At 44.8% G+C, this 137,184-nt stretch overlaps 1 protein-coding gene across 4 annotated transcripts; it reads right to left on the reverse strand.

The window, feature by feature from the left end:
* Window positions 1-5,660: 5,660 nt before the first annotated feature.
* Window positions 5,661-92,134, reverse strand: MYH10 (myosin heavy chain 10). Of its 4 annotated transcripts, XM_088523390.1 has the most exons (43): window positions 92,102-92,134; window positions 89,353-89,730; window positions 79,465-79,621; window positions 63,096-63,123; window positions 53,367-53,469; window positions 49,186-49,215; window positions 45,995-46,087; window positions 42,385-42,448; window positions 41,236-41,334; window positions 40,184-40,327; window positions 39,828-39,923; window positions 37,827-37,945; window positions 37,261-37,413; window positions 36,682-36,855; window positions 33,232-33,405; window positions 31,596-31,710; window positions 30,503-30,565; window positions 27,934-28,127; window positions 27,550-27,671; window positions 26,923-26,992; window positions 26,667-26,827; window positions 25,966-26,074; window positions 25,751-25,882; window positions 25,024-25,230; window positions 23,592-23,729; window positions 23,132-23,255; window positions 20,706-20,877; window positions 19,638-19,850; window positions 19,393-19,537; window positions 17,692-17,898; window positions 16,487-16,591; window positions 15,287-15,439; window positions 14,715-14,963; window positions 13,968-14,180; window positions 13,624-13,836; window positions 11,945-12,106; window positions 10,371-10,499; window positions 9,298-9,386; window positions 8,937-9,060; window positions 8,627-8,835; window positions 7,655-7,763; window positions 6,995-7,167; window positions 5,661-6,379 (listed from the first exon to the last, which is right to left on the reverse strand). In XM_088523390.1, the coding sequence occupies exons 2-43, from the start codon at window positions 89,695-89,697 to the stop codon at window positions 6,235-6,237; spliced, it is 6,024 nt and encodes a 2,007-aa protein (XP_088379516.1). In that variant the 5' UTR covers window positions 89,698-89,730; window positions 92,102-92,134; the 3' UTR covers window positions 5,661-6,234. The 4 variants fall into 4 exon arrangements, with proteins under 4 accessions (XP_088379516.1, XP_088379517.1, XP_088379518.1 ...); XM_088523391.1 differs by lacking the exon at window positions 49,186-49,215; XM_088523392.1 differs by lacking the exon at window positions 30,503-30,565.
* Window positions 92,135-137,184: the final 45,050 nt, after the last annotated feature.

The raw sequence follows: 137,184 nt of genomic DNA on the forward strand, positions 1-137,184 counted from the left end.
AGCAGTGTGCATGGGCAAAGCCAGGGTCATCTGCAGAGGGATTCTCCCTGTAGTAGGCGCTTGGGTGCTGGAAACCCATTCAGGAGCCATCAGTGCCCCACAGGAAGCGATATCGGGGCACTTTGTGCTGCCTGAGTTGAACCTGCCTGTCTGCAGGGTGCGGGATGAACTGGGGAGCTGCAGCTACCCCATGATGGTCTTGGGATCACGCAGTGACAGCCGGGCACCTCCTGGCTGGTGGTAGGACCCATGGGTGGCCCTGTGCACGGGGAATTGCAGGGCACACGCTCCCTTCGCACGCCTGCCCTGCCTGGCTCCAGGGTGCGTCACGCTACAAACGCGTTCACGTGCGGGGCTGCAGTGCCTGCTCTGTGTTCCAAGGAGGTCGGGTCATCCCCCAGCCTGCAGCTCCCATGCTGCTTTCCGGAGCAGCGAAGCCAGGAGATTCCCAGCCGGAGGCTTCACCTGCATGAAAGCCCAGGCTCGCATAGACAGCGACTGGGCACCATCCAATGGTGGCAGCAGCCAAGTCACTGAGGGGCCCTTCCTCTGCTCATGTACTTCAGCGCACGAGTCAGACATGAGTCGGGCAGCTCCAGGATGTGCAGTCCCCTAATGCCTGACATCAATTTTCTCTGGTGCTTTCCAAGTCAGCAAACTGCTGCGTTTTAATCCTGCTTTGTTGGTTTTCTACCGTCCTACTTGACACAGTTGCTTCCTAGGTGGTAACCAATTTGCAGGGCAGGTGGGGATCATGCTGGCTTCGTTCCCTCATGAAGAGCGAACTGCGTCTGAGCCTCAATGCGCTTCTCATTTCCTGCAGCTGCAAAGGCACGTTTGAGTGTATCCAAGTAGGAGAAAAATGTGCAATGAATGGCGCTGGGGGAGTGGTGGGAAGGTGGGTCCTGGCCATGCTGCCTGCGAGGCTGGGACACACAGCGATGGGGAAGGTGGGCCAGGAAAGCAGCGCAAGGCACCTCTGTGTGCTGGGAGCCACCTGCACTTGGTGACAGACAGCACGGGGTGCCTAGAGGCTCCTTGTCACTGGTTGCCTGGTGAGACCAGAGTCCTGTCTTGCCTTGTGGGAATATGTTTTTTTGAAGGGGTTTCTTCCTCCTCACCCCAACATTCCTTTAGTAGGATAAATGTGATAACAGTGACAAGGCACTAGCTTGGTGGCAGGGGTGGCTTGGATGTGTCCTCTTGTTGCCAGAGCTGTGGTGAGCCTGGCATCATAGAATCATAGAATGCTTAAGGTTGGAAGGGACCTCCAGAGGTCATCTAGTCCAACCCCCCTGCACACGCAGGGTCACCTAGAGCACGTGGCACAGGACTGTGTCCAAGCGAGTTTTGAAGATCTCCAGAGAAGGAGACTCCACAACCTCTTTGGGCAGCCTGTTCCAGTGCTCTGTCACCCTCACTGTCAAGAATTTTTTCCTTAAGTTCCTGTGGAACTTTGGATGCTTCAGTTTCTGGCCATTACCTCTAGTTCTGTCGGTGGCCACCAGTGAAATGAGGCCGGCACCATCCTCCTTACTGCCTCCCTTGAGGTACTTCTAGACACTGCTCAGATTCCCTCTCAGTCTTCTCTTCTCCAGGTTGAACAGGCCCAGCTCCCTCAGCCTCTCCTCATAGGGCAGATGTTCCAGGCAGTTCCAGATCCCCTGCGGTTTGGCCAACACAGAACTTCTTTCCAGAAACACAGGAACGTTGTCAGGGAATGCAGAGTTGTGACAAGGAAAGCTAAGGCACGTCTGGAACACAATCTGGCAAGGGATGTTAAAAATAACAAGAAAAACTTCTTCAAGTATATTAACAGCAAAAGGAAGATCAGGGAAAATGTGAGTCCGCTGAGGAACGGGGTGGGTACCCTGGTTACGAAAAACACAGAAAAAGCAGAGTTGCTGAATGTCTTCTTTGCTTTGGTGTTTACCACGGGCAGCCCTTTAGAGTCCCAGGCCCTAGCGACAAGAGAAGAAGCCTGGAGAGAAGAAGACTTCCCCTGGGTAGAGGAAGATTGGGTCAGAGAGCACCTAAGGAAACTCGATACCCACAAATCCATGGGCCCTGATGGGATGCACCCCAGAGTGCTGCGTGAGCTGGCAGATGCCATAGCTAAGTCACTCTCCATCATCTTCGAAAGAACCTGGAGAACAGGGGAGGTGCCGGGGGACTGGAAGAAAGCCAATGTCATGGCAGTCCTCAAAAAAGGCAAGAAGGAGGACCTAGGCAACTACAGGCCAGTGAGCCTCACCTCCGTCCCTGGAAAAGTGATGGAACGGCTCATAATGGCTGTTGTCTCCAGGCACATGGAGGACAAGAAGGTGCTCAGGAGTAGTCATCATGGATTCACCAAGGGGAAATCATGCTAGATTAACCTGATGACCGTTTGTGATGGAATGACTGGCTGGGTAGGTGAGGGGCAAGTCGTGGTTGTTATATAATCTGCATTTCAGCAGGGCTTTTGACATCGTCCCTCAAAGCGTCCTCCTGGGCAATCTCCTTGGTGTGGGATGGATGAGTGCACAGTGAGGTGGATTAGGAACTGGCTGGATGGCAGAGCTCAGAGGGTGGTGATCAGCGGTGCAGAGTCTAGTTGGAGGCCTGTAGCTAGCGGGGTCCCCCAGGGGTCAGTCCTCAGTCCAGTCCTGTTCAATTTATTCATCAATGACCTGAATGAAGGCACAGGGTGCTCCCTCAGCAAGTTTGCTGATGATACCAAAGTGGGAGGAGTAGCCGATACCCCAGAGGGCTGCGCTGCCGCCAAGAGGGACCTGGACAGACTGGACAACTGGGTGGAGAAAAACTTCATGCAATTCAACAAGGCCAAGTGCAAGGTCCCGCACCTGGGGAGAGCAGCTCTGCAGGGAGGGACCTGGGTGTCATGGTGGAAGACAAGATGACCATGAGGCAGCAGTGTGCCCTTGTGGCCAAGAAGGCCAATGGGATCCTGGGGTGCATTAAGAAGAGCATCTCCAGCAGGTCGAGGGAGGTGATCCTGCCCCTCTACTCAGCCCTGGTGAGGCCACATCTGGAGTATTGTGTCCAGTTAGTACAAGAGGGATGTGGAGCTGCCGGAGAGAGTCCAGTGCAGGGCTACAAGGATGATGAGGGGCCTGGAACATCTGCCCTATGAGGAGAGGCTGAGGGAGCTGGGCCTGTTCAGCCTGGAGAAGGCTGAGAGGGGACCTGAGCAGTGCCTAGAAGTACCTCAAGGGAGGCAGCGAGGAGGATGGTGCTGGCCTCTTTTCACTGGTGGCCACCGACAGAACTAGAGCTAACGGCCGGAAACTAAAGGATCCAAAGTACCGCAGGAACTTAAGAAAAAATTTCTTGCCAATGAGGGTGACAGAGCACTGGAACAGGCTGTCCAGAGAGGTTGTGGAGTCACCTTCTCTGGAGATCTTCAAACCTGCTTGGACGCAGTCCTGTGCCACGTGCTCTAGGTGATCCTGCGTGTGCAGGGGGGTTGGACTAGATGGCCTCTAGAAGTCCCTTCCAACCTTAAGGATTCTGTGATTCTATGGTTCTAGGATTCTCCACAGCGGTGCAGTTCAGTCACATTTATTTGGCTCCACAGCTCCAAGTTGGTTTATTTACAACTGCTGAAAGAAAAACCCACGTTTGTCCCAGCAGGAGAGTCCCCAGTTATCATTGGGTTTTGTGTGTTCCTCTTCCTATGCATTTTTGGCTGCATTTGACTGTTTACATTTGTTTTATTGTACATAGGTTTGTAAACATATTATCTTTGTCTAAGAGCTTTGTACATAACCCGGGCTTTGTAGTTTATTTATTCAGAATCTATATGACGTGTTTCAATAGGACAGTGTACTGTACCACAGCGGTGACACCGATCACATGGTTTAAAAATCCAAGAGAGTAATCTTCCAAAAATAAAGTTTTTTTAATGTGGAAGGAGTGGATTTTGCGGGAAGGGGGTGTGTGGCTGTGCTGTGTCCTGTTCTTCGTGCCTGTCCTTGGTTGCGGGGGGACAAGGGAGTTGCTGCTGGTAGTGGGGGGGTTCTCTGGTGCCTGGTCCTGACCCAGATCCTCCTATGCAGGAACCCTCTTCCTCCCTTGTAGCCTTGGTGGCTCCAGGGGTTTGGGTCCTCCCGAGGAGCCTGTGAAGTGGCTGCCAGCAGGTTTTGTCACTGATGCTGAGCTTAAGGTCTTAAGCTACTATTTTTATACTTCTTTTTTTCATCCATACCTAATGAAGTCATTAGTCCTAGCACCTTCATATTAACCCTCTTTACTTGTCCCCTGCCCCTGCAGAGCAGACCCTGGCACTGGGATTGCACCCTCAGCCCCAGCTTGCGCAGTTTTGGGTCCACGTGGCTGCTGCGTCTACGGCAAGAAAAGGACAACACTTGTTAGAGGCAGAAACTGAGGTCAAAGAAGGCGGGGGGGCCCTGTGCAACGGTCCAGAACAGCAGTGCCGGGTTCCCAAGCTCCCTCCAACAGCAACGTGCAGCTGAAGCACAAGGTCTGGCCCCACGGCCAGGCCGCCTCTGCTCTGCATAGGTCACAAGAAAAGCAAACAACACCCCAAAAGCAGTAAGAAGGGAAGAGGCAGCGTCCAGTCATACTCTTGTTTATTAGGGTCTATGCCAGCCTCAGGAGATAGCTCTTCCTGGAAGTAAACAGAGCAGGCGGCCGCATCTATAATGAATAAATTTATTGTCTTACAAAAATCATTGTCTAGAAATATGGGTATACAAGAAAACAAGATATTTGCAGTCAGATGCCTGGTGGTCAACAGCCAGTTTGATTAAAAATATCCAAACACACACAACAAAACCTTTGCGACAGATGTTAAAGCTTTTAACCAAAAAGGAAATCCATGTTGTTTCGAGCATGTGGCAGAGGAAGTTTCCTAGTTAATACTGATTCATTGTCACTAATATCAATAATACCACTTGGACTAGAGCGGTACATGATATGAAGCACAGTCAAAATTAACACATTAAATCATTGTTATATAGGCAAATTATATATGTAACATTGTCTTAGTACTGTAGTGTCTAAGGCACTTTCTGTAATATCAGTTTTTCAGCTATTTAAACAAAAAAAAAAGGCTAACTACTTGCTGTAATACTGTTCAAAAATTAAAAAACAAAACAAAACAAAAACGACAAAAAAAAAAAAAAAAAAAAAAAAGGATTCACATCCACTGGCATGTTAACTCGCAGGCAGGCAACACCCCTGGCTGCAGCCCCGCGACGCGCAGGCTCCGGCCGAGCTGCGCTCCCCGCGCGCTGCTCCGGCTGCCCGTGGACCAGCTCCGGGGCTGACACTGGGCTGGCTAAGGGATTGCAGGGCCCTTAGGTCACGGTGCAGCTACTCGGCTCCTCCATGTCCTGAAGACTGCTCAGCCATAAATTAATAAATTAATTTTGCCTGTGTTGTGTGTTTATTTTCCACTGGTGTTCACATTATACTAGCCTTACTATATATACACAGACGGGTTGCAGGTGGCGACAAGCAGGTCTCTACCGACGCGGAATCCTGTACAGATGAGGAGCGGTGACGCTAGTTCAGGTCGCCTGTACTGCACGAACACTAATGGGTGAAGCGGGTGCTGAGAACACTTCAAAATGATACTGCAGGTTAAAAAAAACAGACACTACTCACTCATCCCTACACTTCCCTCCTAACACTTCCCAAGGCCTTTTCACAGTTCGCTTGCTGATTGTGTGCGGATCGCACCAAGTAGGAGCAAAGAAAGGTACAGGTGTAGTTTGGTCTTCAATGATCCAATAGACCCAGCACGGCCAAGGGCCGCCTGAGCACAGAAGAAATGGAAGGATGTTGTCTGTACAACAAAGCATGCATAGTCATGACAACGGGTCTGTCCCAACCACCTACCCTCTGGGAATGAAGTTTCTGTATTGATAAAAAAAAGTTTTATCCTTCACATGATGCTTTATAAAATGGCTTTACAATGACTGTCTGGAAAATATGAGTGTCTGCACTGAACAGAGACGATCCCATTTTGTTTACTATATATATATAAAAAAAAAAAGCAGTTGTACCTATATCTGAAGCAGGGTACAGTATGTTGAGGCTAGAGAGCCTTAAGACATAGTTGACCTATGATAAGTAACCTTGTAGCATGCCGACTCGTCATAAGGCAGATTTTGAGGCCACAAGGCAGTTTGGTGGTCACGTAAGTCCTCCTTGTTCTGCTGACTACTGTGGAGAAGGTCTCTGCATGCAGCGGTGCGCGGGGCTCTACTCCGCGGGGGCGGGCTGCGCTTCGTTCACGTCGCTGCCTTTGCTCTCCGCGTCGTCGTCGGAGAGCTCGAGGGAGGCCCCTTCGATGTGCAGCTGGCGCCGTCCGGAGCGACTCGAGGAGAAGGTGATGGGGCCTCCCCTCCTGCAAACAAGATGACAGCAACCGCTCAGGTGTCGCCTCTCGCCCCGCGTGAACCGCGGAGCAGGTGGCTGCCCCTGGAAAAGCTTCTGCTCAACAGCAAGGGGAATTCAGCAGCTCCGCTCCAGGCCACCCACAGGACAAATTTTACCAGCAATTTTGAGACCATCTCTTAACAACAACATCTCCTAACAAGGCGTCGTGCTGTGCTCAAACACGTTCTAGCATTCCTGGTATTTTTGTTGACTTCATACCATTGCTCTTTGCTCTTGCCCTACCATTGTGGGCTATGACAAAAGGCATCAATATTTGCCACTGATAAGGCAGGACTGAGCTGTTTTCTCCATTTTTACCTATAACTGTCTTGGATGAAGAACACATGAGTTTAGGCTCCAGGAGTTGTCAGGAATTTTCTTTGTGGTCTGGCAGCTTACCACCATTGCGCTGATTCAACAGGTCTCAGCAGATGGCAGCTTGACCCAGCACCTGACATTAGGGACTCTGCCTCTGCAGTCCCACAGCCAGGTGCTCCCCAAAGATGCTGGCATTATGAAGACAGACCAGAGAAACACGAGGCCCTAGATAAAATTCTGTCCTATTTCTGTTGGTGCCTCTTACCTAAGCCTGTTTTTCAGGGTGCTGACCTCACGGCTCAGGCCCTCGTTGGCCTCTGTGGCATCATCCAGCTCACGCTGAAGTTTACGTCGGGAAGCATTTGCACGAGTCGCTTCCTCCTCAGCCTCCTCCAGTTGGCGTTTGAGCTGCTTCATCCTGGCATTTGCTTTTTCCATCTAGAAAATAAAGTCAGATTGTCAGGATCGAAGTCGGCAGCTGCAGCCCCGTGGCCTGGGAGGGCAGGTTTGGTGTACAAGCAGACAGTGGTTGTGCAGCACACAGCAGCCCATCATGCCAAAGCTAATTTGGGGAGGTTTTGATTGCTGGAATCTAGCGAGAAACTACTCTAATGGCTCAGCACTTTAAAATGTTCAGCAACTGCTGTATAGGAACATTGGGGAGTCTGCAGGTCATTGAGAGCTTCATCTATTTCCTTTCCTCAGTGGCGAAGGGAAAAACCAGCCCTACTCCCCCTGTTTACCAACAGCACAGCAGGAGGCAACCAAAACAGTGACTTGCAGCATTGAACCCTGGGTGTCAGGATGGAGATTCCCTCAGATCTTTTAGTAAGAACATTATCTTAACAGGTCTTCTCTATTGGAAGTCATATTCAATCTGCCTTTTCTGAGAGGCAGGCCTCAAAAGCCAAGGCCCTCTGCCTACCTGCTCCTTGTACTGGTCTGCATGCCGACGCTCATCTTCCACCTGCATGAAGACTTCCTTCAGTTTCTTCTCAGTACGACGCACCAGTTTGTTAGCAGCTGCTCTTTCCCTACAAGGGTGATAAGCCATAATTGGCTCCTGTATTCAAAGGCTGGGAAAGTGAGATCTGTCATTTTGAAAAGGCTCCTGTTCCACTGCACAACTCATGATTCAGTTTTCCTAACACGCCTCCCACTACAACACCACCACCTTAGGTTCAGTACGCTGGAGGTTAGCTGGGATGCAGTTTTGGTAGCATACAGCATTGGCACGGGAGGAATACCAGATTGGGATCGAGTCTAAAAAGAGGAGGAGGGAAAGTGCTTCTTTACAATGAGACCCCTCTGAGCAGCTTTAAGAATTTTGCTAACCAATAATGCGATCCTCTCTCAGAGCCAAAAGTACTAAAGAAATGGAGATGGTAACAAGGCTGTCTATTCTAGAGCTTTCTGGGGGGAAATACTTTAAAAACAGAGCTGAGGACTGAGATAGGAAGGATAGACATGAAGCAGATGAGACGAATCCTGTGCTCTGCAGACATCTGTGTTCTCCACCTGTTTGAGCCATCAAGACTAAGCTGTTAACCTTGCTTCCTTGAACCACAGAGACCAGTGTCTCAAATGGAAGCTTCAAGTTGTCTCAAGAACTTCTGCAACACCCTGTGGGTCCTGGTGCCTCCACATATAGCAGCTGGTTAAATTCAGGAATTAATTCATCAGCTTCAGTTATGGAACAAACTGATTCTTCAACTTTTAACTCTACTCACTTCTCAAAAATCTAGTCATAGTGTGTCCCTTCAGCAGTAGGTTTCTAGATAATAAAACCTGTCTATTTTATACAAGCTCACATCTCTGCCCTGTGAAAACTCAAGGCATTAAAGTTTCAGGCATTTTGTACTGACAGAGCAAATACCAGCAAACAAACTGTGCTTACTTGGCTTCTTGCTCAAGCTGTTCTTCTAGCTGCACAATCTTGGCTTCTAGAGTAGAAATTGTTGCCTTGAACTTAGACTTCACAGATCCCTCCAGTTCCTGCAGCTTGGCTTTCAGCTCTTTGTTCTGCCTCTCCAGCTGCTGCCGTGCATTTTCACTCTTCTGGGCAGCACTCCGCTCTCCAGCTAGTTCAGAATTCAGTGTATCAACCTTTCAGAGAAGAACGGATTATTCGGTGCTGTTCAATGTCTCTACTCAGCCACACACTGAAATGCAATCTGCCCCCAAAGCGCTGCCAAGAGCTGCTTTACCTGCAGCGTGGTCTTTCGGAACCGCTCGTTGAGAAGCTCCATATTGCTCTGCTCTTCCTCAAGCTCTTCTTCCAGCTGTGCGATACGGGCTTCCAGGCGGCGCTTCTCATCCAGCAGCGCCGACCTAGAAAGACAATAGCTGGGACAAGATCTGTTCTCAACCTGGTAAAGCAACTGGCTAGTTTGCTTTTGAAAACGTAGGCATTACAAATTGTCAGAGGTTGCTGTGTTAGCAATTCTTTTCATGATGGAAGAGAAATAAAGATGGGTCAGATGAGAATTTATAAGTTGACTACTGAGAACCAGAGGTACTGCTCCCTGAAACATTCCAGATGCACAGTTAATACATTTAATGACTCACTTTCCTGAAGCACTGTTTGCAATCTCATCAGCCAGCTCATCCCTTTCTTGCTCAGCATGGCGACGGGCTCTTTCGGATGCGGCAAACTCCTGCAAAGATTTAAGAAGAGATTTATTAGAGATTTCAAATTTGGCAAACAATTTAGCCTTAAAGGACTAAAGGATAAAAGGATAAACCAAACCAACATCTGCAGAACCTAGCGGGCAATCAGGTAATGACTAGGCACATCACCTTGCAACTTGCCTTTATTCTCTATATGACTGCAGTATTAATTTAAGTTAAAATGGACAGTAAATCAGTATAAACTGCCTGTGGTGTAAACATCAGGCACTTGCTAAAAAGGAACCCCAGATACATTGCAAGTACAAGGCTGAGAAGTTTGAGACTGACACATGAAGAAGCTCTAGTTGCTTACAGGTTATCTGTAAAAGCTCAAGTTTAGTACATGTAGTGAAATCTCAGTGACTGTTTCAAACACTGATGTGCAGTTAATGCAGCACAAAGTGTTGACAAGTCCCCTGCACACAGCAGGTCTTCTGATGTTTGGCCTTGCAGCACACCAAGCGGATAATCATAGAATCATAGAATGTTTAATGTTGGAAGGGACCTCTAGAGGTTGTCTAGTCCAACCCCATAATGATGGATAAGTGATACTTAGCAAGACAGAGCTTTGACGTGAGTTGAAAACAGTGAGGAAATAAAGGGCTGTAAGAGACAGGACGAGTAAGAGTGAGAAAGGAGTGAGAAACCTCTGCAGATTTAAAAGGTCCACTGAGAAACATCAGGGATTCTTAGGTCATATATTTGCAGCAATCAGTTTTAGTGTCAACACTGTGTATGGTACCTTTTAGACATTCTCTAGGGACCTAAGTCTTAATAAGGCCTTTTATCATTTCAAGTAAAGTCTTCCTGCTTCCTAGACAGAGAAACCAAGTACAAACTACTTGAGCGATTCCTACAGAGTCATTGAAAACTTGCAAAAGAGTTTAGGAATATGGGCATGTAGAGAGGTGGCTTCTGAACTTGCCCTTACTCCAGCAAGAAAAAAGGCATTTTCTTGCATTTAATCTCACCTCTTGAAGCTGCAAGATTTCTGCTTCAAGACTCTTGAGCTTCTTTTCGCTCTCTTTGGACTGTGCAAAAATCTCATCTCTGGATGCACGTGCTTCTTCCAGCTCCCGTTGGTAATCTTTCATTTGAGCCTGTAGTTGGGAAAGAAGACAAAAAAAAAAAAAAAAGCCATGCTGCATTAGGGCATTCAGAAGTTTTTATCATCAGCACTGAAGCCCTTTTCAGCTCTTAAGAAGTAAGATCTTTGCTCAAAGTGACTTCATTCCACTTAACTGAAAATTCATTTCTTATTTTCATTTTCTAACACCTCCATCACTCATTCCTGGTCAAAAATACACCTTTCTAGAGCTTGCCCTATTTTACCTGGTGTATTTTTTGTAGAAAAATAAAGCTCTGATGAAAAGCTGCTCAATTACCCTTGAGCACCAAATCTGTGGAGAGATAATGCCCTTGGACTGCGGTGGAAAAAGCCAGGACACAGGTAATTAGATTTCTCATAAGCTTTACATAGTCTTGGTATGGTCTCATACTCCTGCAACTTCAGGTCACAGCAATAAAAATCTCAGGCAAAACTGCAAATCTGCCAAATGTTGACTATTTTTCTGGAAATGCAAAAGAAATGCAAGGATCAGGTTTGCTTGCCAAACTTCAAAAAAAAAAAAAAAAAAGAAGGTTTCTTGCAGGTTCTTAAAAGCAACTGATATTTACTCCTCATTTCATTTCATTTCATTTCAAACACCTTAAAAAGTTCAAATTGAGCAAGAAAGAGTTAGGAAGCTAAAGCAGCAAATTCAAAGATCAAACAACTGAAAATTTCTGATATGCAGCTTGTAAAGCAATATTCAGTCATAGAATCATAGAATCACGGAATGCTTAAGGTTGGAAGGGACCCCCAGAGGTCATCTAGTCCAACCCCCCTGCACACGCAGGGTCACCTAGAGCACGTGGCACAGGACTGCGTCCAAGCGGGTTTAGAAGATCTCCAGAGAAGGAGACTCCACAACCTCTCTGGGCAGCCTGTTCCAGTGCTCTGTCACCCTCAGTGGTAAGAAATTTTTCCTTGAGTTCATGTGGAACTTTTGGTGTTTCAGTTTCTGGCCATTTCCTCTAGTTCTGTCGGTGGCCGTCACTGAAAAGAGGCCGGCCCCATCCTCCTCACGGCCTCCCTTGAGGTACTTCTAGACACTGCTCAGGTCCCCTCTCAGCCTTCTCTTCTCCAGCTGAACAGGCCCAGCTCCCTCAGCCTCTCCTCACAGGGCAGATGTTCCAGGCCCCTGATCATCCTTGCAGCCCTGCGCTGGACTCTCTTCGGCAGTCAATCATTATAAAAAGAGCTGAAAAAGATGCCAATTGAAACTTTTTTTGGGAGGGAGGGGAAATCTTAACTCCTCGCTGATATAAGGATGAAAGGTTATCTGAACAGGTGAACAGCTCACACCAGATACACTACGACATACACAGGACAGTTGAGTCTGATAGTCTTCTTGCCTTCAAATGATAAGTGCATTTAACAGTAGTACCACGCTTAACAGACTGTCCCCATGAGACAAAGCAGTCCAGGTCATTTGCTGCTTACCTGAAGCTTACGTAGCTGTTTGATTGCTTCATCCCGAGCCTTGTTTGCAGCTTCTATCTGACCTTCCAGGTCTTTCAGATCCATTTCCATTTTCTTCTTGGCTGCCACAGCCAGAGCCCTCTGTTTGCGCTCATCTTCTAGTTCTGCCTCCAGCTCTCGCACCTGCAAAATCAAGATGAAATTTAAACTGGCTCCATTCCAGGAATGGAACAAGCAAAAGATCCTGATAAATGGTCAGTGAATCCCAAAGGCCTTTGCAAAGTGGAAGCAACATTAGTTGACTGTAAATGACTACAGAATGCAACTCAGGGAAAAGACATCGCAGATAGCAAAAAAACCCCAAAAAACAAAAACAAACAAACAAAAAAAAACAAAAAAGGGAAGCAGAAATCTGTGCAAGTTAAGTAAAAAAAAAAAAAAAAGAAAAAAAGAAAACAAAGGCAATAACTCAGTGTCTGAAGCATTTCTGAAAAACTACATTTTTCAGAAAAATAACATTTTTCCTAAAAGCATTTCCCCTGATCAACTACATAGCGATCAGCTTTTTGTCCAATTCGTCTATCTATATTTAGGTATCATTCTGGGACACACCTTAGTATCCCTGATAGAACCACTAAGAGGAAAACGAAAAGCAGAATCACCTCAAATTATAAAGGGAAGAAAGAAATAATTTATTCTCTAGAAATACATACTCTACTAGCAATCTATGCCCAACAATGCAAACTGTAAAACAATACAATTATATTAAAGGTACCTGAGCATCCTAGCAACAGGAACCTAAACCAAACTTATGCAAAATAAAATGAAGCCAGAAATGGTGCCATTACGTGGGCAAATGACACAGAAGACAAAAGTGTATTTGGGCATGAATCAACTTTCATCTTCATGTTAGGTCAAGAGCTCTTGTCCAATGCAAGATAATACCTCACCCTTTTCCTTGTAATATACTTGAAAAACCTTCCAAATCCAATGTTTTGAGTTCTTGTCCGAGAGAGATTTTTTCAGAAAGGTGTTTTTCAGTATTTTTCCCATGATAAATCTTGAAATAACTTCTTTTTTGTTTTCTCCTCACACCTTTATTTCCAAATCATTTCCAAAAATGTTTTTAGTCCCCACTAAAGAAGTCTAAAAAAGGAATCCAAAAGCCAGACCCAAATGTAAATCAAAGACTGAAGTCTTCTCTTAAATGCTTATATTCTTAAAGGTATCTCTTGAGTCTTTTTGCATTTGCTTTTTCTTTCTAGAATTCCTGAACCTGGAAAATCCGGGGCCTTTTCCACAATATTCTTTTAGGAAGCAGTTCACTTAATTGGAAGTCTTCCAATTATCTCAACATCCATGGATTTGTTCCTGTGGAACAAACAGCATGGACTTGTCGAGCAGAATCACCATTTCCTGCTTCATGTTTTTTTGATAGGAGGCTGAAATACAGTTGAACTGGGGGATTAGCAGGAGGAGACTCACTGACAGCAACAACTGACAGGGCTCAGTACTCAACAAAACATGTTCTGCTGTTTGTGAAGTTCAGTGCTTATGGTTTCTATAGGATAAGAATCTTCAAGCAAATAAAGGGTCTTAATTCTTGGCAGAAAAATATTGCCAAAGCTACAAAGTTTTAGCAAAGGAGTCTCACACGCTTCCCACTGTGAGGTACAGGGCATACAGTACATTAGACATACTTGTTTAACGAGCATCCTCTTTTTCTCTTCATTCTGCTCATCTCTGGCTTGTAGATCTCTGTCAAACTGGGCTTTCATGGCTTGCATGTTCACCTCCAGACGAAGCTTTGCATCTTCTGTGGCCTGCAGTTCATCTTCCAGTTCCTCAAGCTGAGTCCTCATCTCTTCAACCTGTTGCTCTAAAGTTCGTTTTGATTTCTCCAGCTCATGGACCTGAACCACAAACATTAATCAGACCCTCTCTTTCAGTTGTTTCAACAAAATTACTAAATGCAAAACAAGGCATTATATGAAGACAGCACACAACATTTGTGTATCAAAATAAGGTGTGGAAAAACACTTACATTTTTGCCCACATCATCTTTAGAGCTCATTAAGTCCTCCATATCGGTACGCAACTGTTTGTTCTGCCTCTCAAATTCTTCTTTAGCTTCCAGTGCTTCTTCCAAAGCCCGAGCCAGAGAGAGTGCTTTGGTTTCCTTCTCCCTTGCTTCTGCCTCAGCACGATCTCTCTCCTCTGCATATCTGGCAGAAATGTTCTTCTCTTCTGCCAGCATCTGAACACAAAAGATTGATTAATATATCTCATAAATCCCATGACCAAGTCTTTATTGTCAAAGGTGTTTTAGTTAAAGAAGTGGTTAATACTCTAAGCCTAATTGGCTTTCAGAAGTTCTGTCTAGCCTCTCAAGTCTTGTTCAAAGCCCAGGTGAGAAACAGCTACTTGGAATGGGACAAGAAAGAAATCCACCACCCCACTACTTGATTACACAGGTCTTGTGTTATGTTCATCTTTCAGTCTTCACATCTTTTCTTCAGTCTATCACAATCTTCAGGGATTATAATAATGTTTTTAAGGCCATTTTTTGTCCCAGTATGATTTCTTTCTTATATGCAGACAGTTTATCACTTCATCTAACAGTATAAACAAAGCTGGCATTTAACTCACTGAAATCTTAAGTGACTACTCAGGATGAAGCCCCAGTTGCTCACAGAAACCCATTTTCTTTTTACGAGGCTTCAAAAGTGGTGACTACACAACCTAAAGCTGCCTTTTAAAAGCACAGATAGATATCAGGAAATTGGACTACCTGATCAAACTTCTTCTGCTTTTTCTCCAAGTTAGAAACAATCTGGCGCTGATGGTCTAGATCTACCATCAAGTCATCCAGCTCTTGCTGCAGGCGATTCTTGGTCTTTTCCAGTTTGTCATAAGCCAATGCCTTCTCTTCTAGACGCTGGCTCAAAGACTCCATATCCTTCAGCAGTTTCTTCTTATTTTCCTCCAAACCTTCAATGGTTCCCAAGTCATCATCTACCTTTTTCTTAGCATCAGCCAACTGAAATTTTACAAAATAAAACAGAGTTTCTTAATACATGAGGAGAAGGAAACAAAGTCATCATCTCTAGAATACAAAACTGGAATAGGACACTATTACCAAGCTTCTTGCTTGCATAGCTAAGGCAATACCAATACCAGTTAGAAGCAAGCTTAATGGTAGGGAGTCCTGTCCCTCACAATCACTACTGTTACAAGGAAAGAAAAGAGAAAATTTTCTTCTGCAATTCAGTCCAGTATTTGTGCAAATTAACTGATCTTTTTCCTGGTACCAATTTACATCACCTCAAATTCATAGAAGTCTTGCTTTTACAAACAGCTTACCTGTGATTGCAAGGCTAGCATTTGTTTCTCCAGGTTCTTCCTGGCCTCCTCCTCCTCTTCCTGCTGCTCTTGAAGATTGTTCTTCTCCTCTTCCAGCTGCCTAATCCTACTGCTAAGATTGAGTTTCTGGCGGGTTTCTTCTTGAAGCAGCTCCTGTTGCATGAACAGACATATTCAAAGTTCAGTTCTTGACGGTATGTTAACCTTGGCCTTGGACTACTACTTTCTGTTATTCCACATAGACACCTCATGAGTGCCTATAGAAGAAATGGGTTTGAAACAAAAAGCTACGGAAAACTCTGACAGCAGTGTGAAGACCATGATCACCACTTGTGCCTATTTGCAGAAGTATTCTCTCTATTCAGAACTGACCATGCCATTGTCTGTTCTACAAGCTACCAGATGATACTTCTCCTTTCCTTAATACAAAAAGCTGAGTTATGCTCAAAGTTTATTTATTCTTCCATTAAGACAAGCACAGAACACCTATTTAAAACCATGTGGGAACAAAAACCAGCAATAAATCCTGCAACAGCAGCATGTTTCCAGGTTTCTGAGTTTTACTGCACTGTATAAATACAAAAGTTAGTTTAAAGATAGCTGTGATTTGGCGGTGGGAACTTTTATCTTAATAGAAAATAATCAACACTAACACCTAAGTCTCCCTTCCTTACCACTCGATTCTGTTCTCTACAGCCCTCTAGCTCTAATTCTGATTAGCATTAACATTATTGAAATAGTTATCATTAGCAATTTCTAACAGAAAAGAGCATATTTCAGTGCTGAATACATGAATATAGTAGCTTTATTAAACTCCGAAAACACACTAGTAGTTTCAGGAACTTAAGCTATCAATAAAAGATAGAGTATTCTCTTTTGTCCCTTTCCTATATCCCTGGAGTCCTATTTACACTTTCTACTTGGAAAGTTTTTTTCCTGATTTATTTCTTAGTCTCTGTGGGAGCCAACTATTAAAAGAGAAATGGGAGTGTACAATCCACGAAGCAGCAAAGCTTATCTGACCATAAACTGGCCCCACATGTAGCTGAGCTGTCACTGTACAGCACATTAGACCACAGTAGAAATTACAGTTTCTATCTAAAAGACTTTCAAAACTATGAACAAAATGTTTCGTTTGCAGTTGGTATTTTCATGTGGTGCAAAGCTTCAGTGCAAGTTCCAGCTCCGCTGTGCACACACCTGGGTATCCTGAAGTTGAGATTCCAGACTAGCTGCATCCTTGGCAAACTTAATACCTTTCTTCTCTGCTTCCTCCAGGAGACTTGAGACGTTATCCAACTCGTTCTGCAAAGCAAGCAGCCTAGAGGTAACACTGTGCAGCTGACTCACAACAAAACTCACATCCCACCGGGGGCTGGAAGTGCAGAGCACAAAACCTCAGCAAATTCCAGGCATGGCAACTAAGGCAACCATAGCTCCCACTACAGAGACCCCAGGAGCTAAAAATATAAAAGTTTGGCTGCAAACTTTCAGGTTGAATGTCAATCTTCAATTTAAGCAGTATAACATCACAAGAGTCAAGCATGCTATTCAGCAGAGCAAGTCACTTCAATCTGCGCATGCCAATATCTGCATTCATACTTAAATACTATTTTTAATTATAGGGCCATCTTATGGGACCCATTAACCCAGAGTATTAGGGTGGCAGCTGGGTTTGGAGCATCACCACAACAGAAAAGGTTACTGTCAGGTGCCAGCTCTTGGTATTTTAGGCTATTTAGACTTGTGGATATTTTAAGAGACTGCCTAAAAGCTTCCTCTGAGAAGAACTGGACCATTATCTTTCCAAGATACTTTAGGCTGATTCACCTAAAGTATGCGGTGCTGTGGTTGGAAAGGCAGTCCTGGCTCCCACTTGCTCCTTTTCATAGAAGAATGGGGCCTTTTCTTGCTACCCCCATCCATCAAGCTTCCAACTTGAAGCACAAAGGAAACTAATGACCATCATCAGCACACTTTGCTTACATATACAAATAAGCTCAGCCACATCTACTATCTACAATCCTATATCCAAGTTTAAAAGCAGAATTCCAGTTGTCATAAGCTAGACTATGCAAAGCCTTCACAGTTTGTCTCCAGGATAGGGATCCATGCACTTAGGAACCACTATAATTCTCACACAGCTGGGCAGGTTTGATACTAGTCATGGGTTTCTTGAACTACTACCTTCCAAGGCATGCCAGCAGTCTGGGACCCTTCAAGTATTCATGAAGGAACGACTGTGGTCACCTCCCATGTCCACTATATGCATAATTTCCACAGACCTCACTTTCAAAGAGCATTTCTCCCAGCTCTTTCTGCGCGTGTTTAAAGCTTTTATTTTCTTGCCTGTTTTTTTCAGGAGTTTAGGACTTTGGAAAAAGTTCAGGTCCATACAGCCTTACCTGCAGCTTGTTGGCTTTCTCTGCCAGCTCCACCCGCAGTCTTTCGCCTTCTGCGACCTTGGCAGTTAGCTCTTGTACCTGAGCATCAAGCTTCTTCCTCTTATGTTCAGACTCTGCTTTGACCTGCTGCAATACCTTCACTTCACAGGCTAACTCCTTGTTGTCAGACTCTAGACCTTGCTTGTTCTTTTCAAGGTTTGCTTTGAACTACGAAAGACACAAAAGGATAGAAATTTATTACATATCAATAGAGTTTTCTGCAAGATATCATTCACTTCAACAAATATAAAACAAGTGCTTGGGAAGCTGTAAGTAGGGATTGTTTAAAACATTTCCGTTAAGCCTTCTGCATGCATTAGTCAAAGACCAATAAATTAAAGCACAATCTCCTTTCAGATATCACAGGTAGCAGTGAGCACCAGAAGACATTCTATGACTTGAACAAGATGTGGAACATCTATGCTGTAAAACGACTGTTTGGGCAGCACTGTAAGTAGGAAGGAATGTGCCCATTAACAGATCACCATGGCTCATCTCACAGAAATAAAAGGAAAGATATCAGCTAAAGCTGCCCTGATTTTAGTAGGCATAGCAGCTGGGAAGTGCGTAACAAAGCATTTTTCACCACTGCTCTCATTTTTTCCCTACCTTCCCCCCAAAAAGATCTTTTTAAAAATTATTAATCAGCATGAGTGATGTTTAAGTTCTATTCTTACTAACTATATAATTTAAACCTACATTATCTTACTATGAACAGGAGCTTGGTTTAAGATTGCAGGGTATTTTTTCAGGCATTTTATATCCTTACTGAGCGTATGTAAGGAGCAAGAGACATGCATAAGATCTTCAACTATATAAACTATAATTTTCCACCAGCTATAATTGCTCCATTTCTCACTTTGTATTTTAATGTAAAGTATTCCCTACCAGCAATATAAAAACGTGACTACAACACACCAGCTGTCCACAAATGCTTGTGGAACCACCAAGACCACAATTCACAAAGTAAGGATTTTTTTTCTGGCAGGAGTGGAAGGGAAGGTAGGGGAGAGTGTTGGAAAAATTCTGCTTTTGAGTGGGACGCTCAGGCTACACTACAAGGAATACTGCTGCCTAGATATAAAGAGAGTGTGCTTCCTCCTACCTGTTCTGGTGATCACACAACTCAACACAGCTGGCAATTCCAATATCTAGCACTGGAGCTCATAGCACAAGCGTGAAGTTAAGAGTGGCTGGAAGAACTTCTACACTACCTGCTCTTAACTTAGGTTTTTCTTTCCAAGTACTACATTATAATTACCTTATTTGGAAGCATTCTGCAGTTCACCCATGAGAACTGCTTTTCTCCAAATGACCATGTGGACTGCTGAAGAACTCACATAAAAGCATTACATGATTTATCTCTAGGTGAACAGTTTCGAAGTCTAACGAAGACTTTTCAGGCGGTTGCCAAGAATGCCTAATAGTTACAATAGGTTCAACAAATCAGTGTGATGTATTTGAGTAATCTCAATTGTAATGCATGCATACAGGAGGGCAATTTAGCTCTGCATGCAGATGTCAGTGAAAGGACCACAACAGTTATATTACTTCACATAAAACCCTGAAGCAGGAAAATATATTTCTGTAATTCATTTGCTGCTTGCCCCACATAAACCTTGAAGTAGGAAAATATATTCCTGTAATTTATTTCCTGCTTACCCTTTTGGCCTGTTCAAGTTGTTCAGAGAGCTCTTCCAGGGCAGTAGCATGCCTCTGTCTGATTTCCTGGATCTGTGCTTCATGGTTCTTGGTTTCCTCTTCAATTGCTTTCTTTAGTTCAGCAACCTCCTGTTCACGCTTTGTCCTAGAGAAAACATCAAGGGTTATCAAAATCAGTATTTTAGCCTTTTGTAAATTAAAGATGGATTTCAACAGTGTCTTCTTACAAAGACATGTGACTGTACCTCAGCTCTTGCTGTGCTGCAGTAGTATCCAACGTATCTTCCAGTTCAGTTTTTAAAGCCTCCAACTCCTCACTTAAGTCCCTTTTCTGTTTTTCTGCCTTGTTGCGTGATGCCTTCTCAGACTCAAGATCCTCCTGGAGTTCTGCAATTTGAGCCTGTAACTCTCTTATCACTTTCAGGGCATTGTTTTTCTGAACTGCTTCTTCATCACCTCTGTTAAACAGTAATGTAACAGTTAGTACAATTATATTTTATAGCTTTAAACCCTCTTCTCGTAATAGTAAAATGCTATTTAGATTATGTACATAAGTGATATATTTTAGGAAAAATAGCTATAAGGTTTCCTACTAGAATAAGACACAGTTCCTAAAACTTTATAGATAAAAAACACACTATTGAACCCTTACTAGTGCACGCCAGATAAACTATGAGAATCATCAAGTTTTTCAAATTGACATTCAAGTATTCTGATTTTGCAGATCTCATTGGGTATTACCCCACAAACACAACCTGTCCTTGGAATATTCTCTACATACACAACAAATTAAAAATCACTCAAAAAATACAACTGTTTAATTTTGTATTATGCAACAACAAAACTACTGCACAAAGCTTGAAAATGTATATCCTGCACATCCACTGAAAATACTCTGACCAGTAAGAAGGCTGACTGAATTACTTGTTTTTTCCCTTTTGAAGCCTAACTCAGGTGAGTAAAAAAGCTTCCAGAGCCCACACAGTATTATCTACTGGTGAAACTCCTTTTTATTAGCTTTATAGAGCAAGGACCCTGATAAAACACACTGATCTCCTTTTTTGGCTCTTTACAAGTGTTAATTTGCTTTAAAACCTTTTAAATATATGATTACTCGAAAAAGGGAGCAATTTCCCAGGCCAGGAGGCACCAGAAGTTTCAGGGTAACTTAAGTAATCGCTTTTTTTTTTTTTTTTTTCCCCTCACTTTAACATTACCAACTCTACTCAATACAATGCCTGCAGTCAATTGAAATTTAGTCTGGGCAAAGTTTCTGCCACATTTAGGCACCATAAGCTCCAACACACTCTGACCTTGCAAGAGCAGCTTGCAGCTCTTCCTCTTTCTTGGCCAGCTGGATCTTCAGTTCTTCAATCTGGGCTTGCAGTTCAGCTATTTGGTCCTGTAGGTCTGTTGTTTCACCATCAAGTTTCCTCTTAGCTTTTTCTAACTCTTGACGGGTCTTTTCTTCCTTTTTCAATCGCTCTACACCAACGAGAGAATATTTTATTTATAAGTGATTTATTCTACAATCATCCTCAGAAGATTTGGGGGCAGGGGACTGGGGTGGGAAGAAGGGCAGGAAGTTTAATTTATTCTACATCAATTCTCTCTCCAGTCTGCAGCTGGAAGGTCAACTGGGAAATATAAATAGCCAAGTGGAACTACATGATTTAAACAAAAATTAAAGAAAAAAAAAAGTGGAAAACCCTGGAGAAAAACACATTAAGGTTAAAAAAAAAAAAAAAACCCACAACCTCATCTTGGTAGAAAATAGGGAATGGGAATCTTGGTAGAAAATGGGAATGGGATCAAACAGAGAAACAGTTTTTGAATGGCTGGGCCAGATGCTCACACACCAGCAGTCAGAAATTAAGATCAGCTAGGAACTGGAAAAAATGGTCGTTTGCATAGTTTGAAGGACTAGGCTAGATGCCAAGAGACTCTTGGAAAATAATACAGTATTAAAAACCATTGAATAAAATGCTTTTTGCAAGCATCTGTGACACTTCAGAACTCCCCACCTAGAGAGATTTAGAAAGACTTTACACCCTTGATGGCTTCTAGAAATTTAATTTTGTAGCTGACATATTCCTGCCCTCAGGTATTTCTTCATGCGAAAAGCATCCAGGTATCAGTGTCACAGCAGTAAAACACATTTACCTTATCTGTCTGATGGAGGCTGTGACTAGCTGCATTGTTTAGCAGTTAGCTAATGGCCAGGTGCACAGTCACAGAAAGGTTTTGTCAAACCACTAGTGCTTAGCATAACATTACTACTCTGCTAATTCTCTATGCATCAGCATAAATGTAAAATGTCAGATGTGTCATTCGGGATTTTGCGGGTGATCTATGCACAGATTTCTCCTACAGCCTTTTTGAGCCTGCTATTTGATCAATATCTCTTCTGGATGGGACGAGAGGGGCATGGTCAAGAATCACCTCTTAGAGCCACTGGGAATTTGGAATTTTCTAGGTAGCCTCCACTAACACTAGTTTTCTTCTCTGAACAGTTCCTCACTTAAAAATATGATTTTTTTTCTTGAGTTACATTTCTGGAGAGTTTTAAGTTACAAGTTCGCTGTAAGAGCTTCTCTTGCAATTGAGAAAACTAATAGCGAATTGAATTAGATTGTTGTTCAAATTTCAGTGCCTAACTGTGCCAAGACCGTAGGAGAGTGAGCTTAAAGGCGTCTTGAACCATCTCCAAGAGAAAATATCATTCCACTGTGCTTTACTAGCCAAAAAGATTGCATGCCTTATATTTAAGCTTTAATTTCCACTTCTAAGGCCATCGCATCGTCTCAGATTGTCACCATAACCAAACATATCTGTCAAATATCTTCACTAGTACTAATGCTGGCTTAAGTACACAACTACTCAAACATTATTTTCCAGTTAGTGCAGTTTACTAGTGCCCATCTTAAGGTCTCTGAATATCACTTTCGAAGAAAAGGTACAGAAGACTAAAGCAAAGAATATTAAGCTTTGGTCTTCTTCCATAAGCATGTCCAGTTTGAAATATGATGCAAGACTGGCTGTAATAGAGTAGGTGAAAAACTATTTCCAAATTAGGGTGCAGAGAGAGACTTAGTCTTACATTTGTGCAATTCTGGCTTGGCAATTTATTAGTGTTTTACAGCAGCTATTTTACAGCCATAAGTAATTTTTTTTAATAAACCAAGAAGGGTTTTATATAGTGCTGATTTAGCCTGTCACTACACGGTAAAACAGCCTTAAATAAATGACCAAAGAAACTGAACTATTTTAGATAAACAAAACATTAAGAAAAGCAAAATGATTCAGACTTGCTTATTCAAAAATTTTTAGAAGCCTAGGAAACAACAAATAGCATTCTTTCAGAATTATGACATTCTAATGTGTTACAACAGAAAAGTGCAGCAACTTGCCAGAGACAAACATTTTGCCTTTTTACTGAGGAATCTGTGCAACAACATAAATTTTTGAAAAGTGTTTGTAAATGAAATGGATTCTTAAACTTGAAAAACTAACAAGTTAGAGGGAAGAGTAAGATGGAGCAGACAGATGTAACCAAGTCATGCAAGTAAAGCAAATCTCTCACAAAAATCTAAACAAACAGCAAATAAAAGCTGTTAAGATATCTACATATTAAGCTACATCAGACTAAACTATGTAATTGCATTCATTGGAATTAGCAACACAATTCTTTCCAGCATGTCTTCCAACTTGTTAATAGGTAAATTCAGTAAGATCAAACCTTCTAAATCAGTGATCATCATTTCTTGCTTATTCTTCAGTTTGGCCAAGTTTTTGGCTTTTTCTTCTTCTTCAGCCAGCTGAGAAGTGCACTCAGCAATTCGATCCTCCATCAGCTTCTTTTCCTAGTTAAGAGAAAAACAGGGAAGAGTAACAGCTAAAATACTATTCAGAGTCTTCAAGCAGCACGAATAATTAAATATATGCAGTACAAATAAAGGCATTGTACAGCATATTAAAACAGAATTTATTTCAGGTAATCATCAAGGGATTATAAAGATCCATTTGTATAGTATAAAAAAATGTTTTCTAAGATTGAGCTTTGAAGTTCAACACATGGGTGTGTTAAATCCATTTAACACTCATCCAAAGCCATTTTGGAGATCTGAGAGCTCTGAAAGCTGTCACTTCATGCTACTATTTGTTAAGAGCAGAAACGCCACCACATATACTGATCTCACCTTCAAAAATTTGGAATTTTGGTCCTCCAACAATAGGATCTCTTCTTCCATCTTCTTGATCTTTGCTTCAGCTGTCACTTTTTCAAGCTGCAACTTCTGCCGAGCTCCTTCCTCCTCATCAAGCTGCTCCTCTAGGTCCTAGGAACAGAGATAGGCACATGCATGCATTTTTTGTTACCCATGTGTTGTTTCAGTGTGGTTTTTTTTGCTTATTAAAATGAAAAACAGGTATTATTTTTGAAGAGGCAGTTGTCCTGAGTGACAGTAAAAATCCCTTCACTTTATTAGACTCATATAGTATCAATGATCTGGTAATGAAATTTAGAGTCATGTGATATACATGGAATCTTTTACACTCTCTTTCAGCTTTGGCAAGCATACACAACCTGCTGTCTAGGAAATACACACTCATTCCTTCTCATCTTTCTCCTTCCTAATTTTTCAAAAGAAATACACTACAGGGAGAAAAAAAAAACAATGGTACTTAACCACAGTGGCTTCCTAGCACACTGTACCTGAACAGGGCACCAGGTGTCACAGTACTAGTGCCATGGGTAAAGAAGGAAGCTGTTGCAAACAGGTATTTTGGTATTTGATCAAAGCATGTCACTGATGCTAGGGACTGGGAAGAGTTGCCACAGGCAACAAGTCCCCAGTGAGGAGATTTAAATGTAGATCTCAATATTTCTGTTGGAACGGTTCAGAAGTTGACAGCATTAGTTAGCAGTAGACAAGTTGTAATATTTTGTGCTTCTATTCAGTCTTCAATAAGATTCTGTGCATTATCAACGGACACTTACTAAGAGGCATAGAGAAACTGTGGGATGAGTTTTTTTTTTCTCCTTAAGTACTTACAGTATTCTGAAAGACATTTCCATTCTCATGTATCCCCTCAAATTGTAAGAATTTTTCAAGGTGCCCATATATGCAAAAGGAAACATCTACATTCTGATTTTCACAGAAACAAATAACTTAGAGCAGATGAAGCTTCCTTTCTGCTTCAAAAAAGTCAAGGAAGGAATATTCTTCACAATATTCTCACTGAATTTAAGTGAAAAGGGAATACTTCTCTCTCAGAAATGAGATCATCTCACGAGGGTGTTTATATAGGAAAACAGCTAAGCCACATGCAGTAATTTCTAGCTCCTGCCTACTCAGAAGAGTTTGCTGACATCAAACCTCTGTCTATACATGCTGTAGCTTACAACAGGCCTTTTTACTTTTCTGCTTTTTATTTCCCTCATCTGATATCCCTGGATATCACAGAGTGCTAAAAACACTGAAGGAAAGAGGAAGAATTCAAGCTGATTTTACTCCCTCCATGATGCTAAAGGACTAACTTTCTCCATGTTCTGGAGATGTTTGATCAGCTTTCAGTCCCTAGCAGTTCTGTACACATGCTTTTCCATCTCTAGTCTAGCAAGACACGTACCTGAATATGTCCCTGCATTTTCTTTTTCTCATTCTGCAGTATTTGGTTTCTCTCCTCTTCCTCCTCCACCCTTGACTCCAGATCATGAAGAATTTCTTCCAGCTCTTGTTTTTTGGCAGCTAGACGAGCCCTCATCTCCTCAGCTTCTGCAAAGAGTTCTGTCTCAGCCTGCAGCTGTTCTGCAAGAATGTTCTTTTCTTCTAAGAGCTGCAAATATTACACAAAAAGAAAACAGTAAAATCTTTACTTTTCAAAGCTTCTTGGAGACATGACAACTATAAACATACTTGAAGACCAAGTTCTGCTTCAGTATGAAACACTGTGGTCAAGACCCCAAAACGAAAACTTTTATCAGAGAGCTTTATTGGCAGTCCAAAAGACACCAGCTATAAGAGAAGGGCTACAGTGACATCTACCCTCTTGTCCCCACACGTTAAAGAACAGATCCCACTGTGCCCACCCCACCTCCTCAGCTCTCCCAGGAGAAAAAGATGAGGCAAATGACTGTTTCCAAGAGACTCCCTCGTCCTCATCCCTGCATAGGGACTGAATGCTGCCAAAGATATTTGGGCAGAAGCTGACACGGGCACAGCAACTGCAGAGATATGGAACTAAAAACACTCTTGCTACGGTTTTGCTCGCAGGGATCTTTCTCAAGATAAGCTCCTCACATAGGATGCAATGCAAAACACATTTTGCATACTGAAAGCCAATCGTGGGCACAAACCTGTTGATGTTTCCTTTCCATTTCCTCAAGTTCTGCCTCCACTTTTGTTTGTTTTTCCTTCACCTTCATTAACTCCTCATCCTTAGCCTGAAGTTCCTCTTCCTGGCGAGTGACCTGAAGAAGAGGCTTCACCTGCAAAGAGTTGAGACAGACAAGTAAGAAACCACATTCTACTGACTTGCAAGGGTCGAAGAAAGTGAGAGAACAAAACAAACCTTCGTGAAGACTCTCCACCATTGCCAGTGCCTAAGCTTTAAATACGCAGCACAATTCCTCTGCAGGATTTTCAGTGCACTCAGTTGTTGCTGTTTCTTTGCAAAGGCCCTGAAGACAGTGAAAAACGTTTCTTCATATTAAATACAGCTCAGCGTACATGTATTTGTGGTTTTAATTTTAAGGTTACCCTACCCTACAACACTTGCAGACCATAAATACGCTTAATTTTAAGTTTCAGTGACTAGAATGATTTATGGGTCCCCATTCCTTGTATGAAGAAACAAGGCAAGAACTGGATTCACCATTCTCATAACAGCAAAAACAAATGCTACTTGTTCTTACTGTTAACAGTCCTTTTCTCAAATAGATATAAAAGAATGGAATGCAGACACTGAACTCTCCCCTTTAATATCAGGAAAGGAGTTTTACAGTAACTTCAAGATCCTCTTGTGAAGATTTTTGCAGTTAACAGTTATCCTGTAAATAGCTACATATGTCAAAGGCAAGATTAAGAAAATAAAATATGATTACAAAATGAAGGTACAAATTTACCTATTCAGTTTAGACACATTTAGAGTTTATCAAAGAACATTCTATCTTGAGAAAAGGACTCTTCTCCAATAGAAGTTTTGATGCATAGCTCGCTATTACAGACACTTAAAAGGACAATGAGGGGACCCAATCATTAAAGGACACATACTTTCTAGCCAGGTATCCTCTACAGACTGCTTGGAAGAATATAATAATGTCTGTGATCTTCAGATCTCGTTCTTCTTCCAAGTGTGCCAGGACGCCAGCTCGGAAAAAGATCTTGCTTTGTCCAATTCTGTACAAATTGGGGTCCAGCTCTAAGGCTCTGATCTAAATGGGAGACAAACACATTGTTGTCACAAAAAAGGACAATATTTTTCTGTTTTAACTTTTTTGTTTTAAAAAGTGTTTGGGGGTAAACCTACCATTCGCTCACACGCTTGCTTCCCATCCATAAAACCTTTTGGAATTGCATTGGGAGTAAGGATCTCGTATCTGTAAGTCAAAAAAACAACAACAAAAAACCTTTCAAACTCAAGCAACATCATTACAAACTCATAATAGTCACCAAGCAGGGTTAAGGAGTTTCTCCAAAAAGTTTTTCCAGAAGGCCATTTTAGATTGTTTTCCATTCTTCCCTCTTTAGAATAAATAAATCCACACATTTTGTTAAAGCAATGGCAATGTACTATTTTTATGGCTTTTCATATCATTCTGTTAGGTTACCATCTTATCTTTTATTATCATTTTATTACCATTCTGTGATTTATTACCAAGGCTTATCACCTACTTTGGGCAAAACCTGTCTTTTTGATTATTGCTTTTGAGAGTTTGGATTGTGTAGGCCCAAACGAGGATGTTCAGTAGCATTGAACAAGAAAATGAAGGCCAAATGACAAGTAGCATTTAAATGTTTCAATTCCAAGCCACTTCAAAAAACTAATACCATTTCAGATTTTGTTCTGTTGTGTGTTTCCCCCTCCTCCTGTCTTCAATCATTTAACAAAGAACTTCACGTCAGAATAAAAATTCAAAAGATCCCTTGCTGTTACCTCTGTCTAAATTCCTGGAACACTATCCTGTTTGGAAATCCTTGTCGACAAATCCTAATTCCTTCCAAAACACCGTTGCAACGAAGCTGATCTAGAACCAGATGTGGATCCAGTTTTCCCGCCTGAACAACAAAACAAGCATTATTTTCACACTCCCAACTCGTACGCATGGAAAATGGCATTTTATGTTTTTTTTTCAGGATGTACTCTCCAAAGTTAACTTTCTAAATAAGAAGATGCAAGTGGCATGCCAATAAACTCCGTGTATCAGCTTTGCAAAACTCAACTTCCAATTTTGGAAGGAGACAAAAAAATCATGCATACCTAAACATGCACACGGAAGTTCTTTTAAAGGAAAAGAAAAGAAAGGTCTATAGCACATACCCTCTTTTCATGATTTGGAATGATGCAGCGGACAAAGTTGGGATTAGTGTTTCGGAGCGTTGCCATCAGCTTGGTGAGTGATTCCTTGTACAGCTGCCCTACAGTACGGAACATGCCCTTCTTCGTCTTGTAGGCAGAGCCAAAAGCCGTCTCCGTTATTCCAGTAACCTGATCCAGACCCACGATACGATCCACTGGGAAGCACAAGAGAAAAAAAGAGTTAAGCGGACCTTAATACTCGTTAGGTATAAAGATATGCAAAAAGAGGAGCAGTAGTGCAGCAGCAAAAGCTTTGTGGAACAAATGACAGAAGATGCCATCCGTAGGCAAGGCAGTCAGCATGTACACTAGGGACACTGGGCAGAAGCAGTGGGACCAAAAGCCACAAACTTAGACAGCAGAATAGGGGAGCTTTAGTAGATGCGTACTAAAATATCCAGCTCTTTACTTGTAGTTCTGCGTGACCAGTAAAGCTCTTCTCCTTAAGTAAAATTTAAAAGGCAGAAAATCACCTGGAAACCAGCATTTATTTGAATTCTTACAATGATAAATATTTCCAGGTTGGAAGTCTGGAATTAGACATCTGCATATTCGCTTAAAATGAAGAGTGAATTGATAACAATGTAGATTAAATATGGGTTTTGTTGAATATGAAAAAATCATAGGCTATTTACAGAAGATTTAGTGTTGTTTCAGTGACAAAATGCCAGAGTTTTGCTAATCTGCTACTTTGAAAAATTATTTCAAATTGTGCATACACATGCAAAGTCTCCTTGGGCAAAAGAGCAGTTTCAAAATAGGAAAACTGCACACCAAAACTGTCATAAAGCATCAGAGCAGAGATTAAGGGTTATTATTTTCCTAATTTTTAGAACACAGCAAATATTTTGTGTAAGGATCTCTCTGGTTTCCTCTTCATAGTCTTGAATGTGATTCCATGTGCATTGCAGCAATTAAACAGTTCTCAAAAGGAAAAAATACAAAAGGTTACACCCTCATCATAAGAGCTGCTATTTCTTAGTACTGAGCAGATACACAGTGGGTATTGGCTCTCCATGAAACCCAAGCTGGCCAGCCAGAAACAAGCAACTATACACAGGCTACAATTGAAACTTATAAAAATTTCAATTTCAGTCTTCAAGTTCACTCAAACCAAAGCAAAAGGAATTTCCCCTCACTGTCTGAATTTGTTTGGTACTTAGGATATAAGTGGCTGTTCTATTTCATGCTCACACCCAACTCTCTTTCTTAGGTCTACCAAATTAAAACAGGGTTTGAGTAACCCTTTGTAAGTCTGCTATGCAGTAGAGAACAGAGCCCAGATCCTACATACACGTAGTTTTAAGTACAAGAGTCTAAGCTGTTTATTTAAGTCAGAACCATAAGGGGGTAGTAAGCATTCAGAAGAATGTAGCCCACACATTTAGTTTAAAGAATAAAATGGGATAAAAATTGTTGAAATTTTACAGAGGTTGAATAAAACATTTTATAAGTATTAAAAACATGCATCCAACAAGACACCACCAATGACTGACATCATTCAACTATCTCAGACAACATCTTTTTTTTGGTGACGATGTTGAAGTTAATAGTGCATCTTTTCATTTTTCTCCCCAGTCCTCCAACTTAAGGTTATCAATATTATAACAGGGAATATTAACATTAAACGTTAATATGTTAATTTCCTAAGGCTAAGAGCTGCCATTGAACAGCGTGCCCGGACTATCACCCTTTGATGGAAGACTTTGAACTCAAGTCCTCTCTAACCTGTCTGAGAGAACAAAACTCATTGCCACAAGTGTGCAGTATATCGCAAGCACTGGAGGACAAACCCACATAAAAACTGGATTGTTTGAAGATACAAGCCCCATGTGGGCACCAACACATATTTCAAAAGTTGGGGAGAGGAAAAAGGGAGGGAGGAGAAAGCAGTTGGATAAAATATCTAAAGCGTCTTCAAAATAAATATTTCATTTTCAATAAATGTCTTAGCCAACATCTTAGTTCCTTTTAAAAAAAAAAGTGTGCAGCTTCTAAAAAGGGAAATATAAATGTTGTAAAGAGGTTTTTAAGTAAAACAATTCCTGGAATTCTGGAAGCAATTTATTTCATTTACTACTCCACTGAAACTGCAGCCCTCATTCTAATTTTTAATATACATGTCACCTTTTCTCCCCTAAAATACATCCACATTCCAAAACATCTAAGAGTTTTGTCAACATTGGACTGCTGAAAGAAGCCTGATAATACTAAGAACTGCCCACATGCCATCTCGAATCCCTGGAGCTAGGAGAGTTATTGCTTAAGAGGCAATTCTGCATCTCAACACGGAACTTGGAAGCAACAGACCTTTTCATTTGCAATGCTTAAATGCAATGCATAAAATATAAATGCTATATGTATGCAGCAGCAACTGAATAGGTATGCACTCAAAAACATTTGCCTTGTGGAGGTATACCTAGATTGAGCATGAAATGAAAAGTTCATGCAAGCCTACGAGCAAAAACAGTTTTCCTGTAGATACAACAGCCCTGCCTTTAGGAGACCTACAATTTTTATACCCATTCACCTGGTGGATCATGAAGACCAGTAATATTGTCATAGAAACAGGCTCTCTGAATATTCTGAATCTCTAAGGCAGAGAAACAGTGAAAACAAAGACAGAAGAGCAGATACACAAGACACTTCAGTTAGTATACAGAACAGGTTCATCAATTGCAAGCAGATTTTATATTGTGCTACAAAAGCAATAAGGCCACAACATATTCCATGCACATTTCAACCATCTCTGGAAGCAAGTTTGGAGCATTTGTATTGAAATTCTTTTGCTTCTATATCTATACTCAAAAGGAAAGAAACAGATGCCCAATCAAAAGTTTTGTGTATATTTATTGCATGTATTTATTAAAACTGCTTTCTCTAGCTGAAGTAAGTAATTCCTATCAACTCAGTATTAACCTACAGCATCATCTATATCACAAGCTTGATTTCCTCCCGGAGTAAGAAACTGCACGATTAATATATTTAACATCTAAATATACTGTCTGTAATTAATATACTGTATAAGAAAAAACTAAAGGTAGATAATTCCCTGCTAAGCATTTAGTAGGTTATTGCTGTTTCTTGGAATATTTTGGTAAGATGATGAGAAATACCTTAAGCTGATGTGCAAGGATACTATCAGTATGCTGTTGGAACAGGAGTAATATAGGGTTGGGTATGAACATGCAATATCTGTAAGCACTAATATGGCTCCTCATGATAAATAACTGTGCTCAGACTCACAGAGGACAGCATTTTAACAATAGCAGTATCAGTACAGCTATTTATGCTGGGGACTTCACCCCAACAAGTCAAATCAGAGTTCTGGGCATTCTCAAGATGACATTTGACAGAGGGTAACAAGTAGTAGGTGAAAACTCGTTCAAATAATGAACATGAAAAGCAGCTAATCAGAAATGGTACATGTGCAGGGGGCCATAGGAGCAATCCAGCTCCCCTGTGGGACTTTCAGTGCTAAACAACATATTGAGAAAATGCTGTAGATATTTACAATTCGAGGCTGTGGGTGGTGGGAAACATGCACAAATTAAAAAAAAAATCTTATCTAAAAAGGTTAGATCTGTACTGTCTATGTACTTAAAGCATGATCTCTCTCTTACCATCCTTCCAAAGCTCTGCAACAAATTTGTCAGAAGACTGGTGCAAAAGTGTAGCCACGTTGTCATTCAGAGGGTCCATGTTCTTCATCAACCACTCATCTGCCTTGTAATCTACCTGTGGGGCAGCAGAGTTGCACATGATTAAAGAGACTACCACCCTCAGTTTTGATTTACTAGCTAAAAACTTTCAAAGCTGTACTTGAATTTTCCTCCTATTCCTTGTGATGTGTTGGCTCTTAGACATGTATTCGCAGAACAGCTCAGAGTGCCACTATTTTTCTTTCTACAATTATTCTTTTGTAAGAGTAAATGAAATATATTACTTTTAAAAATCAGTATTTGACTTTTTTCTTATAATACCTGGTATACACTTTCAATCTAGTGTTACAGCCAAAAGGAGGCTTCACTACGGAGATGTAAAAACAACGCCAGTACCAAGTCTCTAATTAACTTTATCTAAATCATAGGACAGTGGATTAAGAATGTGCTGCAAGATGAATATTCTTAATTTGACTCTAATAGCTATATTTAAACAATTCATTCCATAGTGAAAACAAACAATGCTGTTATCTTGGACAGAACCAACACTGTGGTTTGCAAAAGCAGCATAGCTCAGCAGTTGAGAACACCAGGCTACTGGCATGGATTTCATCCCAGCCCAAAACAGTGTCCTAAAAGCTCTCAAGTCCAAATGGCATGTTTTTGCTTTAACCAGAGAGCTTTCTATTTAATTTATATAACATCTTTGGAAAGAAATCCAAATTTAAATAGTTTCACCATCAAAACAAACAAACAAACAACAACAACAACAACAATAACAATAACAACAACAACAACAATTTTATAAAAGTATTTCGCTTTTGAAGAAAAGATACTTTCTGATGGAAAACTGGAAAGTGTGTTCTGGTTGCAGTAAGAAACACAACATACTGCCAGTATGACAGAAATGGTCACACAGTTCGACAGAAGCGCTCTTTAAAACACTTCCTTCTCAGCAATAAGGAAGGCACCCAGTTATTTCACTCCATGTTGTTTGCTTAAAAGTTTTATTAAGTCTTTGTTTCACACCTAATCTACTAAATACAGTAACTGACAATTTCACTCTTTCTAAATTACTCTTGTAAGTATTGATATAACAAAAATATATTCTTCACTTTTTTGTCACAATTCTCTGATCTAATTTTAACCACTGACGTTAATGAATTGACTTTAGTATTTTAAATCAAAATTAAAGGATAGCTCTCAGCCACTAGCTCAGTCACATATACATAGGAAGTCATTATGTGAACGGGTGGAATTAAAGATCATGGTATTGACTTAACACATGTTCAAGCAGCCAAATATGCTATGAAGCTTGGAAACACACAAATTGACAGTAGATTTATTTCAATAAAATGTCCCAAAAAGCTCATCTGCAAGGTACACAGAAAATCTGACAGGAAAACTAAACAAATCTGAAATAAAATATTTGCTTAGTGTCCAAATTAATATTGTTTTCAGCACTCCTGAATGCGTCCAAGAAAATACAACAAGGCCCCCCTTCCTGCACAGGTATTTCTAAATTTTGAAGCTAGAACTTCACAACACTTTACCAAAAGCAACATTTCTAAGCAAGGATTCAATGTTTAACCCTTACCTTCCCTGCATAGTGGATAATGCAGAAATCCGCTTTGTCCTTCAGCTGTCGTGGCTTTTGGAATTTGGAGTGGGTTCCTTGCTCTTGGACCAATTTTTCCACAAATGTCTTGTCAGTAGCTTTAGGGAACCAGCACTCTTCATCCAGTAAAGCTAACACACCAGGAGGATTTGCCTGAAATTCAATTTCATTACAACTGTGTTAATATTTAAAAGGTAGTATTTCAGTACGTAGTATTATAAAAAGCAAACAAACAAACAAAAATTGCATTTATTACGTTAGTGAATGCCAAAGCAAATAGCATCTAGACTAATTCCAATCTGATCTAAATTAAAAACAGCTTTAGGTGTTTAGGTCCAGTTAAAAGACAAACCTAACAACCAGTCCAAACAAGTTAATGCCAGTATATATCATAGAATCATAGAATACGTAGGGTTGGAAGGGACCTCTAGAGATCATCTAGTCCAAACCCCCTGCATACGCAGGGTCACCTACAGCACGCGGCACAGGACTGCATCCAAGCGGGTTTTGAAGATCTCCAGAGAAGGAGACTCCACAACCTCTCTGGACAGCCTGTTCCAGTGCTCTGTCACCCTCACCGTTAAGAAATTTTTCCTTAAGTTCCTATGGAATTTTTGGTGCTTCAGTTTCCAGCCATTTCCTCTAGTCCTATCAGTGGCCACCACTGAAAAGAGACCATCCCCGTCCTCTGCACTCCCTCCCTTGAGGTATTTATATACACTGATTAGAGCTCCTCTCAGCCTTCTCCTCTCCAGGCTGAACAGGCCCAGCTCCCTCAGCCTCTCCTCATAGGGCAGATGTTCCAGGCCCCTGATCATCCTTGTGGCCCTGCGCTGGACTCTCTCCAGCAGCTCCACATCCCTCTTATACTGTGGGGCCCAGAACTGGACACAATACTCCAGATGTGGCCTCACCAGGGCTGAATAGAGGGGCAGGATCACCTCCCTCGACCTGCTGGAGATGCTCCTCTTAATGCACCCCAGGATCCCATTGGCCTTCTTGGCCACAAGAGCACACTGCTGCCTCATGGTCAACTTATCATCCACCATGACACCCAGGTCTTTCTCTGCAGAGCTGCTCTCCACAAGGTCGGTCCCCAGCCTGTACTGGTGTCTGGGGTTATTCCTCCCCAGGTGCAGGACCTTGCACTTGGCCTTGTTGAATTGCATGAGGTTTTTCACCGCCCAGTTGTCCAGTCTGTCCAGGTCCCTCTGGATGGCAGCACAGCCCTCTGGGGTATCGGCTACTCCTCCCAGTTTCGTGTCATCAGCAAACTTGCTGAGGGAGCATCTGTGCCTTCATCCAGGTCATTGATGAATAAATTGAACAGGACTGGACCAAGGACTGACCCCTGGGGGACCCCGCTAGCTACAGGCCTCCATCTAGACTCTGCACCGCTGATCACCACTCTCTGGGCCCTGCCATCCAGCCAGTTCCTAATCCATCTCACTGTCCACTCATCTATCCCACACTTCCGGAGCTTGCCCAGGAGGATGTTGTGAGGGACGGTGTCAAAGGCCTTCGTGAAGTCGAGATAGACGACATCCACCGCTCTCCCCTCGTCTATCCAGCTGGTCATTTCATCACAGAAGGCTATCAGGTTAGTCAGGCAAGATTTCCCCTTGGTGAATCCATGCTGACTACTCTTGAGCACCTTCTTGTCCTCCATGTGCTTGGAGACAATGGCCAGTATGAGCCATTCCACCACTTTTCTGGGGACGGAGGTGAGGCTCACTGGCCTGTAGTTGCCTGGGTCCTCCCCTTCTTGCCTTTTTTGAAGACTGGCGTGACATTGGCCTTCTTCCAGTCTTCCGGCACCTCCCCCGTTCTCCAGGATCTTTCAAAGATGATGGAGAGTGGCTTAGCTATGGCATCTGCCAGCTCACGCAGCACTCTGGGGTGCATCCCATCAGGGCCCATGGATTTGTGGGTATCGAGGTTCCTTAGGTGCTCTCTGACCCAATCTTCCTCTATCCAGGGCGAGTCTTCCTCTCCCCCGCCTTCTTCTCTTGTCCCTAGGGCCTGGGGCTCTAAAGGGCTGCCCTTGGCAAACACCGAAGCAAAGAAGGCATTCAGCAACTCTGCTTTTTCTGTGTTATTTGTAACCAGGGTGCCCATCCCATCCGCCAGCGGACCCACGTTTTCCCTGATCTTCCTTTTGCTGTTGATGTATTTGAAGATTTTTTTTTTGTTATTTTTAATGTCCCTTGCCAGATTGCCTTCCAGACGTGCCTTAGCTTTCCTTGTCGCATCTCTGCATTCCCTGACTACGTTCCTGTATTTCTCCCATGGGACCTGTCCTTTTTTCCACTTTCTGTATACCGCTGCAGTAGCCCTGCGTTGAGCAGAGGTTGGAATAGGGATGCTCCAGTGTTCCCTATCCCCTGTTTCCGTGACACATACGTGCACGGCAACTCACCTGTGTTCAGCTAACGTTAGTAGCGAACATTATGCTTTAATGTGGGCTAAACTGAAGGCAATTACCCCTCCCAGCCACTCATTACCACAGAGGCAGCCGCTCAGCCTGCCCTTGCCAAGCCCTGCACCAATATCCAGCAGAAGCAGCCAGACAGATTTAGCAGGCTCAACTCGAACAGTCAGCAGAGTTTTATGGGCTACCTCTCCCTCTCCATATAATTTAGACACTCCATTAAAAAGTTTGTTTATTCTTACAATGAAGCAGGGAACAAACGCCTGCATTTTACAGCAGCACAATTGTTTGACAGGATCATTTTCCTCGGGAAAGACAGACTGAAGTATACAGTAAAGCACTGGAGAAATAGTTTATAATGCTTTGTACTTCAAAAGTTTCTTGTGAATGTGAAGTTTACACGTTTGAAGAGAGATGATACGTGTGCCTACTACGTGGTATTGCATGCCCTTATGATTTCATTTACAGACCAGTTAAGAAGGTATGCCATTTGCTTTTCAAAAAAGCTCCAATAATTTTATGCACTTTAGGATATCCATCTAAATATCTGCATACTGAAAAAATCTACAATTCTCTCCTCAGGCTTTTTGGAGGAGATTTCATCTTCGAAGGAGAATTTACTGGAGAATTTGCTGCAGTTTTACTCCAACTCTTGGAAACCTTTCTCTGACTTTCTCACTAAAGCTCCTGCAATGTCATACTATGGGTTAATATGAAAGTGACAGGATAAAGACTTCATCAGTTATGGGTGAAAAAAAGTATAAGAATAGCAGCTTAATATCTTTTGCTCAGCATTCCTATACACTAATATGAGGACATAAAATCCATTAAGCATAAATACTTTTTCTAATATATGGTATTTTAGATTTGTGACTTGGGCTGCGACTTCTTGCAGCACAGCCAGAAGACACAATTCTGAGCACAGTCCTGATATTTGCAAGCAGTAAAAGACAAACGGATACATCAAATCTCTGAGCCTTATGAACTCATAAACTTACAGGTCTTTCTATTAAGTCAATGCAAGGCTGCAGATCCAGTCCAAAATCAATGAAGTTCCACTCTATCCCCTCTCGCTGGTACTCCTCTTGCTCCAGGATAAACATTGTGTGGTTGAATAACTGCTGAAGCTTCTCATTGGTATAATTAATGCAGAGTTGCTCAAAGGAGTTCAACTGCAAAATAACATTACTAAGCATGAATCATGATGGAATCGATGACATATTTGGAAGAAAAAAAATCTGACTTTACAAGGCAAATCCCTGAAATACTGCAAAATGTATTTTAAAGAAAACTGGCAAATACATGACTCAATCTCTTACATATCCTGCTATATGTGGTAAACTAATGTATAATAGCAAAAAAACTCAATGTTGCAGAACCAATAAAAAGGCTTAGATTATAGTATTTGTTACTACAGCTTAGCGTATTAGAAGTGTTCATGTGCTACAGAGCACGATACCCTCCTGCAGCCTTGAAACATTTCTGCATTTTGTTGGTCCTAGACCAACAGCTAGGGCTGAATGCACAATAATAGGGAGAGAGAGAGAAAAAAAAATCTAATCAATCTTTTAAAATACCTCAAAGATTTCAAATCCAGCAATATCCAGAATCCCAATGAAAGATGCTCCCTGTCGTTTGGTCCTGTCCAAAGCTTTATTAATCCGGTGAACAAGCCAGCGGAAGAGGCGTTCGTAGGTGGCCTTTGCCAAGGCTTCCACTGCAAAGTCTGCCTGAAAAAAAATTAAATCAAACCCATAAAGTTTATTTTTTCTGGAGAAGTCATCAAAACTCAGACATGGATGCTATCAAATATAACTAAGCAACAGAAGAAGATTAAGGCAGGAATAAAAGCAAGCAGTAGAAAAAGTATACAGTTTGATTAATGTTATGAAAACACGTTTTGAAACCGTTGGATAAAGATAAAAGCTCTCTGAACATATGATATGTACAAGCTGCATTGAAAGACAGCAGCCACAGGTCAAGGAAAAGGAAAGGTTTCTTCTAGTGAATTACTGATTTTCACCAGGTAACAACAGTTACTAAGGACAGTGAGTTTAAACAAAGTTGGTGGCAGTACCTATTTAATCTCAACTCTCTATTAAAAGCTAGATGAAGTGAAACTCTACTAGGCCCCAGAGCTTACTTGTTCTTTGGTCTGGGCTTTCTGAACGTAGTCTCGGCCAACTTTGATGCGCGGGGTCAGGATGGCACGGGTGAACTCCATCACGTTCATTCCCAGCAGATGGCAGAGCTTCTGTGCAACTGGAAATAACGGAATAAAACACAAGCTCTTAAGCCCTCACCTCTTCCCAGCAACTAGCAACAGCGGGGAAAACAAGCTGCAAACAAAGGCACGTGCCAGGGAAAGGCACTTCTGTTTGGTGGACAACAGCCCTGCTCCATCACGCAGGCAGTAGCTCCTCCAAGGTTTGCGCAAACGTTTACAGAAATGCACTGCTCAATTTACTTCAAGTGGGGAAAGCACCAGATTTCATAAACCACGGGGAGGTCACACAGAGGCCCACGAGCCACGAGCGTTCATTTTGTCACTTTGACACAGCATGTGCATTTTTAACCCTTCCAGAAAAATAAGTAAAAAGTATGATGATGCATGAACACATCACAGGTCACCTATCAAGTGATACTTGATACTATCAAGTGGCCCAATAACCTGTGTTTTAATCAGGCAGCTATACCACTGTAATATTACAGACCTTCCCATTAGAGAATATATCAAAACACTATTTAAATGATTTAAACCTTCCATTTCTAATATTTTGTTTAGAATAGCACCACAAACAGTCGCTCACATTCTTTTAGTGCCAGTTTTGTGTCAGTTATTTAAAATAACCTATTACGCATGCTATCTTTACACATTCTTCCTGCATCAATCCCTTTTCCTAAGACTTTTTCCGATAGGTAAGGCATTCATGACTGCAGATTTCTAAAAAGGAGAGTGACGCCAAAGATATTTTTAGGAGTGGGTAAGCGCTGCCCTTTAGCGGGAAGCCCTCCGCACCGGAGCTCGCGCGCGGGTTAACTCCTGCCAGCTCCGCAGCTCGCTCGTCTGCTGCAGAAAGGCACGATGCTGCTTTCACAAATCGCCCTTGAGGAGCAGATCCCGGCGTCAACACGCAGCTGCACCCGCACTGCTATCAAAAACACTCACTTGCTGCTCCTGTCCGAGACACTCTGGCCATACCGTCCTTAGGAGGGCTCACGAATCAGATCACGACTTCCTCAGAGAAACTGGGGCAACCTCCCAAACTCTGCGCTGATTTCATTTTAGCTAACTACAGGAGCACTTCTGTGCTTTGAGTATAAACTTACACACTGGCATGTGTAAAACCCACAGCATTAAGCGGTTATTACTAGTCACATGCATGGAAGTTGTGAGTACCAAGGACGTAAGCATGAAACAGGGCACAGAGATAAAATTTAAGTGGCATGTGTGCAGCAGGTCCTGTGCATGGCAACTCTTACAGGCCTTTGCACTGAAATCAATTTTATAACCTTATTTTCCAAGACAGTGTTTAAAATCTGGAACCAGAGAACTAAACTGAAAATCTGAAAACTACGTCAAGGACCGTATTCTTTGCAAAGGAACAAACTTATCCAAAAGCTGATGTCACTTTAAGGCATTAACTGACAAACTAAGCCTTAGTCACACTGCCACTACTTCAGAAATCAGATTTTTCTAAATGCTGCATGCTTGTGTTCAGTTATTTCACTATGGAAGTTGTGCTTGGCTTCAGAGTTCTTATCTTTGGCAAGAAAACTGCTGTCAAGAACCAAAGCAAACAAATGTATGGAAGCATGCACACTTTCCTGGTACTTAAGTCTTTGCAGATAAGCAGTAAGCAAGACTTCAGCTGAAATACTTGTTCAAAGTTTAGAAGCAATGCAAACAGCATAAATTCTAGTGATAGCTATTTAATTTCTGTCTGCGTTGAGAGAACGGAAGACAAGAGAGTTTAAATAATTGCCTGTTGGCTCTTACTGTCACAATCATGGCCTTTTTTGGCACAAAACTTTACCAAGGAAGCTTAGAAGACTGGTCCATACTTTCAAAGATACGTACTAAAACAATAGGAAAAAACTACCATGCAAGTTATAGTAAGTCATGCAAATGCGATCAACTTACCAGTATTTTCTGGCATGGAAGCTTGATCAGTATTTCTCTCCTTCTTAAAGGAAATATTTCCAAATTGTAGCACTGAAGACACGACTTTCAGCATGGCTGTGTTTAAAATAAATGAATAAATGCTATAATGACTTTCATTCCACATCTTAAGCATGAATTCACAAAGGAAATAAAGTTTATACTGTGCTTTTTAAGCAAATGGCTTTATTAGCCTTGTCTTAATCTAAAACCAGTGTTTTCTGCAGGCTGACAAGACATCAAAATATTAAATTTGGTGACATTAGATTAGCAAGTGTGTGTGGTTGCCCAAGAGACAAGGAAGAACACTTAGAAATCCAGAAAGCTTCATAACTTACACAAGATCTCCTCGTGCGAAAACCCCATGATATGCATGGCCTCCATAGTCTCCTGAAAGTTGTCCTTGTCTTGCTGCCCCGGAATGGGGATATAGCCATTAGATAAAAATCTGTAATTGTTAAATCCTTCAAGCAGCAAGTCAGCTGTGTTGAGGGGGAGAGAAGGGGAAAAAAAAGCTAAAAAAATACTGTTCACACACAACTGAATTTGGTTTTCACTAAGCAAGCAAACTACAGTTTGCTAAATCAGTTACTGCAATAAACAGGCTAGAAGATATTATAGCAGCTTAGTAATTTATTCTTCTGAAATGCTGGAGATATGAGCATACCTTAAAAGTTAAAGCTGTGCTCACAGAATCCCTATCTGTAGCATCCTACATTAGCTCTTTCATGCAAAAAGAACAGGACCTGACTCTGATCTAACCTAAACTCAAATCCTATCTGGGTTGGCCAAACAACTATCTAGATTGAAAAGTAACAAGCAGAAGACAGTTGGCTATTGGTGACAGCCACATCAAGGATGCTGGACGCAGACTTAATCTAATGTTGGAGGCAAAAGCACAGAAACATTTCTCAGATGTCTGTATCTTCAAATAGTTGCACTTATCACAATGTAACAGGAGTAACGAGGGAAAAGGGGGGAGGATAACCAATGCAGTACTTCTAGGCTGAAGGAAACCTCAGGATTTCATTATTTTATGGCAAATGGGCTGTTTTTCTACCCAGTTTGAGGGCATGGTGCAGAACGAGTCTGGCTGTAGCTCCTTTGTTGCTGATCAACCCAGAGTCCAGCAGCTTCAATGCACTGTTTCTCAGAGACAGAGCACAAGACAGGCTGCCCAGGTTGGACCTGGCCACGTAGAAGCTATTTGCTCAAAACACAACATTTGCTTGACAACCCACTTGATACAATATAGAAGATCTGGCTTTCTATTCCCCTTTCAAAACTTAACTATTGCAAGAGCAAAGAACAGTTCAAATTGCAGGGTGTTGGCACCAAAATGAGCAAATCCTGGATGCAAAACAGCAGTTTTGCAAAAGAAGCAACTTACACTTCAGGTGTTCTCCTGCTCCAGCTAGCAGTTGATAGAAGATATGAAATGTCCGTTCATCTTTAGCCTGACGAACGGCACGAGACTTCTCCAACAAGTCTGATTATATCTCATCAAGGATTTTACACTTTTTTTTTAAATGAACAAAATATATAACAACACTGTGGGCCAAATCAAGCTATATCATTACTTAAGGATCAGAGACACTTTAATAGTTGCAACAAGATTTTGTCTTCTATGACATTGTATGAGCTATGAAATTACATGCATTACTACACTTCATGTTTAATAAAAAAGTTTTAATATTATAACATATTTTGAACAAACACAGGTCTTTTGCAGCCTTTCAGGATTTTTCTTTGTGACAGTCCTAAATATGCACTGCAGTTAAAATTAATTAGGCAGTTTAAAACACAGGCACAGACTGAAAGGTTAATTACACTGCCAGTGGTTTGTGATTACTACTCACAAGATATTTTGTTCACCAAAACTTCTGGATTTCAAAAATTTATTATGACCATCCTACTGTTACAAACCCACAACACAAGGTAAAAAGACTAGAAATTAAGCATATGTATAGGCACATATATATATATATATATACACACACATGTCTGTATATATACATATATATGCACACATGCACTGTATTTCTAGTATAATAAGGTAACTTTAGAGAAAGGCTTTCAGTATAAGCAGGTTTTGGTTTATGTGTGTTTTTTTCCTGTTCATAAGCAACTCTAAATAAAAGCAGGCCTTAAAGCTAAACTTGAAGTAGGTTTCGGCGACAAGAGATTTATTAGCAATTAACACTGAGTGTGTTAATCCACAGAATTCTTCTGAATAGAAAAGTGCCTTTTGCAAAGAAATTTTCAGAGAGCAAATTGACTTTCAGTGGTTTCTCCAGAGAACCCCGCTTTCAAGGCTAGTCAGCAAATTTAGGCGATTTTGGAGTGCCAAGCTTGGTGATATCCGACTTCTAAGCGTGAAGCAGCACGCCGACTTTGTGGTATTTGATTGCAGGAATGGAAGAGGTAGATGTTGTTAAAGAAATCTAAAAAATACATTCATTTTTCAATGAATTCAAGGGTCAAGAAGAAAATTAGCCAACTTGCTTTACACGGAGGTTGCACTGCTTAAGTAGGATACACGTCTCTATGTTGGCCCCAACAATGTAACCAGTAACATCGAAGTTAATCCTAATAAACTTGCCCTGCAAAGAAAAGAGATTTTTTTTGCATTAATTTTTTTTGATTAAGATCAAACTCTCCAAGCGAGAACAGCGCTGCCTGCACATTTCACATTCAAATACAGTATTGAACATGCTATTCTGCAGTTTGCAAAGTTCAAAAAAAACCTTATTTGAGGTATATCTATAATCCAGCTCTATGAAAGATTATTTTTTTCCTAAAAGAGAAACAAAGCGCTCTGTAAGGCTGAATAAGAGCACAGAAATACTGAGATTTTTAATATACATGTTTCTATAAAGCAACAGTATCTTTAGGCATCAGCACACCTGCTTTATCTGCAGAAATCCTGAATGTCAGTGTGCCTAGACCCACCTGCTGCTTTTTGCACTTCCAAAATCAGCATGGCTGCTATTTGCATGGTCTTTTTTTTTTACAGTATTTGGTAAAAAATAAAAATAAATAAAAAATAAATAATAAAAAGAGGTGTTTCCAGCAGATGCAAATGTCCAAAGGAGCCAGTGGGAATAAGCAGTGGCTGCGCAGAGACCTCTGCTTTCACTGCTTCCAGTTTCTCCACTTCCCTGTCTACATAGGAGCAGGTTTGGGGGATTAGGAAGTTTCATAGCAATTTGCCAACACCTACTTAAATACTTGTTTTGATGGAAACTGCACAAGGCACCTGCTAACGTGTTTCGTGGAGGTCATCCCAAAGCTGTTCTTGCAGCCCCTATCCAAATCCTCTCACATCTGTCTCACATCCTCTCACATCTGGCAGCTTAGAGCTATTACTCCATTAAAATAAATTCCTGTTTGGCAAATCCATTCAGCTCAAGGACTGTTCTAATCTCCATATCAAATATTCTCGTCTATGAACAGGTAGGGTATATGTGTTCTAATGTGGGTTGGATCTAGCAAAAGTCTTTGGACCGTACTCTCATGCTACCTAAGGAGGTTCCTGCATTCCTTTGAGCCATTCTGACTTCTTTCTACCAAATCCTGCCCTTCTGCCCAGCTTCCCTGATAAAATGTGGGTCTTAATTCAAAGAAAGGCTCACGTGCACAAGACTTACCAAGCTTTACCATTGAATCTACAGAAAGGCATAACCTACCAAGTTCACCTGGACTTTGACTCAGAGCAAAACAACTGCTCTGAGATTGCAATTTTACGTACTCAACCCCTACAATTATTTATCTGACTTTTAAGAATACTGGTGGGATTTTTTATATCGGCTTCAGTGGTTCAGCATTGCTTTATCTGCAGTTTGCTTGGAAAGCCACCAGCACCACGAGAAACAGGGCTTCTCTTCACATTAATTGTCAGGAGCCTTGCACTCAAGATAGTAGGAAGACCCAGAATTCTCTAAGCTCATTTTGTAACAAAGCTCTGTATTTTTTTGTTCTTTAACAATTCCCTCAAACGCCACAATTTTGTTACTGATAGAAAGCACAAGCTGACTTTTTTTTTAACGCTCAGTCAACAGAATGGACACATGATGCACGTGTCCACACTAGGGAATCAAGGACGGCGTATGACAGATTTCCCTACACGGAATGGGGAACACAGAACCGTCTCTTAGGCCACGGCTTGAAGTTGCCACGGTCAGCATCCGAAAACTGAAGCATTATGTACGGGCTTCTCAGTGGCTTTTTCTAACATTTGAGAACCACTTTACTTTGTTTTGTCCTTAAAAATTACTTAATTTCTGCTATCAAGTTACCAATTCCTTGAATGAAGTTGAGAGGAAATGCAGTCATTGAAGAGGCAAATACATCAGATGAGACCTTTCACCCTTGAAGTCTACACTAGAGAAGCCACTTAACTGGTTCATCTTCTTAAAAGTAGAGCATTAATTTATCCTTTTAGCTAGCACTCGTCAATCTTCCTACGAATCTTTATATTATCACAGATAAACAGTCTGCTTTTAACAACAGACATTTGTTTACACTGCAGTTATTGTGCTGAATACACGGCTCTTGTAAAGCTCCGCAGGAAGGAAAGCGGCAGTTAGCTTTGGATTATGAACCTCCAAAGACCTCTTCTCTATCTGCTGCAAACTAAACAATCTTTATTTCCTGAAATATAAAAAAGAGCACTGCATTTTGCAGGAAAAAAGAGTTAACATTAGCCTTCTTACAGCACGATGCAGTAGGATTAGCAAGTAGGGAAGAGGCTGGTCCCTTCAAGCTGCGCAGCAAAGACTGTCAGGGCCGCGTGTGCCTAGTAACAGCACTTCTGAATTTGTGGGAGGATTTTTTAAAGTCAGATTTTAAAATGCTTGTTATTAAAGTCTTTTTTACTTTTTTTTCTTTTTTCTCCTTTAATAAAGACGACACCATCTGGAGTGCATTATACATACTCCTTTATAAAAATAGAGCTGGAGCCATCTGACTGATTATGCTCACGATGGCAATGCAGACTTCAACATAACGCAGAACAGATGCTAACATCTTTCGGAAAAAAAAAAAGTATCTTCATTAAATTAGTGCAGTCTTAGATGGATTCAAGGGATGGAGCAAAGCAGAATTACTGGACAGTGCAACCTGTTGACATTATAAATCCTATACCCAGTGTACATAAGCATCAATCATGATTGTAAATAATAAGGCTATAAAATTAGGCTTGCATTTCTACAGTGCCTTCCTTGCCTGATTGATAGGGACTATCTAAAGGATTTAGCTGTACAGCTTTCCAGAGTCCTCACTGTCTGAACTAAGTTCATCCACGTAAGTTCAAGCAATTCCTGAAATGTCAAGGCAGCCAAAAATATTTCATTCCTCCTGTAAATTTAGTTTACATTTGTCTGATTGTGTTTTTAACAGGGAAAGATTTACCAACTCCTGTATAGGTTTAAAACATCTTTTCCCTTAAATGAGAGGTAGCTTTTTCTTAAAGGAAATTTTAATAAGTGGTAAAGGGGTATTAACCCAGAACTCCACCACTGGTCTTAACACACTTCGAAAAAGCACCTATTTAACTACTGTAAAAGTATGTGAAACAGGAGGCATCTACCCAACAGAAGCATGAATCAATTATGTGAGTTTTCAACACCTTTAGAAACTCATATGGGCTTTCCACGAGTAAAACTGACAGTCAGAAGATCATCCAAATTTAGAGAGGATTTTATAAGTTCTGTGCTTTTATTTTTTTAAGGATGTTCTCTCCAAACCAATTCATAAAGTCATAACTATTGATAGAAAGGCTACATGTTTAACAACACCCCATATAGATGCCCTAGGCATCTATTTCTCAGAGCTCCCCGGCAATTTGTGCATGCAAGCCAGTTTGGCTTTGTGGCAGAGTTATGTATGTTATACTCCAAATGCTGCTATTAATTCAAGGATGGATGAAGTCAGAGACCAGACAAAATTAAAGTGAGCTTTGCCAAAAGCCACTTAGGGCCCATCTTCAGTGACTACACCATAATGCATAAAGTCTGTAAGAGAACTTGAATTCATGGAGGGAAAGGAACAAAGCAGGTTTCCAATACCAGCCAGGTTAAAAAAAATGGCATTTTTCAATAAACATCAATGCGGATCTATAGGCTCTGAAGAGAAAAGAAGTAACTCACAAAACGGGAGGAGTTGTCGTTTTTCACTGTCTTTGCATTCCCAAAGGATTCCAGAATGGGATTTGCCTGAAGAAGCTGACGCTCCAGTTCCCCCTAAAAACCATACAAACAGAGAAGGGAATCGACATAAACACAGGGCACATGTTATTAAAGGGTCCTATATTTTGTTTCTTCCTGATAGTCATTTTACTCTGGTTGTGGTAGGAATGGTCTCCTTCAATTGAGTGGCAAATACACACACACACACACACACGTATATATATGTATTTTAAACACACCTGCACAGAGCAGTGACTGAGTATGACTGAAGAGGTGCTGAGAAGATCAATGAACTTGGGAAAAAAAAAATCATATTCCAGGCTAATGAAATTAGACACAGACTTTAAGTTCTTAATTGGGAAAAGCTAATTTAACTGTATGGTTTTGAGGTTTTAGTGCAAGGTTATTCATAAGTTACCTCTCAGTGATCTGACAGTGCAGTACTTTGGAACGGCTATTTCGTATTTACCTTCACATCTGTAATATATTAATTTTAACATAGCCAGATTTTCATATCATTTCAACATACTTGAGACAGAGTGAATGACTCCCAAGAATCGCTTTAGAACGGCCTAAGGGGAATAGAGCAATAGCACAGAGAAACCCGGGCTGCCCACACAGGCCAGCATGGTTGTTGCTTCGTTTTAAATGCTCCCTTCAGTTGGAGGCAGTGGATGCAGAAATCCAATAAACTGGTTATCGCAAGGAAATTGCACAACGGTGTGTACGATTGCTGCTCATAAGGAGGTCTGGCTCACACAAAAGTCTGTGCTGCTTTCATGAGCCCAGGAGGCAGGAACATGGGAAAATATGATACTGTTTTCCTGCTCTGAAGGATGGCTTAAATAAAAAGGTGAAGCTGCCAGTCTCCGGAATGAAGTCAAAACAAAACAAAACAAGAAACAAACACAAAGAAGAAACAACATTGTGTTCGTAATTCTGCTTTTTCCAATTATTCACAGCATAGATGAATAAAAGCCCAGGAAGGAACAATCAAGAAAGGAAACACAATCTTTTAAGACTTCCATATGAGATCACGTATTACACAGGAATTCTGGAAATCCCTCGGTGAATACCTGAAAGAGGCTTTCAGTTGTGGATTGGATTATATTTCCAGTTCATTCTCTAACGTAACCTCCGGTTATCTGCTGAAAACGTAGTTTACTTCCAAATACATTCCCTTTGGCACTACATAGTCTCTGAATTCTAAAGTAACTAAAAATAATCCATATATATATATATATGTGTGTATGTATATATGTATAGATGGATGGATAGATAGGTAAAAATCTGTTAATCTCAGCCCAGATCACACAAGGCACCGCTCAAGCCACAGGGCCTAAATGTCCTGTGTTAGGTGTGTCGAGTTTACGGTTCTCAAGGAGCACATTTAAATTAAGACAATCCCTCATTGCAGAAGAACTAGAGGACTGCTACATCTACCATATGCATGTGTGCAATTTATATTCTAAAGCTTTTCTGTGAAACATATAAGGGAGCGGAGCAGCATTTCGTCACACTCTGCTCCCCGTCCCCCTCTCCCAGACCCCGCTATCCCGGTTCCTGGTAAGACCCCAGGAATGAAAAGATGGGGGTTGCTCACCCTGCTCTGCACAGTTTGGAATAAGCCACATTATATAGGCTGAGCACAGTGAGCATTTCACTGCCTACATTTTCCATTCTAGCTATTCTGAAAAGAGAATTGCAGCCTAGCAGGCCTCTCCGCTTCTCCTGCGCAAGGAGACTTTGCCATTATTGCTGAGACAGCAAACCTCCTAGAACATAAAACAGCTTCTGATCAAAAAAAAGCATGGTGTAAGTATTAATATGGATTTAATTTTCGATTTTAGGTAGGTTAGTTTATATTCAAAACAATTACCCTTTCCAGAAATATTTTGGAAAGAGAGTAAATCTGGCCTATGGACATACCTCCTACATAGGTATCTAAGGAGAACTTGGAAAAAGCAGTGTCTAAACATTGTGGAAAAAGTGAAGTCATGCACTACGTCATGCAGGGCCACACGGAGAGGACAGATTATTGTCCCAGTTTCAGGAAAACGAGCATCCCAGTGGCGTGGGTCTGTGTGAGCAAGCAGGGAAGCACATGCTACTCACATGCAACAGGGATCCGCTCTGTAGTTCGGAATGACATTGAGACAAATGTTAATGATTATGGTTGGTGCAATAACAACAGTTCTGCGTGAGCACGCTTCTACCAGCACATTTAAAGTGTTCAACCTTGGCACCATAATTCTAAGCAAAAAGAGGGTTAAACTAGGCATCGGTCAATCTATTTCAGTTAAAAGAACCCTCAGAATTGACGGTGGTTTGCAGGGAGGGGGGGGAGATTAGGTCAGACATTAAGAACGTCTGCAAATTCTGAAAACGAGATCACGGGCTCAGACACACGGTTTGGTTACGGAGGTTTGTTGAGTTACTGGAGCATCACAACTGCCCACAACTGCTCTTTGCCACCAAAAAACAAGTCTTAAAACGTCCCTCTCACAAGTTTATTTGCATCGTGCCTAAGCTCACAGAAAATGGACCCAATTGGCACAAATGCCTTGCAGCAGCTTCTTAAGTTACCAGACTTAGGCTACATCCTATGGTATGCTTGAGACTTTGTCTTTAAGAGCTCGTGCCCAAGAACAAATCAGAAAATATCAACCCGGGGGGGTAAAATTGAACAGATCCCATGTTGCTTAGTCCGTTTATCTTCAAAAATGTCAGGAAACTACAGATTTCAGATGACTGATTGTTTTAACTTAAGGTTGTCTGAGCAGCTACAAGAACAGCCAGGCAAAACGATACGTTGCACAGAACATGGTGGTTTCCCCTTAATCTGCATCATTTCTTTATACTTTGTTTAATACTAACAACATGCTAGGCCCGCTCTCAGCAGCACATTAACTAGCAAGAAAGACAGGGGAACAGCACTGGAACGTGCAAGTGCTTTGCAGCATGAAGGATCATGCAGTCTGCTCCTCAGTCCACCCTCTTCACCAAAGCTGGTTAAACTTTACTGAATTTGTTAGCTTTATACCTGTACAAACTTTCCCACATGCTATACATACAGACAAACTGTCAGAAAATAGGAAAAAAATATGCAAGTTCACCTATATAACGTTAGAAGCATAAGGAAAACCACTTGCCTGGTGCTTCACGGGTTTGGGTGATTCGGGCTGTTCGTTGCAAACAAACAAACGCACGTGTTAGTCAGCAAGCACAGCAGCTCCATCCGCGCTTGTTAATGTGAGCAGCAGCTTCACTCCAACCACATACTTACTCCACAGAAACAATTTTAGGCAATTCTAGAAGGTTATTCGCTTGTCATTGCATGCACAAGAGGCTAAAACCTGTGTTTAGGCACAGAACTAATTCCAGATGAAAGAAAGGATGATAGACAGACCTGAGTAGGGAGGGAAAAGGGCAAGGGTGGGATCAGTTGTGCACTGCTTTGCAAAGCTTTGCCAAGGCAATGGGAGAATTAGTTGTGCACCGTTTTCCATAGTTTTGACAAGCAATTAAAAACCAAATCTATTTATATGTATATATTCATTGAACTATCATTTAATACTTTTTTTTTTTTGCCACAGCCTTAGTCATTAGAAGGGTCAGTATTCCTCAAAAATCTAAAAGGTTATGAAAGAACCTAAGGAAAGAAATTCTTAAGGAGTCTAAGGCTTTCTTTCTATACTGTACATTTCAGGTGCTTAGCAAAACAACAGCTACAACCTCAAGATAAATGTTTTATTCCGTAAAAGTGATCTTCCAGATGCAAAGCAATAAAGTCTTAAGAAACTGGAAGACATTCAAATTCTACCAGGAAGAAGGGGGGAAAAAAATCAAATATGAGTATCAAGTTAAAAAAAAAAAGAAAAATCAGCTTTGCACAATGTCTGCAGAAACACTTAAGTTTCGATTCCATTATTAAATTCTTCACCCAGACTGCAATTTTTCCTAATTCTGAGCTTCAGATCATAAAGCCTAAGGAGAATATACTGTAAAACACATGTACCAAGAGACTTTCACACCAAGCTAGATGCAGGCTTGCTATGTTCATGTCTATTATTTTAAAACACTAACACTGTTTTACAGTGAGGGATTATGGATTTTGACACAGATCTTTAAAGCAGCTGGCAAAGGTTTGCTCATTAAGCAAAATAATTTGAATTTAGCACAGCTGAATCATATCTTCTTGGCAAAACCAAAGTTACATGGTTCAGTACAAGCTAATCACTCCTCCCTGTTACTTATATTCGACAATTTAGCATTTCAGCTACAAATACATATGTAGTCACATGCTGGAAGCAGTCATCAACATTAAAGTGCCAGTAGTGATTTTTGAAGGTTAAAATGCCACCATCAAAAGAACCAGATTTTAGTTTGAACAAGTTGGGGATTTGGGGGGCTTTTTGTGTTTGGCTGGCTGGTTTTCATTTTATGTGCTACCATGTCTGTAAATATCTTCCAGTTTCCTATATTTGACCATGAATACGGCCCAGGTATATCCAGTCTAGAACTGCAGTTAAGACAATCCCTCAATCTCATTTAACCTGCAAAACATGGAAGTTCACGGCAGTCCTCAGGTAAGGAATTAGTGACACTTTTTTCCTTGATAGAAAATTATGTATGTGAATTTTCTTTTAATTATTTCTTTATCTTTCAAGGACTTCTTGTCTATCTGAAAACATTCAATTCGTAAAATAAATCAGAACAAGAGTCGGAATTGAGGCTCGCTACGTAATCCTGTTAAGGCAGCTCAGTGACACGGACACTGTGGACACGGTGATTCCATTCTCTTCCCTCATTACCACATCACGCAGGAGCCTGATTAGGTGCTAAGCTAAAAGCATTCTGCAATAACCCTCCTGGTCTTCTGCACCCACTTGCTTGATTTGCCCCAAGTCCTCTCGGGCCATACCAGCCTCCTCCCCACATTTAGCAGCAACCTGCCCTTGTTCTCCTGCTCCCTGCTTCTCCTGAATATCCGTTTTTGTTCTCCAACGCTTCCTCAGCCAGCACAAGGCCGCGGGTCGCGCCACGTGCAGCCTCGGAGCATGGGAGAGGCAACCTGAGCAACAGGCAGCAGCACAGGGAGCCCTGGCAGAAGCTTCCCGACCTGCAGCAGGTCCACGTCTGGTGAGGGTGGTCCACGCCAGTGAGCGACGGGCATGGCACACTTGTGTAGAGATTGTTCTCATTTACTTGCAAAATTTGCTATAGCCTCCCCCTCCCTTTTCTCCATTTCTTTTTTAAAGCTCAAATTTGTTGAACGTGAAGCTGAAGTTTTCAAAGCTGTAAACACACCAGTGCTGGCAAGGCTTTAGTCTCACTTTTATCCCACCTTAGATCTTCGGATAAACCAATGCTTTTAACTATGTGTGGGTACATCTCCCTCCCCTGCCTTATGTGGCTTTGGAAAGCCTTGTCTCTGGCCCAAGCTGGAGAGACATTAGTCCCACCTAGCTCGGCCAAGTCCCATCATTAATAATGCTCCTCTTCTTGTCTGCATGTTTTTATTTTAAACCATTACCACCTACTGACACTTCCTAGTGCCGTTTCCAAGGCAATAGCTTTAAGGGTCTTTCAAATCATACAGAAAATAAGACAGTGTGTGGTCGTCTCTGTGTGGCTACAATCTGTCAATGCCCTTTTCCCACAGGACTTCTGCAGAAGTGCCACATGCCAAGGAGCGCTCAGGACCCAGTGGCAGGAATGCAGCTACGCACTAGTATGAGGAGAGACAGAGAACGATTGTTGAGCAAGAAGAGTCTCACGGACAAAGTAGCTGAAAGCTGAACATGACAATGACAATTTCCAAGGGAGGAGCATCTTCCCTCTCCTACATGATGCTCTTCATAACCCCAACTCTGACACTTCTTAACTTCTGAGTGTTAGGTAGGTAGGTAGAACATTCTTTGTTTGCAAAGATGAATTTTAAAGAAGACTTGATTTATTCTCAAAACAACTTTGGCTGCAGAAATATCCTGCATTTTTCATAAACATTCCCTTAATCTAGTGACGATTATAGCAGTGCAGTGAATGAAGGGCATGAACCAAAGTATCCATCTTTTATTCAGGACACCATCCCAATCTTCCCTTGAAGGTGAGCCATGCTTTGCAAAGAACAGAAACTTTTCCAGTTTGCCATAACTGTCATTAATAGTTGGTCAAGCAGATGGCTACAACCATCTTGAAAACCTTTCTGAGATTACCACCACTACCGATTATTTGGTTACTGTGGTGAGAAGAGAATGAAAAAGTAGTTCCATCAATGACTTAAATGGAGTAAGTTAACTTGGCATTAAGGACAACTCACTTTTAATCATCCAACTCATCTTCCTGAACTTTTTCCACCCCCACTGTCCCCTTCTTCCATCTCCTCCCTCATACTAGTCATGTAGACACATGATAAGCAGAACAGAGGAAGCTTGTTCAAGAAAAAAAAAATAGACTGACTTTTCTAAATGACTAGTTTTAATCATATTCCCAGCCCAGCAAGTGGCCACAGAAATTCTTACGCTGACAAAGCTCAAGAATGGGTGTTTCTTCAGTCAACTGCACTGGCTTAAAGTGCTCATGCTGCCATAAGCATTCATGAAAGCACAGCATGGGGAAGGCCAAAGAAATATTCAGTATTTTTAGAACAACCAATAATAGGACTTCAAGGGGTTATGCATGGAACAACTTCCTGGAGAAATAGCAAAATCTGTCCTTAGATATTTTCAAAACTCATCTTGAGCATCGCAACATCATCTCTTCTCCCTCCAAAACCTGCAGGTAATTTAACATGCAACGGGATCAAAAAAGATGCTATTTGTTTGAGACTGCAGTGGTACAGCCAGGAATATTCACAAATCAAAAAGTACAGAAAACCAGGTTCAATGGATTATGACACTCTTCATAGCTACACACTCTCCACCCAAGAACTTCATTTCAGACCCGCAAGTGATGCACACGGACAGCCTGCACCCCACTCAGGCCACAGCGCACATGGACAAAGACCACACTGAGGTCTACGGCTTCAAAAAGTTTTGAGCCTTTTTCTAGTTTAAGATTTTCCATAAAATTTTTCGTTTCACAGAGGAGGTTATTAACGCACATTATCCGGAATATTTGATGCAATTACTCATTTCAGTCACTGCAAAAGAAACAATAGTTGAGCCAGATTCCAGGAATAACATTACAGCTGATCTTCAATAGAAAAAGTTTAAAAACAGCAACTTTATTTTTCTTTTTTTTTTTTTGTTTTAGCAAGGAGATTACTTTCCAAAAAAAAAAAAAGAAAGAGGGAAAGAAAGAAAAGAAAAGAAAAAAAATCCCAACTTACAGGAATATTATGGTCCTTTCTTCCCTTATGGGAGGAAGCAACATGAGCAAGGTACTGGATAACCTTCTTAGTGTTTTCTGTCTTCCCAGCACCAGATTCACCTCTGTAAAACATTTCAGACATTTTCCTCAAAATTAATTTTCATCAACATATCAGCCATTTCTTTACAGCTACCTCATTTCATCCCAGTGAGAGCTTAGACTAAACAGACAGAACTCGGCTGACCATCTGAAACCAAAAGCATTAGCATTGCACAGAACTAAAAGGTATTTGTTTAAAATATTTTCCTCATCCAGATGTTCTCCTTAGAATTTAACTATTGATGCAATATGCAACATCAGTTGGATTAAAAGCTTTTGACTACATGCCCAAATTCTTATGCTACTTTCAGTAATGAGAACCGGCCTCATGATCAAGGCCAGGTACAGATTTGTTCAGAGTGCAGATATATCTGTAGTATTACTTTAACACATTTCATATTCTTGGATCCAGTTACAAGAACTACATGATGGACATTCCATTTATTTAGGAGTGAGTTCTAAAGCGCAGTAAAACACATGTTAAACAGATCCTTATGCTGCTCCTCTCAAACATATGGATGACGACAGGGCTACTTCCATGCGTTTTAAGAAAATCAGATCTATTACTGCAAAGCAGCACAGTATACAGACCAGTAACGGTGGTACATGCATAATTCATATTCTGTTTTGCATCTGTCTCTGTCTTAGAAATTACATTTATTGCAAGATTTACCTATAAAGAGACTCTAAACACTTAGGGACTCAGTCCAAGTAAGAATACAATACAGGCAAGAAATCAGTCCAAGGTCACAACACCGCAGTCAGAAATGAGGCTACAGTTTTAATATAGGTTAAAATGGGATAATTCCACATTTCAAAGAGATTCCCAAGTTCAACTTATCCATGATTTAATGGCAGTAATTACTGCAAAAAAAAAAAAATCCCCTTTCAAGTGAAACAGAAATGGGGACTATCACTAGCACTATGAGGTATACAAAACTGGAAAGGATTTTGTTACCTTGAGTTGCAGGGAAAGGGTGAAAATACTTCCACCATTGGACAGTTGTTCAAAAGTTAAGGTTTGGAAACTATCTGTTACTTTACGGTAAGTCCTCCTTAAATTTCCATTATAAATATCTTATCTGGAAAATTATGCCAGTACCTCAAGTATACATTCATCAGCCTTGTATTCCTTTGGAGTCTTCATAAATACCCTCCTCTGCTACAGTGCATATCCCAGTTTTGCATTTATCCTGTATTTGCTTAGGTACTAAGTGCCTCCAAATCCACACTTCTTGATCAGATAGATAGCTTACAAACACCCCCATCCCCATGCTACACTTAACATTCGCAAAAATGGGACAGTTTAGAAGCTGCAGTGATAACTTTGCATATATAAGGATATTAACCCACATTTTCAAGGAAAATGGAATCTTAAAATAAATCTGCCTTTTCTTACCTTCCAACGCTCTAAAATCATTGAAATCATAAAGAAAAACTGCACTAGCAGAGAGAACAGAGGCATACGTGTGCATCTATCTACACACATGAACAAGAAGTGACATGGACTGAAAAAGCTCATTCATAGTAGCTTAGCAAATTCATTACGGAAGATTAACAAGAGCCCATGAGAGCCGGTTACACGCTGCAGATGAAAAGCCTGATCTGTTTGGCCTGACAGAATGCTATTAGCCCCTAGGCTCCAAGGAAGAAAAGTTTTAATTGAGAACAGGAAAGCAAACGGTTCTGCAGACGAGCTTTGGGATACTTGCCATGGCCTCAATTACCAAACTGTGGTCTGCAATGTCAGAGAATTATTCAAGGCCCCCAGTGGTACTGGGGGAGTGCATTGACTGCACCATCCTGTCCAGGACTAATTCTTTTTTTTTCCCCCTCATAAAGCAATCATCATTTGAAAATACATAGTATGCAAGAGATTAGAAATCACTTCAATACATATAACTTTTAGGATAATATGGAAGCAAGGTGCTTTGAAACCTATTGACTACACTAGCATGGCTTGTTGCACACACACACACACAAAATTTTAGAAAGATATTACCTAAAAAGTTGGCTGAGGAAAAGATGACCTTCAGAATTTCCACATGGATACCTGGGTTTGCATTTTGCAGAGACCAGTGGGATCATCAGTGTGCAATACAGAAACAGTGTGTGCTTTGGGATCGCTGCAGCTTTCTAAGACTTAATGAAAAGTCAAATTTCTCTACCTGGTAGAGAGACAACACTTAAAAGCCTATAATAAACAACTGCAAAGATTGTTAAGTACAGAACAGATCTCAGATGCTAATTGCTGTTTCTCAGTTTGTCTCTTTTCTCCCCCGCAAAAGGCTTGCCTGTTTCTAAATGCATTTTAAAACCTGCCTAATACTAAAATTCCACCACCAGGTTAAGGGGGAGGAGAATAAAAACACCAAAACGCACAGCTACAAAACAGAACAATTTGTTCTTATTGTCATCGAAGCTCAACGAGACATCATTAGTTGCACCTTGAAAACAAAGTAAATAATCTTTTTGATCAAATTACAAGAAAAAAAAAAGTTTTGTTAAGTTTTAAGGGCAAAAACTCCTTTTCCGACAAAATAAAAATACTACAAATCGAGTCCAGATGCTGACTTTCTGCAGGAAAGCACGCAGCTCCAGAAGAGCCCCCTAATCTGCAGGCTTTGGTGGAACGCACAGCAGCAAAGCTGCATAAAGCACAGGAAGGTCAAAAGCTTGCAGCACATTCCTTGGGCAGAAAACCTCTTAAATCTGATAGTGATTTTTCTTAAGAGAAGATCTTTATGCAAATTCTCATTCAAAAAGCAATACAAATGGACAATATCATCCTAGTTCTCCTCTCCTCGGAGCTTACAAGTATGCCAAACATTTCCTGCAGGATGCAGTGCTAGATAGCTCCCTGCCATATACTTAAAAGAACCAGAAGATTTAAGATGAAGTCCTTTTCATTTATGGAAACAAGGACATGTGCATACTTTTGCTCTTTTCCAGGAGAGCAAACCCATGAATTATAAAAATAAATTAATCTTCTACCACTATCAAACTGCCCAAAAAAGGTAAGCTTTTAGTAACACTGCTTTCTTTTCAGAAATACTGCACGTAGTATCATGAAGCTAAAGATTAACTTTCTTAAAAAACCTTGTTTCAATACAACTCAAATAAAGTGTTACCATAAATTAAACAACCGAAAGCCTTGGCTGGGATCCTAGCCTGACTTCAGTCAGTAGGGTCACAATTTCACCTCTATTTCAGTCTCAGTGCCACTACCAGACACAAAGCTCCAAGAGACTGAATTCAAACCCTGTTGCAACCCCAGCTACGGGCTCTGCAAACAGCCCATCGCGGCGCATCTTCCAAGCAGGCAAAAAATCTTGAGGAATGGCTTTAAGCCAGATGCAAGAAAGTTATTTCATTTCAGTTGAAGGATCCATCTCTTGCAAACCATGTTACAAAGACAGGTCAAAGAAAGGCGGAGAATTACCTGCAAATTTATGCAATATCCAGAATTAAAGCACTTTTCCCTCAAGCAGTAAAAGCTGCTGCTTTGGATTTAAGTACACTCTGAACGCATGTTTAAAATAGGAAATCCTTAGCTAGCAAAGCAGCACTGTAAACAACCTGGATGTAAAGCTAGAGTGTCATTTTCAATAGAGTACTTAGCTCCTGAAGTGGCAAATGCATTTCGGACATTCAGGAGTGGCACCGGAGCTCCAAGCCGCTTGCTGAAGCCCCACTATTCAGGGCCTGCAAAACGTAGGGTTGTGACCACACAAGGCAGGGGAGTGCAAAGCCACAAAGAAAACTTCTAAATGCAAATAAAAGGGATTTTTTTTTTTTGCACAGAACCACTGCTACAAGCATACAGTTACCCTGATGGTAAGCAATGTACTGGGGTGGTCACCCTAGTTCTTCAAGATGAAGTTAGCCTTGTCCACCCCACTGCGGATCATCTTTCCAGGATTTAATATACCAATAAGCCAATGACCCAGGCCAACATTCCCCACGCTGGAAGCCTGGATCCCGCGAAGGAACCTTCCCCCTGCCCTCGAGATTTCAGTCAACTTATTTTTCTCCCTCCTGATGAGCAGCAACCGTGGGAATGAGGAGGTTATCTGGAAGCAGAAACCTTCTAGCAGCCAAACATACTGCAGAAGGAAGAGCAGCAGCACCTGCCCTCGGGAAACCCTCCTCGAGGAGCAATTCCACAAGAGCCAGGAAACCTGACCTGCCACTCCGAGACCTCGTGCCCAGGAACGCCTTGTTTCATACAAAGGGGTCCCTCACATCAGGAAGTAAAATATGAGAGCATGGGCTCAGACTGTTGGGAGGAGAAAGTAACTGCAACAAAACAGCCCAACAATAGTCTCTTGTCCTTCTCACAAGACTGGCTCCGAAGAACAGAAGAGAGTTATTCCCAGGCGCAACTGGGAAGGTCTTCTGCCAATTGTAAACAAGTTTCCAATATTTAGACTCCAGACCTGTAATTAAAAGGAAGTCTTAATTACTCACCTAATTTTCAGCAAAGTAGTATAACTGATAGTTTGGGCTAGCACCGAAAGTCATTAATTGGATTTACTATTTACGAGGCTGCTTTACAGCTCCTTCATTTCGCTTTAGAGGCTTCACGTCTTCTCCCAGCAGTTGTCGAGGGAATGTTGGAAGCTGGAGCCCAGCCAGAGGTTGTACAGAAGAATGCTTGGTATTTGCTGCTGTTGTCCTTTCATAAACAGCCTCTATTCCCTGCACACCCCAGCACTCCTGCTGAAGCCAACGCAGATTAGATATCCTTGCACGGCTGCAAGCATCTGCTGAATGGCTGGTTTATCAGCCCCAGCCTCAGCTTTGAGGACGGTGCACGCTTGCAGCGAGATCCTCAAATTCAGAACATTACCTTAAAAAAAGCACCGCTCAGCACATTTTCATCTTCGAATTTCCAAAGGCTCCTTGCAGCTAAAGCTAACAAATCTTGCAGAGATTTCAGTATTTCTCAGATTCCTACTACACCAAAACAGGAGTTTCTTCATCTTGCTCATCTGCCTGGAGCAGCCGGCATGCTCTCATACTTAACATTAAATATGCAGTAATAGTGGAAGGAAAGCAAGAAAACTCACCACACGAGCTCCTGCAGCCATGGGTACTCCAAAGAAAAAACAGACACACAGAAAGGGCCTGCAGAACTTCCACCAAGTTTTCAAGCCTCACCTCATGGATGTATGTTTTTCTTCATTTCAGCGTGGGCACACTGTAAAATTAGCACTGCTTCTCTATTTTGGATTTCTTATGGATGCTGGGTCAATACGGACTTAAAATAACGTCAGAGAACAACACAGCTGCTGGAATTACAGGCATTTTTTTGCTGTTTTAACAAACTAGAAATTTATGGTCAGAAAATCCTCAATTATTTTTGTACTCCAACCAAGGGGGCATGATTAGAAGAAAATTTAAGTGTAGCTGGCCAAAGAAGTTTGTTCAAATTTAAGAACTTGAACTCAACTACAAAGCACAGGAGCTCTAGCACCTTCACTAACCCTTCTGTCAGTGGCTACCATGCCAAGAATAAACCATCCAACTGAAAAAAATTCACCTTTCACTTTAGATAAGGGGCATGACGCTCTGCTACATCCAGAGAAAGCAGAAGGGCTTTTGTCTTCCCCTCCTGGTTTTAAGGTTAAGTTTGTGAAAGAAAACCTAATCTAAACCTAAACTAATTCAGCTCACCGGTATACACAAGACGCCTGCTCTTTAGGGGATGTTAGACCCCAAACTTCCCAAATTTGGGCAGGAAACCTTCAAGTAATCCCACCATCTTCAAAACAATAAGATGTGATAAAAACACGCTTGGAAAACCACCTGTCAGTAGATCCTCTTCCACAGAGCACTTAGCTGAATGCCTCAGCCAGATATTTATTTGAACAGTAATTTTATGGGATTTCATAAGGTCCTGGACCAGTGAAGATGTTGGAACAGTCTCAAGGCCAGATTCAAGCTTCACACTTTTCTGGCTAGGGTAAGAATATCAGAATCAACCAAGATCAAGAATATCCTTGGTGAAGCTAGAACTTAATCAAGGAAGGAATTTGGAAAGGGTGCAGAGACCCTTTGAAGAGAAAGAGCTGAAACCAAACCTAAGCGCTTGGAAAACCTTCAGTGTGACAGTAAAGGACGTCCATGAAAGCAGCACTCCCCATTGCTGTGAAGAAGGACAGAGTTCACAAGTTCAAATCACACCTGGTAACACAGTGTACAAGTAACATTACTTTAGAGCTGATGGGACCCTGTGCTGTGAAGGCTGCTGAAGATGGAAAAAAAAGGGAAAGTCAGTCAACAAGAGCTAGGGAGAGAAATCAAAGATTCTAGCCAGGCAGATCTTCACCAAGCTATGGGATAGACCTACCCTCAAGACAACCAAGGCAATGAGAGATAAGAGAATAAGTGGCATCCAGGTGAGTTTTGAACATCTCCAAAGGAGATTCCACAACCTCCTCACAGGATTGTGAGCTCCAACACGTCATGACAGGTACACCACAGCTGTGCACTCTTCTGACAGCACATGTCAAAAGATCTTTGCTTTTTGCCTATTTAGAATCACTCATAGCAGAGAGAGCATTCTTTATAGGGAACCATCCACAGGTGGAAATCTTCATATTAGGCTTAACCAGCTGATTCAGATTCTGAGATGAGAGTTCTGGGAAGAAAGAGAGATGTCTGAAGTTTGAATTAGCAAAGCAGTTCCTGAAACCACCTTCAGCACAATGAAGACACACTCCCAACCTTCTTTACTCTGGTCTTGTTCTAAGACCTGTAAAACCAGTGACATGGTAGCAAAAAAAAAAAAAAAAAAAAAAAAAACAGACACACACACATTTAGTTGGTCTTTTGACCACGGAAGCAGAAATGCAACAAAGAGGAGTCCCAGCCACTGACCACCCTCGAGCAAAATGTATTAGACTTCCTTTGGGTCTGCTACACAAGCAAGTTCATGAAAGTCACTTAACATCCCAGCCAACCAGATGTCAATTAATGAGATTATAATGCAAATCTGAGAAAAGAACACAGCTCTCCCATACAGCACACAGGGAAAACAACCTTAGTGCAGTAGGCAACTGTCTTTACGATTCATTACTTATGTTTCCCCTCACATATATTTTGAAGAAAAGTCCTACTGGTACTTTTTCCCAAATTGGACATGGATCTAGAAAGCATCATAAAATGTATTTCAAAAGAAAAGTAATAATCTGAGCAAAAGTCTAGTAATGCCCACTGTGTCTCTTCGCAGGCAGCATCATGGCGCGGTGGCTGGGCACCATTTGCAAGATCCACTGGGCTGTGGAGGCGCATTGAGCTTCAAGAGAACAGAACCACCTCGGAGGCCAGCCACCCATCAAGCATCTCCAAAGACAGGACCTTAACGGGGTGTTCTTTGACCTCCCCAGCCCAGTTTGGAGGCAGGAAGCCTTTATGTATTGCAATGCTGAGGCCGCAGATGTGCCCACAACACCCTGGAGAGATTCATACTTACTTGTAAGTCATCGTAAGTGCCTTTGACCTTTCCTTATGCTGCTGTGTAGGTACAAAACGCAAGTTAAAGTAGCAAACAACCCATAGACTGGGAATTTGTTGCTCAGATCTAAGCTTCATTGACACTCATATTTAGCTTGGTGCAGCCTTTGGCCTTGGTACCAACAAGACACTGAATTACATGTAGTAAAACTTGTTCAGTGCCATGGTGTTAGTAACTCCAACACTTAATTTTGAGATAAGAAGGCAGGACAATGTTGAAGTCCTCCTGAGCTGTACTGCTCACTGCTTCTTCGTACTAGGTTTTGAAACTTCAGAAGTAACAATAGATTTTGTCATCAAAGCTTTTACATGTCCAAGGGAAGAGATGTTTCCGAGGATCTTAACACGGAATTGCATCCAGAGCAGCCCCCAGAACTTCTGGACCTCAGTACTGGAGGCAATTGCATCTTCCTCAGGTCAGAACTTAAGAAATGGCACAGACTCCCCATCCCTCACCCCCAACCTGGAGGCAAGCTCATTTCTGCAGAAGGAACTTACCACATATCTAGCCAGGGCATGGAACTATGCTACTGACACTATCCTCAAGAGAACAGAAAAGTAAAAACAAATGAAAACAACGATGACTGTCCTTCACTCAGACCCTATCACAAGTTCCACATATTTTGGGTCGAAGTATGTGCTGTGCTACATATAAATCAGACCTCAGCTGTGTATTTGGACCAACTGCATCAAAAACTTATCATGGTCCTACAAGCAAAGCAGTAACAGAACTGAGAAAGAACATTCCCAGCTTCTGAATGAATGGATGAGACGCTCACTAACTGCTGCAGCATGGAAATTTCAGCCTTCATGGTATCTGGTGACCATGTGAAGCAGTAAGATGTCGGGCACAAGGCAAAGGTGCTTTAATAAATAAATAAATAAGTTCACCTGAGGCTGGCACACACCATAGAAGCATCCCCAAACACACAAAGAACAAAGCAGTTCAGTTTGACCTGGGATCCTACCCAGCTTTGAGGTCTGTTTAGTACATTGAACATTAAATAGTCCCCACATGAAAATAGAAGCCCTGCTAAGAACCACAGTCTGCAACCTGTGTTATCTGGGGGAAAACTGTGCTTAGCTACTAAATTCGGTTTGCTCCCTGCTCAAGCGCTCCCCGGCCCCAGGAGCCAAGTGTTCCTGGTTTCCATAGCTCAGGAAAGGATAGCGGCGAAGGATCCTTCCTCAGCCTAGCCTATAGACCAAAAGTTAAGGCACTCTTGTAGGAGGCTAGGGATGAAGATTTGTATCCCTTCACGTTAAGGAGGAAATTAAAGCCAGGGCTCTTCCCAGCAATTAATCTAACCATCAAGCTATTTCAGGCAGCAGGCACCCTCACCAGCTACGGTCTCAATGCAGTTGGCATGTGCTGGCATGCAGCACGGTCAACTGCTCACGAACAATCGAGTCCAAAACCACAGCCAGGCTGCCGTTCCTTCCCTCGTCTCGCTCAGATAGCTGAGCACAAACCATCGCCAGGACTGCTAAGGGCAGGCAGGTGCAGAACTGAAACAAGGTTTGGTTTCGTAATGCAGACGAACCAGGCGAATCACCAGTCTGCTTCTAACAGGGTTGTTTCCCCGCCTGCTCCCTTGCCCTCAGTTGCATCTGCTCCCAGAAGGGGCAAATCTAGGAGAAAGCAAAACCGTAGGCGCAAAAGCAGCTCTGGTGTCAACTTGGTCAGAGCTTTCCTGTTTGAAGCAGATCCAATGTTATGTTGGTGCTCGGCAGGCTTTCTAGTTTTATTTTACTACCCTCATACCCCACATCAGCCACTATAAACTGAATCGTTACAGGAAAGCATTTCAGATAAATTCACATGTTTTAAAGTTTTGGTTTCTAATTCAAATGTTTTGCCTTTTTTTTGAAGCTATATTTCTTAAGGGACACATACTCTCCAAAACATTCAATGAGGTGCATTACACTAAGAGAGAGGAACGTCTCCCCGCGTTAAATAGCGCTTCACACACTCTTCGACTTTGACAGGCAGCTACCAAAGGTTAAATACTGAGAACTGACTGCTGTAGCTGTGCTGAAGACCCCAGGAGCCTCAGAGATCACCCTCACACCCAACAAACTTCCAAAAATGCTCAATTGAAAATAAGTAAGTAATGTTTTTACTTACGTGCAGAGAATTGATTGGTCCTCACGGTCTGCAAACGAAAAAGAGAAATTGACAGGGTTACAGTTTTGCTGCTATTGCTCCCCGGTTTCGAGGGCTTTTTCCTTCAAAAGAATACTTGGAAAATTTCATTTTTCAGCTTACCAACTAAGGGCACTCTCAAACTACTTTTCTTAAGATAACTTAACTGTTTCTACTTGTTTTTCTTTTTTAAACCCCTAAGCAAGCAAACATCATCTTAGACATTCATGGAAGTTCTGACATATCATATAATGAAACTGTTTCATTTTGATGAAATGTAATAACCTGCAGTAATATTTTTAACAATATTTTCAGGCAAAGCTGGCCCAACATCTCAGGTTCTGATCGCACCTTTCCCAGATAGTGCAGCTACAGAATTTTAACAGATACTTGTTACTTTTAACAGATCCATTTCTGTTCAAGCTTCAAGCGCCTACTTGTTCAAGCTTCAAGCAAGAAGAAAAACAGTTTCTAGAGGAAAACATGAAAGATCAGACACTTGGATACAGCAAGAACATCCCCAGCAAAAGAGAGTCTTCCTCTGCAACCATCATCTTTACATGCAAACTTTAACACTTTCGTAATTTAGTTTATTCTTTAGAGACTTGCCAAACAATGCCCAAGGAAATACTGAAGAGAGTCAAACTGCAACAAGCTGAGCCCTTGCAACACCCACTAATAGGCTCGTGACGTTGGAGAAGACAATTACATCCTGCAGGAGGCGTTTCATAATTACAGGATCTTTATATTATTCAGCATCATACACTACATATTAAAAGTTATATAATCAAATATGTCAGAGAAATTATTTGTAAAAACATTTAAGTTGTTCTCCAAGCCCTGCTGCGTCCACAGCGAAATGCAGAGCTCTGGATTCACATTAAGGACTTGGGTACGTGGCCAGATGACAGACAAACTGTGGCACAGGGGCAACGTCCCTTGCCCCCCGCTGCACCAGCACTAACGTCCCAGCGTGACGCAGCCGCAGCGGTGGCGGCAGCGACTTGTGTTTGGCTGAACCGGTCCCCACCTTACTCTAAAAAGGACTCGGGATCCAAGACCGCTCTTCTTCGCACCTGCCCCGATCCGCACCAGCTCGAAAGACTACGCGTGCACAGACACGAAGCACCTGAAAGACTCTTTCCTAAAACCTTCTTAGGACAACTTCCTACTTAGCGCTTAGCCTGTATTTTTGAAATAATTCCATTTCTTTTGAGTGCTGTTTGGACATCTGCCACGTGGCGCCCACACACAGCGCCGAATTTCTCACCTCTGGACATACATCTGAATGATCCCTTTGAGAAAGCCTCCGCTTCCACCTCAAGGGGAGCGTTCAGCTCACGAAACCGATTTCTATGATAGACAACACACCCAAGCCTACCAAAAAGCGTCTTTCTTTTCATCCCTCTCATTGATTTCACAGTTTTATTAGAGCCACAGAGTCGCATCTTCTGCACACGAGTGGTCATTTGGTCATCGCAACTTCTCAAATCAACACGAGTCTCTAACAAGATACTCCCATGCAACCCAACAGTTTTGTTCTATACTTGAACCAAATTAGCAGATTCCAATGGCTATGAGAACCATGAGCCATGAACCTCTTTGTGTCAAACCCAACCACACAGCTCGCATCCCCTGAAACGATTCTGGGGCTAGGCTAATTGGGGGTTAAGGTAATTCTACTCATCAAGGACTCGGTTAACGCAGAAAGTCAACCTGACCAGATGAAGAAAGCTCTAAGACAAGCACTAGAAAGAGGTGAAATAGGAGGAACAAGTTCTTAATTCAAACTGTGTAAGACCACCCTTCAGTATTAAGCCCTTAATGTTGCATTGAATTTGCATGACTTCACCTTGGAGGGATACAATTTGGATTGAATGTATTCCAAGGTCTTCAAAATTACACCAAAGATTCTAATGTTCCTCAAGTTGCCAATACGAATCTTACAATAATATTCCCAATATAACAATGTATTTCACACAATCACACAGCATAAAAATAAAGAAACAAAATTTGATTTTCTGCTTATGAAATAAGCTTTCTAGAGAGCAATATGTCCTTTTGAATGGAAGGCAACACACACAATCTGGCATTGGCCTTAGGCTCAAGCTCTCCCATTGCCTGCAACTGATGTCTCTGCTTCCCCTGCCCGCTTTCCCCAATACTCCCTTTGCATCAGCAGTAACTGAATTGGAGTTACCATATGGGAAGCGGAAAAATCGCTTTGTGCATCAGCTGCCTACATGCTGGTCACTGCAGGGATGCTCAGCTAAGCTGGCAGATGCCACCAGCAGCAGGTTCTTCTTCCTCTGTCCCCAGCGTATGGTCCCTGGCTTCCCTTGCTCACTAAGCCTACAGGGAGCCTCATCTGGGAGCCACACTGGCAGAGAACTACTCCTACCAAAACTGATACATATAAGCAAAAAAATAATAACGATTAAAAAAAAAGAGAGAGAGGGCAGCATTTATTTCAATACTTGCTTTCCTCTTTATTTTGCTTCCTTCTGAAGGATGCCTCCATCTTAAGGTAAAATCAACTTGCCATGTCCAATGTTGGCACTTCCTCTACAGCAGCAGGTATTGACACAAGCACTGTGCCCATTAGGAAATGGCAGCACAGTGCTAACGAGGTAGACATCTTTGAGGAGACCAAGAAGGGCAATGGGATCCTGGGGTGCATTAAGAGCAGCGTCTCCAGCAGGTCGAGGGAGGTGATCCTGCCCCTCTACTCAGCCCTGGTGAGGCCACATCTGGAGTACTGTGTCCAGTTCTGGGCCCCACAGTACAAGAGGGATGTGGAGCTGCTGGAGAGAGTCCAGCGCAGGGCCACAAGGATGATCAGGGGCCTGGAACATCTGCCCTATGAGGAGAGGCTGAGGGAGCTGGGCCTGTTCAACCTGGAGAAGAGAAGACTGAGAAGGGGGCCTGAGCAGTGTCTAGAAGTACTTCAAGGGAGGCAGCGAGGAGGATGGTGCTGGCCTCTTTTCAGTGGTGGCCACTGATAGGACTAGAGGAAACAGCCAGAAACTGAAGCATCAAAAGTTCCACAGGAACTTAAGGAAAAATTTTTAACAGTGAGGGTGCCAGAGCACTGGAACAGGCTGCCCAGAGAGGTTGTGGAGTCTCCTTCTCTGGAGATCTTCAAACCCACTTGGACGCAGCCCTGTGCCACGTGCTCTAGGTGACCCTGTGTGTGCAGGGGGGTTGGACTAGGTGACCTCTAGAGGTCCCTTCCAACCTTAAGGAGTGATTCTATGGAAAGGAGAATTAAAGGAGATGGGGACAGGAGAAATTACATGTCTGAAAGCTGGTTTTCCCTATACCATCTTAAACCTACTTTATTATCATTTCACCAGAGGACTCTCCTCTGGGCACAAAAATCAACAGCTCCACAAGCAAACATATTGCTTCATTTGTAAATAATTGTCATCTTTTCCTGATTGAAAAATATGTAAAAATAGATGCTGTTTATATCCCTCTGTGTGTACCTACGTATAGGAATATGCACGGGAAGTTTTGATCAACTGGGAGAACACAAGAAGTTTTACTCCCCATCTTGGCTGTCCCCAAGCTTTAACATTTTTGTTTGCTTTTGTTTTTAATAGCAGACCCCCGTCGATTCTGAAGAAAGTTCCTGATGTGCATTAAACATTTGTTTGGCAACTGGTTAAGGCAGGATGTTCAGAAAAGTCGCAGCTCAAGGTTACAGTAATTCCTTTGTTGACAGACTGTATCTTAACAAGGCAGCTTTTCTATAAAGCAAATATTCATTCTGTCACACTAGAGCCCTTCATAAATTGATACAAGATAATTAAACATAAAAGATGGAATATCTTCAAGTTTCCTACCAAACCCCAAAGGCAGAAGTATTGTATAAGCACAAATTTTTGTACTGCAGAACACGACATGGAAGGAACTGGGTGTTCACCCTCTTCAGCAACTGTCTTTGCTTTCACTGCCCCTTACTACGCTGACATTTTAATTATAGTCGCCGTCTAGATGTGTGTTGATCCCTAATAATGACTTGACATATCAACTAACATCAGACTGAATTAAAGAAGACAGCTGGGGCTGTGTCCTACTGAATGTCATTTTTGAGCCACTGTATTAAAACACGTATACATTGGTAGAGCCATAATAATAAATTTGTATCATTTGCTTTCAGATTTAATGCAGCTCCAATTCCTCTGGCAAGAATTTTACTTGCTGTTAAAAAGAGCAGCATTTATGCAAACAGATACGTCAAGTAAAAAAGGCTAATACAAAAGAAACAATAAGAAATTACGAGAAGGGACATGTCTGAATATATACCCACTCTTCAAAAGGGGTTTAAGGATAAGCTATGGGGTGCTGCCCACTTAACCCTCACACGGGGGAACAGACACGAAAGGGAAACTGCCTTTAGTTCAAGGATTGCTCTTCCCAACAGCAGGACTCTTTCAGATCACCCACTTTGACATAGCCTTGCTTTTTATTTCTTTGCAGCATGAAATTCCTATTCAGCAGTCATAAATCATCAGCCTTGTTTCTGTACAAGGCACACACTCAAAAGTGTGCGATGGGGATGTTGGGGACTTTTGGGGGGCAGTTAGGTAATTACTTAATATTTTTCAAACAGGAGAATTTCGTTAAAAAAGAGAAAGGGAAAGGGGGGAAAAAAGGGTGGAAGATGCAGGAGGAAGAGAGTTTTGTTTATTCTCAGACAGCACTTACACGTACCTGAATATTAAAAGCGAAAAGGCTGATTTTCTGCCTTGTTTACTGCGTGTGTCAGGCTCGCACGATCTGTGGATATTTATCCTTTTCTCTAGGCCAAAGGCTCAAATTTCAACCAAAGAGATTTAAAAAATTAATTCCTAGCAAGGGTTGCTTGCATTGGTGCTGAGAGGAGAGAAACCTTCCTACGGAGAGCTGATTTTCCTGCAGCCAGCCCATTCACAGGGCTGATTCCAAGTACCATATAAAGTACTGCCAAAACACCTGCCCGCTTCATAATTCACCAGTCAATTCCAAACTTTGAATTGTTTGGAAAAAATGAAGTCCTACTGGACTGATAAGCACAGCAGAAGATTTGGTTACCCAGATGCCTTCAGATTTTTGTATTTGCCTTTCGAATGTTGCCTAGCTACTCCATAAACTCTCAGCAAACACTTCATGCCACGAAGGGACTTGCAACAAACATCTCGACCAAGCGCCGCGGGAAGAGTGACAGGCACAAGTGTGCTGCTACCTACCTGCCCCACTGCAGAGCAAATACACCATGGCATACGCTCATCTTCCCGCCGATACGATTTCTACATGAGCACAGTTTATCCCACAGTTTATCCCTGCCTTTATTTGTGATGTTGTCTTTGCAAAGTGCGATTTTGTTCTTCAGTGTGAAAACTCCGCAGCTTCCCTAGGGAGCTGGACCACAGCCTTGAGCTTTACTCTCCTCGGGAGGTTTAACACTGGGCTGATGAGGAAGGCATCACTGCTGGCTTCAAAAAAGCAAGCAGGAGAGTTGAAACTATCCTTTAAAAGCTGCAAGGGATCCCCAGAGGCCAGGGATGATCAAGGACACAGACTCATCTGTAGTGAAAGCTTCTCTCAATGTACCTTGAAATTGCATTTGCCTTTTTCATCTCAGCTTTGCCCTCATTGGTTCATTCACACCATTTTAGCCAGTTTTTACATCCAGAACCTAATTCTCCGAAAATTTCAGCCCATGAAGTTACAGGAAGCTCCATTTTGCCCCTCAATGCATAAAGCTACATTTTACACCAGAAGTTCGATCAAATTCAGGATCCATCCTCCATCCTTGCTCGGCGTAACTTACCTCCAAACCTTTGAAGCATCTCCTCACTGTGGGGGTCGGGGTGTTGTGTAAGCTACTCCTGCTATTTACAAAGTTTAACCAAAACAAATAAATAATCAAAAACTTTTTAAAGTGCTTATATCCTTTCCTCTAGGAGGAGAGAGATTTGAGGTAAATCCCGATTGCTCTGCTTCAGCTTTACTTGCTGACCAGCTGCCAAGTGCATCAAGTTAATAATTAAGTGCAGCGCAGCAGAGGTCAGTCAGACCGCGCTCACAGCCCATCCAAATACTTGTTTATGGTGAACCATGGCACTGCATACAAGCGATTCCTGCACGTCGACAGCAAACTTCAGGACCACACGCGGTACTCGCTGCTGCTCAAAGCGCTGCACAGCTGAGGACAGGCTGTACCTGCTCCACCACGGCATCCGAACGCAGCAGAATGAGCCACGCTCTGGTATTTTTGGTCTAAGACTCATTCCATTTCGCAAGTTTGGAAAAGCACAAACACAGTTCATGCTCCTAAGCAGCACGAAGCTCAAAGGGCTCAGGGGACCCAGTCACTGCTGAAGCCAACTGCTGGTTCTCACACAACTTTAATGTCATGTAGCTGAAGGGCAGGAGCAAACAGCCCATAATGCAGCAACTCAAGCTGCTCCAGCCAGAGCCGCAAGCGCTTGCTGGTTCATGCTGCTTTAAGCAATACGGGGGTAGCTCTTCACCTCTCCCATTTGTGGCTCCCTGAGATTTATTTCCTGGTAGAAAAGGTCATCTCTTAAATCCATACGGTCTGTCCCATGCTTATTTTTCATACTGCTTATACTGCTTATGGTTTTATTACTTGTATCTGCACACTGCTTCGAAGTAATCCGAGCTCAGTAGTAGCTGCCATGGAAAAGGTTTATTTAGACGACACGGCCCTGGGCCTGAGCGCGGTTCCCAGTGCCCAGGGACCCCGCGCGCGTTGTGCCGTTTCCCATGGAGGACTATTCTGTCCAAGGGCTACAGTGCGACCGGCACAACAACGCAAGCAATTCCAGCAGCAGTATCTGCCTGTTAAGAGCACAGGTTGACTTCAGCTCCTCTCCTTTCCGAGCAAATAAGCAAGTAGAAACCACTCAATGAAACTGGCTGTGCAGCCCTGTTCACTGCAGTGGGCGCTTCCTAGGTTACTGCATTCTCCTAAGCTTTGCAAGCTTGGAGAAATAGCAAGCCCAGCAGCCTAACACGTAGCTGGGATTTCAGACTTAGCACACACGGGTCACTTGAAGTCTCAGAATGAGATTTTGGGAAGCAGGAAAAAAAATCATGACTGAAAGTGGCAAATGGTGCAGGCTGCCATGCAGGTATGGGAATGTATGGGGCATCCAGCTGTGTATGTTGTGCGATCATTAAGAGAAACATTTGTCCACAATTAGGATTTTAGAGGGGGAAAAAAAAGTGAAAGATAGACAGACATTAAAATCTGTTCCACAGGAGATCCCAGTCAATGCTGCCATCTCATATTTTAAACATATTAATTGGACATCTAATTGTGAAATGCTTTTAAAGAAATCTGAAAATTGAGAATGAAAAACACACTTTCCCTAAACTTCTTTTTTTAAAAAAAGTCATACTCATACATAGGTGCTCAATAAACTCTATTTCAACACAGCAATCAGAAACTTCAGCTTTTACAGTCTGAGAGGTATATTCAGATCTACTGTACTCCAAATAAGAGCTACCAAGATGTTAACCTTCATTTATTCGTGGCCAAAAGGGCTTTTCTCCTCTGTCATTTTCCTAGATCCAGGCATCCTACATCCCTTATGCTATTTCCAGGGTTGGGGGAAGAGTAGAAAAAAATCCTCTGTTCCCTTCTCTCCTTTGAGCACAGAGGCTTCACACAGCATAAAGGATTAACACTCACCTGAGAAAAACTTACTATATCTGCTGATATTTAAAACAAGCCTTCCTGATAGGAAACACTCCTGAGCAATCCTGGATTATAAAATGGCTGCTACTGTCTGTTATCCTCAAATAGGGTTGGAGCTACACAGGGTTCCTTGGGTTTTTTGTTTGATTTTTGGAGGGGAAAATAGGGAGGAAAAACACTTGTTTTGAAACAAAATCATCTGTATATTCCTGGTGCAGCCTGCTAGGATTGGAGAAGGAGGGGAAACGCAGAGGAAAAGCTGCCAAGAACTAGTTCTTCCCAAGCTGAATGGTGACTTTTGACACCTTATCAAGTCTTTGGGAGGAGACAGAAACCACTAGACGACAGAGACAGTAATTAAATGCCAAAAGGGAAAGGATTTGTTTTGCCTAATGCATTTAGCATAAGAATGCATCTACTCCAGCATCTGCAGCAAATACATTGAAGATGCTGAGCGCATCTTCAGTGAATGAATCATAAACAACTACTGCTTAAAAATAATGAAGTTGCACTAATCGCATCTTCTTGGACAACTTTGAACTTTTAGAATAATAAGAAACAAGGAAAGAGCCGCAACAAAGACTAATTTGGGCTAAACTGACCAAATTGAGCTCCATGCAGTCATGGTAAGCTAAGAGCTGTGCTATGGTTGCTAATAGTCTCATCAGCATCTTAAAAAGCAGCTTCAGGCAGATTCTTGCATTCCCACGTGCACTGCCCATCAAGGCAGGTGCTGGCTGATCCAACCCTAACCCATGTATGCCCCACAAGTGTTACTAGGACAGAGAACTTAACCTAGGTGCAATTTTTGTGCAGTTTGAGGCAAGTGTACTGAACCAAGTTAGCCCAAAGACCATCTACACCAGCATCATGTTCTAAAATGATACTGAAATGAGATACTGAAATTCTTTGTAGGAAAATACAAAACTGGCATGTCAGGATGATTCCCCAGAACATTTTCCTGGTCCAGCACACCACCATGCAACTTCCCAAGCTATTGGCCTCAGATTTCCTTTTCACAGATTCCTCAAAGCACTTGTTGGACAAGCAGAAGCTTTCAGCATCCACTATATCCTGCGAAACAGAGTGCAACAGATTTCACTGCTGCTGTTACTGCAAACATGAGACTCCTAATTTCCATTAAAGAATCATAGAATCATAGAATCATAGAATACGTAGGGTTGGAAGGGACCTCTAGAGATCATCTAGTCCAACCCCCTGCACACACAGGGTCACCTACAGCACGCGGCACAGGACTGCATCCAAGCGGGTTTTGAAGATCTCCAGAGAAGGAGACTCCACAACCTCTCTGGGCAGCCTGTTCCAGTGTTCTGTCATCCTCACTGTTAAGAAATTTTTTCCTTCAGTTCCTATGGAATTTTTGGTGTTTCAGTTTCCGGCCATTTCCTCTAGTCCTATCAGTGGCCACCACTGAAAAGAGACCATCACCGTCCTCTGCACTCCCTCCCTTGAGGTACTTATAGACACTGATTAGATCCTCTCTCAGCCTTCTCTTCTCCAGGCTGAACAGGCCCAGCTCCCTCAGCCTCTCCTCATAGGGCAGATGTTCCAGGGCCCTCATCATCCTTGTAGTCCTGCGCTGGACTCTCTCCAGAAGCTCCACATCCCTCTTGTACTGTGGAACCCAGAACTGGACACAATACTCCAGATGCTGCCTCACCAGGCCTGAGTAGAGGGGCAGGATCACCTCCCTCGACCTGCTGGAGATGCTCTTCTTAATGCAGCCCAGGATTCCATTGGCCTTCTTGGCCACGAGGGCCAATGTTAAAGAAGATTTTTCTTTATAGAGGAAGAGCCTGGGGGGAAAGGGGAAGGGAGAGAGAACCCAGAACAAACGAGGGAGGCTCGCTAAGGGTGTCAAGGGCATCTAAGCAGGCAAATACCTGAAAGCAGCAAGAAGATGTGACCAAAAGGACACTAGATGCCACCATTCCTGGCCAGGAAACACTGGCACTGACAACTGCATCACTGCTGTGAGCTTTGTCGTACCGGCAGGAAGGTAAAGGGCCAAGGGACATGAGGGCCTCTCCATTTCTCTGCACTTCCTAAGGCCACTGCTCACTCCTGCTGGTTCCCATTCCCCGCAACAGGAGAAGGGGGAAGAAAGAAGGAGCTTATAGCAATTGCATTAGGAGCACTACGGAATAGTTGAGCTTAGCTTAAGTTTGGAGGAACGCAAACATAACTGACAAGTTTGCTGGGGAGAAGGCACAACGCCAAGTAACACTGCTATAATGCGGCAGGATGCTGAGATTAGGATACATTAAAGCTAGAATACATCAAAGTTGCAGAATACATCTGTTGCACAAGCAGTAACACCTTAATTTACGGCATCTGGAAGAAAAAGCCAAGTGATAAATAAGGGCAAGGAGAACTTAGATACCAACTTTGCAACTACACTCAAGAAAATGGAGTTTAATTCCAACTAAAACTTCAGAAAAGGGTTTCAAGAGAAGCAGCTGCTCGTTGAGTAAGATGCACAAGAAGTTGAGTAATGAATCATCTCACAAACAAATTCCTAAGTTGTATGTAGTTACTCTTGAATGCTTGTCTGTAGGCTAGCACAGTCACAACTTAATTATGAGGCCAGCTTGCGTAGCAAGTTTTAATTTTGAAAATATCATTATTTGGCAAGAATATCAATTAAAAAAAACAAGAAACCGCCTAGCCTGCAATTAAATTCAGAAGTGGAGTGAAAACAGTCAAGACACCAAGAAAACTAAGAATACCTCTGTTCACAATTTGCCAATCCTGGCTGTTTTCAAGTATGCAAAAATTACTTCTTGAAGTTACGCAGGAAAATTTGAAGTCACACAGGAAAATTTGAAGTCGACCACTTCAAGCAATACTTCTAAGCAACTTGGGCTTATCAAAAAATAAAGAAAAAAGGAGAAACCTTATTTACTATAAATATCATTACACCTAATTATTTTTGCAATCCTGAATTTGGACACCAGTAAGAGCAGGGCTCCTAACATTTTGACACAGAGAAAGACAGAGCTTAGGGATTGTCATCAAAAGAAGCACTAAAACCAGGCTCTGCTAACACGTCTGGCTTTCTCTTGACTTTTTTTTTTTTTTTTTAAAGCTTAACCTTTTAAAATATTCTTTCTGGAAGTTAATTTCAATTCAGTTTTGCTGCAAGTTAAACAAATAAACACAATTAATGTCATTCACATGCCAACATTCTAAGTCATCAAAATAACCTGCCCCTAGTCACCGAAACAGAAGGATTTGATGCCAAGAGACAGTACTGAGGAGTGAAAGAAATGGGGTATTGTACAATGGGTTCAGCTGTCAACCATTCCACACTTCAAAACCAAAAATATTAATATATATATTTGCATATATACATGTATATAGGTAGGAGATTATTTCAGCATGATGGATTTCAGTCATTTTACTCTTTTTCTTCCATCAAAACTCTCCTTCCCTCTGTCTATCCAATAGGGCCGCTGTATATCACACTCCTATTGGTATGCAAACTAAGGGTTTTAATGTTATTTTCAGTTAGGTATTCCAGTTCTATGCCAAAGTGAAAACACAGGCCAGCATAAGAGACCTACAAATCCTTCTCGTGAGGTTTGCCATGCAGCTGGGTCTGCTTTAATTGCCACTCTGTACACTGCAAGCAAGCTGCAAAGCTTTGGGAAATGTTTTGGTAGGTCAAAAAAAATTTATAATGAAAATATTGAGAATACTAATTGCATAAATATTAGGTTTATGTATTCTTTACATAACACCAAAAAATGCTAGTTATCACTGCCAGGCTTTTCCCAGTCTCACTCTTTCCCCCTAACCCTTTCCATGTGAATATTTAGCAGTCCTTTACAGAAAAGCATTGCCATATTTCAGCTTTAATTCTTCTCTTCCATATCTTCAGGAGAAAAACTCCCTTTCCTAAAGCAAGGATTCAAATCAAGATTAAGCAGAAATGTAGGTATTTCTAAGGCACAAGGATTGCTTCTGCAGGCAGTAGTGGCTTCACCAAGACTAAGTGCTGACTTCATGTATTACCCCATTTCCGATAAACCTTTGCTGCAACAGGATTAAAGGCAGTCCTAAAATATCAGTGCTAATTTAGTGCTCATCAAGATGTCTTCAGGGAACAGGATAGAAAAGAAAGACTAAGAGCCGTTATACAAGAGTAATAGTAGCATGGAGTAGGACTTTGGCAACCAAAAGCAAAAAAAGTTTTCCTTAATATTTCCCTAGACACATTTTTAAGAGTCAGTGAGGAGACATAATAATAGAATACTTTCTTCAAAAATAAAGCAGAAGGGAAGGCAGGGCAGAGGAATCAATGTGTGGCTAAAGCACCAGGGAACATTCGTGCTAGTGCTGCCTTCAGGCAATCAGAAAAGACTCCATTTCAAGTAAAATAAAGATGATTAGAAAACTAAATCTGGTAACTCCAGCAGTTCATGTATGAACAAAGAAAATCCTAGTTGCTGCCAAATTGTTTCCTATTAGCCATAATTTTAGCAGGACAAAAAGAAAAAAATGCCAGCAAGTTTTACAAATTGTATTATCCAACAGAATTAAGGTCATTGCTGTCACAGGGATTAGGACACCGATTTCTTATGACCATGTCAACTGTCCAGCAGCTTTGAGAAGCTCAGTCTAGATTTCTTGTGAAACAAACCACCTCCAGCTCTATGTACTCACACATTTGATTTCTGTTTGGGCTAAAAATTTCCAACAAACCTAGAAAACCAAGTTTTGTGCACCTGTAGTTTCAAAATTACATTAATGGAAAGCACATAGGAGAAATACGTTAAACTGACTGGGAACTAACACTTACCCTGCCAGACATTAGCCGGGGCAGAGAGGGGATATCCAGCAGGTAGAGCAGAGTTGCACGTTACTGCTGCGGGAAGTCAAGACACTAGGGAAGGAGTCCGTCCCAGAAGCAAAATCCAGACCATCATAATCATAATGCATCCAAAATCCTGCTGGTTTTTAATAGCCTGTGTTTACACTAAATCTTTATTACAAAATTTGCAGGAAAAAGCAATGCTTTTATGAAACCCAACAATGTATGGGGTTTGCTTTTGGGATTCGCCTGGTTCCCCAGTGCATCACGTCTGCGCCACAGAGCTCTCCGTGCATGTTTGCCATTAAAAAAATCCTCCAGCTCCCTCTTTGCTGCAACAGCTTGCATTAAATCAGCACGTATCTCTGCAGAATACTACTTCCTTTCAAAACTAGCAAGCCTGAACACATTTTCTGCATTCTTTTGGCTATTTTCTCCCCCTTCCTCCTCCTCCATTTTTAACAAGTACTGAAACAGGCTTCAGCCTATTCTCTTTTGCTAAAGGGCACAGTGAGAGCTGATCTGCAGAGACTGCGGTGCTTAAGGTCACCCCAAACAGGAAACTCACGGAGGGGATAAGAACAGAGGAGCAACTTGAAGGCAGGCAGCCTGCAATGCTTCTGGACAACCTCTGCAACAGAGGCCGCATTGTGATGTGCTGCGCGGTTTGTATTATCAGCTTAACAAAATCAACTATTTCCAGCAACATTTAAGATAATAAATGATATTCAGATGTGCATTTGTCAGTTCCGTTCCTGAAAAAAAAAAAAAAAAAAAAAACACACCTTTTTGCTTCAATGCTCTAAACAACAAATTTGCATTTTGCTGTTTAGGCTCAAATATTCTTTCAAATGCCTGAAGCTTTTGACTAGCTTGAAGTTGATCTCTAGTGATTTGTGCTCCGATGTAAAAGCATTAAAATACTGAGCAACCGTTTACTCCTTGTGCTTGATAATCAGCACAGAAAATTGCCTTTTAAGAAACTTCAGAGTGACAGCTTGGCTCCAGGTAGCCAGTTTAACCAGTGAACACAGGTCTCAAACACCCAGAAAATCAGCAGTTCACAACGTGAGTAAATGGAACAAAACACGACAGAGCAAGTCAGGAAAACAGAGCAAATTGCTTTCCCTGACCTACATTAGTGGTTGAGATATTTCTATAAAAGCCTGGTCACACTATACAAAGCAAGTGCATTCTTATGGCTTCAATGCCAGTTTTGAATCTTAAGCTCTTTATGTAAATACCAAGAAGACAAAAGCCATTCAAATCAAAAGAAAACTATAACTACTCTAGAATAGTAAAACCATGTTTTTCAGTAACACTTGAAAGCAGTTCATCCCTGCTCTACTCTACCACGCCATCTTCACCTCCCAAAGAAACTGCATGCAAGAATTTACGTGTCTACTATAGAAAAACAATTCTGTAATTATAACTACATATATTAGTGACTGAATGCAGGGTGCAAGGATTGTGTTTCAAATACACCAGTGCTATCAGCAGCTCTGATGACTTAAGTGAAATGTTTTGATTAAAACAGTTCTCATGGCTACAGAGACTTACTTCTACTGAACTGAAACTGAAGTTTTCTAACACAGTTTTGTTAGTTTAAGATGAAAACTCTAGCACATGCATAAAGAATGCTTAAAACTTGACCTCTCATCAACAGATTAGTGATGTTTTGTCTATCAACTTAAATCTTTTAGAGCTACTCGCAGGAAAAAAAAGAAAAAAACAATTCTTTCTACTATTCTTCCTCATTGTGCCAATTCACTGCTCCCCACGACTACATAAAGCTAAGGGAAATGCACAGTCTAACAACACTGAGGGTTACCTACACCAGGCAAACGTGTCTCCAAAAGAAGTCTGCATATCACCTTTTTCCTTAAGTCATGCCTCAAAACAGCTTTAGAGTCCATGAAAAAAAAAACAGAGGAAATGTTGTTTGACCCGTTCTCTGCAGTTGTTTTTCCCATTCTCTGCAGTTCTCTTCCTCCGACCCGATCTGACCCGTCAAAAACAGTTTGCTAAGTAAAATATTTGCCAAGTGCAAAACTGCTAATGCCTGTTCTTGAATTGTTACTTTTCTTTGGCAACATAATTGGGAAGGCAAAGCATCAATGGAAGGTTCAGGAGCTGACACCAGTTGCAGTCACTTGCTTAAATAAACAAGGAATAGCTCCATACAGGCCCAGGATACTAGAGAGACACAGCTTTAGTGAACCCCCAAGGAATTATTCCACCATAAATTGATCCTGTTGCATTGTTTTCAGCTATTCTTATGCCAATCTAAGGCTTCACTCTTTCAAGCAAAAAAAAAATTGCAATCAAAAAGAAAGCACAGAGAGACAGGAATAAAAACTTGATATAAAATATAAAATATCGTATTTCATTATATAGAAAGAAAATAAAGTAGTAACCAAATATGTACTATCTTGGGTAAAAAGAATCATCTCGCCTTCAAAAATCCACTAAAATCTGTATGGGTAGCAGGATCTTTGGAGGCAGAAATCAGTGCTAGCATGATCCATGAACAAGTAATCACAGCACCTGAAGTTTCAGAACTACTGACATAAATTTACTTTACCACAATATATTTCTCTCTTAAGAACCTACAGTTTCAAGGGAGATTGGGCTTTTAGTGTGAGAAGCCCTTACCTATTAACTATTAGAGACAGCTAGAAAAAATTCAAGATAATCACTAAATTAGCTCTATTCTTCCCAAGAGGCGTGCTATTAGGTGTCCTTTCACCTGAGCTGTCACAGGCTGTTGTTGTGGTCAAGAAGGCCATAGTTTTTCTTTCACAAGAAATGTCATTTTAAAAAGATTTACATGTAAATGGTTCGTTAACCTGGTAGTACAAACAATGTTTTCTTAGTTTGTGGGAACTAGGTCAAATAGCTTTTAACCCACTTCCAGCATAACCATGCCAGCTCTACAACAGAAAACACGGAAAGCTTTTCAGATTTGCCTTTTCGACACAAACTCCTCTAGATAAAGCATGCTGGTATTTCTGGATCATTAATATACCCTTGGGGTAAACAGCTGCCTAAATATAAACCAATATTGGGTAATGCCAGCTTTCTAACCTGCTATATTAGAAGTGCAATTTTGCAAGCCAAACACCTTGTGCTTAATACAACACTAAGTTCACATTTTGATACTCTTCCAGCTCAGCCTTACAGAGAAATCTGCAACCACTATAAAGTGCTTTCTTTTCTATTCTGGAGCTGACCTACAACCTAAAGGGAGGGGAGGTTAAAAACACCTATCATCAAGGTTAAAAACTCAACTGACTTCCTTTTGAACTCCAACATACCACACTGTAGTTGTCTCCTAATAGAAATAAAGTATAAGAAAGTGTTGATATTTTGTCACTGCAGAAGTTTAGAAGACACTCATTAATGTGGTGGCCTATGAGCTTTCCCCTTTCAATCAGTCCTTTGTGGTTCATCAAAAGCAACTGCCCTGTAGTACGTTAACATCTTCTGACATCAAACTCACCTATTTTAAAGAAATATTTTAAAGAAATATTTCTACTACAGATGTCAGTGTCACCAACGGGCACACTACACTGCCTATTGCAGAGCCACAAAAGCAAACTAACACCAAGCCAGAAACACGGCAACAGGGTTGAAAGTCTAATTTATTCCTATGTAGAAGTTTAGGATTCTAAATGAGAAAATATCTTCCTCTTAAGTGTTAGAAAGGGATTTGGATTAGGTCAGAAACTATGCAGTTGGATAACGATGTCCTCATATAGCTGTTTACTGACAGTGAGTAACATATAACAAATTCTTACCTTGCAGCATGCATCTGTACGCAGACTCAGATATTGCATAAATGTGCGGTGGCATTTCATGGCGCTTCTTCCCTCTGTACATCTCGATAATGTTTTCTGAATAAATTGGGAGGTTCTTGTAGGGGTTTATGACTACACAGAACAGCCCTGAATAGGTCTAAAAAAAAGAAAACAAAAATACAAAATGCCATATTAACACTCTCTGCCATTTGTCCTTATAAATTTATGTCAGTATACACAGCGTTGAAACAGTCACAAAGCAGAAAAGTTTCCTCGCAAATTATACAACATTTATCCTAGTCACAAATTAAGATCCTTTTTGTTGAGTATCCCAAAGTACACATTACACTCAAATTATTGGTCCCTAGCTCTCTTAAAAAGTTCCTTAATTACTTGCATTAAAAGTAATTTAAAGATAATAAGTGTGATTAAATATGAAGTGGAGCATCTAATCCCTCTCCCACAGATATTTAAATTTCCCCTCCACTTAAAGATACAAAATTATGTGCATCTTTTTTTACATTTAACTCCTTCAGTAAAACATCTGTTCAAGTTATCTGTTCATCCAAAAGTGAGCAAGTTATGCAATAATCTTCATAATCGTCTTTTGCAAAGTCTTAAGTTAAAAAAAAAGACTAATAAATCTACATTAGGAGCTAGTTTAATGTGTATCACACAGGACGGAAATCAGCTGCTAAACAGCTGAAGTGTTCTCACATTGATAGAGAGATATATTCCACAATGAACTGTAATTTGTGGCAGACCAGAGTTTTAAAAGGAGGCAAAAAAAAAAAAAATGAGGCAGAGCATTATACTCTTTAAGTTCTTCAGCTGGGACTAATGAGAGGACTGACAGACACACAGAGCAGAGCCTTTGTGCAAGTAATGAGCCCTAACTATTTACTATCACTTTTTGGATAAGGAAAAGCCTATTTCTAGCCACAACTATTTTTGGTATTCCCCTCCCATAGGCTGCCCTGAAAATCTGATTTCTCTTCTCGTGTTGCCCTGTCTTTCCTGCTCATCAGCCTTTTTCAATCCCCAAGCAGCCTCCTGGGGCAACAGTCACTCCCTACACCCTCCTGTTGCAGGTGAAAGAACAGGCTGACAGCTCATGCTACAGACAACATTTCAGGTTGTGCTTAGAGCTGATACTGAATAGAAATTACTTGGATTCTTACAATATCGAGAAATTCAATCCTGAATTTCATGATGTACATTCTACTGACTCTGCCTCAGAGAAATTTCTTCTGCTTCAGTCAAGGGAAACCCATATTCAAGTCTTCTAAAACTGAACACAGAGCAAGCGATGCAGACAGGTCCTAGGAATGACACATCAAAGACAACTTCAGAGCAGTTGAATCCATCTTGTCAAAAATTATTTGGCAAGAAGTTATTACATGTATGGGGAGGAACTAAAAAGAAAAGAACCCAGGCACAGACAGTCCTCATACTTTGTCTACTGGGTTGGCTGGATTAGTTCGCCCTGGCTGCATGGGCTCTACTATGGATCAACTGGTAAACTCACGAAAAGACAATCTGGTGTCTTTTGCTAAAAACATTTAAGATGATTCCCTGGACCAAAACATCTGGATGACTCCTACGTTTCCTCAGTCAGTCTTAACTGATGGATTTTCCTAAAATCTTGCCCTTCTGCATTTCAGAGCAGGCTTTGACTGTACATTGTTTTAGCCATTAAGAGTGTTCCCACTTGTATTAGCACAGGAATATGAGCAAGAAAGACTTGGTTTTTTTCTAAGAGAAACATAGAATATCTTTCTGAATGTGATAAAATAAAGCTATTTTCCCTCTTGCTTTTCCAAGCCAAAGGGGAAGAAGAGGAACTGGAGACAGTGAGCAAACAGCATTCCTAACTGTTCAGAGCCTGAACAGCAGTAAGCAAGTTTCATTATTCCTACACTGCTTACTGAGTTAAACTTCTTGCTACATTTGTATTCTGCCTCTCTTTAAAGAAAACATATAAAATAAAGTCTGGTCAGGCCTCCTGAAGGATGAGAAATGCAGGGCCTGAGAGAGTCAAACACCTTTGGCAATAAGGTACTTAGCTCTTAAGAGAAAGGAAACAGATGTTATCATGCCAAGAGACCCAAGCATTAAAAGCAACTTAACAGATCTATGCTTATTTTAATAGGACTGTTGGCAAGAGGGGCAGTTACTCCCCCTGCCTAACCACACATCCCTATCCCAGCACTGATGCTCCTGCAGTAACTCCCCAAGTTGGACCCACTTGAAGATTAACTGAATTGATAAGACGAGATTTAATTGATCTGCAGTAGAATCAGTTCCCTGATCAAGTTTATTTGTGGTCACTAGCAATATCATAAGGGAGCAGGAAGGCAGAACAGTTATTTTAACAGTACCATATGAGGAACCAAAGTCAATTAATTGAAAAAACCCAGATCTGTGCTCTTAGCCAGCTGCCTCAGCCTCTACTGAGGTCACCCACACCCATCTATAATTAGTACCAGGGAGAAGCCTCCATCAAGAATTACCACAGATCTGACTTTCATTCTAGTCCTCAAATAAGGATATGAGAGGACAGACGCACGTTGACCGAATCTTCCCCTCACTGCCAACTCCATATCACTGAAGAGCATCTATGCCTTACTTCTCTGCTATGACTGCATCCAATTAAATAAATGAAGGCTAATTTAATACTAGATAATCATGCGGCTGGATGAAAATCACTTATCAGCAAGGGAACTGACACAATCACTGCCAGCTTCCAGCTCTGGCCCAAGGTTTCCTCCCTCCAGTGCCCAGGAAGGGGCACGAACCCAGCAGCACTACTAAGCCCTGCTTTATTTTTTACCCGCTCACCTCCGAAAACTCACAGCTTATCTTCACAGCCTGTCCTACAAAGGCTGAGAGCTTGCAAAACAAGAGCTTAACATTTAAACTAACTATATGACTGCAACGCTTCTCTCCTCTGCAAACCTCTTCAAAGCTCCTATCAGTTTCACACAAATTTTGGCTTTTTTAGCCTCACAAAGAAGAGTTTCTGCAGTATCACTACATTCCAGGCCCCAGGCCCCCTCTTATATATTGAAAAAAGTAATATATCAACACATCTTATTTATTTTTCCCCCTTCCTCTCCTGGATTTGGTAGGTATACAAACATTAGCAGGGAGAACTTTTTTCTTTTTAATTCAGTCAAATTTAAGTGGAGGGAGGTAAAGAGTGCGGGGGAAGGGGAAAAAAAATTCATAGCTGTTTTAGACTTCTATTGCAAAATTTGTGATTACTGAAGCTAAAAGAGCTGATTGGAATATGCCAGAGAAAGAGGGAGCTTTAGGATGTCTGTAAACAAGGCGAAGAGATGAAGCGTCACTTCAGACTGCACGACACCCCTTGAAACGGCTCCTAGCGACCAGCTCCAGGAGAGAAGGAACATTTATACCCTACCATGCAGCAGTCACCTCCACTTGCAGTGATTAAAGTGACCAGCATTAATCAGTATTTCTGTTTACCTCAGGAGTTCCTTTGAACAGGCCTTCTCCAGCAAGATGGTGGTTTTGCCTCAGGACTATCCAAGGCCCCAAACTGCACCCTGCTAATTGAGGCCATGGTAGACCCAATCCAGCATTTTCAGTACAAGCTACATGGTACAATTCCTCTACATGATATGAGGTATCTAAATAACTCTGCAACCCACCCTCAGAAAAAAGGCCTGATGGAGATGCCCAGAGCTTTCAGCTGTGCAGAGCAGCACAGTAATACCCTGTGCCTCCTCCTGGTTCTTAAGCTCACAAACCCTGCCCAAACTGTCAAAAATACACTAAATTGAAAATTAAATGTCTTATGAGACATACCAATGAGCCAGTGTAGATGAGGAATGTGACTGCATGAAGCTGAAGAGCAGCTTCAGCTGACAGGGGTAAGGACATACACTGAGAAGTTAAAGTCAAGCAAAGATACACATTTGCCTGAGAACACGTGCTCAGCTTGCAGACAAACTGCATAAGCCAGACATACTCTGTTTTGCTGAGGAGTAGATGTGGAAATTAACAGGCAAAAGAAACAGGCAATGTCAGAGTCTACCTTCTCTAGGCGAGAAGGTTCCAGGTTTGCTATATAAACTGACCTTCAGGACACCAGTTACAGAGTCTGAATGTATTCAGTAGTACATCATTCAGATTTCAGTAAGCTCTCCCAGTCAGTTGAGTTTAGGTTCCTGACAAAGACCTATTTCAAGAAAATGTATAGCCACAGTATAGGCACAAATAGCACAAGGGTATAATGAAGTCTCTATCACCTAGGAATTTAGTCTAACAGTGTATTTCACTAGTGACAAGGAAAAAGAAACCCACCCTCATTCATCCTGCTTTGTGTCTGCAATCTTCAGAGGCCAAAGAATTGACATTTCAGTTTCTTAGCTCCAGCTAGACTGTTGACTCTGCAGACTTCAGGGATATGTCCTGAGTCTGGAAAGGGCATTTCCCCACAAGACCCATCTTGGCCCATCTTCCCTTAAAGGCCATCAGACCTTTATTAATTCTTTCTTATCCTTTCAAATAAGCTTTATTTTTTATTAGCAAAAAAATCACCACATACATTGTAGGGGAGAGCAGAGAATAATCTATAGTTCATTAGTGGTTGAAGGACTCTAGAGCTGAATCCAGCTCTTTCCTCAAAACTTCCTAGTTTTCCAGTTCCGTCTCAAGGAATAGTGGAACAGTCATCTCCCCACTACAGCCTAGGCTGTGTGTCCCCAGTTGCAACTTCTTGGTTGGAGAAGCACACCAAGGCCAAGGGCTCCCTGCCAACAGGCAGCCCCAGCAGAATAATCTATGTAAAGTCAAACCACTGCAAAAGGCTATATGGAAGATAACATAGGTTAAATACAAGTCACAAGTTTGAGAAATATTTAAATTTATTCATTTTGACTGAATGAGGTCAGGAAGCAGTTAAGTAGTTATTGCAGTGACCTAGGTGAGCATCAGCAAGCTGCACAGAATCAAATGTGGGCTACAAACTTCTTCCAGGAGACCCGAATCTAAAGTAGGGCACAGGGCAACAAGTCTTGAAATAGATTTTTTTTTTTTTTTTGAAAGGCTATCAAATATTGATTATCCTATGCCTTACTGGAGTTAGATTACTCCCTACATTTAAGGGTTCAGTTGCTGCTTCATCCCATCTTACTGTACTAAGGACAGGAACTGTTGAATGTACAAGTTATTTTTGGTCCTAGGATACCTTCTTTCAGGTTTTAATGATGCCGTCAAACCATAATAGTTATGTATTTCATTGCTACTTAAGTAACTATTTATACAAGAGTTTCAGATAGCAGTCTGATCCTACCACTGAGACTATTAAAACATGACCACTTACAACTCTGACATTAAACTAATATTTCTACTTCTTCCAGAAAAGCAAGAAGGTGAATGTAGTGTGCAGGATTGGCTTTTGTGCACTTAAAACATCCATTTGTTTAACAAAACATTCTTGTTAACAAGATGAACATGAGGTTGCACTTTTACCTTGAAGTACATATGAACATATAAACCAAAAAGAAAAGAACAGGAAAGACCCTTCCATTTTCCATCACAGATGGACTGACAAAAACTCCAATTTAAATTACTGAAAGAAATTTCATCTAGCTCCGTGCCAGGAACAGCAAATCATTAGCTTGCACATTCCAATACAAGGTGTTTGGAACTGCAGTCATTTTCCATTTACTCAGCTGTAACTAGCTGCATTTTGACCAGGTTCAATGCTTTTCAGGAAATTTAAGGTTCCAAATACTAAGAAAAATGTATTTTGAGCATAATACAAGTGTTTTAACTCATTATTGAAGACATTTGGACACTCTTGATCACTTTGACTTTCACAGTGTTAGAGCTAGCATTGAACATGTTCTCACACCTTTTTCGGTTCAGAACAAGATGACAAAGCACAACTCAGCTATTCCCTTTCTGATCAGCTGTTCCATCTCACTTGATGGTGAACTTTGAGTAAGGGCCTTTAAAAAAAAAAAAAAAAAAAAAAAACCACACACACACACCAACACACACACCAAGCCAACATATACACCCTAAAAGTCAATTTAGGAAGTCTTTAAATTGACACTGAAGTGCATGCAAAGATTGAGATGGGACAAAACACTACACTTACACACATAAAAGCTATTTCAGCTTTTTGACTCTGTAGCTTTGTATCAATGCAGAAACCACCTCCCCCTTCATGTTAAGTGCAGCATCCTTCTTTCTTTCCTCCTAGTATGTTGTTTTCAGACTAAATCCTCTTCTTTGTCCACCTCCCCTCGCACCCACATACCTCCCCACCAAAAGTAAAGCCTCAGTTGAAACATATGCCTTTTCCCCGTGTCCCAGTTTCGAGGGACAGCTAGACTGTCTCTGCCAAAGTCACAATTTCGGCAAGATGTCACCCTACTCACCAGAGAGCAAGTGACAAATACTCAGAGAGGCTGCTGAACTTCCCCAGCTTACAGGGCAGAACCTTCATGAAAGGAAATCAGTGATTTTCTATGTTAAGATGTTATATTGAACTGTGAAAATATGGAGGCTGGTTCACAAGGAGCCCTGGGTCTTATGGAACAGTGAGAAGGGGAATTACCAGAGCCATAACATCACCTACCACAGCTTGTCACAAATTAAGGCAAGAGTAGCCAAGAGAACTCCTGAAGCATTCAAGGTTGAAGTCCCTTAAAACTAACCCTTTTCAATAGTCTTTACTTTCCATATTCTGATTCACACATTCTTTATTTCATGTTCTGATTCAAGCGTTGTTTCTTAATCCATAAAGATGACCTTTAGCTGATTTAATAGACCTGGTGAGATGTTTCAGATATCGACCACACAGACTCAGGTCCAGAAGGCTTCATGGCGGCATTTTACACACATGCCCTTAAACATGTTTCCTTACTCAAGCTACAGACCTCAGTGATCTAAAACATCTAATAAGTGGAAGGTCCCTTTTGGGGAGGGCAGAGTACACTTAATGCAAAAATTACTCTTTACAGATTAAAAATATAAAATAATCACCATAAAAGATCAGTCTAAGCAGAATCATACTTAGTCCCATCTTTCACCTTTCCTCTCAGGTACCCCGATATTGAACAGCTTGTGATCTACAGCTATAAAGGATATTACAAATTTAATTCTAGAACTGCCATTGAAGGTTGACACTCCAAAGCAGAACAGGCAAGAGATCAGAGACTATACTCCAACACTTCCCCCCGCACCTTCCACAGTTCTTTTAGTGCCCTGCTATCTATCATCTTTCTCCCCACACCCCATAATTAACAGAAGCAAGGCAGGGACATCATTCTTTTACAAGGAATTAGTCTTTGAGAACCTCTGTTTTCATTCACCTCCCACCACACAAGCACAACACAACTCAGGAGACAGAGGTCATGCCACCAGGCAGATAATAGAAGTTCCAGAAAACCCTAAACATCCTTTGGAGGTTCCCTGGGTCTCTTCTTGATGACATGAAGACCACTCTCCAGATCATGCTGGCTGTCACTAGCTAGCTTTGATCTTTTCTGTTCCGCTAAGCAGTCTCATCTTGAAGCAGTACGTTATAAACAGATAACTAGACCTTTGGCCAAATTCCTCATCTAAGGATCTGAAGGAAATATGTATCTACTTCAGCTGACAGCGTTACCTCCTATTTCCCAGGCAGGCAACACTGTATATTGCCTATAGTAAACAGAGAAACCAAATCTGACTCTCACCTCTCTCTCAACCACACAATTTTAAACTAGCTCCAAAACTAAATATTATGACAGTGTTGTCTGGAACTTGAAACATATCTCTAGTTGACTCTCCTCACAAGGGAGGCACCATAATCCATTTCATCACTCCAGTCAATGTTGCATTTTTCTCCTTGTACCAAGTGTACATCAATAGATTAAGCAAACAAAAGCAAGAGGAAAATCCCTACCCAGATTTGCACTAAAAATTGTCATCAAGTTCTCAATAAAAATTGTTTGCCTATTGATTTTTGCCAATATTTAGCCTCCTCTACTATCTACTCACAGCTCCAAGTTAAGTTGAGTTTTAATTTCAGCCAAGAAGCCACTAATACAGCTGTGTAGAGACACTGTTCTTAGAAACAGCAGCATCCTGCAGCAATGCTCCTGGAACTCAGGCTTCCAGTTTAGGCCAACAAATCCACTAGCTTCTTGATGCTAAACTAACTTCTTCCAGCTTGGGGGCAAGAGGCAGCCATTAGTAATAGAAATGCACAGGAATAATCCTCCTGTGACACTAGTAACTCCATGCCAAGAGCACAGTTTATAAAGAATTAAAAAAGAAAGCACTTTGAGGGCAAATTCTAGGGGAAGGAGTAAATCAACTCTATATTGCCACTTGAAATACATCTAGATAATCTAGCCTTCTACAAAGGACTTTCTTCTCTTCATTTGTCAATTGTCCAAAGTTTCAGAGTGCTGAACCATCTCTGTATATAGCAAAGTGACAGGTTCTCAGCTCCATCCTCAAAAGCCTTCATGGCTGTGTTTGCAGGATGAGCTCTTAGATTAGGGCTTGCTTTGGTATTTATGGTCTTCAGGTTTAAGTATATACTGAGAAGGAAAATTAGCCTATCAACATGGTTGCTTTTAAGTTTCATTTCAGTCTTTACCAATTATCCAGTCAGTTTCCCTATAAGCTTGTGGAAAGAATCCTGCAAGTATTTTTTGCCAAATTCTACTTTAAGGGTCCTGGTAAAAGCCCTCAGAAGCTGGGGAAGGGAGGGGACACAATCTCACATAGGAAAATGATACAGAAATACAGGCATGAAAAACATTTGGAAGTTGCGTATGACTTTTTGGGAAGTCCAAATATTATCATTGGCCAAGCTACAAGAAACAGTGGCCCATGAATACCTAGAAGGAAGAAAAAAAAAGCAAGCAAAAGAGCCAACTAGACAGCTAGACAAAGATGAGTTTACGCTTTACAAGTGTTTATGAAAATAAGCCAAGCATTTAGGCAGATGTTACAGTTTCCTTTAAGATGGAAAGTATACTTGTAGCTCTTAATGATACTCATCAAGCAACTCAACAAGCAGCCCTGCAGTCAGATTGCCAAGAAACAAGGAGCTAGTCTTAACTGTAGATGCCACAGATGTCCATTGAACAGCATTCAAGGAAGAAACAGGGTCAAAAGAAACATCAATGGCTTTGTGATTCCTAACACTACAGAAAGATGGTGATAAGCCAGACATTTCAATTAGCACTTCCAAAAAGCTGGGAAAAAAAAAAAAAAAAAAAAAAAAAAAAAGAGAGCTTTATCTTTTTGGTTTATTTTAAGCACTTGAATACATTATTTCCCGGCCCACTAGGTTGCTCTTAGATTCCAAAAAAGACATTTTGTATTCCTAGCATTTTCCAACTTCAGCTTTTAAATAAGAGTCTATCTTCTTATTACCATTCTTAAGAGGCAGCAAGTCAAAACAAGATACATGCTTATTCATATGAGCAATTAGACAAGTGTAATTCAGCAAAGTTGGATTTCATAATATCTCATCAGCTCAAACAAGCTATTTGATACTATTCACTGTATCAGTTAAGCATGTCTGAGGCAAGTGCTCTAACTAGCGGCATGAGCTAAGCACCTAGAGTTGCCATTTAGCATTCTATTTTTGAAAGATGCTCACAGAATTATTTCCATAGGAGAAATTTTTATTATTTGTACAGTGACAACACAGAATTATTGACCTGGACATAGCACCAAAGACAATCCTGGCCTAAGCTAACTGCCAGGGTCACGTCAGTATTTATGTTATCAAGAACAGAGCTAAAACCCACTTCCTCCATTTCAAACAACGTAGAAAAGCAGGAATTAGATAGGTTTCTGCTGAATTAGCACCAGGAAAAGAATCTAATAGTTAGTACTTACATAGATGAGCCCAGAGTAATACCGATCCTTTAAATTGTGCAATACAGAAGCTTCATTTAAGCAGGTTAGTTCTGCCATGTCTTCCACTTTAGAGAACTTGGGGGGATTCATCTTCTGGATATCATCTTTGTTGACTAGTGCTTTTTTTCCATTCTCTGCCAGTTCAACCAACACTTCATCCCCTTTTTCCTCCTTGATGCTGGCTGCCTCAAAACCGTGGCGCTCTGAAGGAATCCACACCAACTTCTTGGCAGTCCAGTCAGCCTGGGTGGCAGGGTTGTAGATCACAGCCCTGTCCACAAAGAGGTACCTCTCTGGATCTTCCTGTCCAGATCTCTGTGCCATTGTAGGAAGTGAAGGTGTCCACTAACAGTTAGCCTGTTAAATTTGGAAGGAGAGAACCAAACTGTGTTAGATAAGAATTTTTATTTGTAACTCATCCTAGCTCCATTTAGCTCATATAAACAGTTTATCATTAATACTTGTACTTTCTATTGCCTTGAATCTACGTAAAAGATTTAAATATATAGACTTAAGAGTTTACTCCACAGCCAACAGGCTCAGCTTGCAGGGTGACCCTCTAAATAAAGGAATTGCTGTGAAAAAGTCAAAATGAGGTTTCATTTATAACCCCAGACCCAGGACAGGAGGCTCGCTAGCTCAAGTTGATTCCAATTGTGCCCTAACAAGAGACACTGCAAAAAGTGTGATAATTGTTAGCAATAAATATAATTATCCATCCTCTGTGCTTAAGTAAGAAAAATGAGTAAACTTAAGAAAAGCTTGCTTATGCAACACACCTTCAACTGAAGAGGGAAAGAGGTGGGTAGCCTAAACCTTTACGTTCAGGGCATCACTAACACCAGATAACTGAAGAGCAAAATGCTTATTAAAGAAAACAAAAAATTAAAGGTGGGTTTTCAACTACAGACAAGAACTTTATACATTTAGAGTATCCACTGGCCCTAGAACTATTTTTTCCTTGTATTCCTCCTGAAAACATATTAGCATTAGCATTTCACAGGCTCCCTGTGTTCTCAGTTTCAAGCATTGCCACTATCATCTTCCAGAAAAGAGTTTCTGGATCTCAAGTATATACCGAGGTTCAAGATGCAGCAAGCACTGAAGCCATATTTTCAGCAGCTTCACAGGTAATTTGGAAGGGGAGGTGTGAGGGAGAAACCTGCTGACAAGGCTACATATTGATTTTACCTATTTGCCCCTAAAGGGACACTGCATCTTTATCTAACGCTGTCACATCCAGAAGGTCGAGCCAGATACCTACTGCTGAGGTCCTTAAATATCTTGTTTATTCATCCACTAGATCTTCTCCGCTGAAGAATGTTAGATTACCTCATGGAACAGGCTACCATTTCCCAATAGGAAGGTTAGCTTCAAAGGCAAGAGCGGTTTCGCAAACGGCATTTGTCATCTCCCACACTACAGTACATAAAGGATGGGTGTCTTGCAAAACGCTCGCCCTTGGAAGAGCGGGTAATTAAGCGCTGTAGCTCCGTCTCCATAGGGAGCATGGGGGTTCGCTACGCGCCCCACCGCAAGCATGGGGGAAGCGGGCAGTCCCCCAAGCCCTCGGAGCGCGCGCCATAGACTGCTAACCATGAGGTGATGACTCAACACTTCAAGCATTCCAGAAGCACTTCTATAGGAGAAGAAAATCCACTGAAGCTAAGAGAAAATAGCGCCAGAGGATGGGGGGGATGGGGGCTTAAGAACAGCAGGACTCTGCGGCCAAAGAAAGAAGAAAAAAAAAATGGGGGCGGGGGGGAGTAGAAATTGAGTACCACGGCCTTCAACCACAGCCCAGCGAGCTGGTCCCCGTTATGCCACATTGCAACCCAAGGGGCAACAAAGGCCCCGAGCAGCCTGGCCTGGCTCACATACAGCACAGCCACCTACAGCATCCATACACACATGTACATCTACGCATTTATGGCCAGCTCGTTCTCAGGTTTCCACGCCCCGTTACAGGGAAACCTGGAGGTCAGGAGAAAAACCCTCATGCGGTGAAATTACTCAGCATTGCTCCTCGGCGGAATTAAAGGCTGGAGTGCAAAATAAACGCAATAAATGCCAAGGCGTTAGTCTCTGAGGAACATACGTCGCGGCAAGGCACCGCAGGCAGCTAAGGGGCCTCTTTCCCCCCACCACATTTCACCGTTCAAGGCCCTTCACAAAAGGGCCTCCACGAAACAAGGCGAGGCGCAGCTCGCCCCACAAGTAACAACGGCCTCCCGGCTAAAGACCGAGGCGACCACCCCGAAACCCCGCAGCGCTGAAGAAGCGAAAAAAAAAAAGAAGGCGAGAATAAATAAATAAATAAATAAGAGGAACCGGGCACGTTCCGCGCGCTCCCGAACAAAAGCGTGGGAGCCGCGGCGGGGAGGGGCCGCCTCACTGCGGCGCTGCCGCTCTCAAGGACGGCGGCGCCTGCAGCGGCCCCGCGCCGGGAGCGGCCCCAGGCCCCGGCGGGGACAAAAGCGGAGCCGCCGCCGCCGTCCCCCGGCCCGGCCCCCGCCGCGGCGCCCGCGCGGAGCCTGCGGGAGAGGCAGAAAATGGCGGGGCCCGGCGAGGCGCAGGGGGAGGGGGCGCGCGGCAGCGGCGGCGCGCGGGGTCTTTGTGTGGCGGGCGGGGCCGGTGCCGCCGAACCGAACTGAACCCAACCGGGTCGGGTAGGGCCGCCGCCGAACCGAACTGAACCCAACCGGGTCGGGTAGGGCCGCCGCCTCACCTGCGTGGCGCCCGGTCGCCGCCGTGCCCGGAGCTCGCGCCGCCCGCCCGGCTCCTCCGCACTCGCGCCGCTCCGCCCCCCGCCCGCCGCGCTCCTTTAGCGCCACAGCGAGCCCTCCGCCCCCCGCCCGCCGCCGCCGCCGGGCCCGCCCCCGCCGCTCCCATTGGGCCCCGGAGCCGTCCATCCGAGGCGGAGCGGCCGTCCATTGGCCCGCACCGCGGCCGCTCTCCCGCCACGGCCATAGCAACCTCCGCACGCTACTTTCCAAGCCCCGCCTCCCGCTTCGCCCCGCCCCTTTCGACGCTCATTGGCCATCGCCGCCCGCCTGTCAGCCTCGCGCCCCTCTCTGAGTGGACGTCCGGCGCGTCGCTCAGGGCTTGGCCCCGCCTCGTGCTGCAGCACGCGGGGCGGGGGGCGCGGCGCGCGCCCGGCGCTGCGGCGCCGGGGGGCGGCGCCGCCGTGCGCGCCGGGCCGGGCTGGGGTCCCCGTCGCTGCGGCGAGGAGGCAGCTCCGGGCCGGGGCGGTGGCCGCTCCGCTCGCTGAGCGGCGATACGGGGCCGGCTCTCCCCACTGAGCGCAGGGAGAGAGGGCCTGGCAGGGGGAGGAGGCTCCGCGCGAGGAGAAGCCCCCGGCCCCGCGCGGCTCCGCGGGGACCTGCGGCCTGCCCGCTGCCGGGCGCACGGGAAGCACATGGGTGTTTGGCGGGTCCTTAATCCTAACCCTGATGGTTTTGTGGGGCTGTCCCCTTTTTGCGAGCACCTTCTCTGAATTACAGTTAAAAAAAAAATAAATAAAACCTTGCAACGGGAGGGAAAAAAAAAAAAAGAACGTTTTCAGTGTCTCCAGAGGTGCCTCTGTGCTCGTGGGCTTTCACGAGTGCTGGGTGGGTTTGCTGTTCAGTGCGGCTCGGTGGCCAGCGGCTCCGGTGTGTTGAGGTGGAGCTGCACAACCTGGGGCTTTGCTCGGGATTTTTGCAAAGTCTTCTCGTGTTTAGTTGCCCACTCGAGAAATCTTCCTGGAATGGGCCACAGGGCACTAAACCTTCCACTAAGCCGGGGAGCAGATGTAACCTCCCCTGTGAGCACTATCACGGCACTTGCCGAGGGCGGTAGCTGAGAGCGTTGAGGTTCCCATTGCCCCGAGTGCAGGTTCCTCTCTCCACCCAAACCCAACGCAGACGCAAGCGGCTAGGCCATTAGTGTAATTTGGACACAAGGGATCAGTGCGGGTCATCCCAACTCAGGCTCTGACCTTCCTACTGTGTTTGGGAAGCAGCATTTTCTGCAGGCGTGCTGCGTGAATGGGAGCGTTGCAAAGGTGCACCGAGGATTTCAATCATTTTGGGGCCATTTGGATCATTTCCAAGCTGGAAATCATTCGGTCCTCCCTGCTTACCTGTGTGCGGCTCGTGGCACTCGGATTTATGTGAGGGCCTGGCTCTTAGTTCCCCTTTCAGTGGGAGGTCCCACACATGCGCCGCGACAGGAGGGTGTTGACTCGCGAGCGCGGGTAGGTGAAAGCCCCAAGGCTGAGCTTGCTCTCGCCTTGCGAGGACGGCTGCTCCGAGGCCGGGATGGCAGCGGAGCCCAGCGAGCCCGTGGCAGCGTTCGGCTCGCAGAGCCCTGGGGTTCAATGTGCTCCATCCGCAGGAGCCCACGGATTTTCCTTACTTCCCGCAGCCCTTCCTGAAGTGCTTCCGAGAGGTTCCTGGAGCGGCACACAATGGAGCAGACGGAGGAGGATTTCAGCACTCCCTAGGGAAAAGCCACATGTACAAATGGAGACAGTTTTCCCTACGTTTTGAAAAGCCACTGAGCACTGCTCTTCGGGGCAGCTCAGGATCGGCCGGCCTGCGAGGAAGCGCAGGATGGGAGCAACACACCATCGCCCACCGGGACTGTGCTCCCACATCCCACTGCTCTGCACTTTGGACAAAATACTTCCATTTTTAGGCATGTGGGGCCTTTTAAAAGGAAAATAGAAGCATCACACAGAAAATATTGGTTTAGTGGCAAAGTGGCTGCAGACTGGAGTTTCTTTTAGAAAATGATTTCCATGGAAAATCTTGGAGGATCTCATAGATGCCACATGGAGTGTGTCAGGGTTATAGCATTAAGTTATTATTATTATTGCACAATTATTTTTATCCAAACTGGTATTAAGAAGGAATTCCCCAAATCCACAGACTCTCTTTAACCCGTGGAGGGAGAGATGACTTTTAATCTCCCCCCAGGAGCCTGGAAAGAGCAGAAAGCAACATCTCCTATTAAAGATTGTTATCTGAAATAAAAATGCAGCTAGTCCCTAATCCTAAAATAATTTCCTTAACTTTAAACCTGAGACTAATGATGCTGTTCCTGCTAGGGCATTCATGTGCTTAAGGCAAAGCTGTTCATATGGGTGTTTCCAGAGCTGGAACCCGAGAAGGTAAATAAAGGCCACTTAAGTTTAAAGCAGTGCTTGAGTTTTTCAAAACAATGTGGTGGATTTAGGAAAAAAAAAAAAAGTGCTTCATTCATATTTAATTTAGAGGTTTTACTACCGTTGGCGTTCAATGAGAACTAATTTCCAGTAATGGGCCTTATGTAGCTCCATGCCCAGCATTGCTTGGGATATTGCTCTGACAAGGGGAACACACACAACCAACATCCAGCAGGGCTTTGTCCTGTCCCGCGTTCTTACTGGCATCCAGGGATGAGCCAGACGACCCCCATTCCGTGATTTTTTGATGTCTTTGCTCCTGCAGAGCTCGTGTCTTTCCTCCCAGCCCTGCTTTCTGAACACAGCAGCTTTTGGGCGCGTTTCCAAGAGCTGAAGACCCAGGTCTGGCCTCCCTCAGGAGCCCCACATTTCTGCTAAGCAGCACATTTCAGCAACTTTCTGGGTCAAATTGTTCCTTATAACCTCAAGGAGTGAACAATGATGAGAGTCAGGATCCAGAATTAAGTATTGAAATGCGGGAGTTTTGTACACAGCAATAGCTCAGGTCAGCTGTGCTTAGTGGCTACAAGGGGATGTGTGAATAAAATTCCCTTGGGTTCAGTTTCCAGTTCTTTGCTTGCTGTGACTTTGGGTGAGCCCCTGTATCTTCTCCTGCCCCAGCTTGTCCTGCTAAGGGAAAAATGAAGAGGTTTGTTACACTGGTTTGCCTTTCCAGAGGTGTTATCAGGTTGGATTTATAGTATGATGCTTTCAGAAGGAAGCTTTGTCAAGGAAAAGGCAGAACTACTTCTGTAAAAAAAAAAAAAAATCTTGTTGCATGGAATCAAAAAACAGAGAAGCCTAAAAAGAAAAATCAAATTATTCCACAATAAAATGACTGCAAACATTTCTATTGGAGAGGCCTGAAAGAAGTTGGAGGTTCAAGCCTCGTGCCTCATGTTTCAAAGCTTTTGGAGAGCTCATGAATTACAATAAGATGAGGCCACAGTTATTTCTCAAATTGTGCAGTCCTCCGGGGCTGTGCCCTTTATTTTATCTCACGTGTCAATAGGAAACGTTCTGAAATAGAAGGTGTTCTCTGGGATGCCGGGCTCAGCACCAAATATGAGCTTAACTGTCTCACCCATCGTATATTTTAGTCCTGGATCGTTTAAAAAATGTTCGCTAAATCAGGAATGGAAAGTCTGCTCCTTACTCACAAAACGGGATTGCACAATAGTTAAATGCTGTGAAACTGATGTCAGATCAGCAAAAATAGCCACCTCTTCAGCAAATGAGTCAAGATCTGAGTGGCAGAGTGAAAGATTTGCATTGCCTCCAAATAAGTCTGACAGCCACATGGCCACTCGCTAACAGGTTGTGCTCGAAGAGAAAATACTCTGTGCAGAAAACCAGCTAGTTGCCTCTGAACACAAGGGACCAAAGTGGAGGACCTGGGATGAACTCCAGGTTGGATCGTCCTGTTGCCAAGATGTTAGGAGCAGTTTTGCTCCTTTGCCACCTTTCCTGCCTGCTCCTCGCTTTCTCCCTTCCTTCCCCTTTCCTCCATGTATCCTGCTGAGAAGCGGCAGCAACTGGGAAGGCAGAACAGGATTTTCGCAACTGTACCTTCCACACAAGGGTTTGGCACAGGTTTCTCTTCCCTCCAGGAAAAGGAGGGCTTGTTCACAAGCCTCTGCTAAAAACGGCCTGAAATCCGCACCGCCCTCTCCCCTCGAAGCAGGAACTTGTCTGCGAGATCTTTCCACCCCCGCCTCATTCACCACACCCTTAGATCGGAAATCATCCCGGGAAAACCGCGTGCTGCAGTTTTGGGTGCAGTCCTTCTCGTTCTGGATAGCTGAGAGCTTGGGATGCCCCGGGCCGGATATTTATCCCATTTTCACCAGTTTGCACTGCAGGAACAGCTCTGAGGTCTTACAGTGCTGTCTTCCAGAGGTTAGGAGTAGCAAGGCCAGAAGAAAGAGATCATTGGTGTCATAGGATCCCAGCCTGGAATGAACCTCAAGAGACCATCTAGTCCAACCTTCTGCTCCAAGCAGGGGCAGTTATGAATTTGCAAAAATAAAGAAAACGGTGGTGGTTCCCCTGGGCCCTTTTGTGAAGGGCACGTTTCCCTGGGGATCTTGAGCTCATGCAGAATGGACTTTACTCAGCACAACTGCAAAATTAGGGGCTCAGATGCCAACAGGATGAGTGCATCACACACGGCTCGCTGGATGAGAAAGATTCCCCTCGGTGCATATCGACTGTAGGATTTATTTGTAGCCTGCTCTCTCATGCCCCGTTCTCATTGCCCATTGGCACGGTTCATGCAGAAGTACCAATATAGCACCCACTTTCACTACCCTGCTTGGAAACATATATTTTTTGACATTTGTCATATGGAGAAGTGCAGCAAAGGAACGTGAGTCCCATCATGGCCCAAGGGCTGGAGTCCTCTGTGGAGCTCTAGCAGACATAGGGTACCTTCTGATTCAGAACCAGGGGAAGTAGTGGGGCTGCCACGCTAGGATGTGACCCATCCCTCACCAGTTTAAAGTTCTTATCTCTGCAAATGCTGCTCCAGAACAGAAATTGAGGGGCTGCCCCTGAATTAATTCACCGTATCGAACCTCCAGGCTGGGAGAAGTGAGTTCATGTCCTGGCTGGAAAGCAGGCAGAGTGTCTCAGTCACCCCCAGCTACTCTGAACTGGGTAAATATTTCTCTCTTGGACTAGCACTTCCATCCAAGATCAAAGGTTTGTTCTGGCCAATTTTTTAATTGAAGTCATCCATTTTCTATAAAGAAGGAAAGAAGGAAAGAAGGAAAGAGAGAAAGAGAGAAAGAGAGAAAGGAAGAAAGGAAGGAAGAAAGGAAGAAGGAAAGAAGGAAAGAAGAAGAAGGAAAGAAGGAAAGAAGGAAAGAAAGAAGGAAAGAAGGAAAGGAAGGAAGGAAGGAAGGAAGGAAGGAAGGAAGGAAGGAAGGAAGGAAGGAAGGAAGGAAGGAAGGAAGGAAGGAAGGAAGGAAGGAAGGAAGGAAGGAAGGAAGGAAAGGAAGGAAAGGAAGGAAAGGAAGGAAGGAAGGAAGGTATCAAATCAGCATATTCCAACAGGGGAAAAGAACCCCTGGGTTTGAATATTTCCCGTCTGGGCAAAATGAGCGCCCTTGATGAGAGCTCTCAGCCTGCCCTGTGGCCAAGGAGCAGGGACAAGGCCAAACGTGCCGGGCTGTGTAGGGCACAGGGTGACCCCGGGGCTGCGCTGGGGCCAGCGAGATGCTGAGCCAGGAGGTGATGCCTGGTCAGAGGACCTGAGGCCCCGCGCGCATCAGGACGTGCCCAGGGCGGGCAGGAGGGCCCCCTCAATGGCACCCATGGCGGCGGCGCCGCTTCCACCTCTCAAACGCAGGGCAGGGAGGGGGAAAAAAACCTCTCCCGGGCCCATTCTGAGGAGCAAACAGCCCAGAAAACAGCTGAGCGTGGCATCCCCATGGGATCTAACAGGAGCCCTTCGGCCAAGAACAGATTTCCCGAGTGCCGGACTGGCTGGGGAGCTTAGGGCCTGTTTTTAACGATTACTAAGGTGTTTGTTAAGTCTCCCTGCCTTGCGAGGAGGTGTGGGCTCCCCAGGAGGAAGGCTTGTGCCAACAGGTAGCACAAGCCTGTCAGCACTCTGCAGGGCCCTCCTCAACCTCAGCGCTTCTCCAGAGCTTACCCCAAGAGCCCGTGGCCCACAGGAAAACCCCCGAAAAGCATTCCCAAATCCTGCCTTGGGTTTGAAAACGGGACCCAGGTGCTTCCAAATCTCCAGACGCTAGCTGGAAAACTCCGTTGTGCTTCAGCGCCAGCATCCTCCAGCCATCTCCAGGCATCTGCAAGCGGCAAGTAGCGGCTTGCGGGGTTGCCCGGGCAATTCCATCGAACAGAGGAGTTTCCCAGCTTCAGCTGGAGCCTCCTCTGTCAGACTCTCTGCAGTCTTTAATTGGAGCTGATTTATGGCATTTTTTTGCTGCTGACAGCCAGCAGTTGGCACAGCAGGCAGCTTTAATATTACTTTTGCGTTTGTTGTTGAATCACCAGTTTGGAAGTCGATGGCAATGCTTTTTTTAGCGAAGCGGCTGCTGGCTCAAATGAGCAGCCCAGATCGTGCCTTATGCCCTCTCCTGTCTTCAAATTCTCAGCATCTGGGCCGTTCGGAGCCCATCCAGGGCCCCTGCACCACCAGCACGTGGGCGCCCTTGGCATCGCCCGTGGCAGCTGGCACTCCAACTCCTTCCTGAACCTCTCCAGGGCCAGTGCAGGAGGAGACTGGCCATGGCCATTTTACTCTGGGAAAGCAAAAATGTTATAGACAGCTTGTAAAAAAAGTAAAAGGCCCCAGGGGCCCTAATGATGTCTGATGTTCCCTCCCTGTGAACCCGGTGTCTTGTTCGAGTTTCAGGGGAAATTGAAAGCTGTTTCCTGCCTCCTTGGTCCCCCTTTTCTGCCTCTGGTCTCCTGGAACACCATCTGCCCTCTGTTCAGCTGTGAGAGCCATGGGCTTCACTGTCTCCTGAGGCTGGGGACAGTGCAGGGATGGCCCAGCCTGCAGCAGGGCCGCTAATGTCCCTGGGTGGCCTCACAGCTGCAGCTCTCCATCTGGAGGCCACCCCTGCTGCAAACATGGGAGTTTCATTCCAGCCCCGATGTGCAAGTGCTTCTCCCAGGGTGCAAGTGCAGCTTCTGCTTCAAAACTGGGATTACAGACCCCGGTGTAAGTGATGACTCCTTGGACATGTCCTTGTCTCCTGCTTGAGCCAGCAGAGACAAGGGACAGTGCAGAGACAAGGGCAGAACAACTGTGTCCCAAGCTCTGTCCCTCTGCCAGGTCCAGGAGAAACTTGGGGGTTGCAGTTACAGTGTGATACATCTCTGGCATTGCAGCTCATCCCTTCTGCTCATGCTGATGATTAACTCCTGTTTGCTTGGTCGCCTTGCAGGTGGAAAGGATGCCTGTCCTTGGTCCAGTTCCTCACTGTGCAAGGGGCTTAAGAGGGGAAGAGCTTCTCCTGCCTTTATCAATAGCCCGGCACAGTCTGTATTCTCACGTGACAGTCGAACCCCTGTGTTTTCTACACTCCTTTTCCATGATTACCTCCATCCTCAAAGCAAGAGGGTCAGGTCTCATGGGCATCTCCGTAGAGAGATGCCCATGCTCCGTCTCATCATCATCTCCGTAGAGAACCCAGCAGCTGAACCCAGTGCAAAAGGGCTAGGGGATAAATCACTCCTGGGGGATATCCCTGCAAGGGGAAGCAGTTAATAAACCTAATACCCATCCTTATCCCTGCATACCTGTGTACTCTGATGTACAGGGCTCTGGGGCTCCCAGTTCTTCCCATACAAGGGATTCCCGTGCTCCCCCAGGGAGCTTTGCCCACAGTGACAATTTAATTCAATTTAATTCAATCCAATTTAATGATTGACTGAACCCTACCAGTTTAATTAGCAAGCCAATATCCAGCTATCAGCTTGTCATTGACTTTGTAATGGTTCGGCTCATGCGCTAACCCCTTCCCTGGGCTGGAGAGAGGAAAAGAGTGGAATTGATCTCTGCTTCCCAGCCGGATGATTGAACTCCCTCAGGGAAATGCACATCAGCAGGGTTATGAACCATTAACCCCAGGAAGAGCCTGCAAAGCGCGACCAAGGCCAGCTCCATGGGCAGCCGTGGCTTGTCCCCGAGTCCTGCCACCCAAGGGCTGAAGGAGCAAGATGTTGATGTGGTTATCCCTGGAATTTGTGTGCTGCCTTGCTTGAGGTGGCACGCTGAAATGGGATTGAAAGCTGCAGCCTGTCTCTGCATCTGCAAAGGGCTGCGTGAGAGCACCGGATGCGCCAGCCAGTCTCACCAGGGACAGCTCAGCTCGTGCTCAGTCTTGCGACAAGTTTTAAAATTCCTCCCTTGCTGCCCACCTCCTGCAAGACTCCACCATGGGCTGCGTGGGCTGCAAACATGGGCACTGCACGGGAAGAGTAGGAGGCAATCACCAGGAAGATGACAAAGGTTTTGGGTGCCGTAGAAGTAGCTCCCAGAGGTACAAACGTACTATTCCTGGGGCTGGAACTGCAGAGCATCGAGGCAAGCAGGGTATTTCCCTGCATGATTTGCATCTGGATGTGACAGGAAGGGAACGGTGCAGTCTGTTGGCTGCAGCATGGTGTCTTTGCGTGCATCTCCAGTAGTGGATCATCACCCCATTCCTAAGATCATTGCCCCATTCCTAAGATTATCTCCTTATTCACAAAGTCATGGCCTATTCCAAGATCATTTCTCCATTCCCATGCTCATCATCCCTTTTCAATGACTATCGCCTTCTTCCTGAGATTATACACCTGTTCCTGAGATCATCACTCAGTGTCCATGGTTGTTGCCCCATTTCTGAGATCACTGGCCCGTTCTTGTGACCCACACGCTGGTGCCATGATCACTGCCTCATTTCCATGACCCTCACTCCATTCCCATGTTCATCACCACTTCCCACCGTGGGGTTGGGAAAGTCCAGTGTCAGCAGCACTGGAAACCAGGGCCAATCAACGATTGCTCCCAACTTACAGATGCCAAGAAGGGCTGAGTACAGTAATGATGATGCTTTTTAGAGCCTTAGGAAACAGATGAAGCTAAAAGCAATTTGCGAATAATGAAATGATTTTTTATTATTATTTTGGACTTGGCTTTTGTATTTTTTTTATTTTGGACTTGTGCTTTTTCTTTTTAAAATGTTTAACATGGGTAAGATTGATCTGAGCTTTTGAAAAGGTTGTTTGTAAAACAAACAAATTGTTAATTATCCAGAATGTTAACTTTGATTTTCTTTGAATTTGCTGGAAGGCACCGTAGGAAGATCTGCTCTTTCTAAATGGTCTCTTGCTGGGTCTGGCTACACGGTACAAGCTCCCCATCAGGTTATTCTCAGAACAGCCTAAGAGTAATTGCAGCCACCTTCACTCATCCATCCTCCGGCTGACTGAGGAGAGTCCACAGAGCTCAGCTGCATTAGTTTAGCAAACCCACCTGGAAAATAAATTTAATGTAACCTGGAAACAGCTGCTGCAACTCTCCCATCTCTTCTGAGGTATTTGGGATGCTTGGTATTTTTTGGAGATATCTTTCCTTTCCTGGGTGTGTGCAGGGAGGTTAGACTGGATGATCTGTAAAGGTCCCTTCCAGCTTTAAGGATTCTATGATTCCTCCATGGGTATTTACATCTGAGAAGAGCTTGATAAGAATCTTCTGCTCTGATGGTAGCTCAGATTTGTGTCATTTTTATAAATTTATTCTTTATTGCATGTACCTAGTATTTCATCACTGATAGGTCTTATTGTAAGGTGGAGATGAAACCTCATCCTGAGAAAAATAAAACACCTCTTTTATTCATGTTGTTTTCCACCTGGACAATATCTTCCGTGTCTGCTAGCCCTCCACCACGGCTCTGCTGAAGCTGAGTGAATTTTCTGCGCAAAATAAATAACCCAGAAAGGAGCCTGGGGCCTTGTGAGCACAGCCACGGCAGCAGTGCTCGCGTGGGGCCTGGGCCTAGGAAGCGCAGCTCTGTGTTGTAAAACATCAGCAGAGCAGATGAAACAGCACAGAGGAGAAGAGCAGAGGCTGGGATCTGAGGAAAGCCTCATGGCCCCCGACTCGAGCGCCTGTGGGACATCCATGTCACCAGCACGGCCAGCGGTGACCAGAGACACTTTCAGTGGAGCCTGTGCTGCAGTAACAGGGCCATCGATCTGCAAGAGGAGCTGAGGCTGACAGGGAGGAAAGGGTGGGGGTTAACACACATATCCTTGTCGGGATTATTTTTTTTTCCTCAGGGTTCTTCCCTCTCCCTCCTCCCCTTTTAATTTAGGTTTTCTGTCAGGGTCCCAAAAGAGGGCAAGCGTCACCCCCAGCTGAACGGGCGCAGGACCTGTAATGAGTTAGTGCTGAATTCCTGCCAGCCCTTCTGGTAATGCTTAAAAAGGTCTCTGGCAGCTCTCCAAGCTGAATCTGCTGTGGAGTGGGGGGAAAATAAGAAAAAAAGCAGCTCTTGACAGAAGTTAAGCTATTGCAGGATGTCTGGGAGACAAACCCACTCGGGATAACATTGTAATCCACGGTAGCAAGGTAATCCATAAACGGTGAAAGGCTGATGAGCAGTTACCCTCTGCCGCAGCCAAAGGAGCGTTCGACAGTCCAGGAGTCAGGTCCCAATTTATTTCTTTCCAATATTAAAAATGCCCTGCCCTCAAGTCACCTGGCAGAGGGAGAGAGTGGCTACAGTCCCTTCTCTCATGCCTTTCCTTTGGAAACAGCCCTGTGCTTGCACACCGGAACCAGGGCAGCAGATCCGGGCACTGGCTGCAGCTCTGGCCTCCCAAGACCTATTCTGGCTGGTGGAAGACACTTTTATAGCTCAGTGCTTCCAGCCCAGGCTTTCCAAAGCAGGAGGTTAAAAAAAGGCTGGAAAAGGGAGGTTTCCAGTGGCCTCTCGAGCTGGATCCATCTGGAGACCCAGCAGTGGGGGCTGCACGTGCCGGGATGGTTTACCAGAGCCTGGAACGTGCAGACCACGTGCGAGCAGCACCCAGGCGCTGCTCACGTGTCCCCATGAAGCGCACGGCCACCTCTGGGCTTGGGACCAAACCTAGGCCCATGCACCCTGGGCCAGTCTCTTTCTCTTCCGGTTGGTCCCATTTGCAGGACACATCCATGCAAGGCCTGCAAACTTTCTGCACTGCAGCGACGGTCAGAAATGGCCTCCTTTTAATTGCAGCTCAGGCTGTGACAGCCATCCCAGGGCACAGAGGAAGCCAGTGGACCCTGGTAACACCGTGACTACACCCAGTGCGCAGAGGGGCCATGATCCCCACCGCCACCCCAGCCTCTCCTCCAAGGAATGCTGCAAGCGCGAAAGCCCACGGCTGCCCAAACTGGCTTTTACCCTTATATAGTATCTGCTTACGCTCTCCCTCCTGAAAGCCAGGCCTGGAAAAGCCTGATGACAGTGTGGGAAAGACAAAGGGCTGCTGCTGCAGTGAGGATAAATATTTGTCCTTTTCCATCACTTTGCAGGAGCGGGCGCTGAGGGGGATCGTGGGCAGCCCACAATGAAAGGAGATGCGGAGCTGAAGAACCGCTGCACAGCGCAGCCCTCCATGCAGCCCCCTGTGCACAGGCAGCATCCAAGGGGTTAACGCTCGTGTACGGAGGGCGCAAACTGTCACCAGGGATTAATTGCAAGTCCGGGAGCTTTGAGGGGTGGCTCTGGCTGCAGCGGCTTGATGCAAACAGCGAGTGACAGCTGGAAGCGGGGAGGCAGCCCGGAGTAAAGCCCCTTTGCGGGAGCGCGGCCGGCTGGTTGAGTCCCCGGCAGCACTCGGCTGCTGCTGGTTTCCTCCCCTGCACCGAGAGGGCTTGGGCACCAAGCCAGGTCCCAGTGGCTTTCATCAGGCCCCTTTCCCAGGACCGTTGTGGCCGCACGTTTTCTTGCTGCACAAGTGCTTGTCCTCCTGTCAGATGGCATCTCTGGCAGAAAGGTGTATGGCGAAGGACATGGATCCGGCCACTGTGAAGCCTATGTGGTTTGGTCTTACACTGAGGGTTTGCCCTGGTTGTCCTCAGATCCCACTGCTCCGCGTAGCCCCTGGAGGACTCCAGGAAGGAGGTGAATGGATGCACCCTGCAGCCCCCATCACTGCGGAGCAGGAGGGCATCAGGTGAGCACCCAGCCCCCCTGGGGACCTTGCTCCTGGTGTGGGGAGTACAGAGGCTGGAGCTACCCCTATGGGACCCACCGCCTGCTTCCAAGCCCCCCTGAAAAGTGGTGGCACCTTGCAGCTTCCATGCACCTGCCTGGCTCATAGAGCAGAGGAACCCCCTCATTGGGACCCCACCATGGAGGTGCACCCCATCCCCACCTCCAAGTCACTGTCACTGACACTCCTGGTCAGGGGGACACAGCCGCTCCACTGTGCTGCTGGCGGTGCTCTCTCTTGCTCAGCAGTGACACAGCACAGCGGTGGCACGGCAGCAATGCACTCGCTTGAGACCAGGGTAGATTTAACCCCCTTCTAAAGCCATGCTTCCTTCCTTCCCTCCCTGGTCTCCCTACAGGTGTTTTGGGCCTGACCCCTGCATTCCTGACATGCCTGAGATTCCCCAGTGCTCTGCCTCAGCGACGAATTTCCTGGATTTACAACATTTGGTTTTAGGTTAACAGCAACGACCTTGTAATATTATTCACCCCCAAACTGCGGATATCTGAGCTCCTCCATAAATCCAGCTTCATATCATCCTGTGCGTGTAACATATATATTTGCTATGACTGCCAAATCTGCCTCAAGAATTTCAGGTTTATATTAAAACTGCGCTGATATCCCAGGCGGAGGTTGCTGTGAAGAGCTCACCAGAAGTCACACACATGCACGCTGCAGCCTCGTGGATTCAGGCTTAGGAGGCACCAAGGCTGTCGGAAGAAGCCCTAATGAGGTGGTTTCCATCTCCCAAACCGCATTTTTTCTCCAGGAGAAGAATGAGGTGCCGAGTCCTGCCCTTCTCTGAAATGAAGAGTAACTGCCCTGAGCTCAGCTGGGTTAACCGAGCAGAACATCGATGGCAGTGAGATGAGGACTGAGTCACGGCATTGCATTACCTGCCCTGGCCCCTGCCTCTGCGCACTCAGCACTTTCCTATCTGCTGTGGGATCGCTTCATCTTGGAGGAGCTGCTGGCGATGAGCAGCACACGGCAAGTCTGAGCAGCCGCTCCAGCGCCGGCAGCCCGGCCAACTGCCGCTTCCCTGCTCATCCTCTTCCTTTCTCTGAAAACTGCTGTGTGAGGGTAGTGTGAATATTCCCTTCCTTGCTTCCAGTGTAGATATCCCATACAAAACCCATCCTTAAGCTACTCAGGAGTCAAAAGGGCAAGTGGAAGTGCAGGGAGAGATGTGCTGGTGAACGGGTCCTGTTTAACCTCCACTTCAGACCTGAAGTCTGTCTGTGAAAACCTGGCTGTGTCTGCAGACAGGCCTGCAAGCCCCTGCAAGGGCTAACTGGACCAAGCAGTTTTTTGTATGCTCAAAGGGCCTTAGCAGAGGTCTTGAACAGACTGGGAGACTCCTCCAGAGGGAGAGGGATGGGAGAATTCACCCAAGCCCTGGTTGTCCCCTGGTTAAGCTCTGCCCAGCCTTGAACGGGCCAGTCGCAGTTAATGTTTCTGGTGTGTCACACAGTCCACAGCCAACTCCACAACCTATTCTGCCCTGAAAAACCTTCCTTGCTTCTCAGCCCAACAAGTTCCCAGCCCCAAGGTGTGGGGACAACCTTGGACAGATACCTAGCGTGACCGCAGGGCCACGCAGACCTCTGGGGTGACCAATGAAGCATCAAAGGATGCACACTGTGAAATCCTATGCTGTGCTGAGCTTTGCCGCTCAGACTAGGTGCTCTGCAGAGAAAAGCCTTGATGCCAACTGTCTTGAGTCCCGGCACAGAAACCACGCTTGCCTCTCACCTCTCTTGGACAAAAAGCCCTTTACTTTGCCATCTAGAAAATGAGAAGCGGGTGCAGCCAAAAAGCTTGGAAAGGAAAGATCCTCCTGTTTATATTTACACTGAAAGGATGATTATTTGAATGCTTGTGTTAGCAAGACCACCCTAGCAACAGGAGGTCCTGGGCACCCTTCAGACCCGTCTAAGCTCTCCTGCTGTTTTGGTGGCCACCAGCCAGCAGCCACCTCCAGCCTTCTCCAGCCCAGCTTTTTGCTGCCCACAAGCCACAGGGCCCATCGCCAGGACTGAGACCTCAGGGCTGGGCTCAGCTCTCAGGATGGGGCTCTGCATCGGGAACCTGAGCAGCATCTGTCCAGGTTGGAGATTCTTTGGGCTCTCAGTTGCCCATCAAACTCTTTGGCCATAGCAGCCAGCACCCTCAGATGTGCTCTGGGGAGGGCTTTGGGTCTCTCCTGAACAGGTTTCAGCAGCTGTTTCTGAGCAGTCTGACAGTCTCACACTGACACGTCAAGGTGTTTTTCTCCCACCTGTGCTACTCCTTGTGCTCTGCCTTGGTGGCCCAGCGTTCCCTTTCTCAAATCTTTATTTTGCAGCCACGAGATGTCTTCTACTACCCAAGAATCTCAGTTTGTAGCCAAGTCTGAAATGTGGATCATTTGTCAGGCAGGCCATGGGTGAGCAAGCAGGGCTGATTTCATTTGCAGGCGTGAAGACCAGCAGAGATTTCCCAGCTCTGACAGCCCATGGCTGCAGCGAGGAGCCTGATTCCCCAGGGACTGCATGGAGAGAGGATGGGAGAGCAGTGCAGCTTATTCAACATCAATCTGGTCTGACCCCTGCAGCTGGCAAGATTTGCCAGGATGAAAAACAGCTGCTTGACTGACACGGCCAGAGATATGAATCTGGGATTCCTGGATGTGGATGTCATACACCTTCTGCTGGAGCAGGCTAGCCCAGATTTATTAGCTTACATATGATGCCAAAGTTACAACTTGCTCACCAGGTCGAGGTGGAACAGAGACCTCTGTCCCCTAGATGGTGGCTTCGCTGCCAGCCTATTTCTTCCTTCCCTCTGTGCCCTGCCCTGCCCCATCAGATGTGTTCGTTGCAGTTGTGCTGGGTCTCCGGTTTCCTCAGGGTCAGAGCAGAACAAAATCTTTTCTGCTGGAAATAGTTTTGTCCAAAAATCAGGGATTTTTTCCTTTGTTTCCTTTTACAGAAAAAGTTCTGGGTTTCTTATTTTTGTTAAAAAAAGAAAACACCAAGAGGTAAAATTATCCCTCAAGAATCATTCCTGAGCTGCTTGGCTCATGGCTCAGGTCGTTGGTGCTTCGTGCCAGCTGGGGCACACGTCCATGTACATCTTGCACCAGGCCTCCAACAGAGTCTCCTAGTTCAGCATCCTAACGTCCTTGGCATGCAGCTGGCCTCCTGCACCCTCCTGCTAATGCCTCGGGTACTAGATAACTCGTTGTACCCTCTGAAGACCTGGAAGAGTATCTAGTACCATCAGAAGAACATCTAGTGCCATTAAAAAGTGAGGACTGTATAGAAGGGGAATTAGAAGGGGATGCTGAGCTCTGCCATCTCAGGTGTGGGTGATGGCTGCAAACAAAACAGCCTCATGAGCAAGAGGGCAGCAGCAGGGTGTCCAGTGGTGCAACCTGACAAAGTTGCCCTCTTCTCCTGCTGGAGGGGAAGTAAGCAGATCATTTAAACTTGGTTTTATGGCCACAGTTGTCCATGCTGTGGCTGGCAGACAACACGGGGGGAAGCTTAGCAATCTTTTTGGTTGAGAAGTGACCTTTCTGCACTTTTGCTGTGCCAAATCTCTTCTCACTGATCCCGCTGTGGGCAGCAGGGACAAGTGGGTCCTGCTGCATGTCCTTGAAGGTTGTCCTCCTAGCAGTCTCGCCAGCTGCACAAGACTGATTGTGTGCAGATGTGCTTTTTTTTTTTTTTTTTTTTTTTTGTCGTAATATATTACAGGTCACAACACTTTCCTGAGTAGCCTCTGTAATGGTTAAAGGGGGAAGGAGTGGTTTTCATGGGTGGTTCCCATTAGCCACGGTCACACAGTGACATAATAAACTAATAAATTTAAAGACAAAATACTTCACGTCTAACACTTGCCTGATATTTCAGCCCTTTCCTGGAGACTCCACTTTGACCTGCACTGCAGCAACTGCCCTGCTGGAGGACCCTACTGCAGTGCAGGAAAGCCTCAAGTCAGTGGGTTCCTCCGCCCCTTCAAGCATGCTCCCTGCCAAACCCTTCACTATGCTCCATGACACACCAGTGGACTGGCATGTTCATTGCTGCTCACCTCATAGCAGCAATGAGCTCTGCTACTGGCACCTGTCCTGAGCTTCGTGTTTGCCCGTCCCCCTGGGAGGATGGTTGGGTAGGTTGTTTTCAACATGATCTCACCATGTTTTCCATTGAGAAAAGGCAGGTGTGAGATGTTGTTTTTCTGTTGATCAAGCAGAAGATACGGGATGTCTTTTTCTTCCTGAGGAGTTCCTCACACTTAGGCATTTGCAGAACATAAGAACAGTTATGCTGGTCCAGACTAGGTGTCTCATTTGTCTGTATCCTGTCTCCAGCCACGGCACAGCTGCTCCAGAGCCTCTTGAGAGGTCTTCTCACCCTTTTATTTGCACCTTCTCCATGGTCCCCACAATGCCATGGGACCCTCCAGGCCTCCTCCAGGTCTGGCCAAGCTGGCTGCCCCAGGAACAGGCGAAGGGGCTCAGCAGGCTGATCCTGCTGACTGTGAGGTCTATTTCCAACTCTGCCACATCTCCAGGCAGGGCTCTTGCTGCTTGCAGAGAGTGTGAGGTCACACTGTCAGGCCGCTCAGTTTGAGGTTCCTCCACCCCAGGTCCCTAGTTTAACAGTTTTGATCATTTGAATTCTCCCTCTTCCCATTAACTCCCTTAGTCACTTTTTTTTTTTTCTCCTATCTTTGTGAGGAGAGGAGAGGAGAGGAGAGGAGAGGAGAGGAGAGGAGAGGAGAGGAGAGGAGAGGAGAGGAGAGGAGAGGAGAGGGGAGGAGAGGAGAGGGGAGGGGAGGGGAGGGGAGGGGAGAAAAGGAAATCAATGGTTGCAGGAGCAGGACTGACATCCAGCCTTCAGGTAAAATGCAATAAAAACAACAGCCAGAAGTGATTTTCCTGAACCAGATGAGGTTTGTTTGTTTAGTAAATCTCCACAGATCTCTTTTTCAAGTATTTATTCACTTTCTCCTTGAATCCATGAAAATGTTCTGCAGCCACTGCTTCCTTTGCCAAGGAGTTGCTCAGACCTACCAGCCCTTGCAGCATGAGCTACACCTTCATTTCACCCACACCCACATGTGGCTTTTGCTAGGTCCTTCCAACAGCCCAAAGATCTTTCAGGGGAGGAGGTGGTGAACAGCAGATCCTCTCCGCTTTTGGGGGAACCCCAGGGCTCTCCAGACCTCTGATACACCACTAATTCAGGCCAAGTGGCTGCAGCTGGCATAGCTCCAAATGCAGAAGTAAGCTCAAAGGAGCTGAAGGAGCAAATAAGTGAAGTCAAGTGATCATACACAAAATGGGAAGAAGTCTAGCCCAGCAGTGCTTGAGCGGGACCTGTGAGCAATGCATTCTACAGCTACACCGAGGCAGTAAGTTTTCCTCAGTCTTTGCCTACAGCATGTGAGGGATTCCTGCTGTGCCTCACCCTGCAGTCCTACCCGCCAAACTCCTACACCTTCTTTGAACCCCTCCAAGCAACCACCACTTCAAGGAGTGAGAGCCCTCATGTGAAGGAATCTCCACTTTCCATGTCTCCGGGAGCTGCAGTCAGTCCTGCTGAAAGCTAGGAACAAGTAGTCACATACATTGCTCCTTCACCAGTACCTTCAAAAGGGACTTTTGGATGCACAGAGGCATCTGGAAGGAGCTTGGCAAGTGGCTCCTGAACCTGCCCGTTGCCTTGCTCCCAGCCCAACTGGGGTGAGCAGTGCTACCTGACCGGTTTCTATCAAGCCTGGCTGGTTTGGCTGTTGTCTTGCTGCTGCTTGGCAAGACAACTGTATTTTCAGGTTTTACTTGCAGCAGCTTTAATGTGGGATGAGCCTGCTGGCTGATCTGCCTGTGCAGTGCAGGATACCCAAGGATACCCAGCCTGGGACTGGCAGGGATGTGGGGGTACAACTGTGTACACGCAGCAATGTGGTTGTGCAGCCAGGGAGGGCCAAGGTCTTCTCACCTGTAGTAACCACTTTTTGAGCGCTGGGAAGGTCCTGCTCCATACAGCTGCAGTCTCATGTGTGATGGTCCTGGAAGAGCTCCAGTGGCTCCACGTTCTTCCTCTTCCAGTGACTGGGGCCCCGGATGCCCAACCAAAAGGTGCTCGGTCCAACCCTGCTGGATACAGGCAAGTGGTGGGACTCAGCAGCAGCACAACTTGGGTTCAGGCAATGCACTGGCACAGCCCAAGTAGACTGTCACACACATGCTAGGAAGTCAGAGCCATGGCCTTATCTCTGTCAAGAGGGATCATCCTGATCCTGGAAATGCTGCTGTGTGGGTTTATGTTTAAGCAGGTGTCTGTTCCCACCAGCTGCCATGGGACTGGCACAGTGGCTTGAAATCCTTGACATCCCCCAGGGAATTTAAGACAAAGCCAGGAACTGGAGGCAGATCTCCTAACTCCCAGTTTAATATCTGAGCCACCGGACTGCCTTCTTCTGCTAAGTCGTGTCTAGGGTTAATGGCAGAACTAAAGAGCTAGGAATTGAAGCCAGGCATCCTGACTCCTCCTCACCTCCATGTCTGCTATCCACATTCGCTCTACATAAATAAAGGAATAATCAAGGCAGTTACAGTTAACTTGAAAGGACCCTGCAGCATAAATTTATGATCCTAAACATAACCAGTTCCAGGTCAGTAATGAGTGTGTTTCACTGTGCAGCACAGGTGCATCCTGGGAGATGTGAGACAAGACAGGATCAGTGAGAAAAATATCAGGAAGCGGCAGCAGGGATTTCAAATAATTCTCTGGCTTGAAAACACAACTGTGTTTCTGCTGTCTGCCCTGTTAAAAATACTCTGTTACTGGAAATCCTTTGAAAATGGTGGCAAAATCCTTTCATTTCCTACCTCCAAAATCAGGAGGGCTCCATAATTCCCACACCATAGGGTGCTCTGGACCCATTCCAGGATGAATATGGACAAGCCACTTCATTGTCCCATGATTCATTCTCTCTTTCTCTAAAATGGCAGCGGTATTTTGGAGGGTAATGAATATTTTTTGGTGGGATTTGGGAGTCCTGGCTGAAGGCACAACCTCGCTATAAAATGCTGTGGTCCTCCCGCCGCTCAGTGAGTCGCACTCAGTTCAGTGACCACAGAGAGGGGGACATTTCTGGCACCATTTGGGGCTGACACTTCACACAAGACTTGAGTGAGGGCCTTGGGAAGTGCTACCTGCAGAACGGGGTAAATCACAGCTTTTGCTGGATCCCCCTGAGGGAAACTTGAAGCTGCTTTGTCCAAGCTTGTTAAATTGTAATATATTAAGAAGGAGCAGCCTTGTGTCTACCAGGAGTTGAAACTCTTCCCTAAACAGGGAGACGTGGGAGGTGAGTGGCGCTCCTGGGCTCTAGGAGCTGACTGACCTTTGGCAGATGGGAGGGCAGGGACAGAGCCGAAACCCAAAGGTTGTGCCTGGATGAAATGAGTGTCCTTGGGAAGGAGGGTCCCCAGAGGTTTTTCCTCACATGTTATGGTGCTGTTCTGGCCTCTCCTTGCTAAGGAGCTCTACCATGGGCAGGGAGGGGAGCTGTCTTACCTGCCTATCATCTTTTTTTTTCTAGACATGTTCGTATTTACTGGTGGACCAGGTCTTATAACTTTTTTGCACTTGTTCTCTCTTTCTCCTATTCATCTTTCTGGGATTTGTGGTTTTCTGGCCATGTTCCTAGGTTTCCAAGGAATTCCTCTCTCCCTCACATTCCGCCCCTTCTCAGCCCTTGAAAATCCATTATTTCAAACATTCCCAAAATTAGGCAAAGCTGTTTGTGCCTGTGGCCTTCTAAGTTGCCACTTGGGAGGTGCATCTGGTGCCTGGGGACATATGCTTATGTGACAGCCGTGGAGTGGAGCTTGTCTGGCACGCATCTCGGGTCACTGAGGCAGGTTTGGTCCTGGGGGGACAGCATCCTCCCAGCGGCCAGGAGATGTGTGCAGGGAGAAAAGTTTATTTTTCCAGCTCTCTTCCACCCTGCGGGCCATAGCAAGCATCTGGTTGACCGTAAAAGCACTGCTGCTTTCCTTTCCATGAGTGGTTTCATTGCAACATGGGAGCTTGTCTAGGAATCTCTGCTGACTCTTCGTCAGGCCCCATCTGGAGCTGTTTCTAGGGCCAAAGGCTGCTCACTGGGGTGACCCTGCTGGCCACTCCGCAGCTGCCAAGAGGCAGGGATGGGGTTGGGAAAGATCCAACCAATCTTCCGTGCATCCGAGGGGCAGGGCAGGGTCAGCACCATTTGCTCTGCAGGATGTGGCCAAGGGACATTGGGTCTGAGCCAGGTGAGTGGATGAGGCCAGAGTGTAACGGGTATCCAGGAGGTTTTGGATGAGCCAGTTTGGCCCTGCTGTAATGCTGTAGGGATGTCCATACTGCTGAGCACCATCTCCAGACAAGGGCTGCTGGGTGCAGTGCCCAGGCTCTCCCAGCTGCTGGAGATGCTCTCTGGTTACATGGCACCAGCGACTGGAGAAGAGCCATCAGGCCAAAGCAGCTCTCTGGCACAAGCCTTAGCTCTGAGGCTGCCAGGTGCCCTACAGATCAGGAGAAAACAAGCAAAGAAAATACTTTGAGTGGAAGAATTGAGCAGATAAAGTGCAGGAGGAGAAAACCTGTGAGCACAGAGGCTGTTGGGAAGTATAAACACTGCTTCCTTCTGTGTCTGCAAGTGATGGAAACCAGCAGGAAGGAAGAGCCAGAGGCAGCCTGATTTTGGCACTTGACACTTAGCAGGTGTCATATAACTCAGCGAAAGTCAACAACAAAGCTCCTGCAGAAGTCTGGGATATCCTGCGCTCTGCAGGCAAATGAGACAAGTGGGAGATGCTTATAAGCAAAGTCAAGAAAGTAACGATCAGGCTGGGGCTGAGAGTCAGTCTTATAGTCTGTCTAGGAGGCAAAACGGAAGCCCCCAGCATGAAATGAGACTGTGTGAGAAACTGGGGCAAAAATCTGGCCCTCGTAGTTGTCCCTGGGGGAGCAAATATTCTCACTTCTCACTCCAGGTGGACCAGGCTCTCCCAGCCTGGGAGTAACTGTGAACGACTGTAAGGGAGGAGGCCCAAGGAAGAAGGTTCAGCTGTCTCTGAATTTGGGCATTGCGGGGCACTTTAAATGAAGCCCATATGAATGGTGATTAATTGTCTTTCAGGTGTTTTTTTCCAACAAAAAATAAACAACTGAGAGCATTATGAAGAAGAACAGTACCTGTAAGTCAATTAAATGTGATAAGAACTAAGATTTCGCAGTAGGACATTTGCTAGATGGAGAGGGAAGATACTGCAATTATAAAGGAAAGGTTTGTAGACATCTTTCCCAGAACAGAGGAACACCCAGTTCTGTGCAAAGAGGTAGAATAGCCCAGTGGTGATGCAGACAGTCCCCCTAGGAAGGGCTAAGTGAGGAGCCAGGCGATGTGTCGCTTGGACACCCACGCAAGGGTGGATGTGTGTGGTGATCACGGCAGGAAAGCAGCTGACATAACTCTCCACTCACACCCAGACCTGAAAAACTAAGCATGTAGGAGGAATATTTCCACTGCTTTCAAGGGGAAAAAATCTAGGAGGGGTGACTCATGCCAAGTATTTTCACGTTTCATGCATTAGCAGGGCTCTGGCAGGTACACTTGGAAAAACCAGAGCAACTTCCACATGCAATGAGATCTCCTATAGGATACACTGACCTCATTGCCATTTGGGTGGCAGGCGGCTCTTGGAGGTGGCAAAGAAAAAGAAAACAGCTTCTAATGGTGTTGGGGGAACTGAGTTTAATATAGGTGATGTTTTGAGTTGGAAAGAAACCATAGAGGAACGTGATTCATTGGAATGAGCCACCTTTAAAGCAGCTAGAGCTGCTGGGCTAAGGCTAAATCAAAATTACAAAGATAACAGAATAAATCTTCACAATGGAAATAATGTGCCAGAGTAAGAAGCTATTTCAAGAAGGTGTAAAGGATAAAGATGGGGATATGGCAGCAGCCCTGTCTGATGAGGAAAATACACAAAGAGCCTTGTGTGGTAAGCACTCTTAGGAGCCATATTTCTAGTCTACTGGTTTGAAACACAAGGATGTGCAGCAGGCACAAGGCACAAGGCTCCCTCAGAAGTTAATTAAACCTGTCCCTTGCCCCAGAAGTTCTGATACAAGCACAAAACTACAGAAGAGCATAAGACTGGAAGGGACCTCCTAGGTCATGAGGTATCTGCTGTCCCATCACAAGAGTTGGAGATGGGGACCCTGGCGTGAGGCAGGGATCCCACTTGTAGGGATCCAGCTTGGGGTGAAGGGACTCAAAGGAGCTCACAGTATCCCTATCACTACAGCCATCACATGTAAAGAATAGTGTGAGCGATGCTCAGGGACCACGCGGGCCCACAGGGAGGCAATGTCTCCAGCTAAAACCAGATCAAGTTTTGGTGACAAAGCTCTTTACCTCCAGCAAGATTGATGGCAGATCTGAGACATCCACATACTTAGTATTTTTGTCTTACTATGGTGCTTGCCAGGTCCTCTCTGTCCTGACAGCTGGGACCTCCTTTAACTTTCCAGTGAGAATTTCTCCATGTCCAGTTCAAACCCATTTGTTCTGCTGGCAAAAGGGCCAAATGCCTCCACGGGCAATGAGGCAGTGAGGCCCCGTGAGGATATGGACATCCTTCTCTGCAGCAGTGTGGTAGGAAAGCAGAGAGCATGACTTACCCTGGGGTGCCAAAACCCTAGTGGGAGGAGAATACAGCAAGAATATTTCATGTCTTCATTTACAGGAAACCAATATTGGTGAAACCTGCTTGACAAACAACCCCCACAAGACTGTAGAAATACCTCCTGCACCTGCAAATGGGCTGCTAATGGGAGAAGATTTAGTGGTTTCAAATCCCCCTCCAAAGCATTTGATAAAAATGTGGAGGAGCAAAGTCCAGAGCTTGAACTAATACTTCTCCATTGGATAAAAGCAGCTTGTCTAGACTCCAGCAGGATGCAGACTGTGAGTGCCAGAGCTACTGCTGGAGAGAAGGTAGCAGGGAGTCCTGGTGTTATTAGCCCAGCACTGGTAGCTGTTTAACAGAGGCTCTTTATAACTAATAGGATCTTGTTTAGAGGTTGGTGATTCATAAGAGAAAAAAAATAAGGCCTAGAGGATATATGGTATCACTTCAGCATTGGAAAAGCTAAGATAAAGGCCAAAAGTAAAATGTCCAAAATTGGCCTTCAGTGAACATTGAGATAGAGAAGGATGTTAAGGCTTATTGAATATGTCAGAAATAGAGTACATCAAGGGAAAAAAAGGCCCGTAACAATGGCACAGGAAAAGCTTATCTCCTGGAGCAAAGTAGCACAGATTTCTTTGTGCTGTCTAGAAAAACAAAACAAAAATGTGTCCTTGTTATAAACATCCATTCTCTCTTGCCTAAAACAGCCTTCCCAGATCTGCCACATGCAAATGAAATGCATTTCTGGCAGATGTGGCTTACCTGGCCAAGCAGGGGCTGGGCCACACATCAGTGCAAATATGTTTAAACAAATTGCAGCGAAAGGTGGAATTAGAGACGTACCATCTCATCTCCATTACTGCAGCCTCATAAATGGGTGCAAAATGAGGAACCATACTGCAATCCACACAGTGAAATCACAGACTAATCCCAGCAAGGCCAGTTGCCATCTGCTGATGTACATTATCAGGGGTGGACACTGTGGTGGGCACAAACATGCATGAATTCACTGACAAATGAAAACCAAAATCTCAGCCTGATCTCGGTCAGGATTTGCTATTGCTGCCCCCAAAACATCTCTCAGTGGGGACAACAGTGTCCATCTGGAGGCCATTGCAGGGACAGTCCACATTTGCTTTTTCTGGAAGGATGACCCAGAGAAACAACCAACCACTTCTGAAAATCCAAGAAGGGGAAGCCAGAGCAGTGGTTTCTTTGCTGGGAGGTCTCTGGCAAGAACCACAGCTGGTGGAAGCAGCCAGATCATTGGGTGCAGTGAGACCAGGTGGGATGGATGGAGCAAATGCAGAGCAAGTAGGATGAATGAAGCAGTGTCAGAGCAGGTGGGATGGATGGAGAGGTGTCAGACTGTAGGAAGCTAAGTGCCTCTAGCAAAGCAGTATTGCTCTTTCCACCACTCTGGATCTTGCAGTGTGAACAAAAGTGGAAAGCCTCTCCTGTATCTACCTAAGGGAAGCTGTAAGGTGAAATTTTGACATCCCCATAGGTGCTAGCTGCTGGGTGTCCGCATGCCATGAGCAAGACAGGATGAGGCTCATCACTGTAAGGCAGCTTCAGGCTTTGGGATGTGCCAAAGCAGATCCGCAGCTGGCTGGGCAGCTTGGACCAGGCTACCCACGTGCAGCCAGGCTGGCAGCACTTGGGTTGGCTGGGGATGCTCTGTCCTGCCCGGGACTGCACGCACCAGCAGGTTTTAATGTGCTGCTTTTAATTGCTCCAAGCCAGGCAGATGAGTGAGCACCCGCACTGCCCAGCCCCGCTCCCGCAGATGCAAAAGGCTTTCGGTGAGTGGCAGAGGTGTCTCCTTGCAGCAGGTAGTGCAGGGTAGGATGCTGAGCCCAGGAAAGCCACCATTGTGGGAAACATGAGAGGCTCCCAGGCGCTGGGATTTCCCCTCGGGGCTGGGACGATGCTCAAGGGGACTTGCTGCAATTGGGACACAATGAAAGCCCCAGTGAGTGCAATACCATGAGGCTTGTGTAAATGTTTTGCTTAGCTTCTCCTTGAATCTAGATAAAGGGGAGATTTTTATCACATTTACTGACAAAATAGCTTTTTTTTTTTTTTTTTTTTTTTTTTTCAGGAGGGAGGAGGAAGCTAACTAACTGCTAGAGGAGGATTCCTGAGGTGATTTAATACTAGATGAAAGCAGACAGATAGTAGAGCTGGCTCCCCATGAACAAGTGGAAGAGGTGCTGGACCCTGGTGGTGTTCCGAGCCCCATGTCTGCTGATGGCCTTGCTACCAGGGCTGTGAATGTACCTGAGGTTCTCTGAGGTCTCAGAGTGACATGACTGTGGGATGATGCTCATGAGAGGGGGCAAAATAAATAAATAAATAAAAAGACATGGGGAAACATCTGACTGGGAGACACATTCAGCACCAGGCATTTACTCTTAGGGTGCAACAAAATCTTTCTTTGTCACAAAAAGGGCTCTGTGTCCAGCTTGTAGCCATCAGCAGCAAAAGTAAAGGAGTGTGGTCTGGGCTGAACGCAAACTTATGATTTCAATTTATTGGCATTCATTTGTCCTACCTGGCTCTGTATGGCCTGAGGTGCTCAGGACTGAAAGGTGAACAGGGAACTGGTTAAGGTGCTGATCATGCATGAACCTGGATGCCTGGTTCTGAGGGGAGCTTGGAGGCTCTGACACCCGCAGCAGGAGAGCTCGATCTCTCCTCCCTCTGCTACTGTGTCTCTGCCAGGTCTTGGTAGACCTGGTTTCCTTCCTACATGTGACAGCAGTTCCCCATAGGCAGCTTCTGGGGCATCCCTTTCCCAGTTACAAAATGCACTGTGGTTTTTCTTGGACCACATGCTCCTTGGAGCAAGCATCTGCACAGCAGTGAGTACAACCATGGACTGGTTTTGGTCCCATTGCCTTGAAGTAATGTTCCGCCAGCTCCTGGTCAGGCAGGTCCCTTATTGACAGGAATGTGCCCCAACTGTAGTGAGAGTCAGGGAAATTTTACCTTTGGTAAAAAGGTGAAAAGTCTCCACTGATAGTGTTAACTTTTGCAATCACTTTGCAAAAAAGAGAGGTTGGTGAATAGTGAAATGCAAATGATGGCAAAATGGGTCAGAACATAGGGGGAATCTGGCCTGGTGAGAATATTGCAGGAACAGTTTGGAGACAGTGATTACTGCTTCATAATCTGAACTCCTGATTTATTACAGAAGCCTTGGTTGTCAACAGATTGGTTATGATAGAAGGCAGCTAAAAGCCTACTTTGCATGCTGATTACACTTGCTTTTCAGTGAATGCCAGCGTGATCGCTATCACGAGATGTGTGTCATGGCTGGGAATGCTTCTCAGGTCTTCAAGTCTGCAACCTCCCTTCAAAACCACCAAAACCAGGGCCGTGGAAGTAAAAACAAAACCCTTGGCAACCCGTTTCACTGTCATCCATGCAATGAGATGGCAGGGTGCCCTATGGAAGGGGACAGCAGCAACATGAGAAATCATGGGAGGAGAGTGGGAGGGGAACGCCTCCATGATAGTAATGTTCAATGGAGGATTTTAACCATTACAGAAGTGTTTGGATGCAGTTTGCACAAGACCTTGGGGTGATGTCGGGGCCCTTTGATCCTCAGGATTGATCCTTGAAGGCTGCTGGTGGCATCCTCAGCACATGCAGTGCTAACAGGGATGCTCTGTGCAGCTGTGGGTCAAAGCAAGCAAACACAGACTCCAATCCTGTGCTAGACATCCAGCGCTCCTGCGGCCTTCCTCACAGATCTCCTCTTCCATGTGCTCCATATAACACGGCGGGAAGGACAAGCTCCAAAGTTCTTTTCTTATGGCTCTCCTGGTTCCCTCCTCTCCTGCCGGAGTGAAGCAGGCTGTAGCAGTGAGACATCCTTGGGGACTTTGTTGCCACTAGAATTAATGACAATTTCTAAATATCCTGGAGGTCTGGGATAAAGCCACAGAGGTGGCTTTCTCTATGCTGGACCCTTTCTCCACACTTCAGGCCCAGGTCTATTTTCAGAGCTAAACAGTTTGCCTTGGTCTTTCTCTCCATTACTTTGTGTTCACCTTCCCTGGGCAGTCCCAGGAGAAAAGGAGCCTGCCATGTTTTAAGAGAGCAGGACAAGTTATTGGGTAATTACTGTGAGAAACATGTCCTTAGTCATTCATGTAAATGTCAAAAGCCCTGTTAGCCCTGTCCTCCCCTAAGGGGAAGCAGACATTGATTGGACATCTCCTGGGGACACCGCAAGGCCACCCGTTGTCCCTTGCATGCCAGCAGCCAGGTGCTGATATCCTACTCTCCAAGCCCCAGGCTGATGCAGCTCCTGGTCCAGGTGCTAGTGGGAGTCTTTTGCTGAGCCTGTGGAGATGGTACCAGTCGTGGAGGGGGTGCTTGAACCAGGACAAGGCAGGATGGGGTTAGGAAGGCTGGAAACAGCCCTTGGCACCCAGGCAGGGCTCAGGAACTCCCAGGGGTGCCCGGAGCTCTGGGATCTCCAATGAGCTCCTTGCTGGCTTCCAGCAAATAGGGGACAGGTGTTGCAGGAGGTGAATCCTGCCTGGTGAGGGATGCGCTACCACAGGATGCAGCCACTGGGGGACCGGGGAGTCGCATTTTCAGCTAATGAGGCCTAAGGAGATGCCGGCACAAAGACAGATCATCCTGAGTTAGTCTCAGAGCATCATTATTTACATTTTTTAAATCCCAGGGCAGTGCTCACAGCCCTTGGCACAGCAGTGCTTTTCTGCCTGCTCTGCACCTCTCCTTTCTCAGCTCCTCCAGATCCTCAGCCTTCACCTTCCACTTCCACCAGCTGGGCAGGGATCATCTCACCGACATATTCCCTGTGGTCACCCCATCCCCTTCTTCTCCCTTGTCTCACAAAAAGAATGCAGCTTTGCAAAATCAAGGCAAGAACAAAGCAGAAAAGAGCAGTTATATATTATTTTCTTCTTCTGGGCCATTTTGAATTAATTAAGGAATGCGATCTAAACTATAAATACTCTCCTTCACGTATGATTTATGGCGTGTTTGTTCTGGATTGGTATGTGCTTAATCTCTAATTGTAAGCCCACCATCTGTTTTTATTGATCTGCTTGCCAGGAGAATTATTGCTCTCCTTGGCCTTATATGGGAAAATTAGGTATGTGGCGAGCAAGCCAGCTCCAAGGCTGCTATTACATCAGCCCTTGGAGCTGCTCGGGACCGCACTTCCCAGCCCTGCTCCAGCCTCGCGCTTCTGCAAGTCTCTCTCTACCGTGTGAAACGTGAACTTCTGGGTATGACAAAGCCCCATTATTTCAAGCAACGTCTGCCCATCATGTCCTCCCTCTGTGTGAATTCTCCTTTAGCCCAATGAATGGTTTTGCACTTAAGGAAAAGAAAAGGAGAAGACAATGGTGTGGCTTCGGTGTTTTTGGCTAGAAATCAGGCTGCCAACAACTCTGTTTGGGTGCTTTCAGTGGTGGGAGTGTCTCCATGAGAAAACAGGCTGATTTTATTCATTAAGTTCCCCTGAGGATCTGGCTGTGTTATTACTTGGCAGGATAGTGATGCCCAGACCGAACCCACGTGCTCTGTACAGCTGCAGTGAGGGCTGTAAAGATGTGCTAACAATTTGGGCTGCAGCAGAAAGGATGGGATAAAAGCTCTTAAAAATATTTGGAGTCTTAAAGGAAACCTGTAGCTTTGGAGAAGGAGGGATGCAATTTATTTGCTGCAGAGAAAGGCAGTGAGGGCACCACGGGCCCTGATTCTCATGGGGGACTTCAACCACCTTAATATCAACTGGCAAGACAACACAGCCAGACACAAAGTCCTGGAGGTTTCGGCAGTGTGTTGATGATCACTTTTTGACACAGATTGTGGAGGAGCCAACAAGGAAATGTAGGCTACTGGACCTTGTACTAACAAGTAGAGAGGGACTTGTTGGAGATGTGAAGGTGGGGGGTAGCCTCGGCTGCAGCGATCATGAGTTGGTAGAGTTCCGGATCCAAGGAGGAGAAAGCAGGGCTGTAAGTAGCCTTGCAACCATGGACTTCAGGAGGGCCAATTTTGGCCTCTTCAGAGAGCTCCTCGGAAGAATCCCATGGGCTAGATCTCTAGAAGGAAGGGGGGCCCAAGAGAGTGAGAGTTGGTTAGTATTCAAGCACTGATCTCTCCAAGCACAGGATCCCTATGAGTAAGAAGTCAGGCAGGGTGGGCAGGAGTCCTTGGTCCAGTCCTGTTCAATTTATTCATCAATGACCTGGATGAAGGCACAGAGTGCTCCCTCAGCAAGTTTGCTGATGATACCAAAGTGGGAGGAGTAGCCGATACCCCAGAGGGCTGTGCTGCCATCCAGAGGGACCTGGACAGACTGGACAACTGGGCGGTGAAAAACCTCATGCAATTCAACATGGCCAAGTGCAAGGTCCCGCACCTGGGGAGGAATAACCCCAGACACCAGTACAGGCTGGGAACTGACCTTCTGGAGAGCAGCTCTGCAGGGAGGGACCTGGGTGTCATGGTGGAAGACAAGTTGACCATGAGGCAGCAGTGTGCCCTTGTGGCCAAGAAGGCCAATGGGATCCTGGGGGGCATTAAGAAGAACGTCTCCAGCAGCTCGAGGGAGGTGATCCTGCCCCTCTACTCAGCCCTGGTGAGGCCACATCTGGAGTATTGTGTCCAGTTAGTACAAGAGGGATGTGGAGCTGCCGGAGAGAGTCCAGTGCAGGGCTACAAGGATGATGAGGGGCCTGGAACATCTGCCCTACGAGCAGAGGCTGAGGGAGCTGGGCCTGTTCAGCCTGGAGAAGAGAAGGCTGAGAGGGGACCTGAGCAGTGTCTAGAAGTACCTCAAGGGAGGGAGTGAGGAGGATGGTGCTGGTCTCTTTTCACTGGTGGCCACCGACAGAACTAGAGGGAATGGCCACAAACTGAAGCACCAAAAGTTCCACATGAACTTAAGGAAAAAAATTTTAACAGTGAGGGTGACAGAGCACTGGAACAGGCTGCCCAGAGAGGTTGTGGAGTCTCCTTCTCTGGAGATCTTCAAAACCCGCCTGGATGCAGTCCTGTGCCACGTGCTCCAGGTGACCCTGCGTGTGCAGGGGCATTGGACTAGATGACCTCTAGAGGTCCCTTCCAACCTTAAGCATTCTATGATTCTATGATTCTATGACCGGCTGGATAGATGAGGGGAGAGCGGTGGATGTTATATATCTGCATTTCAGCAAGGCTTTTGACACTGTCCCTCACAGCATCCTCCTGGGCAAGCTCTGATAGTGTGGGTTACATGAGTGGACACTGAACTGTATTGAGAACTGGCTGGATGGCAGAGCCCAGAGGGTGGTGATCAGTAGTGCCGAGTCCAATTGGAGGCCTGTAGCTAGCGGTGTCCCCCAGGGGTCAGTCCTCAGTCCAGTCCTGTTCAATTTATTCATTAATGCCTGGATGAAGGCACAGAGTGCTCCCCCAGCAAGTTTGCTGATGATACCAAAGTGGGAGGAGTAGCTGATACCCCAGAGGACTGCGCTGCCATCCAGAGGGACCTGGACAGACTGGACAACTGGGCGATGAGAAACCTCGTGAAATTCAACAAGGCGAAGTGCAGGGTTCTGCACCTGGGAAGGAATAACCCCAGACACCAGTACAGGCTGGGGACCGACCTGGAGAGCAGCTCTGCAGGGAAGGACCTGGGCGTCATGATGGACGACAAGTTGACCCTGAGGCAGCCGTGTGCCCTCGTAGCCAAGAAGGTCAATGGGATCCTCGGGTGCATTAAGAAGAGCATCTCCAGCAGGTCGAGGGAGGGGATCCTGCCCCTCTGCTCAGCCCTGGTGAGGCCACATCTGGAGTATTGTGTCCAGTTCTGGGCCCCACAGTACAAGAGGGATGTGGAGCTGCTGGAGAGAGTCCAGCACAGGGCTACAAGGATGATGAGGGCCCTGGAACATCTGCCCTATGAGGAGAGGCTGAGGGAGCTGCGCCTGTTCAGCCTGGAAGAACAGAAGGCTGAGAGGAGACCTGAGCAATGTCTGTAAATATCTCAAGGGAGGCAGTGAGGAGGATGGTGCTGGCCTCTTTTCAGTGGTGGCCACTGATAGAACTAGATGAAATGACCAGAAACTGAAGCATCAAAATTTCCACAGGAACTTAAGGAAATTTTTTTTTAACAGTGAGGGTGACAGAGCCCTGGAACAGGCTGCCCAGAGAGGTTGTGGAGTCTCCTTCTCTGGAGATCTTCAAAACCCACTTGGATGCAGTCCTGTGCCAGGTGACCCTGCGTGTGCAGGGGGGTTGGACTAGATGATCTCTAGAGGTCCCTTCCAATCTTAAGGATTGTATGTACGTATGTATGTCACGGACACTGCCTGGCTCTGCCACCATCCTGGGGTGCTCTGCTGCCTAAGGGGCATCGGGGGCTACTGTTGCCCTGTGCCACACCGATATGCAAAAAAAAGTATTCTCTTGAGTGGAAGCTGGTGGTACCGCGGGGTCTCAGTGCACTGCAACCCTGTCAGCACCCAGCAACACAGCATGGCCATCATGTGACTGGCACCGAGGTGCTGCTGGGGCTGCGACACTGACACTTAACACCGGCAGTGAGGCATTCAGATCCTCGATTTGCACTGCTAGCCACCTTGGTGGAGCCAGGCCAGGCCGGATTGCATACAGACAATTCACCAAGTGCTGGGGAGCCCAAAGAATCCTTCTGACTCAGACCAGTCCCATGGAGCGAGCTAGGCCCTGACATCTGCTTTACTTCTGCACAGGCAGGTGCTAGTCATCCTTGGAGGATGACTCTGGAAAAATCTCTCCCTTCCTAAGGCCAGGCAGTAGTTCCACAGGGCAGCAACTAATGCCCTGAGTCAGGCCCAGCCTCTGTCCTGGTGAATGATCGGCAGCAGCAATGCTCCACTCACTCAGCACTTTCTTCCCATGCACCCTGGGGAAGAGGAGCTGGTGAGGTGAGTTTCTGTCATTGCTGAGCACTGTGGTTGCCCTTCTGAGCCCCATTCTGTCTCTTCCCTTTGCAGGGAGGTAAAGACATCCCTTTGCATAAATGCAGCAGCAGTCATGTCTTCAACATCACCGAGGTTGCTGCACGTAGCATAATGAGGAAGCTGATCCTGCCTGGGGCAGCTGATGCCTCCACCGCCATGGTCCTACCATGGGCTGATGTGATGGGAGAAGGTTGAAAAGTTGCCAGCCTGGTTTTCCCCCTAGACTGCTCACTGTGGACTGGGGACATGCAGGGCCGGTTGCTTTGCCCTGCTTTCCAGCTTGGCTTGAGGATGAAGCTTTGGAGAAGACAGGGGCCAGAGCAGACCCACACTTTGGGGCTGGGAGAAGCTTTTCCTGGCTGATGCAGGAGGAATGCAAGTCCCCATAGAGCCTTTGCTGCTGTGGCTGGTGCTGCATCCCCATCAGCTGCAAAGTGTAAGAAAGGCAAGAGGAGCAGATATGGGGGATGCTAGCCCAGTGGAGGACCCAAATGCTTCTTTAGGGACTACACAGCAGCGCTTGAGCAGTGAGTCACACAGGGCAGGCTTCAGATGGTGAGCATCGTTGTGAGCATGGTGTGCAGCCGCCCTGCCTGCCTGTGCCAGTCTTGCGTGCAGGGCCTGCCTGCGCCTGCCAGCGCCGCACTGTCGTAACCCAAATTGCGAGAGAGCACCCGCTGTCTGGCCCGTGTTGGGGCATTTATCGCTGGGCGAGCACTTGTGTGGGCAGCAGGGTGTGAGCTGGTGTCTGAGGCTGCGGCTTTCCTGGAACAGGCCTGGGCCCCTTGCTGGGGCTGTCTGTGCCACACTCTGTAAGGGGCAGCGCTGGCCTGTTGCAAAGGGGAAGGTCAGGGCTGTGCTCCCTGATGAATACAGGTGATGACCGAGGAAGGCCAAAACCACAGCATTCTGCAAGCGCTTGAGCAATGAGGCCTGGCAAAGTCAAGTGTGGCACTCAGCACATCCCAAGGCATTTTAGGAGACCAGCAAGTTGAAACGCAGAGCCAAAGCTGCCTGGGTTTGACAACACCCGTCTGCTGCCCACAGAACCATGGGCACATCACAGGGCAGCTTGGGCAGCTGGGTGCATGATCTTCCTCCTGGTGTCCTGGTCATGCACCTAGAGATTGGATCTACTTTCCTACTTTCTCGCTGGCCAGAGAGCGAGAGCCACTGCTAGAGAAAGGTAACCTGTGCTGAGCAAGGTGTTGGGGGTCCCACAGGGGCCTGTGGCTGTGGGTGCACCATGGTGCCAGGAGCTGCTTGTGATGATGAGATGCCAGCAATCAGGCACTGCTGCCACTGGAGCCTCTGTCTCCCTGGGCATCACAGTGGGTCTGTGGCCCACCCACATTCCCATCAGGTCTGGCTCTTTGCTCCAGGGCATCCCCAGCTCCAGTCCTGCTAGCCAGGGTGTCAGAGAGGCATGTAGATGCTCTCCCTGAGTCAATAAACAGGCTCCAAACATCCCTCTCTTCCTCAGACCCAAAGGGAGCAGGACCCACATTGCAGCAAGACCCTGCACTCTCTGCTCTCTGAAGGGAAAATCAGGGAGAAAGGCTTAAAATGCCCTGCTGATCTGCTGGGCTCTTTCCTCAGCCCCGCCAGGCTGCGTGCCCCTCCACGCTCTCCATGCGAATGTACTCGTCTGAGCAGCCAAGGCCCCCATGTGGCTTGGCAGCCGCAGGGCCAGACAGGCTGCCAAATTGCAGAGATGTGGCTCTGCAGCCAGGCGATCCACATCCCCCGGCTTGGACAGGCTCCCTGGACACGTGGATGAGCCTACAGGGAATTCCTGGGCTGCAAGCCTGGCGGGGCAGTGACAGCAGCCCCTGCGCCAGCACAGCCTCCCTGAGTTTGGAGGCTCCGTCCATATCTCAGCTGTTTTTCAGCCTGCAGCCTGGGGTTGGCATGATGTTGTAGAGCCATGGGGGTAACCAGTGGATTGGGTCAAGCAGAAGATGATCTGAACCTTGTTCTGTAGAGCCTGGAGCTGGTGTCTTGGGGCTCATCGGGCTCTGCAGAGGCCTAGGTGCATGAACCCTTGGTTCCCACTCCCAGACCACTCTGCAGAGGGGTGGCTTTTCTTCTGCCTTGTGTCCGTTTTGGCAGGGATTTCTCAGGCCCTGCCACAATGAGCACCCCTGCTCTGGAGGAGAAGCACTGGCTTTCCACACCAAAACACCTCCTGGGGCTGTTGCAGCTGGAGAGAGAAGGCAGGTCATCCCTAGGCTCAGCACACAACTATTCCCACTCCCAGCCCTGCGGCTTGGCTGCTCTCTCGAAGCTACATCCAACCCGTGGGCTGGACCCATGCCTCCATGCTGGCTGAGCAGCAGGCTCCAAGATGCCAGTAAGCTCAGGGTGACTCCTAGGAGGGAAGAGATCCAGTTGACCCATTGAGAGCTGGGCTGGCTCCAGCCAGAGGCTCATCCTTCCCTGAGGCTTGAACCCAAGCCCTGTGCTGTGACGTGTTGACTGGCAGGTCACAGCGACACAAGCAGTCAGAGGGGCTTCTGGCTCTGCAGGCAGGCAATGGAGCTGCTGGTGGATCAGGCAAGGCATGTTCCCATGTTCTTTGGTGACATATTGCCAGGATTGGGGTCTGCAATCAGCTCTGGAAATGCAGCAGCACGGATGCCAAGACAAGGAGTAAAGGAGCATCCCCAAGCCCACTTCAGGGATTCTTCTCCGAAGCCCAGTACTGAAGGGTCTCTCAAGGAATTCTCCTGTTCATTATAGATGCCTGGAGCTGCTGTGCTGGAACACATCTCCCTCTCTGCACAAACATGGACCATCTGCTGAGAAGGACTCCCAGGCTACACAGGCAAGTGATGGAGAGAGAATCAGCATAGCGGGGAGAAGTGCATTCCCAGAGCTCATGGGCTCATACCCTCATGCTGCTGGAGCTGTAATAAATGATAGATGGGACTGAGCTTCAGCAAATGGTAGGGGTGTGATAAAAGCCAAAATTCAGCCTTCAGTTTGTGTTACACGGGTCCCTGGGAGTTTTGTGATAGCAAGGGGTGGAGATCCCAGTTCAGGATGGAGATTAAACTGGTTGGAAGGGGTTAGTCTAGGCAAAAGGAGACCAAATGGGGCCAGTATTGCACACCAGGGATAAAGACTAGGAAAGAGGACACCTAATGAAGTGAAAAAAAGCAGTGTTGGCACTGGGACAGAAGGGAACAACTAGCCAGGGTACATTTAGGCTGGAAATTAGAAGGTTTATGACCACTGCAGTCTTGTGGTTCTGGCACAGCAGCACAGGCAGAGCAATGAGAAGGAGGGCTTGCAGCCCAAGCTTGGTGCCATTAGGAGGAGTCTGTGCTGGGGCTGCCTGGGCAATAGTAGGAGACGGTGCCCACCTTGGCCAGAGTGGGCTCTTCCCATCCCACATTCCTGCAGAGCGAACACAGCCCCTGGAGGATGCTACGTGGCTGGGCTGCCGGCCCTGCGCTTGGAGCTCACTGTGTGCGTGGGCTGAGCCCATTCCTCCCTGTGGGCTAATGCGCTGAGATCAGAGTCTTGCCAAGAGTCTGACTTTGCATTTATGGACTGACCAAGAAATACAGCTTTAAATACAGCTACAGTTGGGAAGAAATTCTGGTAATTTGCTCAGTCTTGTGCATCCTCCTCTGATTATTATTTTAAGCCATTCCTCTGATTTCAGAGTTCTGGCCTGGAGATCCCCATTCCCAGACTGACTGATGCACGTGATGACAGAATTTCTGCTGTTAGGCAAATTAATTTCCCAGGAGGTTGTGTCTTAATATACAAATGTATAACTGGCACATTTTTACTCAGCTGAAAATAAAATAGCTCCAGCCTGAGTTTTCGTGAGATAACATTTCCAGGAGATAAAGCGGCGGCTGGAGTGTGAGTTGCCCTGTGGATCCCATTTTTCCCACAGATCGAGGCTGTGCAAAGTCAGCTTCTGATTAGTGCCAGCCGGTATCAACACAATATTTGTATTCTGCTCTGTCTCACCCTACACCTGCCTTGTCTCAGGCAGAGCCAGGATGGGTATGCGGGAAACTCACTGCCCCACATATAGGGGTTGTGCCTTGGCAGTCCACTTGGGATAATGATGAAGAGCCACAGCGTTGTTGGGGGAGGTGGTTCTGTTGCCAACCTCAGTGCCTTGAAGCTGGGGTTGCCAGAACAGCCTGGAGGAGGACAGTAAACACCCCTATGCAGAGGAGGGGAGGCATTGCTGTTCACCACAGGGCCAAGTCCCAAGTAGGTCAAAGAGACACTGGATTTCCTCTCCCCACTCCTGCTAGAGGAGGGAACCATCGAGAAAATCATCTGGGGAATGGAATTTCCATCCCTGAGGGCAGGATCATATCAGCAGTGAGAAGAGGGCAGCCAGGCCGAGACCCTGGCCTCTATCCCAGTGTCCTGTGAGCTGGTCTAATCCTGGGCTGTCTCTAAGGCCCCTTTGTGTGCCAGTCCCCCAAAAGAGGAAGGAGGTAAGCCCAGGCTCATGGGTGGCTCAGTGCCGCTGGGCACCAGGCTGTATTTGGAAGTTTAGCTCAACACCCTGGAGCCTCGACCCAGTAGCACATGAGAGAGAATGAGTGTGTTTAGATCCAGAGATCCTGACCTCAGACCTTATAAATAACCCAACCAGTGCCATGAAGAGGACCTAAAGCAGTTTGTTTTGCCTGTTCCTAGAGCAGTTTCCTCCCTTCCCTTCCCTTCCCTTCCCTTCCCTTCCCTTCCCTTCCCTTCCCTTCCCTTCCCTTCCCTTCCCTTCCCTTCCCTTCCCTTCCCTTCCCTTCCCTTCCCTTCCCTTCCCTTCCTTTCCCTTCCCTTCCCTTCCCCCTTTCCCCTTCCCTTCCCTTCCCCCTTTCCCCTTCCCTTCCCCCTTTCCCCTTCCCTTCCCCCTTTCCCCTTCCCTTCCCCCTTCCCTTTTCTCCTCCTTCTCCCCCTCCTTCTCCTTCTTTCTCCTCCTCTTTCTCCTCCTTTCTCCTTCTCCATATGCTGGCCTGTGTCATTGCCCTGGGAAGCTGGCCCCCATCACAGGGTGATTAAATCCTGAAGAATGTGCTTGGGCACCCGGGAAAAGATGGCTGATGCAGCGCAAGCAGGGAGAGCCGCATACCAGAAGGGGCTTATCTTCTGGCCGGGTAACCCCGGCATCAGCAGAGCGCCTTGCCGATGTTCCCAGCTCGCTCCTGGGCCAGGGCAGAGCCCATCCCATCAGATCCTCTTTGCAGAGGAGGGTGTCACGGGACTGCCCAGGGCCCTGATGGGGTCAGCTATTACAGTGGCTCATTTGTGAGTTCTTCCCACTTCCAAATCTGTCACTTTAAGCTCCCCCTGCGGATGGATTAATGGGTCACTGCAGAGTTGCAGCCTGGCGCTGCTTTTCCAGAGCGATTTTCCCAGCACCTCTCAGCTGTTAGCATGGCCACTGGAGCTGTCATGCTGCAGATTGTGCCGCTTGGACTGCTGGTGGGCATCAGGATGGCAAGGATTGCATCCTACACCCAGCGACACGTCGGGGCAGCTGCCGACGTTAAACTGGAGCAGCAGCTGAGCCAGCCTGGGGGTTGGTCTGGGAGCCTCTGTGGGGTGTTTGGGTTCCCTTCCCTGGCTTCCTTCTGTGCCTAAAGAGAAATCTGTGTTATCTGAAGGCCTTGGAGCACTCATGACCTCCCAAAATCTGTGAGGAATTAAGCAAGGCACAAGCCTTGCACTGCACTAGGAACAGAGAGGTTTGTCTGATTTCTGACCCTCTTTTTGGTTCTCTGTTTTGCTTGTGAAGAGGTCTAAAGTGTCCTGATCTGCAAAGGCTGAGGGCCTTCACAGCCCTGGTCCTTCTGGGGTATGATTGGAGCAGGAGATTGCTCTGGAAAACGGAGACCTGGACCTAGACAAGCAAAGCAGATGAGATCCTCACAGATCAGGCATGACTGGCTTTGAAAGAGGTGGTTCAGACCTTCCATGAAGAGGGAGAAATGTATCCAGAGCTGCCAGTCCCCGGGAGAGCTTGTCAGCAGGAGCACAGGGCTCATGGATGTGCTGCCTGTCAGGAGACTTGTTTGCAGATATTTCCAGGGTAAATATAGTTGTATTTATAGCTGGAGGTGTGTAGATTAGAGAACGCTGATTCAGGTACATGGCTAAAGGGTCACCTTGAACAGAAATGCAGGTGGAAGAGCCTAGGGCAAAGCAAGAGAAAGCCTATTTAGAAACAGTTCTCTCTGGAGAGATGGAGCCAGCAAGTCTCTGGCACAGTGCAAATTTATCACATAAGGAATCAACCTGAGCTTCACCCTACGGTCTCTCTGTTGTACCAGTCAAGACAGTGCCAGCTGCTTAGTCACAGGATGCCACCACACAACAAACCACTTAATTGGGTTGTGCCGGTTTTCTGGATGCTCCTGTTACCTCTTGGATGCGCCGGGCCCACAGTGAACATTGCCAAAGAAGGATGGGCAGCCAGGCAGCAGCTGGTGCTAATGTGCTCCTGAAGAGGAGTCCACAGTGACAGACATCAGGACCTGGTGCATGTTCTCACCTCAGGTTATAGGATGGCAGGAGCCCCACGAAAGGTCCCTCCTGGGAGGAAATAGATGAGCTGAGTCAATGAGAATGGAGGCATGGGGCTTGGATGTTTAAAACTAGGCTCAGTCAGATGGAGGAAGGGTGGATCCTGCATTCCCACCTCTGAATATCTCTCAGAGGGAGTGATGTAGTCAGCAAAGAGTCTATGTGCTTAATACAGCACCAAAACAAATACATACAGGAGGTCCAAGAGTTTATTGGCTCTTTCTTTCTGGTCCTGTTCCCTGAATTTTCTGAACAGAAAACATGCTCTGCCCAAGGAATTTAGAGTCTAAATCATTAATAAATCTGTATTTATTTTCATTCACGTCTGTTGAACAATAATCAGTACACCAGGATTTCTAGAAAATAGGGCAGTTACTTACCCGAAGTGTTTATGGCTCAGACTCAGATGCGGCCTAGGAATTTCATGATTCTGCTGCAAGATGACTGCACACTGATTTTTTAAACTTGGCCTTAAAAGTAGTACTGATCTTTTATCTGATTCCTGTAACACTTTTCTCATCATAGATACATTTCATTTCCACTTGGATTGAATTATTCTGCTTTTAACTAAAACAACAAATAAATGCTAAAAGAAAATCATTTCTGTCTGTCTTTTAAAAGTTACTTGCTATTCATTATGTATTCAGAGGAGAAAGGTTAAAGTGGGGGATGTTTATCTGGATTTTTAACATAGAAAATAATAAGTGGTTTGATTTGTTTTGGAAAAAAAAAGAAACAATCCCAGAATTATTTTTTCCATTGCAGGCAAATAGAAAATTCATTAAAAAAAAAAAAAAAACTTGTATATAGAAGAATTGTTTTGCAAATATTTTCCTTTCAAAAATGCTTTCACTTTTACCACAAAAGTTCTTCCAATTTTTCTGCCTCTCTGCCTGTTTATAGTATGTTATCAGCTAGATAATACTGACCACTTCCAACCAGCCTCAGTAGAGAAGTCAAAATGTCAAAAATATTTGATTATTGCAATAAAAATAAGTGTCTGGGAGAGACATCCACCCTTGAGCTGCCGTGAATAGAAAATTTTCAGCACAAGCTCTGCCACATTTTTAGACACTAAAGAGACAAAGAAAATCTCATATCACAAGTTATTCAAGGAAAGACTGTAGTCTTGAAATGCAGATATATAGTCTTGAACAGCAGGACTCTGCAGGCATGAGGTCTTTGATATCAGCAGCTCTGCAGCTGGAGGGACTGGAGCAGTCCTGGGTCAGGCTCTAACACTATAGGGATATGAGAAAGGGATTTTTCAAAGATGCAATTTCCCATCTGTGTGGAAATGCAACTGTGCCATCAGCAGGGTCCTACAAAGGCACATCCTCCTCCTGGATCCTCCCTAGATTTAAGCTAGGTCAAAATTGCAGAGACCCTCATTCCCCTTCCTGACCAAGTCTAGGTCTTTTATTTCCAGGGAAGGAGCACTTCAGTGCAGGAGCAGGAGAACTGCAGAAATCCAGGGCTGTCAAAAGCACGGGAGCTGAAATACCTCCAAGGCTGGGTGGAGATAACAGTGGTTTTCAGACCTGGGTGCTCCAGCCTTCAAAGCTTCCCCATGGCAGAGAAAAATCCTTTTTGTATCCATGCAGAGTGAGCACCTGAGATAGCACGGACAAAACAGATCTGTGCTGGGGGCATGATACATTGGGCAATCAATTCTTGAAAAGCAGATCTGAGCAAATAATGCAAAACCTGGAAGAATCTGTCCTTTTGTTTTCTGTTCCAGAAAATAATAGAGCACTCTGTTCACAAAGCACGTGCATACTTAGAAAGAGCCCTGGGGTGCTTTGCAAAATCTACCACATTTGGAGTAAGACTTGAATGTTTGAAATCTTCTTTAATGACACTGTCCAAGAAATGACAAAGCTTTCAAAAAAACAAACGGGTTGGGTTCTGGCTTGGTACATTTCAAATCTTTGCAGTTTTTTTTTTTTTTTTTTTATGTGGCTTTGCTGAATCACAGCAAAAACGTAAAACATCCTGCCACAACTTTTCTTGTTTCTCTGATGCTCTTGGCATTAAAATTTAACATTGCAGCAGATTCCAGGGTTCAGCTACATCCACACTACAGGAATCTGGTTTCTGATGGCACATTATTTTCAAGGTTATAGAATGCAGCTACACAGTCATGTTAGCTTAAGCTATTCTAGCGCCTTGTCCTTTCACACTCAGACCATATTCTCTGTTGAGTTCTGCAGTGCACACCTGAGAACTGTGGGAACAGATGTCCAGAGATGTTGCAGGGTGAGGCCAGTTTCTCCATTTGTGAAGGACTTTATTCTAAATGCTGTACTTACATACAATTCCCTCTATTTACAGAGTGCCCAGTAGAAATAGGGAAATCTGCAGTCACTCAGCATGCATTTAGAAATCTGAGCACAAACTACCTTAATTGGAGAGTAGGATCTCCTCCAAGCTAAGGACAAGACACTAAGAAAAAATAAGAGAGAACATGGCTGCTTTTTTTTCCCCAGTATTCCATGCATAAATAGTAATTTGATTTAATTTTTTGGCAAAGGAAACATTTTGGAGGTTGTAGTAGTTAAAATTTAAAATTGAGAGCCTTTGAGCTAAATCAGTGACACTTATTAGTGGAGGTTATACTCAAAAAAATCTACATTTTTAAGCACTGAAGATATTTATGAGGTACCCAATAGACACTTACTTTAAGACATAGTGTAAAGGGAAGTCCAGTGAAAGAATCTGAGGTATCTCTAGAAATCGCTTTATCGCTAGCTGGCACCAGTACAACATTTGTGCTGCCTGTGGGTGCCTAAAGCACCACACCAGAGCCCTGATTCAGAAATGGAAGTCTCCGGTGTTCAGGAATGCTGAGATGTGGGCTTTGGTTCAGAGGAGCATCCTTTGGTGGTCAGTCTCTGCCTTGAAGGCAATCAATGGGAATCATCAATTAATGTCAAGGGAGGCAACATGGGCCCCTGCTGAGAGGCAGGATGGAACAGGCAGGGAGGAGCAGCATGGGAGCAATGAACTGCAGGCTCAAGTAGGGGAAGGAGAGCTGAACATCTGGCCCAGCATCTGTTTTAGCTGCTCTGCAGCTTGCAAGTGAATTTAGACCAGCCACAGAGCTGCACCATAAGCTGAAGGGTTAGTGAATGGCTGGGAACAATATTGTGACACCAGCTCCTTGGGGAGAGGAGGAATGCCACAGCAGCTCACTGCTGTGATGTCCCCTTTGAGAGATGCCAGGCCAGCCTGGATTCTAGAAATCACAGGCTATTGTGTGGCCGAAGGTTACGGTAGAGGCATCAAGGCCCTGTCAGAGGGTCTCAGTGAGACCCTCTTCCACAGATAAAATGGCAGATGAGCAAAGCAGTGGCAGGGCCCGCTATGCAGTGAGGGGTAAGGAACCTGCTTCGAGCCAGACCACCTCAGGGCTCAGTATGTCTATGCCTTCGCTCCTCCGTGAAGTCCCATGGTCCCAGTATGTCTATGCCTTCCCTCCTCCGTGAAGTCCCATGGGTCCCAGCACTGGGTCTGATTAGATAAGTCCCTGCTTGAGTGACTGACCCTTCTGGGGGATGGTCTGCACCATAGCAGATCCGGACGCTGCCACATATCCTTGCATTGGGCTGTGGCTACTATACTCACTTTGCTCCTTTCCTGGGGATGTGACACAAAAATACTGTTTCACTCTGCCCTTCCCCATGTCTGAGAAAGGAAAGGAAAGGAAAGGAAAGGAAAGGAAAGGAAAGGGAAGGGAAGGGAAGGGAAGGGAAGGGAAGGGAAGGGAAGGGAAGGGAAGGGAAGGGAAGGGAAGGGAAGGGAAGGGAAGGGAAGGGAAGGGAAGGGAAGGGAAGGGAAGGGAAGGGAAGGGAAGGGAAGGGAAGGGAAGGGAAGGGAAGGGAAGGGAAGGGAAGGGAAGGGAAGGGAAGGAAAGGAAAGGAAAGGAAAGGAAAGGAAAGGAAAGGAAAGGAAAGGAAAGGAAAGGAAAGGAAAGGAAAGGAAAGGAGCCTTTCCTTGTTCTCCTGTTTATCATGGATACATCAACAAAAACAATTGGGTTCAATAGCCTTCTACTAAGCGCTTGGGCTTATAAATCTATGTACAGAAAACTGGAGTCTTGAATATGGGAATATTGGAAAGCCTGTGGGTGAGGGGCTGCTATTTCCTATTAGCAATCATTGTCTAGGGCATGTGCAGTGCTTGCTGATTTCCTCCAGGACCTTCACACATCAGCCTGGGTGAAGCAGCTCATTAAAAAAAGCTAATTGCTGCAGTCAGTTCTGACATGATTTTTTCAAGGTTAATTTAGTTTAGCACTGACAGTCCTCCATTTACCCCCAACAAGGGTGAACCACCCATGATCCGCACACCCTCAGAAAGCCCTGCTGCATTGCTGTGCTGTGGATGGACAATCTGGCATGGGGAACTTAAATTTGGAGCATCCCCAAGGACCGCCAAGAGCCAGTGCTCTGAGCTGGGACTGGGACACACAGCCCAGGCGATGCCAAGTGGCCGTTGAGTTCTGCATCGTGACTTAGTGGTCAGCTCAGTTTTTGTTTTGTGTGTGCATGGATCTTGCTTTGTCTGGAGGTGAGTAATTTCTTTAAAAATCCTTTTAAATATTTATCTAAACTCACAGAAAAAATGGGGAGAGTGGTGTCTGAAATGTAAAGTGTTAAGTAAAATTTTCCTGTATATCTCCCCTGTCCCATTTCCTTTTAGCCATAAAGAGTTGCTATAAGCAAATCTCCTGTATATCAAACTCCCAGATAGCATTAAAGTTAGCAGCAACTGTCCTTTAGGAGGAAAATAAACATTTGCAGGAACTATTTTAGTGCTTGTTGTTGGAATAATTTTCAGCTCTCCCAAGGACCAAGCAAGACCAAGGAAGAAAGCAGACACAATGCCTTTTTCTGGAGCGGCCCCTTCCAGACCCGGCTGCAGATGGTTGCACCAGCATTTGCTGTTTCCTTTGTGACTGACTGCATGAAACGAGCAGTGCTGGGCTCGTGGCACTACGGGCCAGTGAGGGACTGAGGCCTGCCTGGGCATATTGGAGTGATGGGCATTTCTGTCCCTGTGCGTGCTGGCCCCCCCTCACCATGCATTGGCAACCATATCCCTGCTGGAGGACATCCCATCTAGACCCTAACCTTGCAAAATTTTTTGTATCCTGGGGCAGAGCATTGGGGCACTTAGAACCTCTTAGATGCCTGTCTCTCCCACGCTTTGCAGCTGTGTGGCATGGTGATGGTCCTGCATGCAAAGGTGGAGGAAAGACAGTGCTGGGGCTAACACCAAGAGAGTGTGTGTTGCACTTTCCTCATCCCATCTGATCAAAGGCTGATTTGGTGTTTACCAGCAGACAGGGAAGGGAAATATATTGTTTAATGAATGTATCCTGTGTTTATAGAGGACCCGCCAGCTATGACAACCCAGATGTTTCCTGTCTTTCTACATCTGTGAGCTGCCATTTGCTGCTTAAAAGCCGTTCCTACTATGAGACTATGTAGTAGGGTTGCACTCTTGCAATTGGAAACAGTATCTGACCTCCAGGGCGCTGGACCTGTCCAGACATCGACCATCTCACCCGCTCCTGCAGCTCGTTTGGGGCTGCAACTCCGGGAAGCAAAATGGAGCTCAGAGGCCTGTGTGAGGCCGCAGCAGGTTTGTCCTTCTTGTGGCATGAGGCAAACCCTCCCAGGGAGGGATGAGGTCAGCTGTGTGCAGGATGTGGTGCTCTGCAGGGAGGCAGGAAGAGGCCAGGTGTGAGCAGGATGTCACCCTATTTCCAGCTCACCCTTGTTGAGTCTCACTCTTTTCCTTGCCTGGCTGTGAGCTGGAGCCCTGCTGATGGCTGTCGCATTCCCAATGTCCGGGGGACAGGCCGGGATCAAGTACCAGCATGGCAATGGGCAGGAAGACCTCACAACTGCCAACAGAGGTAGAATTACCAGTCTTACTGCTCTGTATGGATCATGTCTCTTGGGAAACACAGGATTGCAGAGCACCACAATGGCCACAACCAACAAAGACATCAGTGCAGAGGTGACCAGGGTGCAGGCCACCCAGAAGCCACCCCCCCTGTGGAAGGGCAGCAGCGGTGGCTTGCTTTGAACCAGTTCATCATTGACAAGTCTCAAAAGTTTTTCTGTGAGAAGGGCTGCAGCAAGAAGTTCTGTTTTCTTCTCCACTTGAAAAGAGAAGCCAAATGAGCAGGACACAGGAATGGAAACACTATCTGTTTTGGTTCGCTTTCCTATTCAATAGCAAGAATCCAGCACACCCTCCTTGCCTGCGTCTCTATTTCCTTTTCTATCTTGCCAGCTTTCCAATAGTCTGAAGCTGTTTTGGAGACTGCTGTGTTGTCTTCTGCTCTTTGCTGAAGGGGCTGGCTGCTGGTTGCATAGGGCCCCTTGTCCTCTCACTCCCACGAGGTGTCTGGGTTTCCTGGGATGCTGCCACAGGGGTTTTATTCAAGCCAAAATTGCAGAGCAGCAGCAAAGGAAAGGCCCTGACTAGGATGACTGAGAATCCTTTTTTTTGCTGGCCACCACAGAAATGCTGTTTCACTGGGTAGTGGGAGCAGGCATCCCCAGCCC

This window comes from Tinamus guttatus, unplaced genomic scaffold (assembly GCF_059628265.1).
Source record: "Tinamus guttatus ecotype Peru unplaced genomic scaffold, ASM5962826v1 Tinamus_guttatus_pri_ptg000188l, whole genome shotgun sequence".
Taxonomy (NCBI): Eukaryota; Metazoa; Chordata; class Aves; order Tinamiformes; family Tinamidae; genus Tinamus; species Tinamus guttatus.

What these genes read in the sequence shown, in the direction of transcription:
- MYH10 (XM_088523390.1), bottom strand. Translation starts at nt 89,697, where the DNA reads ATGGCACAGAGATCTGGACAGGAAGATCCAGAGAGGTACCTCTTTGTG. An exon ending in TTCGCACGAGGAGATCTTGT is followed by an intron (nt 39,924 to 40,183) that starts GTAAGTTATGAA and finishes TTTTAAACACAG; the next exon opens with CCATGCTGAAAGTCGTGTCT. An exon ending in AGAAAGCCAACAAGCTGCAG is followed by an intron (nt 16,592 to 17,691) that starts GTAAGGCTGTAT and finishes CTTGCTTTGCAG; the next exon opens with AACGAGTTGGATAACGTCTC.